Genomic DNA, 128,915 nt, shown 5'->3' on the forward strand with positions numbered 1-128,915 from the left:
GAAACATAGAACTGCCAGCCAGTTCTCTATCCACAACAATACTGAACCCCCAATACCGTGTGCTTTAAGTTTGTATGCTAATCTCTTATGTGGGACCTTGTCGAAAGCCTTCTGAAAGTCCAGATATAACACATCCACTGGTTCAGCCTTATCCACTCAACTAGTTACATCCTCGAAAAATTCAATAAGATTCGTCAGACATGAATTACCTTTCGTAAATCCATGCTGACTCTGTCCAATGAATTCACCACTTTCCAAATGTGCTGCTATCCCATCTTTAACATTTTTAACCTGCAGACTTACAAAATTCTTAAGGGGTTGGACAGGCTAGATGCAGGAAGATTGCTCCCGATGTTGGGGAAGTCCAGGACAAGGGGTCACAGCTTAAGGATAAGAGGGAAATCCTTTAAAACCGAGATGAGAAGAACTTTTTTCACACAGAGAGTGGTGAATCTCTGGAACTCTCTGCCACAGAGGGTAGTTGAGGCCACACAGTTCATTGGCTATATTTAAGAGGGAGTTAGATGTGGCCCTTGTGGCTAAGGGGATCAGGGGGTATGGAGAGAAGGCAGGTACGGGATACTGAGCTGGATGATCAGCCATGATCATATTGAATGGCGGTGCTGGTGCAGGCTCGAGGGGCCGAATGGCCTCTACTCCTGCACCTAATTTCTATGTTTCTATGTTAACAATTGACTCTAGCAGTTTCGCCACTACCGATGTTAGACTAACTGGTCTGTAATTCCCCGTTTTCTCTCTCCCTCCCTTTTTAAAAAGTGGGGTTACATTAGCTACCCTCCAGTCCTCACGAACTACTTCAGAATCTAAAGAATCTAACGTGGTCAGGATCGAACACGGGTCTCTGTCGCTGCTTTCGCTGTAAGGCAGTGACTCTACCTCTGCGCCACAGTGACCCCTTGTCCCTCTCATTTTACAGACAGTCGAACCAACGGATCTGTTCTGGAAGTGCGATCTGGCAAATCCCCACACATCGCACTGCCTGCCTAGCGGGGAGGTGATGATCAGTACCATCGGGAACCCGAGTGGGAACGGCAAAGGTCAGATGTCTAAGGCTGCGGCCCTCACCACAGTGTTTAACTCCCCACCTTCCCCCTCCCGGAGAAGATTGAGGGGGGATCTTATAGAAACGTACAAAATTCTTAACGGGTTGGACGGGCTAGATGCAGGAAGTTTGTTCCCGATGTTGGGGAAGTCCAGAACAAGGGGCAGGGGGGTTCTACTGCAGTTGTACAGGGTCTTGGTGAGACCACACCTGGAGTATTGCGTACAGTTTTGGTCTCCTAATCTGAGGAAAGACATTATTCATAGCAAAAGGATTTGAGTCTAGGAGCAGGGAGGTTCTACTGCAGTTGTACAGGGCCTTGGTGAGACCACACCTGGAGTATTGCATACAGTTTTGGTCTCCTAATCTGAGGAAAGACATTCTTGCCATAGAGGGAGTACAGAGAAGGTTCACCAGACTGATTCCTGGGATGGCAGGACTTTCATATGAAGAAAGACTGGATAGACTCAGCTTGTACTCGCTGGAATTTAGTAGACTGAGGGGGGATCTTATAGAAAGTTACAAAATTCTTAAGGGGTTGGACACGCTAGATGCAGGAAGATTATTCCCGATGTTGGGGAAGTCCAGGACAAGGAGCAGGGAGGTTCTACTGCAGTTGTACAGGGTCTTGGTGAGACCACACCTGGAGCATTGCGTACAGTTTTGGTCTCCTAATCTGAGGAAAGACATTCTTGCCATAGAGGGAGTACAGAGAAGGTTCACCAGACTGATTCCTGGGATGTCAGGACTTTCATATGAAGAAAGACTGGATAGACTCGGCTTGTACTCGCTAGAATTTAGTAGACTGAGGGGGGGGATCTTATAGAAAGTTACAAAATTCTTAAGGGGTTGGACAGGCTCGATGCAGGAAGATTGTTCCCGATGTTGGGGAGGTCCAGAACAAGGGGCCACACACACAGTTTAAGGATAAGGGGGAAATCTTTTAGGACCAAGATGAGAATAACATTTTTTTTCACACCCAGAGAGTGGTGAATCTGTAGAATTCTCCGCCGCAGAAGGTAGTTGAGGTCACACAGTTCATTGGCTATATTTAAGAGGGAGTTAGATGTGGCCCTTGTGGCTAAAGGGATCAGGGGGTATGGAGAGAAGGCAGGGATGGGATACTGAGTTGGATGATCAGCCATGATCATATTGAATGGCGGTGCTGGTGCAGGCTCGAAGGGCCGAATGGCCTCTACTCCTGCACCTATTTTCTATGTTTCTAGGTTTCTATGTACAGGATACTGAGTTGGGTGATCAGCCATGATCATATTGAATGGCGAATGGTGCAGGTTCGAAGGGCCGAATGGCCTCTACTCCTGCCCCTTTTGTCTATTGTTTATCCCACAGACTAGGCACAATTTACGAAATTGGACACGCAGGAGGGAGCTGATTGAGGCGCTGGTCGTCCCGGGCTAACACGCTCGTTCCTTGTCTACCAGGTGGTTTTGCGCTGCTGGATGGCAAGACGTTTGAGGTGAAGGGAAACTGGGAGCAAGAGGGACAGGCAGCGGAGTTTGGGTACGACTTCTGGTACCAGCCCCGGCACAACGTCATGTTCAGCACGGAGTGGGGAGCTCCCAAAGCCTTGGCCGGCGGATTCAACTTGGACGACATCGCGGCCGGTGAGTGCACGATAACAAAGACACGCTGACTCAGGAGTCACGGAGAGAGACGCACGTTGATGACGAAAGGGCCTGTCCCTCTTGGCCGTCATTCACGCCTCATATGTAGAATAGGTCATCGCGTTGTCACGTGTGGCGGGCGCGGATTTGCGCACGGTATCGCGCGGTGCTCCGGGATTTCGTCCTGCACGAAATCCTCGCGACGTATATCGCGTACGCACGCTGACGCACATTGGCGTTGTACACTGCGTCCCGACGTTTCACGTGTATCGCCGTCACCGTGCGTCACCATCGGTAACCATACATCACCGCACGCCGCAGGGTGTTCTAATGACGTCACACCCGCACCAGACGGTACGATGTGGCGTGATTTGCGCGCGACATTGCGCAACACGACATATTTTACATACGTGACGCGCAAATGAGGCGCAAATAACGGCCAAGTGGGACAGGCCCTTCGGCGTGTCAGGAGTTTTTTTTTTTTAGTTCAGTTTGGTTTAGTTTGGTTCGGTAACTTGAACGTCCAGGATCGGAAGAGACTGCAGAAAGTTGTGACCCACCGCTGCCCAGTCCATCATCGGCTCTGACCTCCCCACCATCGAGGGGATCTATCGCAGTGGCTGCCTCAAAATGGCTGCCAGCATGATCAAAGGTCAAAATGGCTGCCAGCATGATCAAAGGCCCACACCATCCTGGCCACACGCTCATCCATTGGGAAAAAGGTATAACCATATAACCATATAACCATATAACAATTACAGCACGGAAACAGGCCATCTCGACCCTACAAGTCCGTGCCGAACAAATTTTTTTTCCCCTTAGTCCCACCTGCCTGCACTCATCCCATAACCCTCCATTCCCTTCTCATCCATATGCCTATCCAATTTATTTTTAAATGATACCAACGAACCTGCCTCCACCACTTCCACTGGAAGCTCATTCCACACCGCTACCACTCTCTGAGTAAAGAAGTTCCCCCTCATATTACCCCTAAAACTTCTGTCCCTTAATTCTGAAGTCATGTCCTCTTGTTTGAATCTTCCCTATTCTCAAAGGGAAAAGCTTGTCCACATCAACTCTGTCTATCCCTCTCATCATTTTAAAGACCTCTATCAGGTCCCCCCTTAACCTTCTGCGCTCCAGAGAGTAAAGACCTAACTTATTCAACCTATCTCTGTAACTTAGTTGTTGAAACCCAGGCAACATTCTAGTAAATCTCCTCTGTATTTTGTTGACATCCTTCCTATAATTGGGCGACCAAAATTGTACACCATACTCCAGATTTGGTCTCACCAATGCCTTGTACAATTTTAACATTACATCCCAACTAGACTCCAAAGGTACAGGAGCCTGAAATCTGCAACATCCAGGTTCAGGAATAGCTTCTTCCCCACAGCCATCAGGCTATTAAGCTCAACTTCAAACAAACTCTGAACAATAACAGCACTTTATATATATGGTCTATGGTTATATAGACACACTGAACCATTATCTACTGTTCTGTATTATGTTTCCATATTGTGTTGTGCTGCAGCAAGCAAGAATTTCATTGTCCTATCTGGGACACATGACAATAAAACTCTCTTGACTTGAGTTTAGAGATACAGCGTGGAAACAGGCCCGTTCGGCCTACTGAGTCCCAGCTGACCAGTGATCGGTTGGGTTTGTTTGTAGGCCTGGCCAAGATGGCTGACCATCCACGGGTCAGGGTGCCAGGCCCGGGTGGTGTTAGACAATAGACAATAGACAATAGACAATAGGTGCAGGAGGAGGCCACTCGGCCCTTCGAGCCAGTACCGCCATTCACTGTGATCACGGCTGATGGTACACAATCAGTGCCTGCCTTCTCCCCATATCCCCTGACTGCTAAATTTAGGATTTAACCGAAGCCAATGGGCCTACAAACCCGCACGTCTTTGGAGTGTGGGAGGAAACCCAGAGCACCCGGAGAAAACCCACGCAGGTCACGGGGAGCGCAAACGGGGCCCGAACCCGGGCACTGGGGGGTGGCAGCAACTCTACCGCTGTGCCAGGCCGATTGGGAAAAGGGGAGATGCAGCGAGACCTGGGTGTCATGGTACACCAGTCATTGAAGGTAGGCATGCAGGTGCAGCAGGCAGTAAAGAAAGTGAATGGCAGTTAGCTTGAGCATTGCAAAAGGTTTGAGTATAGGAGCGCTGTTGTACATGGTCTTGGTGAGACCACACCTGGAGTATTGGGTTTTGGTCTCCAAATCTGAGGAAGGACATTATTGCAGCAAGAGACGGTTCACCAGGACTGATTCCTGGGATGGCAGACTGTCTTATGAAGTATACTCACTTGGTTTATACCTCTCTAGTTTATTGAAGGGGCGAATAGAAACTTACAAAATTCTTAAGGGGTGGACAGGCTGCAGGCAGAAGATTGTGTTCCAATGTTTCGGGAAGTCAGGACAAGTCAAAGGAAAGGGCAGGAAATCCTTTGCAAAGCCGAGATGAGAAAAACATTTTTTTCCCACACAGAGAGTGGTGAATCTCTGGAACTCTCTGCCACAGGGGGTAGTCGAGGCCACACAGTTCATTGGCTATATTTAAAGAGGGAGTTAGATGTGGCCCTTGTGGCTAAGGGGATCAGTGGGGTATGGAGAGAAGGCAGGTACGGGATACTTGGGGGGGGATCTCAGCCATGATTCATATTGAATGCGGCGGTTCAGAAGGGTCCCTACCCATGGATGAGATGTTCTATGTGTTTCCATGTTTCTATGAAGTCTATGCTGGAAGTGCGTACAGTTTTGGTCCCAAACGGGATGAGGAGGACAGTAAGGCCATGCACAGGAGGAAGGGAGGAGATTGCAAGGCTGCGGGTAGTGAAATGAAAAATTGACAGGCTTGGATTCTGCTCAGGAAGGAGCGGCAGATGAAGAAAAACTTGGGGAAATCTGGCAACAACAATTCTGCCAGGTAGGGGGCGTCGAGAACAGAAACATATTCATTGGCTTAGTTTAGTTCATGGATGAACTTGTGGGCTGGGGAATCAGCAACGTCCTCCACTTCCGCCATGGGGATTGAATGGGCGCTTCAGGCTCGAAGGCCTGGCTTACTCCTGCCCTAATTTCTATGTTTCTACTATGTTTCTCTTGTTTTCTATGGTTACTATGTTTCTATGCTTCTATGGACATCATTAGACGTTTAGAGATACAATGGGGAAAAAACATGTTCAATGGTACCTTGGGTTACACAAAAAATCTGGAGAAACTCAGCGGGTGCAGCAGCATCTATGGAGCGAAGGAAATAGGCGACGTTTCGGGCCGAAACCCTTCTTCAGACTGATCAGGGGCGGGGGTGGGTGGGGACAAGAAAGGGAAAAGGAGGAGGAGCCCGAAGGCTGGGGGATGGGAGGAGAGGAGTTTCCACATCTACTTCAATGGTACCTTATTTGTCATGTGCAATATACAATACAGAGAAGGCAGGGATGGGATACTGAGTTGGATGATCAGCCATGATCATATTGAATGGGCGGTGCTGGTGCAGGCTCGAAGGGCCGAATGGCCTCTACTCCTGCACCTATTGTCTATGTTTCTATGTTTCTATGCCAGCGCGCCGCCCCTGTTTGACCCTGTGGTGGGAATGCTTCTTTCAGGACTGTACGGACACTCGCTTCACGTCTGGGATTGGACCGAGCGCAGGCGGATACAGACCATCGACCTCGGTCAAGACGGCCGCATACCGCTGGAGATCCGCTTCCTCCACGACCCCGCTGCAGCCGAGGGTCTGGTCGGCTGCGCTCTGAACAGTTGCGTCTTCCGCTTTTACAAGACTCAGGTACCGTCACACGGGAAGTCACTAGACAACAGACAATAGGTGCAGGAGTAGAGGCCATTCGACCCTTCGAGCCAGCACCAGCACCGCCATTCAATGTGATTATGGCTGATCATTCCCAATCAGTTCCCCGTTCCTGCCTTTTCTCCCCATATCCCCTGACTCCGCTATCTTTAAGAGCCCTATCTAGCTCTCTCTTGAAAGCATCCAGAGAACCTGCCCTCTAAAGATAGTGGAGTCAGGGGATACGGGGAGAAGGCAGGAACGGGGTACTGATTGGGGATGATCAGACACGATCACATTGAATCCACTTGAAAGTGAGAACCGGCCTCCACCGCCAGCAAGGCAGAGACCACAGTTCCCTCTGTACAAAAAGTTTTCTCGTCTGTTCTAAATGGCTTACTCCTTATTCTTAAACTTCGGTTCTGTTCCCCCAATTCTGTTTCCTCAGCGGTCAAAACCCTCCACAGCACAAGAAGCAAAACTGCCTCTCATGTGAAAGGATTGTTGATGCCTCACTAGAGTCCACCGAGGAGAGGGTGATAAAAAGTGTTTCTTCACTCAGTGACAAACATGGAACATGGAACATTAGAACATAGTTCCATAGAACCGCCCTCCACGCCCTCTGAGGCAGAGGAATTTCCTTGAGCACTCACAACTCTCGGTGATAAAAAGTGTCCTTTAATTCTGAGGCTGCGACCTCTAGCTCTAGACTCTCCCACTAGTGGAAACATCCTCTCCACATCCACCTAATTTGAGGAAGGACATTCTTGCTATTGAGGGAGCCCAGCGTAGGTGTCACTGCAGAGGTTAATTCCTCTTGGATGGCGGGACGGTAGTCATGTCCTCGAGAGAATGGAGCAGCTGTGGTTTAAACACACTGTAGCTAATGTTTGACCACAGAAAGGTCTGTGGAGTTTAGAAGGGAAGGCTGGGTATTGCCAGATAACCAGGCAAGTATCTCATTGAAACATATAAGATGATGTTAAGGGTTTTGGACACGCTAAATGGTGGCCGAGGTAGGGGGAATGCACATGTTCCCGATTGAAGGTGTTGGGGGAGTCCAAAAGGAACCAGGGGGTTCTACACACACACACACACAGTTTAAAATGAATGCACAAGGAGTAAGCCATTTAGAACGGAGACGAGGAAACACTGATTTTCAGAAACAAAAGCAGTAGAGTGGGCTGAAACACTTTTTCACACAGAGAGAGGCCAAGCAGTTTCAGAATGAAGGGTCGGCCATTTAGAACAGAACGCGGCATGCGAGGTGTTGTCGGGCGTGAGGGGCAACGGGAGTTCGAGAAAGAACTTGGGAAGGATCCGCGGGAGGCGGTGTGGGCTCATTCACAAGAAAGTGCTGGCGGAGCGACGGTAGCTAGCCCCCGAGTTTCAGAATAGGGAAATGAGGGGCGGCCATTTAGACACCAGCCGAGAGTTGTGTGAGTCTGTGGAATTCTCTGCCTCAGAGGCCGGTTCTCTGGATGCTTTCAAGAGAGAGCTAGATAGGGCTCTTAAAGATAGCGGAGTCAGGGGATATGGGGAGAAAAGGCAGGAACGGGGTACTGATTGGGGATGATCAGCCATGATCACATTGAATGGCGGTGCTGGTGCTGGCTCGAAGGGGCTGAATGGCCTCTACTCCTGTACCCATTGTCTATTGTCTATCAGGTATCTATGGCTCGGTTGTAATCATGTATTGTCTTTCCGCTGACTGGATAGCACGCAACAAAAGCTTTTCACTGTACCTCGACGGACGTGACCTTAAACTGGCCCGAACTATCGTGGACACCAACTTGATTTTGTTTCAGGTCTCATCACCGACATCCTCATCTCCCTGGACGACCGTTTCCTGTACTTCAGTAACTGGCTCCACGGAGACATCCGGCAGTACGACATTACGGACATCAGGAATCCCAAGCTAGTCGGGCAGGTAAAAACGCACGGAAAGGCCCCTGGTGGCACTGGACAAAAGGATTTGAGTATAAGACCAGGGAGGTTCTACTGCAGTTGTACAGGGTCTTGGTGAGACCACACCTGGAGTATAGGAGCAGGGAGGTTCTACTGCAGTTGTACAGGGTCTTGGTGAGACCACACCTGGAGTATTGCGTACAGTTTTGGTCTCCAAATCTGAGGAAGGACATTATTGCCATAGAGGGAGTGCAGAGAAGGTTCACCAGACTGATTCCTGGGATGGCAGGACTGTCTTATGAAGAAAGACTGGATAGACTTGGTTTATACTCTCTAGAATTTAGGAGATTGAGAGGGGATCTTATAGAAACTTACAAAATTCTTAAGGGGTTAGATGCAGGAAGATTGTTCCCGATGTTGGGGAAGTCCAGGACAAGGGGTCACAGCTTAAGGATAAGGGGGGAATCCTTTAAAACCGAGATGAGAAGAACTTTCTTCACACAGAGAGTGGTGAATCTCTGGAATTCTCTGCCACAGTGGGTAGTTGAGGCCAGTTCATTGGCTATATTTAAGAGGGAGTTAGATGTGGCCCTTGTGGCTAAGGGGATCAGGGGGTATGGAGAGAAGGCAGGTACGGGATACTGAGTTGGATGATCAGCCATGATCATATTGGATGGCGGTGCAGGCTCGAAGGGCCGAATGGCCTCTACTCCTGCACCTAATTTCTATGTTTCTATGTATCTATGGACATCATTAGACGTTAGAGATACAATGGGGGAAAAACATGCTCAATGGTACCTTATTTGTCATGTGCAATATACAATAGACTCAGGGCCCACACAGTCTTAGAACCAGAGGCCACACAGTCTTAGAATCAGAGGCCACACAGTCTTAGAATCAGGGGCCACACAGTCTTAGAATCAGAGGCCACACAGTCTTAGAATCAGAGGCCACACAGTCTTAGAATCAGAGGCCACACAGTTTTAGAACCAAGGGCCACACAGTCTTAGAATAAAGGGGCCACACAGTCTTAGAACCAGGGCCCACACAGTCTTAGAATAAAGGGGCCACACAGTCTTAGAATCAGAGGCCACATAGTCTTAGAATCAGGGGTCACCGTCTTAGAACCAGGGGCCACACAGTCTTAGAATAAAGGGGCCACACAGTCTTAGAATCAGAGGCCACACAGTCTTAGAATAAAGGGGCCACAGTCTTAGAATAAAGGGGCCACACAGTCTTAGAATCAGAGGCCACACAGTCTTAGAATAAAGGGGCCACACGGTCTTAGAACATAGGGCCGAAAAGAATCAGGGGTCACCGTCTTAGAACCAGGGGCCACACAGTCTTAGAATAAAGGGGCCACACAGTCTTAGAATCAGAGGCCACACAGTCTTAGAATCAGAGGCCACACAGTTTTAGAATCAGAGGCCACACAGTTTTAGAATCAGAGGCCACACAGTTTTAGAATCAGAGGCCACACAGTTTTAGAATCAGAGGCCACACAGTTTTAGAATCAGAGGCCACACAGTCTTAGAATCAGAGGCCACACAGTCTTAGAACCAAGGGCCACACAGTCTTAGAACCAGGGCCCACACAGTCTTAGAATAAAGGGGCCACACAGTCTTAGAATCAGAGGCCACACAGTCTTAGAATAAAGGGGAGGCCATTTAAGACTGAGGTGAGAAAAAAACCTTTTCACCTAAAGTGGATGGGTAACATTTTGAAGGGTCCTAACCTGAAGGGTCCCTTTTGAAGGGTCCTAACCTGAAACGTCACCCATCCATGTTCTCCACAGATGCTGCCTGACCCGCTGAATTACTCCAGCACTCTGTGAAACGTCACCTATCCATGTTCTCCACAGATGCTGCCTGACCCGCTGAGTTACTCCAGCACTGTGTGAAAAGTCACCTATCCACGTTCTCCACAGATGCTGCCTGACCCGCTGAGTTACTCCAGCACTCTGTGAAACGTCACCTATCCATGATTTGAGTATAGGAGCAGGGAGGTTCTACTGCAGTTGTACAGGGTCTTGGTGAGACCACACCTGGAGTATTGCGTACAGTTTTGGTCTCCAAATCTGAGGAAGGACATTATTGCCATAGAGGGAGTGCAGAGAAGGTTCACCAGACTGATTCCTGGGATGTCAGGACTGTCTTATGAAGAAAGACTGGATAGACTTGGTTTTTATACTCTCTAGAATTTAGAAGATTGAGAGGGGATCTTCTAGAAACTTACAAAATTCTTAAGGCTAGATGCAGGACCCCTTGTCCTGGACTTCCCCAACATCGGGAACAATCTTCCTGCATCTAGCCTGTCCAACCGCTTAAGAATTCAGCAGGTCAGGCAGCACCCCTGGAGAACATAGAAACTTACAAAATTCTTACGGGGTTGGACAGGCTAGATGCAGGAAGATTGTTCCTGATGTTGGGGAAGTCCAGGACAAGGGGTCACAGCTTAAGGATAAGGGGGAAATCCTTTAAAACCGAGATGAGAAGAACTTTTTTCACACAGAGAGTGGTGAATCTGTGGAACTCTCTGCCGCAGAGGGTAGTTGAGGCCAGTTCATTGGCTATATTTAAGAGGGAGTTAGATGTGGCCCTTGTGGCTAAGGGGATCAGGGGGTATGGAGAGAAGGCAGGTACGTGATACTGAGTTGGATGATCAGCCATGATCATATTGAATGGCGGTGCAGGCTCGAAGGGCTGAATGGCCTACTCCTGCACCTAATTTCTATGTTTCTATGTTTCTATCCATGTTCCCCACAGATGCTGCCTGACCCGCTGAGTTACCCCAGCATTCTCTGCATCATCTGCTTTGTGATTCCCTTCCAGGTGTTTATCGGAGGAAGCGTTTTGAAGGGCGGGCCGGTGAAAGTGCTTGAGGACAAGGAATTGGATAGCCAGCCCGAACCCAGAATCGTCAAGGTAAGACAAACTCTTTAGTCCCTCTTCTTGTGAGGTCGTAAGGTCATAAGTGATAGGAGGAGAAACAGTCCCACTAAGTCTACTCCGCTCCCCCTCCCATTCCCAATCCGACCTTTCTGTCCTGGGCCTCCTCCATGGCCAGAGTGAGTCCCACCGCATATCGGAGGAGCACCACCTCATATTTCGCTTGGGCAGTCTACACCCCAGCGGTATGAACATTGACTTCTCCAATTTCAGGTAGTCCCTGCTTTCTCCCTCCTTCCCCTCCCCTCCCCAGCTCCCCCACAAGCCTGTCTCCGCCTCTTCTTCCTTTCTTCTTCCCACCCCCCACATCACTGAAGAAGAGTCTCGACCCGAAACGTCACCTATTCCTTCGCTCCACAGATGCTGCCTCACCCACTGAGTTTCTCCAGCATTTTCTACTTTGAGTTGAAGGGCCTGTTTTAAAAACATAGAACATAGAAACATAGAAACATAGAAACATAGAAATTAGGTGCAGGAGTAGAGGCCATTCGGCCCTTCGAGCCTGCACCGCCATTCAATATGATCATGGCTGATCATCCAACTCAGTATCCCGTACCTGCCTTCTCTCCATACCCTCTGATCCCCTTAGCCACAAGGGCCACATCTAAACTCCCTCTTAAATATAGCCAATGAACTGGCCTCAACTACCCTCTGTGGCAGAGAGTTCCAGAGATTCACCACTCTCTGTGTGAAAAAAGTTCTTCTCATCTCGGTTTTAAAAGGATTTCCCCCTTATCCTTAAGCTGTGACCCCTTGTCCTGGACTTCCCTAACATCGGGAATAATCTTCCTGCATCTAGCCTGTCCAACCCCTTAAGAATTTTGTAAGTTTCTATAAGATCCCCTCTCAATCTTCTAAATTCTAGAGAGTATAAACCAAGTCTATCCAGTCTTTCTTCATAAGACAGTCCTGACATCCCAGGAATCAGTCTGGTGAACCGTCTCTGTACTCCCTCTATGGCAATAATGTCCTTCCTCAGATTTGGAGACCAAAACTGTACGCAATACTCCAGGTGTGGTCTCACCAAGACCCTGTACAACTGCAGTAGAACCTCCTTGCTCCTATACTCAAATCCTTTTGCAATGAAAGCTAACATACCATTCGCTTTCTTCACTGCCTGCTGCACCTGCATGCCTACCTTCAATGACTGGTGTACCATGACACCCAGGTCTCGCTGCATCTCCCCCTTTCCCAATCGGCCACCACAGTTTTCACACAGTATGACTATGACTCAGGATTATGGTTGGCAATGGTCCTGTATGAGGTCACTGAGTCAGGGAGGGATACAGTTTCGAAACAGGCCCTTTGGCCTAACATGCCCACACCTGTCAATATGTCCCATCTACACTAGCCCCACCTGCCTGCGTTTGGCCCATATCCCTCTAAACCTGCCCTATTCATGTACCCGTCTAAATGTTTCGAAAATCTCTTAGGGTGGTCACGGTGGCCGAGCGTTAGAGTCGCTGCCTTACAGCGAATGCAGCGCCGGAGACCTGGGTTCGATCCCGACTACGGGCGCTGTCTGTACGGAGTTTGCACGTTCTCCCCGTGACCTGCGTGGGTTTTCTTTGAGATCTTCGGTTTCCTCCCACACTCCAAAGACGTGCGGGTTTGTAGGTTAATTGGCTCGGTGTAAATGTAAAAATTGTCCCCTAGTGGGGGTAGGGTAGAAACATAGAAAATAGGTGCAGGAGTAGAGGCCATTCGGCCCTTCGAGCCTGCACCAGCACCGCCATTCAATATGATCATGGCTGATCATCCAACTCAGTATCCCGTACCTGCCTTCTCTCCATACCCCCTGATCCCCTTAGCCACAAGGTTCCACATCTAACTCCCTCTTAAATATAGCCAATGAACTGGCCTCAACTACCCTCTGTGGCAGAGAGTTCCAGAGATTCACCACTCTCTGTGTGAAAAAAGTTCTTTTCATCTCGGTTTTAAAGGATTTCCCCCTTATCCTTAAGCTGTGACCCCTTGTCCTGGACTTCCCTAACATCGGGAATAATCTTCCTGCATCTAGCCTGTCCAACCCCTTAAGAATTTTGTAAGTTTCTATAAGATCCCCTCTCAATCTTCTAAATTCTAGAGAGTATAAACCAAGTCTATCCAGTCTTTCTTCATAAGACAGTCCTGCCATCCCAGGAATCAGTCTGGTGAACCGTCTCTGTACTCCCTCTATGGCAATAATGTCCTTCCTCAGATTTGGAGACCAAAACTGTACGCAATACTCCAGGTGTGGTCTCACCAAGACCCTGTACAACTGCAGTAGTACCTCCCTGCTCCTATACTCAAATCCTTTTGCAATGAAAGCTAACATACCATTCGCTTTCTTTACTGCCTGCTGCACCTGCATGCCTACCTTCAATGACTGGTGTACCATGACACCCAGGTCTCGCTGCATCTCCCCCTTTCCCAATCGGCCACACAGTATGACTATGACTCAGGATTATGGTTGGCAATGGTCCTGTCTGAGGTCACTGAGTCAGGGAGGGATACAGTTTCGAAACAGGCCCTTTGGCCTAACATGTCCACACCTGTCAATATGTCCCATCTACACTAGCCCCACCTGCCTGCGTTTGGCCCATATCCCTCTAAACCTGTCCTATTCATGTACCCGTCTAAATGTTTCGAAAATCTCTTAGGGTGGTCACGGTGGCCGAGCGTTAGAGTCGCTGCCTTACAGCGAATGCAGCGCCGGAGACCTGGGTTCGATCCTGACTACGGGTGCTGTCTGTACGGAGTTTGCACGTTCTCCCCATGACCTGCGTGGGTTTTCTTTGAGACCTCCGGTTTCCTCCCACACTCCAAAGGCGTGCGGGTTTGTAGGTTAATTGGCTCGGTGTAAATGTAAAAATTGTCCCCTAGTGGGGGTAGGGTAGAAACATAGAAAATAGGTGCAGTAGAGTAGAGGCCATTCGGCCCTTCGAGCCTGCACCAGCACCGCCATTCAATATGATCATGGCTGATCATCCAACTCAGTATCCTGTACCTGCCTCTTCTCCATAACCCCCTGATCCCTTTAGCCACAAGGGCCACATCTAACTCCCTCTTAAATATAGCCAATGAACTGTGTGGCCTCAATTACCTTCTGTGGCAGAGAATTCCACAGATTCACCACTCTCTGTGTGTGAAAAAAAATGTTTTTCTCATCTCATAGAAACATAGAAACATAGAAATTAGGTGCAGGAGTAGGCCATTCGGCCCTTCGAGCCTGCACCGCCATTCAATATGATCATGGCTGATCATCCAACTCAGTATCCCGTACCTACCTTCTCTCCATCTCGGTCCCAAAGGATTTCCCCTTTATCCTTAAACTGTGTGTGTGGCCCCTTGTCCTGGACTTCCCCAACATCGGAACAATCTTCCTGCATCTAGCCTGTCCAATAAGGGGTCGGCCATTTTGAACAGAGACGAGGAAACACTTTTTCTCACAGAGAGTTGTGAGTCTGTGGAATTCTCTGCCTCAGAGGGCGGGCGGTGGAGGCCGGTTCTCTGGATGCTTTCAAGAGAGAGTTGAGGGGCCTGTCCCACTTTCACGACCTAATTCACGACCTCTGCTGAGTTTGCCCTTGACTCATACTCGCAGCAAGGTCCTTACGAGGTCATAGGAGATTGTTATGTTAGTCGAATTAAGAATTTTCCCCTTAAGAATTTTAGGATTGTGTTAGTGTGCGGGGATCGCTGGTCGGCGCTGACTAGGTGGGCCAGTTTCCGCGCTGTATCTCTAAAGTCTAAAGTCAACGGACCAAGTGGCTCCCTGGGGAGGGAAGGGAGGATGCCACAATCGCACAAACAAAATGACTTCCACCCTCGCAGCTAACTTCCTCTTGTTTAATCAGGGGACGTTGATTTATGGTGGACCTCAAATGATCCAGCTCAGCTTGGATGGAAAACGTATGTACGTGACCACATCGCTGTACAGTGGATGGGACAAACAATTCTACCCTGACATGGTCAAGTAAGTCATTCACACAGTCTCACTTTTCAGTTTGGTTTAGAGATACAGCGCGGAAACAAACAGGCCCTTCGGCCCACCGAGTCCGTACCGACCAGCGATCCCCGCACGCTAACACTATCCTGCACACACACACACACACACTAGGGACAATTTACACTTACATCAAGCCAATTTACCTAGAAACCTGCACGGCTTTGGAATGTGGGAGGAAACCGGAGCAACCCGGAGAAAATCCACGCGGGTCACGTTAGTTCTTCCTCGTTCGTGGGCCTCGAGCCCCCGTTGACGGGACGATCTTGACTCCCGTAGCCGGCAGCGTTTGGGCCCTCCGCGTCGAGGCGATCGGGGGAGGGGGATGTCAGCTCCCCCGCGCCGGGCGATCAAACCTCGCGTCGGGGCTGGTCGAACCTTCCGCGACGTTGGAGCTTCCCAACTAGGCCTCTCCCGAAGACGGCGAGCTTTTAACCATATAACCATATAACAATTACAGCACGGAAACAGGCCATCTCCGCCCTACAAGTCCGTGCCGAACACATATTCTCCCCTAGTCCCATCTACCTGCACTCAGACCATAACCCTCCATTCCTTTCCCATCCATATACCTATCCAATTTATTTTTTAAATGATAAAATCGAACCTGCCTGCCTCCACCACTGCCTCCACCACTTCCACTGGTAAAGCTCCCCCTTCCACACCGCTAAATCTCTCCGAGATGAGTAAAGAGTGTCTCTGGAACCCTCTCATAGTTAGGCCAGTTCATTGGCTATATTTAAGAGGGAGTTAGAGTCCCTTTGGGGATTCTCAGAGAAGGCAGGTACCCTACTGAGTTTGAATATTTCCCGGTACTCTCAAGGGGAAAAGGCTTAATCCTGCACCTCATTTCTATGTCTTCTCCCTCTCATCATTTTAAAACACCTCCCTATTCAAGTCCCCCCTTGTTTGAATCTTCCCTACTCTCAATGGGAAAAGCTTATCCACGTCAACTCTGTCTATCCCTCTCATCATTTTAAAGACCTCTATCAAGTCCCCCATTGACCTTCTACGCTCCAAAGAATAAAGACCTAACTTGTTCAACCTTTCTCTGTAACTTAGTTGCTGAAACCCAGGCGACATTCTAGTAAATCTCCTCTGTATTTTGTTGACATCCTTCCTATAATTGGGCGAGCAAAATTGTACACTATACTCCAGAATTGGTCTCACCAATGCCTTGTACAATACTAACATTACATCCCAACTTTTGATGGTAAAGTCTGCGGTGGTTTGCAGTTGTACAGGGTCTTGGTGAGACCGCACCCTGGAGTATTGCGTACAGTTTTGGTCTCCAAATCTGAGGAAGGACATTATTGCCATAGAGGGAGTGCAGAGACGGTTCACCAGACTGATTCCTGGGATGTCAGGACTGTCTTATGAAGAAAGACTGGATAGACTTGGTTTATACTCTCTAGAATTTAGGAGATTGAGAGGGGATCTTATAGAAACTTACAAAATTCTTAAGGGGTTGGACAGGCTAGATGCAGGAAGATGGGTCCCGATGTTGGGGAAGTCCAGGACAAGGGGTCAAAGCTTAAGGATAAGGTGGAAATCCTTTAAAACCGAGATGAGAAGAAACTTTTTTCACACAGAGAGTGGTGAATCTCTGGAATTCTCTGCCACAGAGGGTAGTAGAGGCCAGTTCATTGGCTATATTCAAGAGGGAGTTAGATGTGGCCCTTGTGGCCAAGGGGATCAGAGGGTATGGAGAGAAGGCAGGTACGGGATACTGAGTTGGATGATCAGCCATGATCAGATTCAGATTCAGATTCAGATTCAGATTCAATTTTAATTGTCATTGTCAGTGTACAGTACAGAGACAACGAAATGCATTTAGCATCTCCCTTGAAGAGCGACCATAGCAAACGATTTGAATAAAAAAAATAATAAGTGTCCGGGGGGGGGGGGGGGGGGGGGGTGGTGAATGGCGGGTGCAGGCTCGAAGGGCCGAATGGCCTCTACTCCTGCACCTAATTTCTATGTTTCTATGTTTCTATGGAGCGATCCCAGGCAAGGGATCAGCTCCGATGTTAAGTCCGAGCCCCTTCAGTCCGACGAGGCTTCCATTACTCTTGTTTTTTGACCTTGTTGATCTTTTGTTCGTAGATTACAATCAGTAGAGCAGAGGGAAAGAACCGTTGTCTGAACACTCTTCTGATTTTTTATATCATAAAGGAAAACATCATCTGGTTGAGCTGTTATCTCCCTCGTGTTATGGAAGAATGGCAAAAACATTTCTGTTAGCCTTGCTAGTGTCATATGAGAAAGGTGAAAGAATCCATTTTGCAACTTAATGGTAACTAAATTAAAACAATTCCTCCACTTTGATGACCTCGAAAAGATCGTCCGCACATTTATCTCCTCCCGCCTAGATTACTGCAACTCCCTTTACACTGGCATCAGCCAATCTTCCCTGTCCCGCCTGCAACTGGTCCAAAACGCCGCAGGGCAGCGAGACTCTTGACGGGCACCCGAAAAAGGGACCACATCATCACCCCGATCCTGGCAAAACTCTCTCCACCGGCTCCCTGTGCGGTTCCGTATACATTTCAAGACCCTCCTCTATGTCCACAAAGCCCTCAATGGGCTTGCCCTGCCTCCTCCTACATTAAAAGTCTTCTCACCCACCACTCCACCTCCAGGCCCCTCAGATCGACCGACTTGGGGGGCTGCTGAATATCCCGCGGTCTAGGCATAAGCTCAGGGGTGACCGTGCCTTTGCGGTTGCAGCTCCTAGACTGTGGAACAGCATCCCCTTTCCCATCAGAACGAACAGCCCCCTCCATCGACTCCTTTAAGTCAAGACTAAAGACTTATCTAAACTCCCAAGCCTTTCCTGACGTCCACTGAGCGAGGGCTATATGTATATATGTATGAAGTTCAGCGGGTGCAGCAGCATCTATGGAGCGAAGGAAATAGGCAACGTTTCGGGCCGAAACCCTTCTTCAGGCGTCTGAAGAAGGGTTTCGGCCCGAAACGTTGACTATTTCCTTCGCTCCATAGATGCTGCTGCAGCGAGGGCCTTCGATATGTATATATGTATGTAGTTTGTTTGTTTATACTATTCTTATAACAAATGTAAAGCACTTTGGCCAACGAGAGTTGTTTTTTAAATGTGCTATAGAAATAAATGTGACTTGACATAGAAACATAGAAACATAGAAATTAGGTGCAGGAGTAGAGGCCGTTCGGCCCTTCGAGCCTGCACCGCCATTCAATATGATCATGGCTGATCATCCAACTCAGTATCCCGAACCTGCCTTCTCTCCATACCCCCTGATCCCCTTAGCCACAAGGGCCACATCTAACTCCCTCTTAAATATAGCCAATGAACTGTGGCCTCAACTACCCTCTGTGGCAGAGAGTTCCAGAGATTCACCACTCTCTGTGTGAAAAAAAGTTCTTCTCATCTCGGTTTTAAAGGATTTTCCCCCTTATCCTTAAGCTGTGACCCCTCGTCCTGGACTTCCCTAACATCGGGAACAATCTTCCTGCATCTAGCCTGTCCGACCCCTTAAGAATTTGGTAAGTTTCTATAAGATCCCCTCTCAATCTCCTAAATTCTAGAGAGTATAAACCAAGTCTATCCAGTCTTTCTTGATAAGACAGTCCTGACATCCCAGGAATCAGTCTGGTGAACCGTCTCTGCACTCCCTCTATGGTAATAATGTCCTTCCTCAGATTTAGAGACCAAAACTGTATGCAATACTCCAGGTGTGGTCTCACCAAGACCCTGTACAACTGCAGTAGAACCTCCCTGCTCCTATACTCAAATCCTTTTGCTATGAAGAATGTCTTTCCTCAGATTAGGAGACCAAAACTGTACGCAATACTCCAGGTGTGGTCTCACCAAGACCCTGTACAACTGCAGTAGAACCTCCCTGCTCCTATACTCAAATCCTTTTGCTATGAAGAATGTCTTTCCTCAGATTAGGAGACCAAAACTGTACGCAATACTCCAGGTGTGGTCTCACCAAGACCCTGTACAACTGCAGTAGAACCTCCCTGCTCCTATACTCAAATTTGACTTTACTTTAAATCTTGAAACTTTCTCAGATGAGGGTTTTTTTCATTGCAGGAACGGCTCGGTGATGTTGCAGGTTGACGTGGACTCGGACAAGGGAGGCCTGACCATCAATGAGAACTTCCTTGTGGACTTCGGGAAGGAACCTGAAGGGCCAGCGCTTGCCCACGAAATGCGATACCCTGGCGGAGACTGTTCTTCCGACATTTGGCTGTAGATTAATTTTCAGATTCACTGAGAGGGAAGCAAATACGAAACTTAACTTGTGTTTTTTTTTCCATTTCGCAATCACAATCAGTTTTATTAGTGACGCCCATCGGGCAACTGACTGGACAATTGAAAGAAGGCAATTTGACTTATTCCTAGTCATTTTTGATTCCTTTTTTTTCATAGACTTTGAACTGGGAAACTATTGACTGAGTGGGTGGACCAAAAATGCTGGAGAAACTCAGCGGGTGAGGCAGCATCTGTGGAGCGAAGGAGTAGGTGACGTTTCGGGTCGAGACCCTTCTTCAGACAAATTGTGGCAGATTGAGTGAGTGGGACTGATCAACCACACAAACGTGGAGATACGAGGAACTGCAGATGCTGGTTTGCAAAAAAAGGCTAAAGAATATGGGAGTAACATAGAAACATAGAAACATAGAAATTAGGTGCAGCAGTAGGCCATTCGGCCCTTCGAGCCTGCACCGCCATTCAATATGATCATGGCTGATCATCCAACTCAGTATCCCGTACCTGCCATCTCTCCATACCCTCTGATCCCCTTAGCCACAAGGGCCACATCTAACTCCCTCTTAAATATAGCCAATGAACTGTGGCCTCGAACTACCCTCTGGGCAGAGAGTTCCAGAGATTCACCACTCTCTGTGTGAAAAAAGTCTCCTCATCTCGGTTTTAAAGGATTTCCCCCTTTATCCTTAAGCTGTGGCCCCTTGTCCTGGACTTCCCCAACATCGGGAACAATCTTCCTGCATCTAGCCTGTCCAACCCCTTAAGAATTCAGCAGGTCAGGCAGCATCCCTGAAGAACATAGAAACTTACAAAATTCTTACGGGGTTGGACAGGCTAGATGCAGGAAGATTGTTCCCGATGTTGGGGAAGTCCAGGACAAGGGGTCACAGCTTAAGGATAAGGGGGAAATCCTTTAAAACCGAGATGAGAAGAACTTTTTTCACACAGAGAGTGGTGAATCTCTGGAACTCTCTGCCACAGAGGGTAGTTGAGGCCACAGTTCATTGGCTATATTTAAGAGGGAGTTAGATGTGGCCCTTGTGGCTAAGGGGATCAGGGGGTATGGAGAGAAGGCAGGGACGGGATACTGAGTTGGATGATCAGCCATGATCATATTGAATGGCGGTGCTGGTGCAGGCTCGAAGGGCCGAATGGCCTCTACTCCTGCACCTAATTTCTATGTTTCTATGTTTCTAACATGGACAGGTGGCATTTTGGGTTGATGGATACTAAATGCTGGAGAAACTCAGCGGGTGAGGCAGCATCTATGGAGAGAAAGAATTGGTGACGTTTCGGGCTGATTCGATTTTACCAGCATCTGCAGTTCTTTCGTAAACATTTTGGGTTGGGGACTTGATTCAGATAGAAACATTCTGGGCTGAATTGCAAAGCCTATTCCAACCTAATCTTATTTCACAAGTTTTGGCTTTTAGTTTAGTTTTCTCTTGGGGATGTAGTACGGAAACAGACCCTTCGGCCCGTCGAGTCTGTGCCCAGCGACCCCCGCATAGTGTTTAAGAGGGAACTGCAGATGCTGGAGAATCGAAGGTTACACAAAAAAGCTGGAGAAACTCAGCGGGTGCAGCAGCATCTATGGAGCGAAGGAAATGGGCAACGTTTCGGGACGAAACCCTTCTTCAGACTGATGGGGGCGGGGGTGGGGCGGGGACAAGAAAGGGAAAAGGAGGAGTAGCCCGAAGGCTGGGGGATGGGAGGAGACAGCAGGGGGCTGAGGAGGGGGAGGAGACAGCAAGGACTAACAAAATTGGGAGAATTCAATGTTCATGCCCCCAGGATGCAGACTCCCCAAACGGAATATGAGGTGCTGCTCCTCCAATTTCCGGTGCTGCTCGCTGTGGCCATGGAGGAGACCCAGGACAGAGAGGTCGGAGATGGAGTGGGAGGGGGAGTTGAAGTGCTGAGCCACCGGGAGGTCAGCTTGGTTATTGCGGACCGAGCGGAGGTGTTCGGCGAAACGATCGCCCAACCTCCGCTTGGTCTCACCGATATAGATCTGCTGACATCTAGAGCAGCGGACGCAATGGATGAGGTTGGAAGAGATGCAGGTAAACCTCTGTCGCACCTGGAACGACTGCTTGGGTCCTCGAACGGAGTCGAGGGGGGAGGTGAAGGGACAAGTGTTGCATCTCTTGCGGTTGCAAGGGAAAGTGACCCCCGCATAGTAACGCTCACCTACACATACGCCACGGAAAACTTACAATCTTACTGAGCCAACTAGCCGACAAACCTACATGTCTTTGGAGTGTGGGAGGAAACCGGAGCTCCCGGAGAAAACCCACGCAAGTCACGGGGAGAACTCTGTGCAGACCACAGGATCTAACCCGTGTCTCTGGCGCTGTAAGGCAGCAACTCTACTGCTACGCCACCCTGCCATCAATACTCCCGCGCCATCTCTGGCCTTTGTTACACCATCTGACGATGAAAAATCCCTCTCACCTAGCACTTCCCAGAATTAGTCACACCGCGACCTCTGTATCAGCTTTCTCACCCCCATAGAAACATAGAAACATCGAAAATAGGTGCAGGAGTAGAGGCCATTCGGCCCTTCGAGCCTGCACCAGCACCGCCATTCAATATGATCATGGCCGATCATCCAACTCAGTATCCCATCCCTGCCTTCTCTCCATACCCCCTGATCCCTTTAGCCACAAGGGCCACATCTAACTCCCTCTTAAATATAGCCAATGAACTGTGTGGCCTCAACTACCTTCTGTGGCAGAGAATTCCACAGATTCACCACTCTCTGTGTGGGAACAAAAATGTTTTCCTCATCTCGGTCCTAAAAGATTTCCCCCTTATCCTTAAACTGTGTGGCCCCTTGTTCTGGACTTCCCCAACATCGGGAACAATCTTCCTGCATCTAGCCTGTCCAACCCCTTAAGAATTTTGTAAGTTTCTATAAGATCCCCCCTGAATCTTCTAAATTCTAGCGAGTACAAGCCGAGTCTATCCAGTCTTTCTTCATATGAAAGTCCTGACATCCCAGGAATCAGTCTGGTGAATCTTCTCTGTACTCCCTCTATGGCAAGAATATCTTTCCTCAGATTAGGAGACCAAAACTGTACGCAATACTCCAGGTGTGGTCTCACCAAGACCCTGTACAACTGCAGTAGAACCTCCCTGCTCCTGTACTCAAATCCAGGTGGGGTCTCACCAAGACCCTGTACAACTGCAGTGGAACCTCCCTGCCCCTATACTCAAATCCTTAGGGGCAGGGAGGTTCTACTGCAGTTGTACAGCTTTCTCACCCCCATGACATTCAATATGTAGATGGGGGCCACCTTTAAACGGCAACCATCTATAATCTCCAGAGATACTGCCTGAGTTACTCCAGCACTTGTTGGTAAAGCAGCATTTGCAGTTCCTTGTGTCAAAAGTCAAAGTATCCTTTATTGTCATTCAGACCTTTGTGTGCTCACATGGACCGAATGTTCTTAATCTGTCTTGTACAGGTCTATGATTTCCAATCATAGATTCAATATTTAATCCAAGGTTATTCAGAATTAAAATATAATGGTCCCAGAGGAGGCAGTCATACCCCCATCCATATAAACGGGACTGAGGTGGAGCGCGTCTCCAGCTATAAATTCCTCGGAGTACATATCTCGGAGGATTTGTCCTGGTCCCTCAACACCTCCAAGCTGATCAAAAAGGCACAGCAGCGCCTTTACTTCCTGAGGAGGCTCAAGAAAGCCCACCTGTCCCCCCGGATCCTGACCAACATATCCCGCTGCACCATCGGGAGCATCCTGACCACCTGCTTCACGGTATGGTACAGCAGCTGCACTGCTGCGGACAGGAAGGCACTACAACGGGTGGTGAAAACCGCGCAGCACATCATCGGTGCCCCGCTCCCTGCCATGGATGCCCTCCACCGAAAACGGTGTCTGAGACGGGCTGGGAAGATCATCAAAGACCCCTCACACCCCAACCATGGACTGTTTGCCCTCCTCCCATCAGGGAGGCGATACAGGAGCCTCAGGTCACGTACTAGTAGGATGAGGAACAGCTTCTACAATAACACAATCACACTGCTGAACTCGGAGTCCCGCCGATAGATTTCTCCGGTCCCTCCGTCCCCATTGTTTAATCATTCTGTATTCCTTGATTATTCTGTATCTTCTCTCTTTCTATTTTTTTTTTTTTCTTTATGTACAACTACTACGGACTGACGCAAAACTGCATTTCGTTGTACTCATACTTGTATTTGTGCGATGACATTAAAATTGAATTGAATTGAATTTTGAATTTCTTTGAACGATTTTTCGAGATTAAAATCGTAGAGCAGCTAACATGTGCAATTTTGTGGTGGAGTTGGAGATATTTAAGCCATAACATTTTATTTTCTCTTACGTATTTAAGAAATGCAATCCACCTCGGTTAGGTTCCTGCAATTTCACGATGCAATTGTATAGGACTTTGGTCGGGCCTGGTTTGGAGTATTGCGTGCAGTTTTGGTCACTTCATCACCGGAGAGATGTGGAGGCTTTGGAGAGGGTGCAGAGGAGGCTTACTCAAAATCTGCCAGGATTAGGGGGCTTCAACGACAGGGAGAGGTTGCGTGGACTTGTATTGCTTTCTCTGTAACATTGGAGGTGGAAGGGAGACTTGATATAAAATCAAAATCATAATCATATTTACTTTATTATCCAAGTATGTTTTGCCACATACGAGGAATTTCATTTAGAAACATAGAAATTAGGTGCAGGAGTAGAGGACCATTCGGCCCTTCGAGCCTGCACCGCCATTCAATATGATCATGGCTGATCATCCAACTCAGTATCCCGTACCTGCCTTCTCTCCATATCCTCTGATCCCCTTAGCCACAAGGGCCACATCTAACTCCCTCTTAAATATAGCCAATGAACTGGCCTCAACTACCCTCTGTGGCAGAGAGTTCCACGTTAAACGAGCTAGCTCAGTGCTGGAGGGGAGAGTAGACTCTGGGATGGATGTGCTTGAGAGTCGTATGAGGCACAAGGTGCAGGTCATCCTGAAAAACCCCGGGCATCCCCTCCATGTAATTCTGGAGAGTCAAAAGAGCAACGGAACAACAACCGGCTCCTCTCCCTGCCCCGTAGAACGGAGCGGTTCAGGAGATCCTACACCCCTGCAGCCATTAGATTTTATAATTCGGACCGCTAGGCTGTAGGGAGATGCATTCTTGCAATTTTTAATTTTTAATTGTTATTGGTCTTTTTAAGTATTTATTGCTCTCAGGTAGTGTCATAGAAATATAGAAACATAGAAATTAGGTGCAGGAGTAGGCCATTCGGCCCTTCGAGCCTGCACCGCCATTCAATATGATCATGGCTGATCATCCAACTCAGTATCCCGTACCTGCCTTCTCTCCATACCCCCTGACCCCCTTAGCCACAAGGGCCACATCTAACTCCCTCTTAAATATAGCCAATGAACTGGCCTCAACTACCCTCTGTGGCAGAGAGTTCCAGAGATTCACCACTCTCTGTGTGAAAAAAGTTCTTCTCGTCTCGGTTTTAAAGGATTTCCCCTTTATCCTTAAGCTGTGACCCCTTGTCCTGGACTTCCCCAACATCGGGAACAATTTTCCTGCATCTAGCCTGTCCAACCCCTTTAGAATTTTGTAGGTTTCTATAAGATCCCCTCTCAATCTTCTAAATTCTAGAGAGTATAAACCAAGTCTATCCAGTCTTTCTTCATAAGACAGTCCTGACATCCCAGGAATCAGTCTGATGAACCATCTCTGCACTCCCTCTATGGCAATAATGTCCTTCCTCAGATTTGGAGACCAAAATAATAAAGTATTTATTATTATTATTATTATTATTACTCCTGCACCTATTGTCTACTGTCGTGAGGGGGAGGACAATGGGGACACAGCGTGGGGGAGCTGTGTCCCCATTGAATGGCCTCTACTCCTGCACCAATAGACAATAGGTGCAGGAGTAGAGGCCATTCGGCCCTTCGAGCCAGCACCAGCACCGCCATTCAATGTGATCGCGCCTCTAGCGTGTCCAAACTCTTATATGTTTCAATGAGAACCCCTCTCATCCTTGCTGCCATTTGTATACATTGTGTGTGTGTGTGTTTGCAAGCAAAGAATCTGACTGTGCCGAGTCACGTGTGACAATAAAGTATTCTTATTGCAAAACATGAAGACTAGGCCGCGAGGCGCTAATTTAGTGCGCTCTCAACCACACTTAGTGTCGTCGTTCCCCCCCATCGGGTGATTGACACTGCGGCCGTCCAATGAGAGGGCCGCCTCTGTGGGCGGGCTCGGCGGCCCATCCAATGGGAGGCTCCGAACGGCCGAAAGGCGGGACCTACCCGGTCAATAAAGTTCGGTTGGTCGGCGGCGGGTATTTTCTCCTCAAATCCGAAACGAAAGCCCGTTGGCCGCCGTGACGTCACCGGCCCGGGGGGTTGACGGACGGGCGGGCGGGCGAATGGGAGAGCGGCGTCGGCGCTTCCGGCGGGGGAGCGGCCAATGGGCGCGGGCCCTGGGGGCGGGACATCGGAGCGGCGGCGGAGTGGTTTGAGGTATAAATGTTGGTTTTTTAATTTTCCGCCGGAGCGATGGGGTTTGGGGGGGAAAAGTGTCGCAGTTCGGCTGAAATGTCCTCGTTCCCGTGCCCGTCGTGGTCGAGGTGGGGGTCGTGGGCTGGCGTGGGACGTGCCTGAGGGATGGGGGGGAGGTAGAGAAAGGAATGGGTTGTCAAGGGGGGAAGTGCAAGTGCAAGTGCGAGGGGGTGGGGGTGGGGGAAAAGTGGGAGGGGTGGTTGGCCGGAGGGTGGCAGGAAGGAGTGGAGTGGCCGGCTGAGGCCGAACGAAAATTGAGCGTTCCCTGTCCGCGAGAACGGAATTCACTATCAAAACATGGAGGGGGCGGGGGACACAGTTTTTTGGCGGCCACACACGCACACACACACACACACATACACATGCACGCACACACACACGCACACACACACACATGCACACGCACACACACACACACACGCACACACATGCACGCACGCACACACACCCACACACACACACACACACATGCACGCACGCACACACACACACACACACGGACACGCACGCACATGCACGCACGCGCGTGAGGCCTCGGAGGCTCAATCCAGCGTTAAATAGAAACATAGAAATTAGGTGCAGGAGTAGAGGCCATTCGGCCCTTCGAGCCTGTACCGCCATTCAATATGATCATGGCTGATCATCCAACTCAGTATCCCGCACCTGCCTTCTCACACATACCCACCTGATCACACTTAGCCACAAGGGCCACATCTAACTCCCACACATGCACGCACACAGCCAATGAACTGCCTCAACACACCCTCTGTGGCAGAGAGTTCCAGACACACACACAACACACACACACAAACACCACTCTCTGTGTGAAAAAGTTCTTCTCATCTCAGTTTTAAAGGATTTCCCCCTTATCCTTAAGCTGTGACCCCTTGTCCTGGACTTCCCTAACATCGGGAACAATCTTCCTGCAATCTAAATGCAGCTCAAAGGTACACAAAAATGCTGGAGAAACTCAGCGGGTGCAGCAGCATCTATGGAGCGAAGGAAATAGTTAACGTTTCGGGCTGAAACCCTTCTTCAGACTGCAGCTCAACTGCCTGCCTCACTGGGTTAACTAACAGCCCTGTCTTGACTGACGGCAACACCAGCGCTGCTTCTCCGCGCTGCCCATATTTCCCGCAAGCCCAGGCAGGTTAACCTGGCGGGGATGTCGCCCACCTCTCAAAACACTCTGGCCCCCCCCCACGGGTTTTCCGCCCCTGCCTGTCCGTAACGAGGAAAAACAATTGGTCATGCGGTGCTCTTGGGGGCTGCTTTAGACCAGTGATTCCCAAACTGGGGCCATGGCAAAATTACAGGGGGACCACAGAAAAATTTGGGGATTTACGGGGCAATGAAGGGGGCCACTTTTTTTCCGCTAATAATGTCGGGGGGTGGGGGGGGGCACAGAAAAATTAAAGAGCCCAAGGGGGCCATGAACTAAGAAAGGTTGGGAACCGCTGCTTTAGACAATAGGTGCAGGAGTCGGACATTCGTCCCTTCGAGCCAGCGCCCGCCATTCACTGCGATCATGGCTGATCATCCCCAATCAGCTTGGCGCAAGTGGGGCAGCATGGTGGAGCAGCGGTACTGCCTCACAGTGCCAGAGACCCGGGTTTGATCCTGACTGCCGGTGCTGTCTGTTTGGAGTTTGTACGTCTCCCCGTGCCCTGTGTGGGTTTTCTCTGAGATCCTCGGTTTCCTCCCACGCTCCAAAGGCGTAGAGGTTTGTAGGTTTAATTGGCTCGGTGTAAATGTTAAATTGTCCCTATTGTGTGTAGGATGGTGTTAACGTGCGGGGGTCGCTGGTCGGTGTGGACCTGATGGGCCGAAGGGCCCGTTTCCGCGCTGCATCCCTAAACTAAACTACAGCGTAGCCCGAAGGTCGACACAAAATGCTGGAGTAATTCAGCGGGTCAGGCAGCATCTCTGGAGAGAAGGAATGGGTGACATTTTGGGTTGAGACCCTTCTTCAGACTGATGTCAGGGGTGGGGGCGGGACAACGATAGAATGTAGTCGTAGACAGTAAGACTGTAGGCCTTTCTCACCAGGGACTAACTGTACAGAACGTTTTTCCTTCTATTATTTATTATGTAAAATAATATGTGTGTTATGATTGTGTTTATAATTTGTTTGGTTGTTTTGTTGTTCCGCGAGCATTGCCACTTTCATTTCACTGCACATCTCGTATGTGTATGTGACAAATAAACTTGACTTGACTTGACTTGACTTGGTGGGAGAACTGGGAAGGCGGAGGGGATGGAGAAAGAAAGCAAGGGCTATCTGAAGTTCGAGAAGTCAATGTTCATACCGCTGGGGTGAAAACCACCCAAGCGAAATATGAGATGCTGTTCCTAAGTGCAGCCCGTTCCCCATAGCTGAGGTCGGAAGAAAATTGGGATCTGTGGACATAGTGTTCTCTCTATAAATGGGGGGTGGGGGGACGTTTGGTTGTGTAGTGTTTTCAGAGCTGCTGGCCTTAGCGCAAGTGTGCCCTGACCCTCCGCTCCTATGCTTTGAGCGGATAGCCAAGGTGGGAGGAATATTGAGTCCGTGGAAGCTGCAGTCCCTCTCTGTACCAGGGAAAAACGTGGTTGTGCGATGCTGTTAATGCTGCTGAATTTGTCGCAAGCGCGGCCCGTCCCCCATAGCCAAGGTCGGAAGACAATTAGTGTGGCTTTATTCACGCAAAGAGTGGTAGATGTATGGAACGAGCTGCCAGAGGTTGTTGAAGAAAGGTTTCGGTCCGGGTTCAGCAGCATCTATGGAGCGAAGGAAATCGGCCCAAAACGTTGCCTATTTCCTTCGCTCCATAGATGCTGCTGCACCCGCTGAGTTTCTCCAGCATTTTTGTGTACAATCATGGCTGATCCATCTCTTCCTCCTAATCCCATTCTCCTGCCTTCTCAATTGACCCTCAGAAAAAGTTACCCCTCAGATTCCCTTTCAATCTTTTCCCCATCTTCTTATCTTAAACAGGCTAGATGCTGTCCTGTTGGGGAAGTCCTCACAGCTTAAGATTCCTTTAAAACCGAGATTACACAGAGAGTGGTGAATCTCTGGGCACAGAGACTCATGGCTATATTTAAGAGGGAGTTAGATGTGGCGTGGCCACCAGGGTAATCTGATTCAGCCATGATCATATTGAATGGCGGTGCAGGCTTGGCCTTCCTGAAATTTTTTTTTTATCTTAAACCTCTGAGACCTCGATTCCCTTATGGAGGACTCTGGAAACCAAATCTATTCCTCTCCTGATTTTAGAAACTTTTTTTCTTCCAGAGACCGCCATGGAGGAGGAAGAGGTCCACCTGCAAGAAGCAGACCGAGGAAGGCTAAGCCCATCGGACTCGGAGACCGTGGATACTGAGCCAAGCACTCTGCTGCACAAGTTAAAGAGTGGCATCAAGTAAGAAGCAGCCTGCATCCTTTTTAGCACAAACTCGCATACGTATCTATTCCCTCATCCTCAGCAGAGTAGTCAAGTCAAGTCAATTTTATTTCTATAGCACATTTAAAAACAACTCTCGTTGACCAACGTGCTTTACATCAGTGCAGGAACTAACGTGCTACTTACAGTGGTACATAGATCTAACAATACATACATAAATACACACAGCGCTCCCTCACTGCGCTGCTGAAAAAGGTCCAGCAGAGACTGCACTTCCTGAGGGTGCTCAGGAAGAATAACATCACTCAGAGACTGCTGCTGTCCTTTTATCGGTGCTCCATTGAGAGCATACTAACATACTGTGTATGCGTGTGGTACACCAGCTGCACAGCGGCTCAGAGGAAAGCGCTCCAGAGGGCCATTGACAACGCCCAGAGGGTTGTCGGCTGCCCTCTCCTTACCTTGGAGGACTTACACAGTTCCCGCTGCATCAAAAAATCCCAGAGTATCATAAAGGACATTTCCCACCCCGGACACTCCCTGTTTGAACTGTTGCCGTCAGGCAGACGGTACAGATCTACAAGGACAAGGACGAACAGACTAAAAAACAGTTTTTACCCCACTGCTATAAAAGCACTAAATGTAGCCGCCAAGGAACGCAGGGGCGATACAGACTAAGGGACTGTGGTACACTGTGAAATCGACAGAAGGATGGAGGGTTGGGTGTTTATGCGTGCTATTTTCGTGATATTTATTTTAGTTGTTTATCTTTTAATATTTTATCTTGTATGTATCGTTAGCTTTTAGAAATGTTTGAATGGTGCACTGACTGGCTGACATTTTTAAATTTCGTTGTACATGGTTCATGTTACAATGACAATAAAGAAACTATTCTATTCTATTCTATTCTATTCAGAGGAAACCCTCAAGAAACGCTTGTGAGTAGAAATAAGTTTTAAGTCTAGACTTAAAGGAGTCGATGGAGGGGGCAGTTCTGATGAGGAGAGGGATGCTGTTCCACAGTCTAGGTGCTACAACCGCAAAAGCGCGGTCGCCCCTGAGCTTATACCTGGACCGCGGGATGGTCAGTAGCCCCAAGTCGGCCGATCTGAGGGACCTGGAGGTGGAATGGTGGGTTAGCAGATTTTTGATGTTGGTGGGGGCAAGCCCGTTAATGGCATTTGTATACAAATAAGAGGAGCTTGAAGTTGATTCTGAACCGTACTGGGAGCCAGTGGAGAGAGGCCAGAATCAGGGTGATGTGGTCCCTTTTTCGGGTGCCCGTCAGAAGTCTCGCTGCGGCGTTTTGGACCAGTTGCAGGCGGGGCAGGGATGATGGGCTGATGATCAACTAACTCCTACTCTCCGAATACAGAATGCTTTCTTTCTCCTCTCCCTGAAGGGGAGAGGGAGAAGCTGATAGGATAGTGAGCTCTCTGTAAGGATTGGATCTTTGATGCACTGTTCATGTCCATAAGTGATAGGAGCAGAATTAGGCCATTCGGCCCAATCAAGTCTACTCTGCTGTTCAATTATGGTAGATCTATCTTTCCCACTTAACCCTGTTCTCCTGCCTTCTCCCCATCACCCCTCACACCCGTACTAAGCAAGAATCTATCACTGCCTTAGAAATATCCATTGCCATGGCCTGCTTTTGCACACCACAGTCTCGGGTTTGATCTCGATTACGGTTGCTGTCTGTATGGAGTTTGTATGGTCTCCTAATCTGAGGAAAGACATTCTTGCCATAGAGGGAGTACAGAGAAGGTTCACCAGACTGATTCCTGGGATGGCAGGACTTTCATATGAAGAAAGACTGGATAGACTCGGCTTGTACGCGATAGAATTTAGAAGATTGAGGGGGGATCTTATAGAAACTTACAAAATTCGTAAGGGGTTGGACAGGCTAGATGCAGGAAGATTGTTCCCGATGTTGGGGAAGTCCAGAACAAGGGGCCACACAGTTTAAGGATAAGGGGGAAATCTTTTAGGACCGAGATGAGAAAAACATTTTTCACACAGAGAGTGGTGAATCTGTGGAATTCTCTGCCACAGAAGGTAGTTGAGGCCACAGTTCATTGGCTATATTTAAGAGGGAGATAGATGTGGCCCTTGTGGCTAAAGGGATCAGGGGGTATGGAGAGAAGGCAGGTACAGGATACTGAGTTGGATGATCAGCCATGATCATATTGAATGGCGGTGCAGGCTCGAAAGGCCGAATGGCCTACTCCTGCACCTATTTTGTATGTTTCTATGTATGTTCTTCCTGAGGCCGAGTGGGTTATCTCCGGGTCCTCTGGTTTCCTCCCACATTCCAAAGATGTACCGGTTTGTAGGTTAATTGGCTTTGTATAAATGTAAATTGTCCGTAGTGCGTGGAGGATAGTGTTGTTAGTGTGCTGGGGTCGCTGGTCAGCGCGGACACGGTTGGGCCGTGCTGTCTCTAAACTAAACTAGACCAAACCTCATGCTGCGAGTAGCTCTTCAGGAGTTGCTGGTTCATATGAACTCTCACCCACTCAGTGACACCGACAATCCTCATATAATGCTTGAAAGACCAGGAGAGTCATTGGAGCTAAAAACTGGAAATTAGTATATTTATTATAACCTGCTATAGGGAGGGAGAATAAAGAGGGAAGAGACGGTAAGTTTAAGACTTTTGCCTCCATCACAGTGAGGAGGTGCCTGGTGAACTCACTGTGGTGGATGTTAATTTGTGTTTATTGTGTGTTTTGTTATTTATAATAATAATAATAATAATAATAATTTTATTTATAGAGCACTTTAAAAACAAACATAGCTGCAACAAAGTGCTGTACATCACTAATCATTGACAAAAAAGTTAATACACACCAAAAATAACAATCAAAAGAAATAGTAGGAAAAGACATGTAAAATAAAGAAACATCAAAAACACCACAAACAGAAGCAAAGCCTCAGGCATGGTCAAAAGTCAGGGAGTACAAATGCGTTTTAACACTGGATTTGAAGATGGACAGTGAGGGGGCCTGTCTGATGTGCAACGGCAGGGTGTTCCAGAGTGCCGGAGCAGCAACAGAGAAGGCTCTATCCCCTCTGAGCCTCCGACTAGACCTCGGTACCTCCAGGAGCAGCTGACCAGCTGACCTGAGGGACCGGGCAGGAGCGTATGGGTGGAGCAGCTCAGAGAGGTAAGGCGGGGCGAGCCCATTCAGAGATTTAAAAACAAATAACAGTATCTTAAAATGAACCCGAAAGTGCACCGGGAGCCAGTGTAGGGAGGCCAGAATTGGCGATATGTGCTCCCTCTTTCGAGTCCCTGTTAAAAGGCTATTATTATCATATGTATGACTGCAGGCAACAAAATTTAGTTCAGACCAAAAGGTCTGAATGACAAATAAAGGAATCTAATCTAATCCAGTGCCTAACCTGCATTGCATGATCCAAGATCCTATTTAATACCATTCTTGTCATCTATTTCTTTCAGCAAAAATGTCCAGATAAAAGTGGAAAATGTTCTGGTAAGTACTTGTTCAATATCCTACCCTAGGCCAGTTTAGTTTAGTTCAGTTCAGTTCAGTTTAGTTTAGAGTCACGTGTAACGAGGTACAGTGAAAAGCTTATTGTGGTGTGCGAATCAGTCAGCGGATAGACTATACATGATTACAATCGAGCCGTCCACAGCGCGCAGATACATGATAACGGGACCAATAGGTGCAGGAGTAGGCCAATTCGGCCCTTCGAGCCAGCACCGCCACTCACTGTGATCTTGACTGATCACCCACAATCAGTACCCCATTCCTGCCTCCTCCCCAATTTCCCCAGACTCTGCTATCTTTAAGAGCTCCATCTAAAGCCCCTGTCCCACTTAGGAAACCTGAACGGAAAACTCTGGAGACTTTGGGCCCCACCCAAAGTTTCCGTGCGGTTCCCGGAGGTTGCAGGTAGTTGCCGGAGGTTGCAGGTAGGGAGACTGACAAAAACCTCCGGGAACCGCACGGAAACCTTGGGTGGGGCGCAAAGTCTCCAGAGGTTTCCGTTCAGGTTTCCTAAGTGGGACAGGGGCATTACTCTCTTGAAAGCATCCAGAGAATTGGCCTCCATTGGTAGAGAATTCCACAGATTCACAACTCTCTGTGTGGAAAATGTTTTTCCTCATCTACGTTCTAAGTGGCTTACCCCTTATTCTTAAACTGTGTGGCCCCTGGTTCTGGACTCCCCCAACATCGGGAACATATTTCCTGCCTCTAGCATGTCCAAAACCTTAATAATCTTATGTTTCAATAAGATCCCCTCTCATTTTAAATTCCAGAATGTACAAGTTAAGCCGCTCCATTCTATCAACATATGACAGTCCCGCCATCTCGGGACCACGTTTAGTGCAAGGTAAAGTCCGATTAAAGATAGTCCGAGGGCCTCCAGTGAGATAGATAGCAGCTCAGGGTCGCTGTCTAGTTGTTGGAGGATGATTCAGTTGCCTGGGAACAGCTGCGAAGAAACCTCTCAGTTTCAGGTGCTCAGGCGAGCGGCTGGGTTAAGGCGTTAAAGAATATGGAAGTAAGGAGTTGACATCACAGTGGCGCAGTTGGTCGAGCCGCCCGCTGCCTCACAGCACCTGAGACCCAGATTCGATCCTGACCTCGGGTACTGCCTGTGCGGAGTTTGCATTTCCCCCCTGCCAGTCGTGTGGTGTTTGATTCATTTTCACACTCTGCCTGCAGCAAGAAGTCAGAGGATTTTCCGATTCTGAGAAGCTTTATTTCTACCTTCAACTTCCTTCAGGACCGAGCCATGGAGAGAAAAGGTACATAGTCGCCGTGTAGGAAACATTCGCGCGGAAACAGTCTCTGCAGCCCACCGAGTCCCCCCCCCCCCCCCCCGACCAGCGATCCCCCCACACACTAGCTCAATCTCACACTACCACTATTTCTTACTTTTATTTTACCAAAGCCAATTTTGTATTTCGGATATAGCAGGTGCTAGCTGCCACCACCTTCATTCAGTCCGGTATCTTTTTGTTTTTTTCTTATGTTGAACTGTGTTTTCTGTGGGGTTTGTTAATGTCTTTATGTGGGGGAAGAGGGTACGGTAAGGGGGATACCGTCCTTCAGTCTATTATCCTCGCCCCCCCCCCCCCCCCCAGCGGCCTACCTACTGGATTGGCGCGGCCTTTCATAGAAACATAGAAACATAGAAATTAGGTGCAGGAGTAGGCCATTCGGCCCTTCGAGCCTGCACCGCCATTCAATATGATCATGGCTGATCATCCAACTCAGTATCCCGTACCAGCCTTCTCTCCATACCCCCTGATCCCCTTAGCCACAAGGGCCACATCTAACTCCCTCTTAAATATAGCCAATGAACTGGCCTCAACTACCCTCTGTGGCAGAGAGTTCCAGAGATTCACCACTCTCTGTGTGAAAAAAGTTCCTCTCATCTCGGTTTTAAAGGATTTCCCCCTTATCCTCAAGCTGTGACCCCTTGTCCTGGACTTCCCCAACATCAGGAACAATCTTCCTGCATCTAGCCTGTCCAACCCCTTAAGAATTTTGTAAGTTTCTATAAGATCCCCTCTCAATCTTCTAAATTCTAGAGAGTATAAACCAAGTCTATCCAGTCTTTCTTCCTAAGACAGTCCTGACATCCCAGGAATCAGTCTGGTGAACCGTCTCTGCACTTCCTCTATGGCAATAATGTCCTTCCTCAGATTTGGAGACCAAAACTGTACGCAATACTCCAGGTGTGGTCTCACCAAGACCCTGTACAACTGCAGTAGAACCTTTCTGCTCCTATACTCAAATTCCTGCCGGGACCGACCAGACCTCCAGCAGCTGCAGCGGCGCAGCGTTGGAAACATCACGGGGCGGGCGATGCCTTACTGGGGGTCGCCGTTTGGAGCCCCGGAGTGCTGGGCCTGCTGCACCGACATCGCGGAGCTGTGGACCGCAGAGCAACCCATCGCGGGCAGCGCCGATCAACATCGCGGAGTCCTGTGACTCCGCCCGGCTCGGCCTGTGGACTTCGGGAGCCGCTGACTCCGGTGGGAGATAGCTGATCTGGAGGTCCGGGCCGCAGAGGATGTTTTCCGTCGGGGTTCCATCATCCCGGCGTGAGATCCTGAACATCGGACCACCCGTGGCGGCGACTGCAGGTGCTCGGGAGGCCCCGACCACGGGTGAACATGTGGGAAGATCGGCGGGGAGGCTGGCTGGACTATGGTACCTTCCTCAACTTTGGTGCCACTGTGTTGTGTTGTCGACTTCTGTGTTTGTGCTTTTTTTTATTTTAATATGTCTTATTTATTTTTTATTTATTTATTTTTATGATACTTGACTGTAAGGAAAATTCATTTTGTTGTCTCTAATATGAGATAATGACAATACATTGAATACAATGCAATACAATACAATAACCTGTAAATCCGTACATCTTTGGGGTGTGGGAGGAAACTGGAGAAAACCCACTCGGCCTCAGGAAGAACATACAAACTCCACACAGACAGCAACCGTAGTCGGGATCGAACCCGGGTCTGTGGTGCGCAGAAGCAGCAACTCCCCCTCTGTGCCAGCCCGGTGTTTTAATTCTTTTTATCCTCTGCCATGCAATTTCTACATGAGGCATATAGGTCGGCATGGTGGCGCAGCGGTAGAGTTGCTGCCTCACAGCGCCAGACACCTGGGCGTACGATCCTGGCTACGGGTTTGTACGCTCTCCCCATGACCTGCGTGGGTTTTCCGACTTAGTCCCCCTACACATCAACGGCGAGTGTGTGGAGAGGGTCAACACCTTCTGGTTTCTCGGCGTCCATATCGCTGCTGATATCTCCTGGACAGACAACACGACAACGGTCATCAAGAAGGCTCAGCAGCGGCTGCACTTCCTGAGGGTCCTCAGGAAGCACAACCTGGACTCTAACCTGCTGCTGACCTTCTACCGCTCGTCCATCGAGAGCCTGCTGACATACTGCATTACAGCATGGTATGGCAGCTGCAACATGGCAGACAGGGAGAGGCTTCAGAGGGTAACTAGGACAGCGCAGAGGATCATTGGTTGCCCTCTCCCCTCCCTGATGGATATCTACACCTCCCGCTGCCTTAGCAGGGCAAAGAAGATCATCAAAGACAGCTCCCATCCTGCGTTTGGACTGTTCGACCTGCTGCCCTCTGGAAGGCGCTATAGGTGCATCAAATCCAGGACAAATAGACTCAGAAATAGTTGCTTTCCGAAAATTATAACTACTCCTAATTCAAATTCACACATGCACTGACTTCACAGCCCAACACCCGGACTTCCATCTGTATATATGTATATAGCGCCGCAGAATTGTGCACCTATCTCCCCCCCCCCCCCCCCTTCTCCCTTCTGTTTTTGTTTTTCTGTTTCTTGTTTTTTGTACTAAATTGTATGTATGCACTGAGTACGAGCAGCTTTCAATTTCACTGTACATGTATAGTGACAATAAATGGCATATCTATATCTATATCTTTCTCTGAGTACTTCGGTTTAGTGTAGGATAGTACGGGGGGGGGACGCTGGTTGGTGCCGACTTGGTGGGCCTGTTTCCACGCTGTATCCCTAAAACCAAACTCAAGGAGGTTTGTGACCCAGTGCCGAGATTTTAAAGTATGAAAATAACTGTGTCTTTATCCTTTTCTTTCATGATTGCCATATGATAGCAGCACCAATGTCAGTGCCAGTGACCAGTACCCCACAAGCACTGCCGACCAAATGCACGCTTGCAACTGGATAAGGAACCATCTTGAGGAGCATCCAGACACCTGTCTGCCAAAGCAACATGTCTACGAATCTTACAAGTAAGTGAATGATGCATACAGGTAGGCAACAGCCACTTTAACCACCCCTCCCAGATGGACACAGAGACAGAGATGCAATACTGAGGCTCCATTAAGGCGCATTTGGAGCACTGCAAATAGATTTGGGCCCCGTATCTGAGGAGGGATGTGCTGGCTCTGGAGAGGGTCCAGAGGAGGTTCGCAAGAATGATTCCAGGATTGAGTGGATTAGCATACAATGAGCATTTGATGGCACTGGGCCTGTACTGAAGAGTGATCCCAGGAAAGAGTGGGTTAGCAGACGTTGAGCGTTTGACGGCACTGGGCCTGTGCTGGCTGGAGTTTAGAAGAATGAGGGGAGCACCTCATTGAAACGTTACCGAATAGTGAAAGGCCTGGATAGAGTGGATGTGGAGAGGATGCTTCCACTAGTGGGAGAGTCTAAGACCAGAGAGCACAGCCTCAGAATTAAAGGACGTTCCTTTAGGGAGGAGATGAGGAGGAATTTCTTTAGTTCAAGGGTGGTGAATCTGTGGGATTCTTTATTACAGAAGGCTGTGGAGGCCACGTCTGTGGATATTTTGAAGACCGAGATAGATAGATTCTTGATTGGTACGGGTGTCAGGGGTTATGGAGAGAAGGCAGGAGAATGGGGTTGAGGGAGAGAGAGAGATCAGCCATGATTGAATGGTGGAGTAGACTTGATGGGCCGAATGGCCTAATTCTGCTTCTATCGCATGATATAAACGCAAAAACTACGGTGCAGAACTTTGGATTGTAAAAGCAAATCTGTTATTTTGTCTTTGAACGCAGGCGTTACTGTGATAACCTGTCCTACCGGCTCCTGAGTGCAGCCAACTTTGGCAAAATCATGCGCGATGTCTTTCCTAACTTCAAGGCTCGACGACTGGGAGGGCGAGGCCAGTCTAAATATCCTTTTCCTTCTCCTTTGTCATCAAACGCATCATGTGTTTTTGTCGTTTCCACCGTGGATGTGCTCTTCATGTGTCGGCCCACCGAGCTGGTGACCCCCGCCCGACCCCATCGAACTCCAGGCTGTTGCTTCCAGTGAAATGGTGGCGCAGCGGTAGAGCTTAGTTTAGTTCAGGGGTACAGCGCAGAAACAGGCCCTTCGGCCCACCGAGTCCGTGCCGACCAGCGACCCCCTACACGCACACGGGACAATAATAATAATAATAATAATAATAACTTTATTTGTTAAGCACCTTAAAAACAACCAAAGCTGACCAAAGTGCTGTACAGAAAAAAGAAAACAAGCAAGACATCATAAAACAGGCAGAACAACAGAACATACAACTAACACGAGGCGCATAAATTACATACAAAAATCCAAACAATAAATTAAAAAAACATAAAACACGAGTACGAACAACGCAGCAAAACCAAGCAAATACAGTTAATACACAATTCAACACCTCACTGGTCTACAAAGGCCATGGAGAATAGTCAAGTCAAGTTTATTTGTCACATACACACACGAGATGTGCAGTGAAATGAAAGTGGCAATGCTCGCGGAACAACAAAACAACCAAACAAATTATAAACACAATCATAACACACATATTATTTTACATAATAAATAATAGAAGGAAAAACGTTCTGTACAGTTAGTCCCTGGTGAGAAAGGCGTTTACAGTCCGAATTACCTCTGGGAAGAAACTCCTTCTCAACCTCTCCGTTCTCACTGCATGGCAACGGAGGCGTTTGCCTGACCGTAGCGGCTGGAACAGTCCGTTGCAGGGGTGGAAGAGGTCTCTCATGATTTTGTTTGCTCTGGAGTTGCACCTCCTGTTGTATAGTTCCTGCAGGGGGATGAGTGAAGTTCCAATAGTGCGTTCGGCCGAACGCACTACTCTCTGCAGAGCCTTCTTGTCCTTGGCAGAGCAATTCCCGAACCAGATGGTAATGTTCCCGGACAAGATGCTTTCCACCGCCGCTGCGTAGAAGCACTGGAGGATCCTCGGAATAGATATGTCTTCAGGAGTGACTTAAAAACAGCTAGAGAAGGGGCCTGTTTAACGTGCAGAGGCAATTCATTCCACAATCTCGGAGCCGACACAGCAAAGGCACGGTCCCCTCTGAGCTTCCGCTTAGTCTTTGGCTCAATCAGGAGCAGCTGATCATCTGACCTGAGAGAGCGGGAGGGCGAATAAGGGTGAAGAAGCTCAGATAGGTAGGACTGGGCAAGACCACTTAAGGATTTAAAAATAAATAAAAGAATTTTAAAACGAATCCTATACTGAATAGGCAGCCAGTGGAGAGAGGCCAAAAGGTGTGAAACATGATCATGCTTTTGTGTGTCAGTCAAGAGACGAACAGCTGCATTCTGTACCATCTGGAGACGGGCGATGTAGATGTACCATGTACCACGCGGCCACGGGGAGAATGCACAAACTCCGTCCCCGGAGTTGTAGCGCTGTAAGGCAACAACTCTACCACTGCGCCACCTTGCCTCACAACGCCCGAGACCCGGATGTGCTGTCTCTGCGGAGTTTGCACGTGCTGCCTGTTACCGCGCGTGTTTCCTCCCGCATCCCAAAGATATTCGGGATTTGTAGGTTGGTTGTCCTCCCTAAAGTGCCCCAAGTAGGATGGAAAAAATGGGATAACATGGGACTACCGAGGGGGTAACTTTTTCACACAAAGGGGTGGTGGGTGTATGGAACGAGCTGCCGGAGGAGGTAGTTGAGGCTGGGACTGTCCCAACGTTTAAGAAACAATTAGACAGGTACATGGATAGGACAGATTGAGAGGGATATGGACCAAACACGGGCAGGTGGGGCTAGTGTAGCTGGAGGGCCTGTTTCCACATCGTATCACTCTATGACTCTCGATCAGTGGTCCTGGTATCTGTACACCCTTCTGACGATGTAACCACAGGGTTAATGTAATCTACAATTGTACTCGTCTTGCTTATGTACTTAACTTTCTCCAACGTACTGCTATGGCGGCATAAGAAGAAAGACCGTGGTTAGTATGCCTTCTCTTCCAAGCCTGGATTTGAAACTCCCAGATCCAGTAAGTCGGATTGCAAAAGTATATCATGTTTGTATTAATCCGATGGTTATGTTTGGGGAAGATAGACAGCATCATTGTGTACATTCATAACTAAGTGACCACTTCTTGTGACTAAAGGGATCAGGGGGTATGGAGAGAAAGCAGGTACAGGATACTGAGTTGGATGATCAGCCATGATCATATTGAATGGCGGTGCTGGTGCAGGCTCGAAGGGCCGAATGGCCTACTCCTGCACCTATTTTCTATGTTTCTTTGCAAAATTGAGCCCACACCTGGAGTATTGTGTGCAGTTTTGCCCCCCTAATTTGATGAAGGACATTCTTGCTATTGACGGAGCCCAGCGTAGGTTCACCAGGTTAATTCCTGGGATGGCGGGACTGTCATATGCTGAGAGAATGGAGCGGCTGTGGGCTTGTACACTTTGGAGTTTCGAAGGATGAGAGGGGATCTCATTGAAACATATAAGATTGTTAAGGGCTTGGACACGCAAGAGGCAGGAAACATGTTCCCGATGTTGGGGGTGTCCGGAACCAAGGGCCACACACACAGTTTAAGAATAAGGAGCAAGCCATTTAGAACGGAGACGAGGAAACACTTTGTTTCACAAAGTCTGTGATGAGTCTGTGGAATTCTCTGCCTCAGAGGGCGGTGGAGGCCGGTTCTCTGGGTGCTTTCAAGAGAGATTCAATGTGATCATGGCTGATCGTCCAGTTGACCAATCAGTACCCCGTTCCTGCCTTCTCCCCATATCCCCTGACTCCACTATCTTGAAGAGCCCTATCCAGCTCTTGAAAGCATCCAGAGAACCGGCCTCCACCGCCCTCTGAGGCAGAGAATTCCACAGACTCACCACTCTGTGTGAGAAAAAGTGTTTCCTCGTCTCCGTTGTAAATGGCTTACCACTTATTCTTAAACTGTGTGTGTGGCCCCTTGTTCACGATAAACTCCAACATAAAACATCCCCACACAGCAGAATCAAAGTTTTCCCACTGTGAGGGAAGGCACCAAAGTTCAGTCAACTTCCTCTGTGCAGAAACAGGCCCTTCGGCCCACCGGGCCCGTGCCGACCAGCGATCCCCGCACACTAACACCACCCTGCACCCACTAGGGACAATCTTTACATTTACCAAGCCGATTAACTTACAAACCTGCGCGTCTTTGGAGTGTGGGAGGAAAGCGAAGATCTCGGGGAAAACTCACGGGGAGAACGTGCAAACTCGGCATAGACAGCACCCTACAGCAGGGATGGAGCCCGGCGCTGTAAGGCAGCGCTGTGCTGCCTGGATGCCATACTGAGGGCGCACAACATCACTGAGAGTCTTTCACTGTCAGAGATGCCGTGTGATGCGAGTCCAAATGGGGCCGGAGAGATTGATGGAGATAGAGGGGGGGGCAGAACGTACCTGGATTGAGGCTGGACAGACGTTGGTCAACGGCAAGATGGTACAGAGAGGGAGATGGAGGCACAACACAAGAGGAAGTGTGAGAGAGAGAGAGACAGAGAGAGGAGGGAGGGAGGGAGGGAGGCCCAGGACACACTGTGAGAAGTAGACCGTGAAGTAGAGGAGCAGGCAAGCCAACTCACACACATGATTCATGCTTATGGTCTGCCTCTCTTTCTGTGTGTGTCCCTCTTTCTGTCTCTCCCTCCTCTCCCTCCCTCTCCCTCCTCTCCCTCCCTATCCCTCCTCTCCCCCTCTGCCCCCTCCCTCCCTCTCCCCCTCTCCCCGTGTGTGCCTGTGTGTGTTTTGTGTATCTGTGTGCTTGCTCTGTCTTTCTCTCTGTCTGCATATTTCTCCCTCTCTCTTTCTGATTCATTCTTTCTCTCTCCCTCCACCTCTCTCTTTCTGCCTTTCTCCATCTCTCTCTGTATGTCTGTATCTCTCTCTTTCCACCTGCCTCCATCTCTGTATGTCTGTATCTGTGTCTCTTTCTACCCGGCTTTGTCTCTCTCTCTCTCTCTCTCTATCTCTTTCTCTCTCTCTCTCTCTCTCTTCTCTCTCTCGCTGTCTCTCTCTGTCTCTCTCTCTCTCTCTCTCTCTCTCTCTCTCTCTCTCTCTCTCTCTCTCTCTCTCTCTCTCTGTCTTTCTCTGTCTCTCTCTGTCTCTCTCTCTCTCTCTCTCTCTCTCTCGCTCTCTCTCTCTCTCTCTCTCTCTCTCTCTCTCTCTCTCTCTCTCTCTCTCTCTCTCTCTCTCTCTCTCTCTCTCTCTCTCTCTCTCTCTCTCTCTCTCTCTCTCTGTCTCTCTCTCTCTCTCTCTCTCTCTCTCTCTCTCTCTCTCTCTCTCTCTCTCTCTCTCTCTCTCTCTCTCTCTCTCTCTCTCTCTCTCTCTCTCTCTCTCTCTCTCTCTCTCTCTGTCTCTTCTCTCTCTCTCTCTCTCTCTCTCCCTCCCTCTCTCTCTCTCTCTCTCTCCCTCCCTCCCTCCTCCCTCCCTCCCTCCCCCCGCTCCCCGTCAGTCCGAGTTGAAGGAAGGCGACAAGTCGCAGCAGAACGAGACGCTGATGACTGCGGCCATCAGCCTGATCTGCGAGTGGGCGCAGCGGGTGCTGATGAGGCAGTTTGACACGGTGATAGACCTGGCCCGCTTCCTGGTGATGGAACACCTCATCAGCCCCAGAACCAAGAACGCCACGATGGTGATGGAGGAGCTGATGACCGGTGAGTGACCTGGGTGGACCGCCCGCCGGGAGGGGGGGGGGGTGTTATGATGAACAAAGGGGGGCCTGGCGCGGACACTGTAATTTTGTCAGTGCCCTTTATGGGCCACTATTTGCATACCTTGGGAATGTCACAAAGTATTCCTTCCTTCCTTCCTTCCCTCCTTCCCTCCTTCTGTCTACTGCAGTTGTACAGGGTCTTGGTGAGACCACACCTGGAGTATTGCGTACAGTTTTGGTCTCCAATCTGAGGAAGGACATTATTGCCATAGAGGGAGTACAGAGAAGGTTCCCAGACTGATTCCTGGATGTCAGGACTGTCTTATGAAGAAAGACTGGATAGACTTGGTTTATACTCTCTAGAATTTAGAAGATTGAGAGGGGATCTTATAGAAACGTACAAAATTCTTAAGGGGTTGGACAGGCTAGATGCAGGAAGATTGTTCCCGATGTTAGGGAAGTCCAGGACAAGGGGTCACAGCTTAAGGATAAAGGGGAAATCCTTTAAAACCGAGATGAGAAGAACTTTTTTCACGCAGAGAGTGGTGAATCTCTGGAACTCTCTGCCACAGAGGGTAGTTGAGGCCACTTCATTGGCTATATTTAAGAGGGAGTTAGATGTGGCTCTTGTGGCTAAGGGGATCAGGGGGTATGGAGAGAAGGCAGGTACGGGATACTAAGTTGGATGATCAGCCATGATCATATTGAATGGCGGTGCAGGCTCGAAGGGCCGAATGGCCTACTCCTGCCCCTAATTTCTATGTTTCTATGTTTTCCTCCTTCCCTCCTTACCCTCCTTCCCTCCTTCCCTCCTTCCCTCCCTCCCTCCCTCTGATTTCCACAGACTCACCACTCTCCGTGAGGAAAAAGTGTTTCCTCGTCTCCGTTCTAAATGGCTTACTCCTTATTCTTAAACTGTGTGTGTGTGTGTGGCCCCTGGTTCTGGACTCCCCCAACATCGGGAACATGTTTTTAAGAAGGAACTGCAGATGCTGGAGAATCGAAGGTTACACAAAAAAGCTGGAGAAACTCAGCGGGTGCAGCAGCATCTATGGAGCGAAGGAATCCTTCGCTCCATAGATGCTGCTGCACCCGCTGAGTTTCTCCAGCTTTTTTGTGTAACCATCGGGAACATGTTTCCTGCCTCTAGTGTGTACAAACCCTTATTAGTCTTACATGTTTCAATAAGATCGCCTATCATCCTTCTAAACTCCAGAAATCCCCTTCCATGGGTTTTCAATGGTTTATACGGAGAAAAAATCAATGGTTGGTTTGGGCTGCGAGGGCCAAAGGGCCTATTCCCATGCTGTGTATCTAAACTAAACAAAAACTTACCCCTTTCTGCATCTGAGCCACAATGGTAAATCATTTATTTTCACTTCCTTAGAATATCCAACGTTCTTCAGAGCCAGTTAAGTAATTATCAGCAAAATATGTGGCAGAAAATAAATCTGAGAAAACCCACGCGGTCCCCGGGAGAGTGTACAAACTGTGTGCAGGCAGCACCCGAGGTTGGGATCGAACCCACGTCTCTGGCACTGTGAGGCAGCAACTCCACTGCTGCGCCACTGTGCAACCTGGATGGAGTGGATGTGGAGAGGATGTTTCCACTAGTGGGAGAGTCTAGGACCAGAGGGCACAGCTTCAGAATACAAGGACGTACCTTCAGACAGAAGATGAGGAGGAATCTCCTCAGTCAGAGGGTGGAATTCTTTGCCACTTCATTGGGTATTTTTGCCCGCTGGTCCTGGACTCTTCTATCAGTGGAAGCATCCTCTCCATCCAGGCACAGCGGTAGAGTTGCTGCCTTACAGCGCCAGAGTCTCAGGTTCGATCCTGACTACAGGTGCTGTCCTTTCAGGTGCTGTCCTTGAATGCATTTCGTTGTCTCTGTACTGTACACTGACAATGACAATTAAAATTGAATCTGAATCTGAATCTGAATCTGTCCATGCAGATAGTTTAAACATAGAAACATAGAAATTAGGTGCAGGAGGAGGCCATTCGGCCCTTCGAGCCTGCACCGCCATTCAATATGATCATGGCTGATCATCCAACTCAGTATCCCGTACCTGCCTTCTCTCCATACCCTCTGATCCCCTTGGCCACAAGGGCCACATCTAACTCCCTCTTAAATATAGCCAATGAACTGTGGCCTCAACTACCCTCTGTGGCAGAGAATTCCAGAGATTCACCACTCTCTGTGTGAAAAAAGTTCTCCTCATCTCGGTTTTAAAGGATTTCCCCCTTATCCTTAAGCTGTGACCCCTTGTCCTGGACTTCCCCAACATCGGGAACAATCTTCCTGCATCTAGCCTGTCCAACCCCTTAAGAATTTTGTGAGTTTCAATAAGATCCCCTCTCAATCTCCTAAATTCTAGAGAGTATAAACCAAGTCTATCCAGTCTTTCTTCATAAGACAGTCCTGACATCCCAGGAATCAATCTTCCTGCATCTAGGAAGGCGGAGATTGACAGATACTTGATTAGTAAGAGTTACGGGGAGAAGGCAGGAGAATGGGGTTGAGTGGGGGAGATAGATCGGCCATGATTGAATGGAAGCGTGGACTTGATGGGCCGAATGTCCACTCCTGTGACTCACAATGGAAAGACGCCTTCACACTTCCTAACACGAAAGAAATGTTAACAAACCCCATTTGGTTTTTTAAAGAAGTCCTACTTCATCTCCGCCCTTTGCTTAACCCGCAGAAAACATGCTGAAAGGGGAGAAAGACCCAAAGCATCGACAGCAGTCCAAGAACGCGGGGAAGAACGTTGAGGAGAGGACGCAAGACTCGCAGGTGAGTGCGAAACGTTGCTGGGCATTCAGTGCCATTCCTGCCTCGACTAATTGTCTTGCCTAATTTGAGGAAGGACATCCTTGTGATTGAGGCAGTGCAGCGTAGGTTCACGAGATTGATCCCTGGGGATGGCGGGACTGTCATATGAGGAAAGATTGAAAAGACTAGGCTTGTATTCACTGGAGTTTAGAAGGATGAGGGGGATCTTATAGAAACTTATAAAAGGACTGGACAAGCTAGGGGCAGGAAAAATGTTCCCAATGTTGGGTGAGTCCAGAACCAGGATCCACACACAGTCTTAAAATATTGTGTACAGTTTTGGTCTCCTAATTTGAGCTTGGACATCCTTGTGATTGAGGCAGTGCAGGGTAGGTTCACGAGATTGATCCCTGGGATGGCGGGACTGTCATATGAGGAAAGATTGAAAAGACTAGGCTTGTTTTAGAAACAGAAATTAGGTGCAGGAGGAGGCCATTCGGCCCTTTGAGCCAGCACCGCCATTCATTGCGATCATGGCTGATCGTCCCCAATCAGTACCCCGTTCCTGCCTTCTCCCCCTATCCCCTGACTCCGCTATCTTTAAGAGCCCTATCTTGCTCTCTCTTGAAAGTATCCAGAGAACCGGCTTCCACCGCCCTCTGAGGCAGAGAATTCCACAGACTCGCAACTCTCTGTGAGAAAAAGTGTTTCGTGGTCTCCGTTCTAAATGGCCGACCCCTTATTCTTAAACTGTGTGTGTGGGTTCTGGAAACGTTGGGATAAGCCCTGGTTCTGGAAGCATTCTTAAAGTTCCTTCTTGCACAAACAGAAAATGTTTTCCTTTTGTTTTCAGACGGAGACGTTGAAAGGGACGGTGCCGCGCTCCCCGAGCGGGAAAGACGTGTCGCCATCAGCCGTGCGAGTGAAGCAGCCCACCGTGGTCGATGTTGACAGCGTGATAAACCGCTTCGCCCCCATCCGGCCCAAGGCGCTGGCCAAGAAGCTGGTGGCCATCTCTGCCGCCGGTGTGATCGCCCGCTCGGCCTTGCCCCTCACGTTGGGCACCATCCCCCTGTCCCCGGGGCCCGGCGGAGGCACGGGCATGGTGCCGCTGCTGAAGAAGGTCACCGTCATCCTGCCGAGCGTGTCGGCCAGCCCGGTGAGGCTGCCGGCTCCGCCCGCCGAGGTGCCGCCTCCCTCCGCCATCGCCGCGGGGCCGAAGGACGTCAAGCTCCCGCCCGGACAGCCGCCGCGCAAACGGCACGCCTGCCGCCCGCTGCTGCTGCCGCCGCTCGGCGCTGAGCATCTCTCCAAGAAGAGGAGGGGGAGGCCGCGGAAGGCCTCGCCGCACACGGGCGGAGCGGGCAAGAGCGGGGTGGCACCCCCCCAGCAGGCAACAGGCCCCGGCCGCCATCTTGCCGCCGGATATCGCCCCGGCCCCACGGCTGCCGCCAGCAGGAACGGTCGCCGCCGCCGCTGCCCCGGCACCTCAGGCAGGAGCCCGTGTCCTTCCCCCTCCCCCTCCCCCTCCTCCCGTCCCCCCCTCGCTCGGCCAGCCCAGGACTAACACCGGGGCTGCCGGCTCGGCGGTCCGCAAGTCCTCGGTGATCAGGTCGCTGCCCGGCCTGGCAGCGCGGGACTCAAAGTACAGGGTCGCCAGCGCACAGGACCCCCGCCAACCGCAGACCACGGCACCTCGGCCCACTTCATCCGGGCTGCCTTAAGGGTTTTGCAAACCCTAAGGACCGGCTGAGCAAGCTGAGCATTGAGGGAGAGGGAGGGAGAGACAGACAGACAGTTAGACAGACAGAGAGACGGACACCCAGAGTGAGAAAGACTGACAGAGAGAGACAGACGGACAGAAAGAGGCGGACAGAGAGAAAGATGGAGAGAGAGTGAGAGCGAGGTAGAGAGAGAGATAGACAGACGGAGAAAGACGGAGAGAGAGAGAGACAGACGGAGAGAGACAGACGGGGAGAGACAGACAGGGAGAGAGACAGACGGAGAGACAGACGGGGAGGGACAGACGGAGAGAGAGAGTGAGAGCGATAAACATAGACAGAGAGAGAGACACACTGATGGAGAGAGACAGACACTGAGACGGACAGAGAGAGTGAGAGACACACAGACAGAGACAGAGAGACAGTGAGAGAAAGAGACACACAGAGAGACAGAGAGACAGAGACAGACAGAGGGAGAGAGAGTTGGCGACGTCCAACACATACAGCCAGCCGTCTGGTGATATCGCATCCTGCAGTCCAAAAACATTTAGTGCTGCCCGATACCAAACTCCTGCTCTGCCTCTCCCAACCACAAAGAGAAGTTCAGCTCCCCTCTCCCACCCTCCAAATCTTCGAGGGACCTGATGCTTTGAAGATCTGATGGACTTTTGTAAATGCCATCCTGTAAAACTGAACAACAGCTTTGACATATTTGTGTCTCAAAAATCTTCACCACACCCCCCCCCCCCCCCCCCCCCCCCCCCCCCACAAAAAAAAAGTTGTGTTAAATATTTTCTCCACCATTTCCAATGACTAATTTTTTAAGAAATATATATAAATATGTATATATTATTGGTTTTGTCTCAGTGAATTGAATATGCAGATGGCACAGGTCAGGGTTCAGAGCAAGCAATCTATTAGACAATAGAAACATAGAAAATAGGTGCAGGCCATTCGTTGTCTCTATACTGTACACTGCATTTCGTTGTCTCTGTACTGTACACTGACAATGACAATTAAAATTGAATGTGAATCTGAATCATTCGGCCCTTTGAGCCTGCACCGCCATTCGATATGATCATGGCTGATCATCCAACTCAGTATCCTGTACCTGCCTTCTCTCCATACCCCCTGATCCCTTTAGCCACAAGTACACCACATCTAACTCCCTCTTAAAGAGGGAACTGCAGATGCTGGAGAATCGAAGGTTACACAGAAAAGCTGGAGAAACTCAGCGGGTGCAGCAGCATCTATGGAGCGAAGGAAATAGGCAACGTTTCGGGCCGAAACCCTTCTTCAGACTGAAGAATGGTTTCGGCCTCGAAACGTTGCCTATTTCCTTCGCTCCATAGATGCTGCTGCACCCCCTGAGTTTTAACTCCAGCTTTTCTGTGTAACCTAACTCCCTCTTAAATATAGCCAATGAACTGTGGCCTCAACTACCTCTGCGGCAGAGAATTCCACAGATTCACTACTCTCTATGTGAAAAATGATTTTCTCATCTCGGTCCTAAAAGACTTCCCTCTTATCCTTAAACTGTAACCCCTTGTTCTGGACTTCCCCAACATCGGGAACAATCTTCCTGCATCTTGCCTGTCCAACCCCTTAAGAATTTTGTAAGTTGCTATAAGATCCCCCCTCAATCTTCTGAATTCTAGCGAGTACAAGCCAAGTCGATCCAGTCTTTCTTCATATGAAAGTCCTGGAGGAGCAGTCTTTCTTCATATGAAAATTGGAGGAGCAGCACCTCATATTTCCTCTTGGGCAGTTTGTACCCCAGTGGCATGAACATTGACTTCTCTAATTTCAGGTAGTCCCTACTTTCTCCAACCCTTCCCAGCTCTCCCTCAACCCTCTGGCTCCACCTCTTCCTTTCTTCCTCCCCCCGCCCCCAGTCTGAAGAAGGGTTTCGACCCAAAACGTCGCCTATTTCCTTGGCTCCATAGATGCTGCCTCACCCGCTGAGTTTCTCCAGCATTTTTGTCCTCCTGATATTCAGTTGCTTCCTCCTTTGCAGTTACAAACGCAGCCACATGATGGAGCTCTTTTCAGACATTTATTTTACTGTTCAGTGATATAGAAACAATAGAAAAGGTGCAGGAGTAGAGGCCATTCGGCCCTTCGAGCCTGCACCGCCATTCAATATGATCATGGCTGATCATCCAACTCAGTATCCTGTACCTGCCTTCTCTCCATACCCCCTGATCCCCTTAGCCACAAGGGCCACATCTAACTCCCTCTTAAATATAGCCAATGAACTGGCCTCAACTACCCTCTGTGGCAGAGAATTCCAGAGATTCACCACTCTCTGTGTGAAAAATGTTTTCCTCATCTCGGTTTTAAAGGATTTCTCCCTTATCCTTAAGTTGTGACCCCTTATTCTGAACTTCCCCAACATCGGGAACAATCTTCCTGCATCTAACCAAGTCTTTAGTCTTGACTTAAAAGAGTCGATGGAGGGGGCAGTTCTGATGAGAAAGGGGATGCTGTTCCACAGTCTAGGAGCTGCAACCGCAAAGGCAGGGTCGCCCCTGAGTTTATGCCTAGACCGCGGGATGGTCAGCAGCCCCCCAAGTCGGCCGATCTGAGGGGCCTGGAGGTGGAGTGGTGGGTGAGAAGACTTTTTTATGTAGATGGGGGCAAGCCCATTGAGGGCTTTGTAGACATGGAGGAAGATCTTGAAGTTTATACGGAACCGCACAGGGAGCCGGTGGAGAGAGTTTTGCCAGGATCGGGGTGATGTGGTCCCTTTTTCGGGTGCCCGTCAGGAGTCTGGCTGCGGCGTTTTGGACCAGTTGCAGGCGGGACAGGGAAGATTGGCTGATGCCAGTGTAAAGAGAGTTGCAGTAATCTAGGCGGGAGGAGATGAATGTGTGGATGATCTTTTCGAGGTCATCAAACTGGAGGAATTGTTTGATTTTAGCTATCGTCCGAAGCTGAAAGAAGCTAGCTTTTACCACGGCATTGACTTGTTTGTCAAATTTCAGTGCTGAGTCAAATATCACGCCAAGTAATAATAGTAATAATAACAACAATAATAATAGTCTATTGTAGTTCAGAGCTTATTTGTTGTTGTTTGTGATGGCAGTTGGGAAGCAGCTATTCCTGAACCTGGCCATTATAGTTTTCAGACTCGTGGATATAGAAACATAGAAAATAGGTGGAGTAGGCCATTCGGCCCTTCGAGCCTGCACCGCCATTCGATATGATCATGGCTGATCATCCAACTCAGTATCCCATCCCTGCCTTCTCTCCATACCCCCTGATCCCTTTAGCCACAAGGGCCACATCTAACTCCGTCTTAAATATAGCCAATGAACTGTGGCCTCAACTACCTTCTGTGGCAGAGAATTCCACAGATTCACCACTCTCTGTGTGAAAAAAAGTTCTTCTCATCTCGGTTTTAAAGGATTTCCCCCTTATCCTTAAGCTGTGACCCCTTGTTCTGGACTTCCCCAACATCAGGAGCAATCTTCCTGCATCTAGCCTGTCCAACCCCTTCAGATTCAGATTCAATTTTAATTGTCATTGTCAGTGTACAGTACAGAGACAACGAAATGCATTGTCCCTTAAGAATTTTGTAAGTTTCTATAAGATCCCCCCTCAATCTCCTAAATTCTAGAGAGTATAAACCAAGTCTATCCAGTAATAATAACATAGTAATAATAACAACAATAATAATAGTCTATTGTAGTTGTTTGTGATGGCAGTGGGGAAGGAGCTATTCCTGAACCTGGCCATTACAGTTTTCAGACTCATAGATAGAGAAACATAGAATCACCACCCCCCCCCCCCCCAGCCTGTGGTGACTGCCAATCACCACCCCCCCCCCCCGACACTTATTATTATTTATTTCAAATCGTTTGCTATGTCGCTCTTCAAGGGAGATGCTAAATGCATTTCGTTGTCTCTGTACTGTACACTGACAATGACAATTAAAATTGAATCTGAATAGAAAATAGGTGCAGGAGTAGAGGCCACACAGCACACAGAATTTCATTGTCCTATCAGGGGACACATGACAATAATGTTTAAGAAGGAACTGCAGATGCTCGAGAATCGAAGGTTACCAAACTTCTGAATTCACTGGTCTGTGGGTGGAACTCTCTCCAAGACAAGTTCAAGAGAGTTTATTGTCATGTGTCGAAGGTACACAAAAAAGCTGGAGAAACTATGGAGCGAAGGAAATGGGCAACGTTTCGGGTCGAAACCCTTCTTCAGCTTTTATCGCAGCGTCATGCAAAACAACATTCAGATTTCATCAAAAACAACCCCCGAGAAAACAGACGGGAATCTTTCGCAAAATCGTAACGGGAAGGTCTATCAATATTATTTGATGTTCAAGAAGGAACTGCAGATGCTGGAAAACCGAAGGTAGACAAAAATGCTGGAGAAACTCAGCGGGTGCGGCAGCATCTATGGAGCGAAGGAAATAGGCAACGTTTCGTCCCGAAACGTTGCCTATTTCCTTCGCTCCATAGATGCTGCTGCACCCGCTGAGTTTCTCCAGCTTTTTTGTGTACCTTCGACACATGACAATAAACTCTCTTGAACTTGAACTTGTCTTGGAGAGAGTTCCACCCCCAGACCAGTAAATTCAGAAGTTTGGTAACCCTTTGTCTCTTGGTCTCCTCCAGATGGAAGCAGGGTCTTGGTGAGACCACACCCTGGAGTATTGCGTACAGTTTTGGTCTCCAAATCTGAGGAAGGACATTATTGCCATAGAGGGAGTGCAGAGACGGTTCACCCAGACTGATTCCTGGGATGTCAGGACTGTCTTATGAAGAAAGACTGGATAGACTTGGTTTATACTCTCTAGAATTTAGAAGATTGAGAGGGGATCTTATAGAAACTTACAAAATTCTTAAGGGGTTGGACAGGCTAGATGCAGGAAGATTGTTCCCGATGTTGGGGAAGTCCAGACAAGGGTCACAGCTTAAGGATAAAGGGGAAATCCTTTAAAACCGAGATGAGAAAACTTTTTTCACACAGAGAGTGGTGAATCTCTGGAACTCTCTGCCACAGAGGGTAGTTGAGCCACAATTCATTGTGTATATATTTAAGAGGGAGTTAGATGTGGCCCTTGTGGCTAAGGGGATCAGGGGTATGGAGAGAAGGCAGGTACGGGATACTGAGTTGGATGATCAGCCATGATCATATTGAATGGCGGTGCAGGCTCGAAGGGCCGAATGGCCTACTCCTGCACCTAATTTCTATGTCTATGTTTCTATAACAACAATAATAATAGTCTATTGTAGTTCAGAGCTTATTTGTTGTTGTTTGTGATGGCAGTGGGGAAGCAGTTATTCCTGAACCTGGCTATTAGTTTTCAGACTCGTGGATATAGAAACATAGAAGGGGGGAGGTAAAGGGACAAGTGTTGCATCTCTTGTCTAGATGGTCTTTGGTCAACTAGTGGGGGCTGGGGCGCATGCGCGGGCTGGGGGTTGGGAAGGGGGGGGGAGGGGAGGGAGAGATTGGACATGCGCAGTGGCCACCCGGCGTCGACAGAGGGAGGAGGAGGAGGAGACGATGGCGAGCTGATGGCGGCGGCTCTGTCCGCCCGCCCGCCGCTCACAGGTCGGTTCAACCCGCTTCCCCCTCCCGTCCGCCCTCTCCCCCCTCGGCGATGAAGGAGGGAAAACCTCTCTATATATTTTTTCCGTCTATTATTATTATGTGAGGGGCGGGGGAGAGCGACAACCAAACTTGATGGCGGCGGTCGGAGGTCCCGCCCACACCACACTCCCCCATCCCATTGGGCGGCCGCTCCCCGCGACGTCATCGGCGGCGCAGCTGATTGGAGGGGCCGGACGTCTGTCACGGAGTGGGCGTGGCGTCAGGCTACAAGTTAGGTTGCGGAGCAGGGGGGCAAGCTCAAGTTGCTGACATTTGCTTTTTTTTAAATGGGAGCAGTTCAGGTTCACACTTGTCGCTTTACCTCCCTCTCTCCCCCTCTCTCCCCCTCTTCCTCCCTCTTCTCTCTCTCCTCTCCCCCCCTCTCCCCCCCTCACCTCCTCTTCTCCTTCTCCCCCTCTCCCTCCCCTCTTCTCGTTCTCCCTCCCCTCTTCCCCCCCCCTCCCCTCTCTCCCCCTCCCCCCATCCCTCCCCCCTCCCCTCTCTCCCCCTCCCCTCTCTCCCCCCTCTTCTCCCCCCTCCCCTCTTCTCCCCCCTCCCCTCCCTCTTCTTTCCCCCTCTCCCCCTCTCCTCTTCTCCTCTCTCCTTCTCTCCCTCCCCTCTTCTCCCCCTCCCACCCTCGTTTCCTCCTCTCCCCTCTCCTCTACTCCCCCCTCTCCTCTTCTCCCCCTCTCCCCCTCTCCCTCCTCTCCCCCTCTCCCCCTCTCCCCCTCTCCCCCCTCTCCCCCTCCTCCCTCCTCTCCCCCTCCTCTCCCCCTCTCTCCCCCTCTCTCCCCCCTCTCTCCCCCTCTCCCTCCCCTCTCTCCTCTCCTCCCTCCCCTCTCCTCTTCTCCCCCTCCCCTCTCCCCCCCTCTCCCCTCTCTCCTCTCCCCCCTCTCTCCCTCTCTCCCTCTCCCGTCAAGAGAGTCAAGAGTCAATTTAATTGTCATTTGGACCCCTAGAGGTCCAAACGAAATGCCGTTTGTGCAGCCATACATTACAAACAAATAGACCCCAGACACAACATAATTTACATTTTACATAAACATCCATCACATTGCTGCGATGGAAGGCCAAAAAAAACTTATCTCTCCCCCTCCCCTCTTCTCCCTCCTCCCCTCTCTCTCCCCCCTCTCCTCTTCTCCCCCTCTCCTCTTCTCCCCCTCTCCTCTTCTCCCCCCTCTCTCCCCCTCCTCTCCCTCCTCCCTCTTCTCCCCCTCTCCTCTTCTCCCCCCTCTCCTCTTCTCCCCCTCTCCCTCTTCTCCCCCTCTCCTCTTCTCCCCCTCTCCCCTCTCCCCCCTCTCCCCTCTCTCTCTCCCTCTCCCCTCTCGAGAGTCAAGAGAGAGTCAAGAGAGTCAATTTAATTGTCATTTGGACCCCTTCAGGTCCAAACGAAATGCCGTTTCTGCAGCCATACATTACAAACAAATAGACCCCAGACACGAACATAATTTACATTTTACATAAACATCCATCACATTGCTGTGATGGAAGCCAAAAAAACTTATCTCTCCCCTCCCCCCCTCTTCTCCCCCTCCCCTCTCTCTCCCCCTCTCCTCTTCTCCCCCCTCTCCTCTTCTCCCCCTCTCCTCTTCTCCCCCCCTCTCCTCTTTCCTCCCCCTCTCCTCTCTTCTCTTCCCCCCCTCTCCCCCTCTCCCCCTCTCCCCCCTCTCCCCCCTCCCCCTTCTCCCCTCTCCCCCCCCCCCTCTCTCCTCTCCCCCCTCTCTCCTCTCCCCCCTCTCTCCTCTCTCCCCCTCTCTCTCCTCTCTCCTCTCTCCTCTCTCTCCCCTCTCAAGAGTCAAGAGTCAATTTAATTGTCCATTGGCCCCCAAGAGGTCCCAACGCAATCCCGTTTCTGCAGCCCTACCTTACACACAAAAACCCCCAGACCCAACATAATTCCATTTTACATAAACCTCCCTCACATAGCTGGGATGGGAGGCCAAAAAAAACTTATCTCTCCCCCCCCTCCCCTCTCCCTCTCTCCCCTCCCCCCCCCCTTCTCTCCCTCCCCCCTTCACCCTCTCCCCCTCCCCTCTCTCTCTCCCCCTCCCCTCTCCACACATTTGGCCCCCCTCCCCTCTTCTCCCCCCCTCCCCTCTTCTCCCCCTCCCTCCCCTCTCCTCCCCCTCCCCTCTTCTCCCCCCTCCCCCCCCCACTCCCCTCCCCCCCTCCCCAATCTCCCTCTTCTCCCCCCCTAACCCTCTTCTCCCCCCCTCCCCCTCTTCTCCCCCCTCCCCCTCTCTCTCCTCTCTCCCTCTTCCCCCTCCCCCTCCTCCCCTCCCTCTTCTCCCCCTCCCCCCTCTTCTCCCTCTCTCCCCCCCCCCTCTCCTTCTCCCCCCTTCCCCTCTTCTTCTCCTCCCCCCCCCCCCCTCTTCTCCCCCCCCCTCTCCTCCCCCCCCCCCCCTCCCCTCTCTCCCCCTCTCCCCCTCCCGCCCCTCCACTCTCTCTCCCCCCCCCCCCTCCCCCTCTCTCTCCCCCTCTCCCTCTTCTCCTTCTCCCCCTCTCCCCTCTCCCCTCTCCCTCTCCCCCTCTTCTCTAAGAATTGAATTTTTTATAAGTTGTAGGAGCAGTTAGGCCATTCAAGAATTCAAGAAAGCCTAGACCAAGTGGGACCCATTGGGTCTCGTCCCCTCAATGCGCAGTTACAAAGAAAATAGGTGCAGGAGTAGGCCATTCGGCCCTTCGAGCCTGCACCGCCATTCAATATGATCATGGCTGATCATCCAACTCAGTATCCTGTACCTGCTTTCTCTCCATGCCCCCTGATCCCTTTAGCCACAAGGGCCACAGCTAACTCCCTCTTAAATATAGCCAATGAACTGGCCTCAACTACATTTTTTGGCAGAGAATTCCAGAGATTCACCACTCTCTGTGTGAAAAATAAGGGGGAGGGGATGGAGAGAGAGGGGATGGAGAGAGAGGGAAATGGGGGAGGGGATGGAGAGAGAGGGAAAGGAAGGGCTACAAAGTTAGGGAGGTTAATGTTCATACCGCTGGGGTGTAAGCTGCCCAAGCAAAATATGATGTGCTGCTCCAATTTGCGCTGGGCCTCACTCTGGCCGTGGAGGAGGCCCAGGACAGTGTGGGAATGGGAGAGGGGGAGTTAAAGCGTTGAGCAACTAGGGTAGGTGACTCCAGCAATTTAAAGCGGCATCTGCAGTTCCTTCCTGTCCACTGGTGATCAAATAATATTGAAGGTAGACAAAAATTGCTGGAGAAACTCAGCGTGTGCAGCAGCATCTATGGAGCGAAGGAAATGGGCAACGTTTCGGGACGAAACGTTGCCTATTTCCTTCGCTCCATAGATGCTGCCGCACCCGCTGAGTTTCTCCAGCATTTTTGTCTACCTTCGGTTTTCCAGCATCTGCAGTTCCTTCTTGAACCTCAAATAGCATTGATAGACCTATCCGTGACGATTTTGCGAAAGATTCCCGTCTGTTTTGTCGGGGGTTGTTTTTGATGAAATCTGAATGTTGTTTTGCATGACGCTGCGATAATTAATTTGTGTGCAACGTGATCCTACAAAATAATACGGAGTTGGAAGAGTGTGGTTAATTTGCCTTTGTTGCCTTGGAGAAAGGAATCGACCGATCCATAAACAGTTTGTGGTGCGGTGACGCAGCTGGTCGAGCCGCTGCCGGCACTGGTTCCATCCTGACGGCGGGTGCTGTCAGCGTGCAGTTTGCACGTTCTACCAGTGACCGTGTGGGTTCCCTCTGGGTGCCCCGGCTTCCGTCCACATCCCAAGGACTTGCCCGTGCGGGTATGTGGGTTCGTTGATCCTCTGTGAATCGTCCCGAGCTTTTCGCATTGAGAGTAGGGAAGATTCAGACATGACTTGAGAATTAAGGGACAGAGAAGGTTATTGGCTGCAACCTTCCCTCCATTGATGAACTGTACACTGCAAGGACCAGGAAGCGAGCGGGCAAGATCATCTCTGACCCCTCTCACCCTGGCCACAAGCTCTTTGAATCACTTCCCTCTGGAAGGCGACTCCGGACTGTCAAAGCTGCCACAGCCAGACATAAAAGCAGTTTTTATCCACGAGTAGTTGCTCTACTCAACAGCCAAAGATCTGTAGCCTCCCTTTGATCTGGTATTTTGTTGGTTCACATGCTTGATCAATGGTGTTTTATCATTAATGTTTTATTATACATGAATGGAGAATTAACGGACGGAAGTTTAGGGGAAACATGAGGGGGAACTTCTTTACTCAGAGAGTGGTAGCTGTATGGAATGAGCTTCCAGTGGAAGTGGTGGAGGCAGGTTCGATTTTATCATTTAAAAAATAAATTGGATAGGTATATGGACGGGAAAGGAATGGAGGGTTATGGTCTGAGTGCAGGTAGATGGGACTAGGGGCAAATAAGTGTTCGGCACGGACTTGAAGGGCTGAGATGGCATGTTTCCGTGCTGTAATTGTTATATGGTTATGTATGAGTGTGTATGGAAGTGTTGGAGAAAGTGGGATAACACGGGTGGCGCTGACGTTAGCATCGCGGAGACCTGGGACCCTTTGCCGGGGGTCGCCAGTGCGAATCTCCGCCCAGCGTGGCCTGTGGACATCGGGAGCTGTGGACTCCGGTGGAAGTTGGCTGGCGAGAGATGGCGGTGCAGGCTCGAAGGGCCAAATGGCCTACTCCTGCACCTAATTTCTATGTTTCTATGAGAGGGCCTGAACATTGGGCCAGCCGTAGCGGCGACTACGGGGTGCTCGGAAGGCCCCGACCACGGGTGAACATTGGGGAACATCGGCGAGGAGGTTGACTGGACTTTGGTTCTTTCCCTCACAGTGGGGAACTTTGGTGCTGCTGTGGGGATGTTTGTATTGTAGACCTCTGTGTTTTGTATTTTTTTATTTTTTGTATGACTGTAAGGGAAAAAGAATTTTGTTGTCTCTTCATTGAAGACAATGACAATAAATTAAATCAAATCAAATCAATCAAATCAAATAACATAGAACTAGTTTGAACGGGTAATGGATTGTGGGCTGATGGGGCCCGTCTTCATGCTGATCCTTTCTAATCAGTACAGTAGGTCTTCAGCGCATAGCACAGGCCCCTTCGACCCATTGTGTTTGTGTTGAACATGATGCCTATTTGAACTTACCCCCTCTGCCTGCACGTGATCGATATCCCTTCATTTCCTGCTCTCCCATGCCCATCTAATAGTTTCTTAAATGCCCTGAAGGTATTTGCCTCCACCACCGCCGCTGGCAATGAGGACCAAGCCTACATCACACTCTGTAACAATAAATCACAATGCTTTGGTTTAAAGAGCAGTAACTTCAACAATGTCGTCCTCCCTCCATCCGTATAATGTGTTAGCCTCGAACGAGTCGGAGGCCGTACAGCATGGAAACAGGCCCAATTGCCCACACGACAAACATGCCCCATCTACTCTAGTCCCACATCCCCGCGGTTGGCCCATATCCCTCTAAACCTGTCCTATCGAGGTACCTAGATGTTTCTTAAACATTGTGATTAGTACCTTCTGAAAACTACCTCTTCTGGCAGCTCGTTCCATACACCCACCGCCCCAAGTGTAAATAACGTTACCCCTCTGGTTCCTATTAAATCTTTCACCACTCACTTTTTAACCCCATGTCCTCTGGTTCTGAATTACTCTACTCTGGGCAAAACGCTCTGTGCATTTACCCGATCTATTCCTCTCATGGTTTTATACACCTCCGTAAGATCACCCCTCATCCTCCTGCGCTCCAAGGAATAGAGTCCCAGGCTGCTCAACCTCTCCCTATTGCTCAGGCCCCTCGAGTCCTGGCAACATCCTCGTAAATCTTCTGCTCACTTTCCAGCCTGACAAGTCTGAAGAAGGGTCTCGACCCGAAACGTCACCTATTCCTTCGCTCCATAGATGCTGCCTCACCCGCTGAGTTTCTCCAGCATTTTTATCTGCCTTGCGGCTTGACAACATCTTTCCGATAATCCAGTGACCATGTAATGGCGACTTCTGGGGCCTACTTGGTAGCATTCTCGCTGTTCAACTCTGTGTTTTGAGTCTATTTCTAAAACTCGAAGATGCAATATAATGGGTTATTGAGAATAGGGTGTACTGTTAGAGGTGTTTTTTTTTTAGTGAAGTGTTAAAACCAGTGTTGCAGCTGCTCTCAGGAAGTGTCTATTACTGTCATGTGTACGGAGGTATAGTGAAAAGCTTTTGTTTGCCTGCTATCCAATTACTTACAATTAATTGTTTTAGTTACTGTACTTTGGAGATACAGCACAGAAACAGTCAAGTCATCAAGAGAGTTTATTGTCATGTGTCCCAGATAGGACAATGAAATTCTTGCTTGCTGCAGCACAACACAATATTGTAAGAAAAAATACAGAACAGTTCAGTGTGTCTATATAGCATAGACCTTGTATATATACACATAAATAAGCAGATAAAGTGCAATAGGTTGTTATAGAGGGAGTGCAGAGACGGTTCACCAGACTGATTCCTGGGATGTCAGGACTGTCTTATGAAGAAAGACTGGATGGACTTGGTTTATACTCTCTAGAATTTAGAAGATTGAGAGGGGATCTTATAGAAACTACAAAATTCTTAAGGGGTTGGACAGGCTAGATGCAGGAAGATTGTTCCCGATGTTGGGGAAGTCCAGGACAAGGGGGTCACAAGCTGGATAAGGGGAAATCCTGAAGAACTTTTTTCACACAGAGAGCGTGTAACACAGATTTCAGGCTCCTGTACCCGTTCTGCCTGAGGGTAGTTGAAGCTGAAGGGGATCAGGGGGTATGGAGAGAAGGCAGGTACGGGATACTGAGTGGCAGCCATGATCATATTGAATGGCGTGCAGGCTCGAAGGGCTTGATACGCCTGCCCTAATTTCTATTTCTATTTACAGTTTAGAGTCTGTTTGGTGGCAAGTTTAATAGCTTGATGGCTGGGGGGAAGAAGTGTTCCTGAACCTGGATGTAACAGATTTCAGGCTCCTGTACCTTCTGCCTGATGGAAGCTGAGAGATGAGTGTGTGGCCAGGATGGTGTGGGTCCTTGATGACACTGCCAGCCTTTTTGAGGCAGCGACTGCGATAGGTCCCCTCGATGGTGGGGAGGTCAGAGCCGATGATGGTTACAACTTTCTGCAGCCTTTTCCGCTCCTGGGGGCTCAAGTTGCCAAACCAAGTCACCAGTGTCTGTACTTTACACCTACACACTAGGAACAATTTACAGAACCAAATGAGCCTACGAACCTGCACGTCTTTGGAGTGTGAGAAAACCCAGTGGGGGAACGTACAAACTCCACACAGAGAGCACCCATGGTCAGGATCGAACCCGGGTCACTGACGCCGCTAGGCAGCAACTCAACCATTGCGCCACCGTGCCGAGCTTTAGGTGAAAATTGTCAAAGAAATCAACAAACAACAATGAAAATTGGAGGAGTGTTGATTTTTTTGGATCTCAGTGGCAATTAAGTCCTCGGTCTGATTGTGTTAATCGCACCAATGTCTTGTTTTTGCAGACCGTTTCTCTGCACCAACGTCTTGTTTTTGCAGTATTTTTCTTTGCCTCGATCGCTTGTTTATTGCAGCAGGTTTTTTTTGCAGTCGTTGTGTTTGCACCATCGCATCGCCCTTTTCTCTTTTACTGTCTTGCAGAATGTTTGTGCAGTGTATGTTTTTGTCTGCAGATGGGTCTCGACCCAGAACGTCGCCTAACCATGTTCTGCAGACCCCGTCAGTTACTCCAGCGCTTTGTGTCTTGCTTTGTGAACCTGCATCTGCGGTTCCTTGGATCTGTGGGTGTTTGTGTGTTGTCTATGTATCTGTCCCATGCAGGGTCTCCGTTGTGCCTGTACATCACCGTACTTGCGTGTACGACCATAATCTCAACTTGTCCAAGGCGACACGGCTGGTAGAGTTGCTGCCTCACAGCTCCAGAGACCCGGGTTCCATCCTGACCACGGTTGCTGTCTGTGCACGTGGAGTTTGTACGTTCTTTATACAATAGACAACAGGTGCAGGAGGAGGCCATTCGGCCCTTCGAGCCAGCACCGCCATTCAATGTGATCATGGCTGATCATCCACAATCAGTACCCCGTTCCTGCCTTCTCCCCATATCTCCTGACTCCGCTATCTTTAAGAGCCCTATCTAGGTCTCTCTTGCAATTTCGTTAAGACTTCGGTCTGAATGACAATAAAAGGCTATCTATCTATCTAGGTCTCTCTTGAAAGCATCCAGAGAACCGGCCTCCACCTGAGGCAGAGAATTCCACAGACTCACCACTCTCTGTGAGAAAAAGTGTTTCCTCGTCTCCGTTCTAAATGGCTTACCCCTTATTCTTAAACTGTGTGTGGCCCCTGGTTCTGGACTCCCCAACATCGGCAACGTGTTTCCTGCCTCTAGCGTGTCCAAGCCCTTAACAATCTTATATGTTTCAATGAGATACCCTCTCATCCTTCTAAACTCCAGAGTGTACAAGCCCAGCCGTTCCATTCTCTCAGCATATGACCATCCCGCCATCCCGGGAATCAACCTTGTAACCATCTTTCTTTGACCACGTGGGTTTCCTCCTGGCTCTCCGGTTTCTTCCCACATCCCAAACAAACGTTGGTTTATGGGTTAATTGGACACTTCAAAATTGCCCTTCGTGTTTTGTTTCGTTTCGTTCAGAGATGCAGTGTCAGTTGTGGAATTTGAACATTCTGAGTCACAGTGAAAAGGGAAGAGGGAGTGGCCGGGATGCGAATCGTCCTTGATTATTCGGTGGCCTTGCCGAGGCAGCGTGAGGTGTAGATGGAGTTGAAAGAAGAAGGGTCCCGGCCCTAAACGCCACCTATCCATGTTCTCCAGAGATGCTGCCTGATGCACTGAGTCACCCCAGCACTTTGTGTCCTTCTGTGGACATAGATCACCTCTTCCTTCAATATGACGGCATCATAATCCCACAGTGTATAATCCAGCAGGTGTGTGGGTGTGGGACCTTTGTCCAGGTTCAGTGAGTCGATTCATCAGGTCCTCACCCTCGCCCTCTACTTTCAGCCTGATGTAGGGTCCCGATCCAAAACAACACCCATCCTTTTTCTCCAGTCATTAGTTTAGTTTATTTTAGAGAGACAGCGCAGAAACAAGCCCTTCGGCCCCCCGTGTCCACGCCGACCAGCGGTCCCCGCACACGTTGCCTATTTCCTTCGCTCCATGGATGCTGCTGCACCCGCTGAGTTTCTCCAGCAGAGAAACATAGACATAGAAACATAGAAAATAGGTGCAGGAGTAGGTCATTCGGCCCTTCGAGCCTGCACCGCCATTCAATATCATCATGGCTGATCATCCAACTCGGTATCCTCTACCTGCTTTCTCTCCATACCCCCTGATCCCTTTAGCCACAAGGGCCACATCTAACTCCCTCTTAAATATAGCCAATGAACTGTGGCCTCAACTACCTTCTGTGGCAGAGAATTCCAGAGATTCACCACTCTCTGTGTAAAAAATGTTTTTCTCATCTCAGTCCTAAAATATTTCCCCCTTATCCTTAAACTGTGTGTGGCCCCTTGTTCTGGACTTCCCCAACATCGGGAACAATCTTCCTGCATCTAGCCTGTCCAACCGCTTAAGAATTTTGTAAGTTTCTATAAGATCCCCTCTCAATCTTCTAAATTCTAGAGAGTATAAACCAAGTCTATCCAGTCTTTCTTCATATGAAAGTCCTGACATCCCAGGAATCAGTCTGGTGAAAGTCCTGCACATCCCTCTATGGCATAATGTCCTTCTCAGATTTGAGACCAAAACTACATCTCCCAGGACCATCCTGTCTGCAGTGAACCCTCGGCTCCTATACTCAAATCCTTTTGCAATGAAAGCTAACTGGCTATCTGCCTGCTGCACACCTACTAATGGGTGTACAATCTCGCTGACTCCCCCTTTCCCATCGGCCACCAGGAATCAGTTGGTATCCTACACAACTAGGGACAATGTACAATATACCAATTAACCTTCAAACCTGTATATCTTTGGAGTGTGTGAGGAAACCGGAGCACCCGCAGAAAACCCACACTGTCAAGGGGAGAAGATACAAAACTCAGTGCAGGCAAGCACTCGTAGACGGGATTGAACCCGGGTCTCCGGTGCTGTAAAGCAGCAACTCTACCGCTGCGCCCCTGTGCCACCCACCACGCCAATGCTACCTGATCTGCTGAGTTGCTCCTGCACTTTGTGTCTATCTCGTGATGTCTGACCTCCCCTTGCCCACGTAATCAAGTGCTCCTTTGCAGGTATCAAGGGAATATAAATAATTAGGTGTTGTAAGAAAGGCCTAAATCTAATCACAATAACAACTCAGACAAAACATTCTAAGTGGTTTGATGTTTTATGAAGGAACTGCAGATGCTGGAAAATGGAAGGTAGACAAAACTCAGCGGGCGAGGCAGCATCTATGGAGCGAAGGAAATGGACAACGTTTCGGGTGAACATGTCTGAAGAAGGGTTTCGACCCGAAACATTGCCTATTTCCTTCGCTCCTCACCCGCTGAGTTTCTCCAGCATTTTTGTCTGCCTAAGCAGTTTGGTGATTGTTTTCGTGAAAACCTAGCTTTAACAGCTGAGTCTGAATCCCAGGGCATTCAAGAAGGAGATGAGAATTTCTCCACTCATAGAAAGATAGAAAATAGGTGCAGGAGTAGGCCATTAGGCCCTTCGAGCCTGCACCGCCATTCAATATGATCATGGCTGATCATCCAACTCAGTATCCCGTACCTATCTCTCCAATGATCGTTGTAAATGCCATTTCGTTAAATATAGTCTCTGTACTTTACACTGACAAATGACAATTAAAAAGTTCTTCTCATCTCGGTTTTAAAGGAGTATCCCCCTGTCCTTAAGCTGCCCCTTGTCTCCATACCCCCTGATCCCTTTCTTCCACATCTAGGGTCCACATCTAACACCCTCTATAAATATAGCCAAAGAAATCCTCAACTACCTTCTGTGAGTACAGAGTCTATCCAGTCCTTCATGAAGTTCACCCACTCAGTCTGTGTGAAAAATGTTTTTCACTCCCTCTATGGCAAAAAGATTTCCCTCTTATCCTTGAACTGTGACCCACTCAGAACCTAATCACCTTTGAAGTAGAGATCTGCCATCCTTAAGGCCTTGCTGAGACTTCAGACTCATCCTTGTTATTAACTCTCTATTTTTAGAGGTGATTAGGGATACCTGGTGAATGATTTGCTTGCTTATGACGTGCGGCAAGGAATTACAGAGAGCTGTGTTTGCAGCCCGGTCCATCACACAGACCAACCTCCCTCCCATTGACTCCATCTGCTCTTCACGCTGCCCCGGGAAAGCAGCCAAATATAATTAAAGACCTTTCCCACCCAGGTCGTCCCTCCTCCTCCCTGCTTCCATCGGGCAGAAGGGGTGGCACAGTGACGCAGTGGTAGAGTTGCTGCCTTACAGCGGCAGAGACCTGGGTTCGATCCTGACAATAGGTGCTGTACGTACGGAGTTTGCACGTTCTCCCCGTGACCCGCGTGGGGTTTTCTCCGGGTGCTCCAGTTTCCTCCCACACTCCAAAGGCATGCATGTTTGTAGGTTAGTTGCCTTTGGTAAGTTGCAAAATTATCCCACGTGTATAGACAATAGGTGCAGGAGTAGGCCATTTGGCCCTTCGGGCCAACACCACCATTCAATGTGATCATGGCTGATCATCCTCAGTCAGTACCCCGTTCCTGCCTTCTCCCCATATCCCCTGACTCTGCTATTTTTAAGAGCCATATCTAGCTCTCTCTTGAAAGCATCCAGAGAACCTGCCTCCACCTCCCTCTGAGGCAGAGAATTCCACAGGCTCACCACTCTCTGTGAGAAAAAGTGTTTCCTCGTCTCCGTTCTAAATGGCTTACTTCTTATTCTTAAACTGTGTGTGTGTGGCCCCTGGTTCTGGACTCCCCCAACATCGGGAACATGTTTCCTGCCTCTAGTGCGTCCAAGCCCTTAACAATCTCATATGTTTCAATGAGATTCCCTCTCATCCTTCTAAACTCCAGAGTGTACAAGCTCAGCTGCTTCATTCTCTCAGCATATGACAGTCCCGCCATCCCGGGAATTAACCTTGTAAACCTACGCCGCACTCCCTCAATATGTAGGATAGTGCGAGTGCACCAGGTGATCACTGGACTTAGTGGACCGAAGGGCCTGCTTCCTTGCTGTATCTCTGGTGCCAAAAGTCTGAAGAAGCTTGTCAGTGCACCACCAAACTCAGGAACAGCTTCTTCTCCTCTGTTTTCAGGCTTAGAAACATGAACGGTCCCATTCCAGCCTAACCGCCATAATGATCACCATCATGATCCCGTACCTCCTCTTCCCCCCCCCTGATCCCCTTAGCCACTAGGGCCACCTCAATGAACTGGCCTCAACTACCCTCTGTGGCAGAGAGTTCCAGAGATTCACCACTCTCTGCGTGAAAAAAGTTCTTCTCATCTCGGTTTTAAAGGATTGAGCTGTGACCCCTTGTCCTGGACTTCCCTAACATCGGGAACAATCTTCCTGCATCTAGCCTGTCCAACCCCTTAAGATTTTGTATTTCTATAAGATCATGTTCTAAATTCGGAGTATCAGATTTCTGAACGGTTTCCATAAGCTAAGATACATAGCAAAGCTTTCTGCACCGTACCTTTGTGCAAGTCAAGTTTACACATAATAGATGTAAACAAGTTAATATGTCAATAAAGGGTGGTTGTGGTTTCCTCCCACATCCCAAAGACATGCAGGTTTGTTGGTGAATTGGCTTCTGTCAATTGTCCCTTGTGTGAACAGGTGATTGCAGGTTGGTGCGGACTCGGTGGGCCGAAGGGCCTGCTCTAGCACTGCATCTTGTTGAACTAATCTCATAACCCTCTCTCCGAAAAATATGATCATTGACTTCTCCAATTTCAGGTAGTCCCTGCTTTCTCCATCTCTTTCCCCTTTGGCTTGATTGTATCCAGCTCTCCCACTGTCTGCATAGCAAAGCCACCGTACTTCAAGTGACTTTCTTCTGTCAATAAAGGGTCTCCCCCCCCCCCCCTTCTGTCCCCTCATCAGTCTCGGACCGGTGGGCCGAAACGTAGCACTGCATCAACTCTCATTCGCTCCAAAAAATAGATCATTGACTTCCTCACCCCTGCTGAATTCCTCCCCCTCCCCTTTCTCCCACTGTCTCCGCCTTCGATTGTTCCAGTAGATGTCTGCCCGAAACACCCGCTGAGTTGCCCTCACAGCTGAGTTTTTTTTGTCTCCCTTCGATTGTTCCAGCATCTGCAGTTCCTTCTTAAACATCATATATAATTCGGGGTGCAAGATAATGCACAATATTCTTTTAAAATATTTTTAATACCTATTTATTATTTTCTTTACTGATCTTGTATATATGCGAGTCAAGGAGATGCAATTGAATTTTGTTGCACAGTTATTGTGCGATGACATTAAACGTATTCTATTCTATTCTATATCCCTAATGTGTGGGATAGAACTAGTGTGAACAGGTGATTGCTGGTTGGCACGTACTCGTTGGGCCGAAGGGCCTGTTTCCAAGCTGCATCACTAATCTAAACGATCCAGGCTGATTGTTTTTTCTACCCCTGTGGTAAGTCAACCCGAGCAACAGCAACAGCTGGTTGGCAACACTACATTGTGCTATTATCTTTACTGAACGTCCAGTGTGTATTGAGACTAACAATTGGTACTCTGAAGCATAATGGCCATCATACAACCTGTGGGTGTTGCTAGCAGTAACGGGTGCATTGTGCAGAAAGTCTTGATAAATCCCCAATGCATTAAAGCCTCCTTTGTTCATCTGCACTGAGAGCTCTGCAATTGTACATGCAGGGACAAAGTTGATCTTTGCAAAAACCTGGAGGACACAAAGTTCCAGACTATGCCCATGCCGCTGTTCCTGTGTTTTAAATTTCAGAATTAAAATCCTCTCGACACTTTTTACCCAACAGCGTGGGAATATTCCCTCCACAGGTGCTGCCTGACCCGTTGAGTTCCTCCCGCACTTTGTTCTTCGGTCAAGATTCCAGCATCTGCTGTTCCTTCTGTATCCAGGTTCCTCCAGCTCGCACTTTTGTTTTTTAACTTACGATCCCAGCACCTGTGGCTTCAGGTGCCTCTGCCCCATTGCAAAATCATTTTCAGTATGCCTCCTTTGAGGAAGAGTCGAAACAAAGAACTGCAGATGCTCGTTTAAGCTAAAGATGGACAAAATGTTAGAGTAACTGGGGCAGCATCGCTGGAGAAAAAGGATGGGTGGTGTTTAGGGTTGAGACCCCTCTTCTGATAGACAATAGACAATAGGTGCAGGAGTAGAGGCCATTCGGCCCTTTGAACCAGCACCGCCATTCAATGTGATCATGGCTGATCATCCAACTCAGTATCCCATCCCTGCCTTCTCTCCATACCCCCTGATCCCTTTAGCCACAAGGGCCACATCTAACTCCCTCTTAAATGTAGCCAATGAACAGGCTTCAACTACCTTCTGTGGCAGAGAATTCCACAGATTCACCACTCTCTGTGTAAAAAATGATTTTCTCATCTCGGTCCTAAAATACTTCCCTCTTATCCTTAAACTGTGACCCCTAGTTCTGGACGTCCCCAACATCGAGAACAATCTTCCTGCATCTAGCCTGTCCAACCCCTTAAGAATTTTGTACGTTTCTATAAGGTCCCCCCCTCAATCTTCTGAATTCTAGCGTGTACAAGCCGAGTCTATCCAGTCTTTCTTCATATGAAAGTCCTGCTATCCCAGGAATCAGTCTGGTGAACCTTCTCTGTACTCCCTCTATGGCAAGAATGTCCTTCCTCAGATTAGGAGACCAAAACTGTACGCAACTGTAACACCATATCCTGCACTATGGTATATTTTTCTTTGCTCTTCCTGTTGTACTTGTGTACAGCATGAATGTATTAATGGATAACATTATCTGATTTAGATTTCACGCAAACAGAAGCTTTTTGCCGCGTCTCGGTACACGTGGCACTAATAAACAGATGGGTTTAGGTTTATAGACAAGGTGCTGGAGTAACTGAGCGGGTCTGGGCGGCTCTGGAGAAAAAAAGATGAATGACTTTTCGAGTCGGGACTCTTCAGACTTCAGACCCATCAGCACCAAGCGAGGTTCTGACCCAAAATGTCACCCATCCATTTTCTCCAGAGATGCTGCCTCACCTACTGAGTTTCACCATCACAGTACTATCTTCGGTATATTACCAGTTCCTTTAGACTGGACAAAATGTTTAAGAAGGAACTGCAGATGCTGGAAAATCGAAGGTAGACAAAAGTGCTGGAGAAACTCAGCGGGTGAGGCAGATTCTATGGAGCGAAGGAAATAGGCAACGTTTCGTCCCGAAACGTTGCCTATTTCCTTCGCTCCATAGATGCTGCCTCACCCGCTGAGTTTCTCCAGCACTTTTGTCTATCTATCTCGGATTCAGATTCAACTTTATTGTGCAGTGTACAGTACAGAGACAACGAAATGCAGTCTTATCTGCAGTTCCTTCAGTTTAGAGGTGCAGCACGGAAACAGGCCCTTCGGCCCACCGAGTCAGCGCCGACCAGCGATCCAGGGTCTCTGGCGCTGTGAAACGGCAACTCTACCGCTGCTGCGACACCGTGCCTCCCTTGTGTTGTGCAAGCTTGAAAGGTGTTTGTCACAATTCCGTTTCCCCAATATCTTGTTTCCAAACTGCTGTGATGATTACACAATAAAGTTAAGATCTGCGTCTAGATGGTATGAATACTAACTCAACAAAGTCTTGACGCTCGGGGAGGGGGGGGAATCTATTCATACTGAAAGATTTGATTTGCATTGCATATAAGCCGTGGCCTGCTCTTATTCATTCTAGCCATAATCCATTTGTTAATCCTCCTGCTCCCTAATGGCTGACCAAGGCAGATGAATGCATCTCAGTGAATTCATCACATGTGCTGCTGGTTCCCCAAGCTGCTTTCTAGATTTCTGGCCTAAATGGTGAGAAAAGGCAATCTGCAATCGTTTCGTAGATTAACTCTTGTAACTTGTTTCAAAGCACCTCTCCGGCAATCGCCAAATAAAAACATTGGCATCTCGCCACGTAATGAGAGAATAAACTGGGCAGGCTTCCTAAGGTTTGACTGCAGAGATGGATTGCTGGAGTAACTCAGCGAGTTAGTCAGCCTGAAAGAGGGTCCCGACCCGAAATGTCACCCCATCTGTTATCTCCAGTGAAGGTGCCTGACACGCTAAGTTAAGGGCCTGTCCCACTTGGCCGTCACTCGCCCGCCATTCACTAGACCTGCTAGCGCGTGGGTAGCACGGGGACGGGCGCGTGGAGGAGTGTGGACTCCGTCCTGCGCTAAATCTTCGCGCGCCACCGGCCTGTCGCGTAACTGACGGCCAAAGTGGGACAGGCCCAAGACCCTGGCGCGCCTCAACGCCTCGCCTCGCCTCGCCTGCAACGGCAGCAGAAGCAGGCAAACGATCGCCGAGCTCGGCCAGGGGGCTCACGGCCATTGGGGATCCGGGTCCACCCCCCACTCCTACTCCCAGAGCGGGACCAAGACGATTGGAGATAGACACAAAATGCAGGAGTAACTCAGCGGGTGCAGCAGCATCTATGGAGCGAAGGAAATAGGCAACGTTTCAGGCCGAAACCCTGAAGGAAATAGGCAACGTTTCGGGCCGAAACCCGGAAGGGTTTTGGCCCGAAACGTTGCCTATTTCCTTCGCTCCATAGATGCTGCTGCACCCGCTGAGTTTCTCCAGCATTTTTGTGTACCAATGGGTGACGTTTCTGGTCGAGACCCTTCTTCAGACTGAAGAAGAGTCTCGACCCGAAACATCATCGATTCCTTCTCTCCAGAGATGCTGCCGGTCCCGCTGAGTTACTCCTGCATTTTGTGTCTTATCTTCAAATGACGTCACGCGCTCCAGACGGCTGTGCGGACGCATGATGACGCGCGACTGTCACACGTCAATCACTACCGGCCTGTCACGTAAATGACGGCCAAGTGGGACAGGCCCTTTACTCAGCTGATTCAGATTCAGATTCAGATTCAATTTTAATTGTCATTGGCAGTGTACAGTACAGAGACAACAAAATGCATTAGTTAGCTGGTTAGTCAGTCTGAAGAAGTGGTTAGTCAGTCCGACCCGAAATGTCACCCAACCTTTAACTCCAGTGAAGGGTCTGTCCCATTGAGTTCAGCGCTTTGTGCCCATCTTCGGATTAGTTATGTGGTTTAGTTTACATAGAAACATAGAAAATAGGTGCAGGAGTAGAGGCCATTCGGCCCTTCGAGCCTGCACCGCCATGCAATATGATCATGGCTGATCATCCAACTCAGTAGCCTTCTCTCCATACCCCCTGATCCCTTTAGCCACAAGGGCCACATCTAACTCCCTCTTAAATATAGCCAATGAACTGTGGCCTCAACTACCTTCTGTGGCAGAGAATTCCAGAGATTCACCACTCTCTGTGTGAAATTGTCATTATTACTAAGCTTTTTGTTGCTTGCCATCCAGCCAGCGGAAAGACTGTACTTGATTACAATCGAGCCGTCCACAGTGTACAGATACAGGATCAAGAATATAAAATTTAGTGCAAAATAAAGTCCGATTAAAGATAGTTCAAGGACCATATAACCATATAACAATTACAGCACGGAAACAGGCCATCTCGACCCTTCTAGTCCGTGCCGAACACATAATCTCCCGTAGTCCCATATACCTACGCTCAGACCATAACCCTCCATTCCCTTCCCATCCATATAACTATCCAATTTATTTTTAAATGATAAAAACGAACCTGCCTCCACCACCTTCACTGGAAGCTCATTCCACACAGCTACCACTCTCTGAGTAAAGAAGTTCCCCCTCATGTTACCCCTAAACTTCAGTCCCTTAATTCTCATGTCATGTCCCCTTGTTTGGATCTTCCCTACTCTCAGTGGGAAAAGCTTTTCCACGTCAACTCTGTAGGACCTCCAATGGGGGTAGATGGGAGGTCAGGAACGCTCTCTAGTTGGTGAGAGGATGGTTCAGTTGATGGATAACAGCTGGGAAGAAACTGTCCCTGAATCTGGAGGTGTGTGTTTTCACACTTCTGTACTTCTTGCCTGATGGGAGAGGGGAGAAGAGGGAGTGACGGGGGTAAGACTCGTCCTTGATTATGCTGGCGGCCTTGTCGAGGCAGCATCGCCGGAGAACGTGCGTAGGTGACGTTTTGGGTTGGGACCTATCTTCAATTCCGACCCAAAACGTCACCTATCCTCGTTCTCCAGAGATGCTGCCTGACATAGAAACATAGGTGCAGGAGGAGGCCATTCGGCCCTCCGAACCAGCACCGCCATTCATTGTGATCATGGCTGATCGTCCCCTATCAAAAACCCGTGCCTGCCTTCTCCCCATATCCCTTGACTCCACCAGCCCCTAGAGCTCTATCCAACTCTCTCTTAAATCCATCTAGTGACTTGGCCTCCACTGCCCTCTGTGGCACGGAATTCCTTAAATTCACAACTCTCTGGGTGAAAAAGTTTTTTTTCTCACCTCAGTCTTAAATGACACAAAGATAGACACAAAAAGCTGGAGTGACTCGACAGGTCAGGTCAGGTCAGACAGCCTCTCTGGAGAAAAGGAATAGGTGATGTTTAGTGTCGAGACCCTTCTTCAGACTGACCCACTGAGTTAGGGAGAGGGAGATGTTGGGGAAGTCCAGAACAAGGGGTCACAGTTTAAGGATAAGAGGGAAGTCTTTTAGGACCGAGATGAGAAAATCATTTTTCACACAGAGAGTAGTGAATATGTGGAATTCTCTGCCACAGAAGGTAGTTGGGGCCACAGTTCATTGGCTATATTTAAGAGGGAGTTAGATGTGGCCCTTGTGGCTAAGGGGATCAGGGGGTATGGAGAGAAGGCAGGTACGGGATACTGAGTTGGATGCTCAGCCATGATTATATTAAATGGCGGTGCAGGCTCGAAGGGCCGAATGGCCTACTCCTGCACCTAATTTCTATGTTTCTATGTTACTGCAACGTCTGTGTCCTTTTGTGCTGTGCTGTAGAAACTAGTCTTAAGCTTCCAGACAAAACAAAATTTGACGGATGTTCTTGTGATCCTGGTGTGGCAGGTACGAGGAGTGTCGCCATGGAGGAGTCGGAAGGGGAGACTGAGCAGAGCGACCAATGCCCGTGCCCCAGCGCCGAGGACAGCGAGACGCAGGTCGGCAGCTCGCTGGGGGTCATCAAGGAGGGCGTAGGGGAGACTTTGATCGACTCGGAGATGGCCAAGCGGGCATGCCAGGAGGTGCTAGAGAAGGTCAAGATGCTGCGCGAGTCTTCGACGGAGGAAGGGGAGGACGGGGGGGCGGGGACCGTGCCCAACGGCGTGGCCACCGACGCCGAGCGTAGCGTGGCCAGGGCGGAGGAGGCGGCGGCGTGCAACACGGCGAGGAGCGCCCGCAGGCGGCAGCGGTACAACTCGGCCAAGCAGTCGTGGCTGCTGCGGCTCTTCGAGTCCAAGCTCTTCGACATCTCCATGGCCATCTCGTACTTGTACAACTCCAAGGAGCCCGGCGTGCAGGCCTACATCGGCAACCGGCTCTTCAGCTTCCGTCACGAGGAGGTGGACTTCTACCTGCCGCAGCTGCTCAACATGTACATCCACATGGACGAGGACGTGGGCGACGCCATCAAGCCCTACGTGGTCCACCGCTGCCGGCAGAGCATCAACTTCTCCCTGCAGTGCGCCTGGCTGCTGGGGGCCTACTCGTCCGACATGCACATCTCCGCCCAGCGCCACTCCCGCGGCACCAAGCTGCGCAAGCTCATCCTCTCCGACGAGCTGAAGCCGGCCCACCGGCGCAAGGAGGTGCCCGTGGTCAGCCCGGCCGGCGACACGGGCCAGTCGCCCTCCAAGCGGACGCACCAGCGGTCCAAGTCGGACGCCACGGCCAGCATCAGCCTGGGCAGCAACCTCAAGAGGACGGCCAGCAACCCCAAGGTCGAGCGGCAACAGGACGAGGTGAGACGCCGTCGGCGTTAGAGTCGATGAGCGACACGGCGTGGAAACGGGCCCAACATGTCCCACCTTGCCCGTGTCCCTCCAAACCTGTCCTAACCATGTACCACATAACCATATAACAATTACAGCACGGAAACAGGCCATCCGTGCCGAACACTTATGCCCCTGTCCCACTTAGGAAACCTGAACGGAAACCTCTGGAGACTTTGCGCCCCACCCAAGGTTTCCGTGCGGTTCCCGGAGGTTTTTGTCAGTCTCCCTACCTCCAGCAACCTCCGGGAACCGCACGGAAACCGTGGGTGGGGCGCAAAGTCTCCAGAGGTTTCCGTTCAGATTTCCTAAGTGGGACAATGGCATTACCCGCACCTAGTCCCATCTACCTGCACTCAGACCGTAACCCTCCGTTCCTGTCTAACTGTTTCTTAAACAATAGACAATAGGTGTCTATTGTTTAATCATTTCCCTTCCCTCTGGAGAAAATTTAGCATTAAATCTCCCCCCATCTCCCACCAAAGGACTGCGACAATAGACAATAGGTGCAGGAGTAGAGACCATTCGGCCCTTCGAGCCAGCACCGCCATTCAATGTGATCATGGCTGATCATCCCCAATCAGTGCCCCGTTCCTGCCTTCTCCCCATATCCCCCTATCTTTAAGAGCCCTATCTAGCTCTCTCTTGAAAGCATCCAGACAACCGGCCTCCACCGCCCTCTGAGGCAGAGAATTCCACAGACTCACCACTCTCTGTGAGAAAAATTGTTTCCTCGCCTCCGTTCTAAATGGCCGACCCCTTATTCTTAAACTGTGTGTGTGGCCCCTGGTTCTGGAAACGTTGGGATAGTCCCTGCCTCAACAACCTCCGCCGAGATTGTTAAGGGCTTGGGCACACTAGAGGCAGGAAACATGTTCCCGATGTCGGGGGAGTCCAGAACCAGGGGAGTTCATTGCCACAGACGGCTGTGGAGGCCAAATCGTTGAGTATTTTTAAGGTGGAGATGAACAGATGCTTGATTTGTTCGGGTGTCGGGGGGTTATGGGTAGAAGGGTCACAGGGTACAGGGGTTACAGGGGTCAAAGTTTAAGGATAAAGGGGAAATCTTTTAGGACCCAGATGAGGAAAACATTTTTCACACACAGAGAGTGGTGAATCTCTGGAATTCTCTGCCACAGAAGGTAGTTGAGGCCACACAGTTCATTGGCTATATTTAAGAGGGAGTTAGATGTGGCCCTTGTGGCTAAAGGGATCGGGGGGTATGGAGAGAAGGCAGGGATGGGATACTGAGTTGGATGATCATATTGAATGGTGGTGCAGGCTCGAAGGGCCGAATGGCCTACTCTTGCACCTATTTTCTATGTTTCTATGAAGGCAGGAGAATGAGGTTGAGGGGGGAGGGATAGATCAGCCGTGATTGAATGGCGGAGTTTTGGTCTCAAAAAATCTGAGGAAGGACATTATTGCCATAGAGGGAGTGCAGTGACGGTTCACCAGACTGATTCCTGGGATGTCAGGACTGTCTTATGAAGAAAGACTGGATAGACTTGGTTTATACTCTCTAGAATTTAGAAGATTGAGAGGGGATCTTATAGAAACTTACAAAATTCTTAAGGGGTTGGACAGGCTAGATGCAGGAAGATTGTTCCCGATGTTAGGGAAGTCCAGGACAAGGGGTCACAGCTTAAGGATAAAGGGGAAATCCTTTAAAACCGAGATGAGAAGAACTTTTTTTCACACAGAGAGTGGTGAATCTCTGGAACTCTCTGCCACAGAGGGTAGTTGAGGCCAGTTCATTGGCTATATTTAAGAGGGAGTTAGATGTGGCCCTTGTGGCTAAGGGGATCAGGGGGTATGGAGAGAAGGCAGGGATGGGATACTGAGTTGGATGATCATGATATGAATGGTGGTGCAGGCTCGAAGGGCCGAATGACCTACTCTGGCACCTATTTTCTATGTTTCTATGAAGGCAGGAGAATGAGGTTGAGGGGGGAGGGATAGATCAGCCGTGATTGAATGGCGGAGTAGACTTGATGGGGCGAATGGCCTAATTCTGCTCCTATGACATGAAGCATGCCACACTAATCACCTTTGGGTGGTGCGAGGGAGGGAGGGAGGGAGAGAGGTTTGCGTTAGTCATACACCACAGAAACAGGCCCTTCTGCCCACGCAGCCTGAGCTGACTAAACAACGACTCATCTACACTAATCTGACATTTTATTATCCCGACTTCCTCATCCACTCAGATTCTATCACTGGGAACAATTTAGAGAGGGGCGATGTAACCTAGCGACCCGCATTCTTTGGGACGTGGGTTGAAACCGGGAATGACCCGCGCGGCCACAGGGAGAACGTGCAAACTCCACACAGTCAGCAGCTGAGGTCAGGTCTCCAACGCTGCGACTCGGCACTGGTTGACTAAATAATAATAATAATAATAATAAGTTTATTTATATAGCACATTTATAGTCAATTTTCATTGACCCCCAAAGTGCTTTACATCATTTAAAAATCAGTTCCATGCAAAGCATAAAGATGGGTTAACAAAATAATAAAATGCATAAACAGGACACAACATGTAACATAAACATCCACCACAGCATTCATCACTGTGTGGTGGAAGGCACAAAAAATTTTGGCCGTCCTCCTCCATTCCCCCCCCCAGTGGACCGGACCAGAGTCCAGAGTCCAGTGCAGGATCGGTCTTTCCTCACCGGAGACCGCGGCTGCAAGATTGTGTAGGCCGCAGGCCGGCGGTTGAGATTTAAAGTCCCCGCCGCAGCCTGAAGCACCGTAGACTGCAGGGCCGGCGGTCGAAGCTCCGCTCCAGGGGTGATGGTAAGTCCATGCCGGGAACCCGTGGCAGAAGTTATCCGCGGGCCGGCAATGGCGGCTTCTTCTTCCCCCGGGTCCCCCACGAGGGATCCCGGGCTGTAGACGCCGCAGCAGCTGGAACTCTGCAGACCGCGGCTTCAGGCTGTGACTTCAGGCTGCCGGCTGCCCCGGGCCAGTGAAACGGAGCGCTCCCCTCCGGCGAGCCCCAACGAGGGCTCACCCGCTCCATGCTGAGTCCACGCTGCGCCTGCCGCTGAAGCCCCCGGGGCACGTCTCCGGGAAAGACCTCGCCGATCCTTGATGGTAGGCCACGGGGGAGGCGACCTGGAAAAAGTCGCCTCTCCATGGAGGAGGCGACTGAAGCGGTTTCCCCCTTACACCACCCCCCACACAAAACACAAAAAACCCCACTAAATACACACTTTAAAACATACTAAAAATAAAAAATAAAATTGAAAGGCTGACGCGCTGCTGCCATGGCTGCCGCCAGAACAGCGCCCCCTTTTACAACCTTTTAATGGTTCGAGCTGTCCGGTGTGATGGTTAGCAGTGAAAGTCACCCTGAAGTTGCTGGCCGACAAAACAGGACCTCACAGCGCCAGAGACCCGGGTTCGATCCTGACCACGGGTGCTTGTCCGTATGGAGTTTGTACGTTCTCCCCGTGACCTGCGAGGGTTTTCCCCAAGAGGAAAAATGTTCCCAATGTTGGGCGAGTTCAGAACCAGGGGCCACACACACACAGTCTTAGAATAAAGAGGAGGCCATTTAAGACTGAGGTGAGAAAAAACCTTTTCACCCAGAGAGTTGTGAATTTGTGGAATTCCCTGTCACAGAGGGCACAGTGGAGGCCAAGTCACTGGATGGATTTAAGAGAGAATTAGATAGAGCTCTAGGGGCTAGTGGAGTCAAGGGATATGGGGAGAAGGCAGGCACTGGTTATTGATTGGGGACGATCAGCCATGATCACAATGAATGGCGGTGCTGGCTCTAAGGGCCGAATGGCCGCCTCCTGCACCTATTGTCTATGTTTCTATGTTTCCTCCCGCACTCCAAAGACATGCAGATTTGTAGGTCTAAATAAATTGTCCCTAGTGTGTGTAGGGTAGCGTTAGTGTGCTAGGATCGATGGTCGGTGTGGGCCGAAGGGCCTGTTTGCGTGGTGTGTGTCTAAACTAAACTAAACGCCACAGTTGTGTTGGGAGAGGCAAAGACAGAAGCTAATTGGTGGACAAGCCAGATGTGGTTTGAACCCAGTTAACCCCCCCCCCACATCAGTCTGAAACAAAGACCCTACAGCGAGCGAGATAGTCCACTCGACAAAAAAGACGTCGTACAGTCATGGGCAGATTCGTGGGTCATTTTCGGCCCCATTTCCGTAACCGGCTTCCGTCTCCGCACCAAAGATCCCACAGAATACTAGTGCGGAGACGGAAGCCGGTTACGGAAACATCCTCGTCAAAATAAAAGTTATTTGGGTAAAATCTTCTCAATTATAATTTATTGACACAAACTGTTCCCCCACGACGTTGATTACACTGCGAGTCGGGTCGGGTTACTGAAATGGATGGAAAAAAAGGCCCACGTTCCGCTCAGTTGCGTACTACACATCAGTCCATTTCATTTAGCAGGAGTGGTCTATCTAACCATATAACCATATAACAATTACAGCACGGAAACAGGCCATCTCGGCCCTACAAGTCCGTGCCGAACAACTTTTTTTCCCCTTAGTCCCACCTGCCTGCACTCATACCATAACCCTCCATTCCTTTCTCATCCATATGCCTATCCAATTTATTTTTAAATGATACCAATGAACCTGCCTCCACCACTTCCACTGGAAGCTCATTCCACACCGCTACCACTCTCTGAGTAAAGACGTTCCCCCTCATATTACCCCTAAACTTCTGTCCCTTAATTCTGAAGTCATGTCCTCTTGTTTGAATCTTCCCTATTCTCAAAGGGAAAAGCTTGTCCACGTCAACTCTGTCTATCCCTCTCATCATTTTAAAGACCTCTATCAAGTCCCCCCTTAACCTTTTGCGCTCCAGAGAATAAAGACCTAACTTATTCAACCTATCTCTGTAACTTAGTTGTTGAAACCCAGGCAACATTCTAGTAAATCTCCTCTGTACTCTCTCTATTTTGTTGACATCCTTCCTATAATTGGGCGACCAAAATTGTACACCATTCTCCAGATTTGGTCTCACCAATGCCTTGTACAATTTTAACATTACATCCCAGCTTCTATACTCAATATCTATTGGATCTTTGGTCTGTGAACAAGGGTCTCGAACCGAAACGTCGCCGATTTCCTTCGCTCCATAGATGCTGCCTCACCCGCTGAGTCTCTCCAGCATTTTTGTCCACCAGTTTAAATCACTGCTCACAATGACGTTTTCATCCAGAGTCTCAGGAAGATCTGCCTTGACCCAACTCTCTTGCTTCCCTCAGCCACGTTACGCAAAGGGAAACTCCTCCAAATTTTTTCGGGGTGAGTCTGGTATTTGGTATTTATGCCAGACAAAGAGCCGCAGATACTGGTTTGGACAAAAGCAGATAAAGAACAGGAGTAACTCGAGTGGCATCTCTGGAGAACGTGGAATGTTGCCTCGCCCGCTGAGTTACTCTAGCACTTTGTGTTGGGGGGGGGGGGGGGGGGTAGTTTTAATGGGAGCCCGAGCGATAACATTTGCACACAAAGGGTGGAGGGTGCATGGAAGGAGCTGCCGGGGGAGGTAGAGGCAGGTACTATCGCAACGTTTCAAAAAGCGTTTAATTCCTGGTGTATTTATTCAGTCAAATTTAACTGGAGCGAATGTTCTTCAAATCGTGGTCTTGTGAAACCACGTCTCGACCTTGCCCGCTTACAATAGACAATAGGTGCAGGAGGAGGACATTTGGCCCTTCGAGCCAGCACCGCCGTTCAATGTGATCATAGCTGATCACCCCGTTCCTGCCTTCTCCCCATATCCCCTGACTCCGCTATCTTTAAGAGCCCTATCTAGCTCTCTCTTGAAAGCATCCAGAGAACCGGCCTCTGAGGCAGAGAATTCCACAGACTCACCTCTCTCTGTGAGAAAAAGTGTTTCCTCGTCTCCGTTCTAAATGGCTTACCCCTTATTCTTAAACTGTGTGTGTGTGGCCCCTGGTTCTGGACTCCCCCAACATCGGGAACACGTTTCCTGCCTCTAGCGTGTCCAAACCCTTAACAATCTTATATGTTTCAATGAGATGCCCTCTCATCCTTCTAAACTCCACAGAGTGTACAAGCCCAGTCGCTCCATTCTCTCAGCATATGACAGTCCCGCCATCCCGGGAATTAACCTGGTGAACCTACGCTGGGCTCCCTCAATAGCAAGAATGTCCTTCCTCAAATTAGGGGACCAAAACTGCACTCAATACTCCAGGTGTGGTCTCACTAGGGCTCTGTACAACTGCAGAAGGATCACTTTGCTCCTATATTCGATTCCTCTTATATATTAATATCCTGCCGACTACGCCAATAGTGGGGGGGGGGGAAATTTTATGCTATTTTGTGCTATCTCTTTACATCCAGATAACTCTCTCATCAGCTGCTTTGTGGAAAAATGATAAATTATAGATGGCCTTCTCCATGACATTAGCGGGCCAAGTATCAGCTATCAGGCAAATGCTGACGCTAAATTTTGTCCAGACATCCTTTGTTGAGTGCAGGAAGGAGGAACTGCAGATGCTGGTTCACTAAACAAGTGCTGAAGTAACAGCGGGTCAGGTAGCATCTCAAGACATCTTTTGTCTTTTCGTCTTTGCCTTTACCTCAACGATCTACCTAATTTAAACAAATCTCTCCTCATCTGCACCAGCCTATTTAACTTCCATTCTCTCCATCCCTCCCCCATCCTAGTTCTCCGACTGTCCTGGTTATATTTTATCTCTGTATGCCTCGTTGTCACCTTCCCCTCGCTAACAATGATCTATTCTACCTTTTCCTTCACCCTCGTCGCCTTTGATGTCTCGTTTTCACACCTTACCCGTCGATATCTCTCTCTGTCTCCCTCTCCCCTGCCTGAAGAAGGGTCTCCACCTGAATTGTCACCCGTTCCTTCTCTCCAGAGACGCTGCCTGACCCGCTGAGTGACCCCACCATCTTGTGCCTTATCTCCAGCCTATTACCTGCCAGGTGTTGCTCTGCCCCTTCATCTCTTCCAGCTTTCCTTACCCCCCAACCCCCACCCTGCCACAATGTCTGAAGAAGGGTCCTGAACTGAAACGTCACCTATTCAGGTTCTCCAGAGATGCTGCCTGATCTGCTGGGTTACTCCAGCGATTTGTGCAGTTATAATCAGCGACAAGGTGGTCAAATCCTGCTGGGCCTTGCGGGAGAAGCAAAGAATGGCGAACAAATGCACCCTGCTCAAGCCTTTTGTCAGATGCTGCGAGCTTGGGGCAGTTCCAGACGAGTTTCAGTTCAGTATATCAGTCTGAAGAAGGGTCACATAGAAAATAGGTGCAGGAGTAGAGGCCGTTCGGCCCTTCGAGCCTGCACCAGCACCGCCATTCAATATGATCATGGCTGATCATCCAACTCAGTATCCCATACCTGCCTTCTCTCCACAACCCCTGATCCCTTTAGCCACAAGGGCCACATCTAACTCCCTCTTAAATATAGCCAATGAACTGTGTGGCCTCAACTACCTTCTGTGGCAGAGAATTCCACTGATTCAAAGGAGAGGGGAGGAGAGAGGGGAGGAGAGGAGTGGAGTGGAGTGGAGAGAGAGGAGAGGAGATGAGAGAGAGGGGAGAGAGAGAGGAGAGGAGAGGAGAGGAGAGGAGAATATAGCCAATGAACTGTGTGGCCTCAACTACCTTCTGTGGCAGAGTTCAACAGATTCAAAGGAGAGGAGAGGAGCGGAGAGGAGAGGAGAGGAGAGGAGAATATAGCCAATGAACTGTGTGGCCTCAACTACCTTCTGTGGCAGAGAATTCCACAGATTCACCACACTCTGTGTGTGAAAAAAAAATGTTTTCCTCATCTCGGTCCTAAAAGATTTCCCCCTTATCCTTAAACTGTGTGTGTGGCCCCTTGTTCTCGACTTCCCCAACATCGGGAAGAATCTTCCTGCATCTAGCCTGTCCAACCCCTTAAGAATTTTGTAAGTTTCTATAAGATCTTATTCCTTTACTCCATAGATGCTGCCTCACCCTGCTGAGTTTCTCCAGCATTTTTGTCTACCTTCAATTCGGTACAGTTCAGTTTAGTTTATTGTCACATGTGCAGAGTTACAGTGAAAAGCTTTTTTGTTGCGTGCTATCCAGTCAGCGGAAAGACAACACACGATTACAATCGAGCCGTTTACAGTGTGCGGATGGATAGATGATTAGGGAATAACGTTTAGTGCAAGGTAAAGCCAGCAAAGTCCGACCAAGGCTAGTCCGAGGGTCACCAAGGAGTATGTAGATGGAGGTTCCATCCAAACAGGGTTCTCTAAAAGTATGGGACACTGACCTTTCTGTCCTGGGCCTCCTCCATTTTGTCAGAGTCAGGCCAAACGCACCTCATGGTCCTTAGCTTGGTCACCTAGCAACCCGGCGGTATGAACATTAACCTCAAACTTCAAGTCACCCTCGAATCAGTTTAGGTCCCCTAATTTGAGGAAGGACATTCTTGCTATTGACGGAGTGCAGCGTAGGTTCACCAGGTTAATTCCCGGGATGGCGGGACTGTGATATGCGGAGAGAATGGAGCAGCTGTGGGCTTGTACACTCTGGAGCTTAGAAGGATGAGAGGGCATCTTATTGAAACATATAAGATTGTTAAGGGCTTGGGCACACTAGAGGCAGGAAACATGTTCCCGATGTTGGGGGGGGAGTCGAGAACCAGGGGCCACACACACACACACAGTTTAAGAATAAGGAGTAAGCCATTTAGAACGGAGACGAGGAAATACATTTTCTCACAGAGAGTGGTGAGTCTGTGGAATTCTTTGCCTCAGAGGGCGGTGGAGGCGGGTTCTCTGGATGCTTTCAAGAGAGAGCTAGATAGGGCTCTTAAAGATAACGGAGTCGGGGGGGATATGGGGAGAAGGCAGGAACGGGGTACTGATTGGGGATGATCAGCCATGATCACATTGAATGGCGGTGGTGGCTCGAAGGGCCAAATGGCCTCTACTCCTGCACCCATTGTCTATTGACTATTGTCATTCCCCTCCCCCACCCAAGTCCTAGTAGCTTTGAAGTCGCCTTGTTGAGCCTCATTGTTTGTAACTCATTTTCACCTAGCCAACAGCTGGTGGACTAGCCCAAGGGCAGCAATATACATGGGGAGATGGCAGGAGAATGGGGTGGGGACGGGGGGGGGGAGGAGACAGATCATCCGTGATTGAATGGCGGAGCAGACTTGATGGGCCGAATGGCCTAATTCTACGCCTATCACCCGACAGTTAGATATTAGTTAGACGGTTAGCTAGATGCAGGAAAAATGTTCCCAATGTTGGGCGAGTCCAGGACCAGGGGCCACACACACACAGTCTTAGAATAAAGGGGAGGCCATTTAAGACTGAGGTGAGAAAAAACGTTTTCACCCAGAGAGTTGTGAATTTGTGGAATTCCCTGCCACGGAGGCCAAGTCACTGGATGGATTTATGAGAGTTAGTTAGATAGAGCTCTAGGGGCTAGTGGAGTCAAGGGATATGGGGAGAAGGCAGGCACGGGTTATTGATAGGGGACGATCAGCCATGATCACAATGAATGGCGGTGCTGGTGCTGGCTGGAAGGGCCGAATGGCCTCCTCCTGCACCTATTTTGTATGTTTCTAATGGTTAATGGTTTCATTGCAAAATGATTTGATTATAGGAGCAGGGAGGTTCTACTGCAGTTGTACAGGGTCTTGGTGAGACCACACCTGGAGTATTGCGTACAGTTTTGGTCTCCAAATCTGAGGAAGGACATTATTGCCATAGAGGGAGTGCAGAGACGGTTCACCAGACTGATTCCTGGGATGTCAGGACTGTCTTATGAAGAAAGACTGGATAGACTTGGTGGTTTATACTCTCTAGAATTTAGAAGATTGAGAGGGGATCTTATAGAAACTTACAAAATTCTTAAGGGGTTGGACAGGCTAGATGCAGGAAGATTGGTCCCGCTGTTGGGGAAGTCCAGGACAAGGGGTCATAGCTTAAGGATAAGGGGGAAATCCTTTAAAAACCGAGATGAGAAGAACTTTTTTCACACAGAGAGTGGTGAATCTCTGGAACTCTCTGCCACAGAGGGTAGTTGAGGCCAGTTCATTGGCTATATTTAAGAGGGAGTTAGATGTGGCCCTTGTGGCTAAGGGGATCAGGGGGTATGGAGAGAAGGCAGGTACGGGATACTGAGTTGGATGATCAGCCATGATCATATTGAATGGTGGTGCAGGCTCGAAGGGCCGAATGGCCTACTCCTGCAGCTAATTTCTATGTTTCTATGTTAAGTGACTAAAGTAAAACTCCTGATTGTTTCCCTTGTTCAGTTGCGCATTTGTAAACTAGTTACTGCCGCTCATTATATGAACTCCTTTGGGTGAAAGAACTAAAGTGGTGATCCTCTCAAATTGCATCAGAGAGTTGCGGCAATTCTTCTGACTAATGACGCAGGGAAATAGGATGCACCTGCCCAGCATTTCTCGCCTTCCGCTTTTTGTTTTGCAAGAATTCACTTTCATCCCACCCATGGCCGTCAGGATTTAACCGCTGTGTCATCAGCCGAGATTCTCAAGTGTATAAAATCACGCGGGGGGGAATAGACAGGGCGAAAGCACAGAGTCTTTTACCCAGATCTGAGTCATTGAGAGCCAGCGGACATAGAAACAGAGAGGCATAGAAAATAGGCGCAGGAGGAGGCCATTCGGCCTTTCGAGTCAGCATCGCCATTCAATGTGATCATGGCCGATCATCCAGAATCAGTACCCCGTTCCTGCCTTCTCCCCATAGCCCTTGATTCCGTTAGCCCGAAGAACTAAATCTACCTCTCACTTGAAAACATCCACTGCCTTCTGTGGCAGAGAATTCCACAGATTCACAATAGACAATAGACAATAGGTGCAGGAGTAGAGGCCATTCGGCCCTTCGAGTCAGCACCGCCATTCAACATGATCATGGCTGATCATCCCCAATCAGTACCCCGTTCCTGCCTTCTCCCCCATATCCCCTGACTCCGCTATCTTTAAGAGCCCTGTCTAGCTCTCTCTTGAAGCATCCAGAGAACCGGCCTCTGAGGCAGAGAATTCCACAGACTCACCACTCTCTGTGAGAAAAAAGTGTTTCCTCGTCTCCGTTCTAAATGGCCGACCCCCTATTCTTAAACTGTGTGTGTGTGGCCCCTGGTTCTGGACTCCCCCAACATCGGGAACATGTGTCCTGCCTCTAGTGCGTCCAAGCCCTTAACAATCGTATATGTTTCAATGAAATACCCTCTCATCCTTCTAAACTCCAGAGTGTACAAGCCCAGGCGCTCCATTCTCTCAGCATATGACAGTCCCATTCACAGCTCTGGGTGAGAACGTTTTTCCTCACCTAAAGTAGACGATGGACACAAGATGCTGGAGTAACTCAGCAGGACAGGCAGCGTCTCTGGAGAGAAGGAATGGGTGACGTTTCGGGTCGAGTCCCTGGGTTACTCTACCACTTTGTGTCGATCTTTGGTTTAAACCAGCAGCTGCAGTTCCTTCCTACACATAGAGTAGAAACATAGAAACATAGAAATTAGGTGCAGGAGTAGAGGCCATTCGGCCCTTCGAGCCTGCACCGCCATTCAATATGATCATGGCTGATCATCCAACTCAGTATCCTGTACCTGCCTTCTCTCCATACCCCCTGATCCCCTTAGCCACAAGGGCCACATCTAACTCCCTCTTAAATATAGCCAATGAACTGGCCTCAACTACCCTCTGTGGCAGAGAGTTCCAGAGATTCACCACTCTCTGCGTGAAAAAAAGTTCTTCTCATCTCGGTTTTAAAGGATTTCCCCTTTATCCTTAAGCTGTGACCCCTTGTCCTGGACTTCCCTAACATCGGGAACAATCTTCCTGCATCTAGCCTGTCCAACCCCTTAAGAATTTTGTAAGTTTCTATAAGATCCCCTCTCAATCTTCTAAATTCTAGAGAGTATAAACCAAGTCTATCCAGTCTTTCTTCATAAGACAGTCCTGACATCCCAGGAATCAGTCTGGTGAACCTTCTCTGCACTCCCTCTATGGCAAGAATGTCCTTCCTCAGATTAGGAGACCAAAACTGTACGCAATACTCCAGGTGTGGTCTCACCAAGACCCTGTACAACTGCAGTAGAACCTCTCTGCTCCTATACTCAAATCCTTTTGCAATGAAAGCTAACATACCATTCGCGCTAACATACGAGTAGGTAGGTAGACTGACAGAGACATAGTCTGAAGAAGGGCCCCCAACTCAAAACATCACCCATCCTTTTCCTCCAGAGATGACGCCTGACCCACTATGTTACTCCAGCACTTACTGGCAGTTGCTTGATGTGGTGTCGGTTGCAGACCAGTGAATCATTTGCAAAAACTTCCGTCTAATTGTGTTAATGTGTGGAAGATAGGGACAAAGATCAGGTGTGACTCAGCGGGTCTGGCAACATCTCTGGCGAACGTGGACAGGTACAAAGTGCTGGAGTAACTCAGCGAGTCAGGCAGCATCTCTGGAGAACGTGGAAAGTTGACATTTCAGCTAGGGGTCCTTTGATGTTTTAGGTCGAGACCTTCAGCGTCCTAACATAGAAACATAGAAAATAGGTGCAGGAGTAGGCCATTCGGCCCTTCGAGCCAGCACCGCCATTCAATATGATCATGGCTGATCCAACTCAGTATCCCATCCCTGCCTTCTCTCCATACCCCCTGATCCCTTTAGCCACAAGGGCCACATCTAACTCACTCTTAAATATAGCCAATGAAGTGGCCTCAACTACTCTCTGTGGCAGAGAGTTCCAGAGATTCACCACTCTCTGCGTGAAAAAAGTTCTTCTCATCTCGGTTTTAAAGGATTTCCCCTTTATCCTTAAGCTGTGACCCCTTGTCCTGGACTTCCCTAACATCGGGAACAATCTTCCTGCATCTAGCCTGTCCAACCCCTTAAGAATTTTGTAAGTTTCTATAAGATCCCCTCTCAATCTTCTAAATTCTAGAGAGTATAAACCAAGTCTATCCAGTCTTTCTTCATAAGACAGTCCTGACATCCCAGGAATCAGTCTGGTGAACCGTCTCTGCACTCCCTCTATGGCAATAATGTCCTTCCTCAGATTTGGAGACCAAAACTGTACGCAATAGTCCAGGTGTGGTCTCACCAAGACCCTGTACAACTGCAGTTCAATATGATCACGGCTGATCATCCAACTCGGTATCCTGTACCTGCCTTCTCTCCATACCCCCTGATCCCTTTAGCAACAAGGGCCACATGACCAGACTGATTCCTGGGAGAAACATAGAAACTAGGCTCAGTATTTAAGAAGGAACTGCAGATGCGGGAAAAATCGAATGTCGACAAAAGTGCTGGAGAAACTCAGCGGGTGCAGCAGCATCTATGGAGCGAAGGAAATTCTTGCCATAGAGGGAGTACAGAGAAGGTTCACCAGACTGATTCCTGGGATGGCAGGACTTTCATACGAAGAAAGACTGGATAGACTCGGCTTGTACTCGCTAGAATTTAGAAGATTGAGGGGGGATCTTATAGAAACGTACAAAATTCTTAAGGGGTTGGACAGTCTAGATGCAGGAAGATTGTTCCCGATGTTGAGGAAGTCCAGAACTAGGGTTCACAGTTTAAGGATAAGAGGGAAGTCTTTTAGGACCGAGATGAGAAAATCATTTTTTACACAGAGAGTAAAATTCTCTGCCACAGAAGGTAGTTGAGGCCAGTTAATTGGCTATATTTAAGAGGGAGTTAGATGTGGCTAAAGGGATTATGGGGTATGGAGAGAAGGCAGGGATGGGATACTGAGTTGGATGATCAGCCATGATCATATCGAATGGCGGTGCTGGCTCGAAGGGCTGAATGGCCTTCTCCTGCACCTATTTTCTATGTTTCTATGTTAACTCCCTCTTAAATATAGCCAATGAACTGTGGCCTCAAGTACCTTCTGTGGCAGAGAATTCCACAGATTCACCACTCTCTGTGTGAAAAATGTTTTTCTCATCTCGGTCTTAAAAGACTTCTCCCTTATCCTTAAACTGTGGCCCCTTGTTCTGGACTTCCCCAACATCGGGAACAATCTTCCTGCATCTAGCCTGTCCAACTCCTTAAGAATTTTGTAAGTTTCTATAAGATCACCCCCTCAATCTTCTGAATTCTAGCGAGTACAAGCTGAGTCTATCCAGTCTTTCTTCACATACTCTTTCTTCTAACGTTGCACAACTTTCTCTACTTTTCATTGCAAAGGTCACTGAATAAACGTCAGCACCAAATATGTTGCTCCCGCCCTCGGCTTGCGACAAAGAAATTAGCACGATGTCTTTTCTTTTGGCAAATTGGCCAAATGGGCGACGTTTCGGGTCGAGACCTTTCTTTCAGACTGATGTTTGAAGAAGGCTCTCGACCCGAAACATCGCCCGCTCCTTCTCTCCAGAGATGCTGCCTCGCCCGCTGAGTTACTCCAACATTTTGTGTCAACCTTTACCCTACAAACCTGCACCTCCTTAGAGTGTAGCAGGAACCCGTAGAAACCCCACGCAGGTCACAGGGAGAAAGTAGAAACTCTACGGATAGCAGCCGTAGGCATCCTCGGTACGAATATTAACTTCTCTAACTTCAAGTAACCTTTGTGTTCCCATCTCTCCATCCGTGGTCCAGTCCAGAACCAGGGGGCCACACACACACACACACACACACACACAGTCTTAGAATAAAGGGGAGGCCATTTAAGAACTTTTTCACCCAGAGAGTTGCGAATTTGTACTGTACACTGACAATGACAATTAAAATTGAATCTGAATCTGAATTTGTGGAATTCCCTGCCACAGAGGGCACAGTGGAGGCCAAATCACTGGATGGATTTAAGAGAGAGTTAGATAGAGCTCTAGGGGCTAGTGGAGTCAAGGGGTATGGGGAGAAGGCAGGCACGGGTTATTGATTGGGGACGATCAGCAATGATCACAATGAATGGCGGTGCTGGATCGAAGGGCCGAGTAGCCTCCTCTTGCACCTATTGTCTATGTTTCTATCTCCCACCCCCCCTTCCCAGATCCCACTTTGTGTCTTGTCTTCGGTATAAACCAGCATCTGCAGTTCCATCCTGCACGTCATTCTTTCCTTGATTGTTATATCATGCCATTAAATGGGAAAGAATGCAGATAAGATTTATGAAGATGTTGCCAGGGCTTGAGGCCCCGAGCTATAGGGAGAGGTGGGGCAGGCTTGGACTTTACCCCTAATAGCTTTCATTCGTGTCCGTCTTCCGTGGTTCAAATGTTGACCTCGCTGTCATCGTCCCTCCTGAAAAGGACGCAAGCTTCCGGCCACAATCGAGTGGGAGGCCATCACTTGTTGCAATAGATGATTGTTGCCATAGAGGGAGTACAGAGAAGGTTCACCAGACTGATTTGCCATAGAGAATTATGAGAATTAAGGGACTGAAGTTTAGGGGGAGTACATGAGGGGGAACTTCTTTACTCCAGAGAGTGGTGGCTGTGTGAAGGAGCTTCCAGACTGAAGGTGGTGGAGGCAGTTCGTTTTTATCATTTAAAAATAAATTGGATAGTTATATGGATGGGAAGGGAATGGAGGGTTAGGTCTGAGCGCAGGTATATGGGACTAGGGGAGATTATGTGTTCGGCACGGACTAGAAGGGTCGAGATGGCCTGTTTCCGTGCTGTAATTGTTAGACTGGTTATTGGTTATAGAGGGGGTACAGAGAAGGTTCACCAGACTGATTTGCCATAGAGGGAGTACAGAGAAGGCTCACCAGACTGATTTGCCATAGAGGGAGTACAGAGAAGGCTCACCAGACTGATTCCTGGGATGTCAGGACTTTCATATGAAGGAAAGACTGGATAGACTCGGCTTGTACTCGCTAGTATTTAGAAGACTGAGGGGGGATCTTATAGAAACTTACAAAATTCTTAAGGGGTTGGACAGTCTAGATGCAGGAAGATTGTTCCCGATGTTGGGGAAGTCCAGAACAAGGGGTCACAGTTTAAGGATAAGGGGGAAATCTTTTAGGATCGAGATGAGGAAAACATTTTTTTTTCACACACAGAGAGTGGTGAATCTGTGGAATTCTCTGCCACAGAAGGTAATTGAGGCCACACAGTTCATTGGCTATATTTAAGAGGGAGTTAGATGTGGCCCTTGTGGCTAAACGGATCAGGAGGTATGGAGAGAAGGCAGGTACGGGATACCGAGTTGGATGATCGGCCATGATCATATTGAATGGCGGTGCAGGCTCGAAGGGCCGAATGGCCTCTACTCCTGCACCTATTTTCTATGTTTCTATGATGGACAGAATTAGCTCGGGATACTTCCAGTTTCCAGACCCCATGACGTGGATGCTTCTGCTATGGGGGCTATTCCTTACAGTGCAGGAGGTTGGGGGGTGATCTTGTACAGGTGTTTAATAAATAGTGAGGGGAATAGATAGGGTAGATTCACAACGGCACGGTGATAGAGTGGCTGCTGTACAACGCCAATAACCTGGGTTCGATCCTGACTGCGGGTGCTGCCTGTACGGAGTTTGCACGTTCCGTGCTCCGATTTCCGCCCACACTCCAAAGATTTAGTGTGTAGGTAACACAAAAAAGCTGGAGAAACTCAGCAGGTGCAGCAGCATCTATGGAGCGAAGGAAATAGGCAACGTTTCGGGCCGAAACCCTTCTTCAGACTGATGGGGGGTGGGGGGGCGAGGAGAAGAAAGGAAAAAGGAGGAGGAGCCCGAAGGCTGGGGGGGATGGGAGGAGACAGCAGGAGGGCTGAGGAAGGGGAGGAGACAGCAAGGGCTAACAAAATTGGGAGAATTCGATGTTCATGCCCGCAGGATGCAGGCTCCCCAAGCGGAATATGAGGTGCTGTTCCTCCAGTTTCCAGTGTTGCTCACTGTGTCCATGGAGGAGACCCAGGACAGAGAGGTCGGATACGGAGTGGGAGGGGGAGTTGAAGTGCTGAGCCACCGGGAGGTCAGCTTGGTTATTGCGGACCGAGCGGAGGTGTTCGGCGAAACGATCGCCCAACCTCCGCTTGGTCTCACCGATATAGATCTGCTGACATCTAGAGCAGCGGATGTAATAGATGAGGTTGGAGGAGATGCAGGTAAACTTCTGTCGCACCTGGAACGATTGCTTGGGTCCTTGAATGGGGTAACAGGAAAAAAAAAGATTTAATGCAGCTAAAAAAACAAAGATTTAGTGCAGCTTAGAGAGCAGCGCGGAAACAGGCCCTTCGGCCCATCGAGTCTGCGCTGACCAACGATCGCCCAGTGCAGCAACACACTTGGGTCAAAGATTTACTAGAATGTTGCCTGGGTTTCAGCAACTAAGTTACAGAGAAAGGTTGAACAAGTTAGGGCTTTATTCTTTGGAGCGCAGAAGGTTAAGGGGGGACTTGATAGAGGTTTTTTAAATGATGAGAGGGATAGACAGAGTTGACGTGGACAAGCTTTTCCCACTGAGAGTAGGGAAGATTCAAACAAGAGGACATGACATGAGAATTAAGGGACTGAAGTTTAGGGGTAACATGAGGGGGAACTTCTTTACTCAGAGAGTGGTAGCTGTGTGGAATGAGCTTCCAGTGAAGGTGGTGGAGGCAGGTTCGTTTTTATCATTTAAAAATAAATTGGATATTATATGGATGGGAAGGGAATCCCAGATTCAGATTCAATTCAATTTTAATTGTCATTGTCAGTGTACAGTACAGAGACAACGAAATGCATTCTAGAAATGAATGGAGGGTTATGGTCTGAGCGCAGGTAGATGGGACTAGGGGAGATTATGTGTTCGGCACGGACTAGAAGGGTCGAGATGGCCTGTTTCCGTGCTGTAATTGTTATATGGTTAATGTACAATTAACAAGCCGATTGGCCTACGAACCTGCCCCTCTTTGGAGAGTGGGAGGAAACCGGAGCACCACGGGGAGAACGTGCAAACTCCGTACAGACAGCACCCGTAGTCGGGATCGAACCCGGGTCTCGGGCGCTGTGAGGCAGGCGTTTCCGATTCACCCACTCCAAACCGACAGAACAAGACTCGAGCCTCCTCAAAAAATTGACCCCTAGCGACCATGAATAACATCTAGCGCAAGATACAAGTCCAGCCATTGCAGCATGTTGATTGGAATCACGTGCTGTCTTCCTGCTGACTGGATAGCATGTTTAAAAGAGGGGGCTTCTTTCCGAAGAAATAATAACAAACCTTTCCTTCCCATTGTTTCCCAGGGGCTTTCGTCCAGTAATGAGAGCATTGATAGAGATGTTCGCACTGTAAGTGGTCAGTTTTTGTTGCCGTGGTGGCTGGTAGCTGGGTCCTTCGTTTTTTTTCTCCTTAACAGTATTTCCTCCGCGGGCTATTCCTGGGCACGCCAGCCCGAAGCGGTGTCGATTGGCCTGGCGCCGTTTCAGAACGTGCAAGGGGGGATTTTGATCCGTCCCCGTCCCGTGTGAGTGAAGGAATCCCTTCACCCTGATCCTGCATGGCTGGAGAGTCAACGGGTACCATCCCCCTGGTGAAAATTTACCATTAAACCTCCCATCTCCCATCTCCCATCTCCCACCAAAGGACTGGGACATTATACAATAGACAATAGGTGCAGGAGTAGAGGCCATTTGGCCCTTCGAGCCAGCACCGCCATTCAATGTGACCATGGCTGACCATCCCCAATCAGTACCCCGTTCCTGCCTTCTCCCCATATCCCCTGACTCTCTCTCGCTATCTTTAAGAGCCCTATCTAGCTCTCTCTTGAAAGAATTCTCTCCAGAGAACCGGCCTCTGAGGCAGAGAATTCCACAGACTCACCACTCTCTGTGTGAGAAAAAGTGTTCCCTCGTCTCCGTTCTAAATGGCTTACCCCTTATTTTTAAACTGTGTGTGTGTGTGTGTGTGTGTGTGTGTGTGTGTGGCCCCTGGTTCTGGACTCCCCCCAACATCGGGAACATGTTACACAAAAAAGCTGGAGAAACTCAGCGGGTGCAGCAGCATCTATGGAGTGAAGGAAATAGGCAACGTTTCGTCCCGAAACGTTGCCTATTTCCTTCGCTCCATAGATGCTGCTGCACCCGCTGATTTTCTCCAGCTTTTTTGTGTAACCTTCGATTCTCCAGCATCTGCAGTTCCTTCTTAAACATCGGGAACATGTTTCCTGCCTCTGGCGTGTCCAGGCCCTTAACAATAACAATCTGGTGTGTCCAAGCCCTTAACAACAGGGGCAGATCCATGTCGGATGCAGATTGAACCCTCCACCCCCCCCTTCCCTCTTCCCTTCCCTCCCACATTCCAAAGGGCAGGGACCACCCAAAATGGATGCAGAAGGGAACTCCCCGAGCCCACTTTACCCAATTCAAATATCGAGCGTTTGACCGCCTCTGGGCCTGAACTCGCTGGATCTTAGAAGGATGAGAGGGTGGAGGGCCTCATTGAAACTTACCGAATAGTGAAAGGCCTGGATAGAGTGGATGTGGAGAGGATGTTTCCACTAGTGGGAGAGTCTAGGACCAGAGGGCACAGCCTCAGAATTAAGAAAGGAAATGAGGAGGAACTTCTTTAGTCAGAGGGTGGTTAATCTGTGGAATTCATTGCCACAGAAGGCAATGATATTTTTAGGGCAGATAGATAGATTCTGAATGAAGGCGGGTGCCAGAGGATATGGGGAGAAGGCAGGAGAATGGGGTTGAGAGGGGAAGATAGATCAGCCAGGATTGAATGGCGGAGTAGACTTGATGGGCCGAATGGCCTAATCTTTGCTCCTATGACTTATGAACTTATTAGTATAATAATTGAGGCATCACACACAGGGGCGCAGCGGGTAGTGCTATTGGCTCGCAGCGCCGGAGACCCAGGATCGATCCTCGGTGGGTGCTGTTTGTGTGGAGTTTGCACGTTGACCCTGTTTGGGTTTCCTCCGGGGGGGGGGGGGGGGGGCTCCAGTTTCCACCCAGGTCAATTGGCCCTCTGTAAATTGCCCCCCCCCCATGTGTAAGGAGTGGCTGAGATGGTGGGACAGCAGAACTAGCATGAACGGGTGATCGATCCATGTACGGGAGGTTTACTCGGAAGAGAGGCACAAGATGCTGGAATAACTCAGCGGCTCAGGCAGCATCTCTGGGTGGATTGAACAGGCGACATCTCGGGTCGAGACCCTTCTTCAGACTGAGAGTCAGGGGGAGAATGAGACACAGAGATATGGAAGGGTAAGGTGTGAAAATGAGAGAACAAAGGGGATAAAGATCAAGGAAAATGTAGACTAGACCATTCCGTGTTTGCATGCTGTATCTATATAAAATAAAACTCAGCCACGATCACGATGAATGGCGGTGCTGGCTCGAAGGGCCGAATGGCCTCCTCCTGCACCTATTGTCTATGTTTCGAAAAAGACATGGCCTAAAATTGTTCGATTCAGTTTCCCCCCTTTCCAATTATTGGGTTAGAATCTCAACCATCAGCCCGTGGTCTGCAGCCCCCTCAGGTCTCATAGAACCATTTGGTCGAGACAAAAATGCCGGAGTAACTCAGCGGGTCAGGCAGCATCTCTGGAGAAAAGGAATAGGTGACGTTTCGGGGCCGAGAGCTCAAAACGTCACCCGTTCCTTCTCTCCAGAGATGCTGCCTGACCCGCTGAGTTGCTCCGGCTTTTTGTGTCTATCTTCGATTTAAACCAGTTCCTTCTAGGAATCGAATATAGGAGCAAAGAGGTCCTTCTGCAGAGCCCTAGTGAGACCACACCTGGAGTATTGTGTGCAGCTTTGGTCCCCTAGTTTGAGGAAAGACATTCTTGCTATTGAGGTAGCCCAGCGTAGGTTTACTTGGTTAATTCCCGGGATGGCGGGACTGTCATATGCTGAGAGAATGGAGCAGCTGGGCTTGAGTTTAGAAGGGTGAGAGGAAATCTCATTGAAACATGTAAGATTGTTAAGGGTTTGGACACGCTAGAGGCAGGAAACATGTTCCCGATGTTGGGGGAGTCCAGAACCAGGGGCCACACACACACACACACACAGTTTAAGAATGAGGGGTAAGCCATTTAGAACGGAGACGAGGAAACACTTTTTCTCACAGAGAGTGGTGAGTCTGTGGAATTCTCTGCTTCAGAGGGCGGTGGAGGCCAGTTCTCTGGATGCTTTCAAGAGAGAGGCTCTTATAGATAGCGGAGTCAGGGGATATTGGGGAGAAGGCATGAACATTGGGGGTGCTGATTGGTGATGGCCTATCCTGCCATGATCACACAGCCATATGCCACTTTCATTGTAAACACTTGCCACATCTTGTCCCATTGTCCTCCATGTGACACAAAAACTTGACTTGACTTGAAACTTGACATAGAAACATAGAATGGCGGAGTGCTGGCTCGAAGGGCCTGCATGGCCTCTACTCCTGATCACCAATTGTTTATTGTCTTCTTACTTACCAGACCCATATGGCATGGGCCTCAACTGCCCATGGGCATGAGTAAGACCAAGTTCTTCACTTGGGATAATCCCATTCCCTCCCCCTTTGGACACCCTAAGGGAACAATCTTCCTGCATCCCAACCCCTTAAGACATATCTGGCCAAATGTCTTTCGAAGGTGGGAATAGTCATCCACATCCATAGCCTCCTCCGGCAGCTCGTTCCACATCTTGAGTGCCCCTGAGAAAATATATTCAACCAAACTACTGATTCATTTTATTTGCTTGAAGCACGACACGGAGATTACATCTGTGACAATCCACAAAACACCCTAGCCTGAGAAAATACTGTTTCTGCAAGAACTATTGATTTTAATTTTCATTCTGCCTCTTCCCCCCTCTCTCTGATGTATATAATGGAATTACTATTTTCTTCCAGTGACTCGTCACTCTTGCCGCATTTTGCTTTTTCTCCCGTTCAGCTGCTGCAATCCCTTCAAAGTCCTTCCTCCCCCCCGCAATGGGTTGTGGGGCATAAGGTCAGAAGAATGAGGCCATTCAGCCCACCAAGTCTACTCCGCCATTCATTCACGGCTGATCTATCTCTCCCTCCCAACCCCGTTCTCCTGCCTTCTCCCCACACACCCGTACTCAGTGGCGGACTGACCAGGGGTGTCAGCTTGCCCTATATCAAGTGGGCCCCTATGTCAAGTGGGGTCCCTATATCAAGTGGGCCCCCTTTGTCTCCACGCAACCAATATTTTTAGACCCAGTCCGCCACTGCCCATTCTAATCAAAAACCTATCTATCTCTCCCTCCTGACCCCATTCTCCTGCCTTCTTCCCATAAACCCCAACACCCGAATTAATCAAGAATCTATCTATCTCTGCCTTAATAATCTTCCACTGACTTGTGGCCTCCTCAGCCTTGTGTGGCAAAGAATCCCACAGATTCACCACCCTCTGACAAATGACATTTCTCCTCATCTCCATCCTAAAAGAACCATCCTTCAATGAATACAAGCCTAGTCTTTTCAATCATTCCTCATGTGACAGTCCCGCCATCCCAGGGATCAATATCGTGAACCTACGCTGCACTGCCTCAATCGCAAGGATGTCCTTCCTCAAATTAGGAGGCCAAAACTCCATACACAATACTCCAGATGTGGTCTCACCAGAGCCCTGTACAACTGCAGAAGAACCTCTCTACTCCTATACTGAAATCCTCTTGTTATGAAGGCCGACATTCCATTAGCTTTCTTCACTGCCTGCTGTACCTGCATGCCTGTACAGTGAAAAGATGCCTTTAGTCCTTGTGACCCTCTAGCTCCCTCCCCTACCTTAGCTGCTGGTGTTCAGTGATTAGATGATAGCCAGCATGGCTTGACGGTGAAATAGATCCTAAGGATGCTCCTGGTTTTGAGGTCTTGCCTTTAGACTTTAGACTATAGAAAGACAGGGTGGAAACAGGCCCTTCAGCCCACCGGAGGCAGACAAAAATGCTGGAGAAACTCAGCGGGCGAGGCAGCATCTATGGAGCGATGGAATAGGTGACATTTCGGGTCGAGACCCTTCTTCAGACTGATGAGAGGGTTGGGGAGGCGGGAAGAAGGAAGTCAGTGGGGGAGCTGGGAAGGGGAGGGGAAGGAGGGAGAAAGCAGGGACTACCTGAAATTGGACAAGTCAATGGGGTGTAAATGCCTCCAATTTCATGTAGTCCCTTCTTTCTCCCTCTCTCCCCTCCTTTTATAATTTTATATGTTTCTATAAGATCTCCACCCCCCCCCCCCTCCCATCCTTCTAAACTCCAGTGAATACAAGCCTAGTCTTTTCAAATCTTTCCTCATTTGACAGTCCCGCCATCCCAGGGATCAATCTCGTGAACCTACGCTGCACTGCCTCAATCACAAGGATGTCCTTCCTCAAATCAGGAGGCCAAAACTCCATACACAATACTCCAGATGTGGTCTCACCAGAGCCCTGTACAACTGCAGGAGAACCTCTCTACTCCTATACTGAAATCCTCTTGTTATGAAGGCCGACATTCCATTAGCTTTCATCACTGCATGCTGTACCTGCATGGCTGTACAGTGAAAAGTTTTTGTCTCGGGCTGAGCAATTGGCGGAAAGACAATACACGATTACAATCGAGCTGTCCACTGTGCACAGATACAAGACAACAGGAATACTTTGGTGCAAGGTATAGCTAGAAATGTCCAATCAAAGATAGTCCGAGGGTCTCCATTGAGGTAGACAGTAGCTCTCTAGTTGTTGGTAGAATCCTACACAAACTAGGAACTATTTTTTCATGTATACAACCAAGCCGATGAACCTGCACGTCTTTGGAGTGTGGGAGGAAACCGAAGATCTTGGAGAGATTGCGGGGAGAATGTACAAACTCCGTGCAGTCAGGATCGAACACGGGCGCTGTGACGCTGTGACGCAGTAACTCCATCGCCACCCTGAGTCCATTCAATCACGGCTGGCTCTGCTTCCCTGCTAACCCCATTCTCCTGCCTTCTCCACTGACACCCGCACTGATCAAGAATCTGACCAAGGGTTTCGGCCCGAAACGTCGCCTATTTCCCTCGCTCCATAGATGCTGCTGCACCCGCTGAGTTTCTCCAGCACTTTTTGTCCGCCAAGAATCTATCAATTTCTGCCTCGCGTTGGTGTCACTCAGCGGGTCAGGCAGCATCTATGGAGAGAAGGAATGGGCGACGTTTCGGGTCGAGACCCTTCCTCAGACTGATGTCAGGGGACGGGGCAGGACAAAGATAGACAGTGGGAGGACTGGGAAAGGGGAGGGCGGGGGAGACTGGCCAGGTTCTGCTCCTATGTCTGATGGTCCTGTGTTAAGCAAGGCGCCATTTTGGCGAGCGGTGCTGTTTGCCATTTTGGCGAGCGGTGCCGTTTGCCATTTTGGCGAGTGGTGCTGTTTGCCATTTTGGCGAGCGATGCTGTTTGCCATTTTGGCGAGCGGTGCTGTTTGCCATTTTGGCGAGTGGTGCTGTTTGCCATTTTGGCGAGCGGTGCTGTTTGCCATTTTGGCGATCAAGGTTTTGCCTTGACCTGTCCCGCCTTCTTGTCCCCGCAGCAACCGGCCAGGCTGGCCCCGGAGAGGGAGTTCATCAAGTCGCTGATGGGCATCGGCAAGCGCCTGGTCACCCTGCACACCAAGGAGCAGAAGACGCAGCGGCTCATCTCCGAACTCTCGCTGCTCAACCACAAGCTGCCGTCCCGCGTCTGGCTCCCGACGTCGGGCTCCGACCACCACGTGGTGCGGGTGCCCCACAACCAGGCCGTCGTCCTCAACTCCAAGGACAAGGTGAGTCGCCTCTCCCGCCCCAGCCCGCCCACGACGGGCCGAACGGCCTGCACACTGCTCCCCGTGCGCAAGTGAAGTTTAGAGACACAGAGCGGTTATTTATTATCATCGTTGAAAACATTAGCGACGGGAACGGTGACGGACGCACCACACATTTCCATCCTCCAGTTCCTGTGGACTTCCGCCACTGGAGGGCTAGGATTTTGGTGTGTGTACTTTATCATCATTCCTTAATTCTTCTTCTTCTTCTTTCGTGTGGCGTGCACAGCCTACAGTTGTAGGACAACTTGTTCTATTTGATCTTCCGTTTGTGCACGTCGAGTTGATTGCATTAGTCGAAACAGGTCGGACCACGTGAAGGTTAGAAACATAGAAACATAGTGCAATAGTAGAGGTGCAATAGTAATTTAAATAAACAAATAAATAAATAAGTGGTATCAGGACCTGGTAACGGGAGGTAAAACAACAAAAACAGACTTGGTTGGTAGTCCCCTTTCTGCGGAGTTTAATGTTATAATAGAGCGATTGTTCCTTTTTTCTCTTTCTTTCTTTTCTAGGATCTATTTTCTCACTTTACTTCCTTCTCTAACTTCTTCTCTAAGGGGCTTTCTTTTCCCAACACTCTTGCACTTCACGACTCTCTTGCACTTTCTTTACTTTCCTTACTTCTACCTTTTTCTTAAAGCTCAAAAAAAAAATGAAGCGGTACAAAATATGTATTAAGATATATGTGTTGTGCAGTATTGTAATTTACCGTACTTCTAATAAAAATAAAATTTAAAAAAAAAAGAAACATAGAAACATAGAAATTAGGTGCAGGAGTAGAGGCCATTCGGCCCCTCGAGCCTGCACCCGCCATTCAATATGATCATGGCTGATCATCCAACTCAGTATCCCGTACCTGCCTTCTCTCCATACCCCCTGATCCCCTTAGCCACAAGGGCCACATCTAACTCCCTCTTAAATATAGCCAATGAACTGTGGCCTCAACTACCCTCTGTGGCAGAGAGTTCCAGAGATTCACCACTCTCTGTGTGAAAAATGTTCTTCTCATCTCGGTTTTAAAGGATTTCCCCCTTATCCTTAAGCTGTGACCCCTTGTCCTGGACTTCCCCGAGCATCGGGAGCAATCTTCCTGCATCTAGCCTGTCCAACCCCTTAAGAATTTTGTAAGTTTCTATAAGATCCCCTCTCAATCTCCTAAATTCTAGAGAGTATAAACCAAGTCTATCCAGTCTTTCTTCATAAGACAGTCCTGACATCCCAGGGATCTGTGAGACAGCAGCTCTACCCGCTGCGCCCCCGTGTGTTTGCTTTGTAACGGGTGTTGTGACCATGTGTTTCTTCGCTCTTCTCCTTTCCCCTCCCTTCTCCGCTTCGTACTCTCACCCCTCCTCCCCTCTCCCAATTCCACCCCCCTCCCCTCTCCCCACCTCCCTCCCCACCTCCCTCCCCCCTCCCCCCCTCCTCTCCCTCTCCCCCCCACCTCCCTCCCCCCTCTCCCCCCCTCCCTCCCCCTCTCCCCACCTCCCTCCCCTCTCCCCACCTCCCTCCCCCTCTCTCCCACCTCCCTCCCACCTCCCTCCCCCCTCTCCCCCACCCCTCCCTCCCCCCTCCCCCACCTCCCTCCTCCCTCCCCCCTCTCCCCACCTCCCTCCCCCACCTCCCTCCCCCCGCCCCCACCTCCCTCCCCCTCTCCCCACCTCCCTCCTCCCCCCTCCCCCCTCTCCCCACCTCCCTCCCACCTCCCTCCCCCCTCTCCCCACCTCCCTCCCCCCTCCCCACCTCCCTCCTCCCTCCCCCCTCTCCCCCCCCCTCCTTCCCCCCCTCTCCCCACCCCCCTCTCCCCACCGCCCCTCCCCCCCTCTCCCCAACCTCCCTCCCCCTCCCCCCCACCTCCCTCCCCCCCTCCCCCCACCTCCCTCCCCCTCTCCCCCTCCCTCCCTCTCTCTCCCTCTCCCTCTCTCTCTCTCCCTCCCTCCCCCCCCCTCCCTCCCCCTCTCCCTCCCCCTCCCCACCTCCCTCCCCTCCCCCCACCTCCCTCCCCCTCCCCCCACCTCCCTCCCCCTCCCCCCACCTCCTCCCCCTCCCCCTCCCCACCTCCCTCCCCTCCCCCCACCTCCCTCCCCCCTCCCCCCCCTCCCCCCCTCCCCCCCCACCTCCCTCCCCCTCTCCCCACCTCCCTCCCCCTCTCCCCACCTCCCTCCCCTCCCCCTCTCCCCACCTCCCTCCCCCTCCCCCCACCTCCTCCCTCCCCCTCCCCCCCCCCTCCCCCCTCCCCCCACCCACCTTCCTCCCCCTCTCCCCCCTCTCCCCACCCCCCCTCTCCTCTCCCACCTCTCCCCCTCTCCCACCTCCTCCCCACCCTCCCTCCCCCCCCCCCCTCCACCTCCCTCCCCCCCCCCCCCCCCCTCCCCCCCCCCCCCCTTCCCCCCCCCCCCCCCCCCCTCCCCCCACCTCCCCCCCTCCCCCCCCCAGCCAACACCCCTCCCTCCCCCCCCCCCCCCCCCCCCCCCCCCCCCCCCCCCCCCCCCCCCCCCCCCCCCCCCCCCCTCCCCCCCCTCTTTCTCTCTCTCCGCACCCCCCTCCCTCTTTCCCCTGTCTCTCCCCCTCCCCCCCTCTCTCTCCCCCCCCCCCCCCCCCCCTCCCCCCTCCCCCCCCCTCCCTCCCCCTCCCCCCACCTCCCCTCCCCCAATCCCCCCACCTCCCCTCCCCCTCTCCCCACCTCCCTCCCCCTCTCCCCACCTCCCTCCCCCCCTCTCCCCACCTTCCCCCCCTCTCCCCCCTCCCCCCTCCTCCCCCCTCTCCCCACCTCCCTCCCCTCCCCACCTTTCCCCTCTCCCCTCCCCCTCCCCCCTCCCCCCCCCCTACCCCTCCCCCTCCCCCCCCCCCCCTCCCCTCCCCCCCTCCCCTCCCTCCCCCCACCCCCCCTCCCCCTCCCCCACCTCCCTCCCCCTCTCCCCACTCTCTCTCCCCCCCCTTTCTCTCCCTCTCCCCCCCCCACCCTCCCCCCTCCCCCCACCTCCCTCCCCTCTTCTCTCCCCACCCCCCCCTCCCCCCTCCCCACCTCCCTCCCCCCTCTCCCCACCTCTCTCCCCCCTCTCCCCACCTCCCTCCCCCCTCTCCCCACCCCTCCCTCCTCTCTCCCCCACCTCCCTCCTCCTCCCCTCTCCCCTCCCCTCCCTCCCCTCCCTCCACCTTCCTCCTCTCTCCCACCACCCCCTCCCCCTCTCCCCCACCTCTCTCCCCTCTCCCCCCCTCCCCCTCCCCTCAGGCTCCCTACCTGATCTACGTGGAGGTGCTGGAGTGCGAGAACCTGGAGGTGTCGCCGGTGCCGACGCGGATCCCGGACAACCGCATCCGCAGCACGCGCTCGGTGGAGAACCTGCCGGGCTGCGGTGGCAGCGGCGGGAGCGGTGGCGGAGGTTCCACCCACGAGCAGCGGGCGCCCACCTTCACCACCGTGCCCAACTACGACAACGACGACGAGGCCTGGTCCGTTGACGACATCGGCGAGCTACAGGTGGAGGTGAGCGCGCTGGCGGGCGGGCGGACAGGCGGGCGTGCGTGCGTGCGGGCTGCCCGCTAGTTGTGCTTGTGTGTGGCGTGATTGTATTCCCCCTGTAATGAGAGAATGGAGCGGCTGTGGGCTTGCACACTCTGTGGAGTTTAGAAGGATGAGAGGGCATCTCATTGAAACATAATAATAAATAATAATAATAATAATTTTATTTATAGAGCACTTTAAAAACAAACATAGCTGCAACAAAGTGCTGTACATCACTAATCATTGACAAAAAAGTTAATACACACCAAAAATAACAATCAAAAGAAATAGTAGGAAAAGACATGTAAAATAAAGAAACATCAAAAACACCAAAAACAGAAGCAAAGCCTCAGGCATGGTCAAAAGCCAGGGAGTACAAATGTGTTTTAACACTGGATTTGAAGATGGACATATAAGAGATGTCATATAACATATAAGACATATAACATATAAGATCGTTAAGGGCTTGGACACGCTAGAGGCAGGAAACATGTTCCCGATGTTGGGGGCGTCCAGAACCAGGGGCCACACACACACACACACAGTTTAAGAATAAGGGGTAAGCCATTTAGAATGGAGACGAGGAAACACTTTTTCTCACAGAGAGTGGTGAGTCTGTGGAATTCTCTGCCTCGGAGGGCGGTGGAGGCCGGTTCTCTGGATGCTTTCAACAGAGAGCTAGATAGGGCTCTTAAAGATAGCGGAGTCAGGGGAGAAGGCAGGAACGGGGTACTGATTGGGCATGATCAGCCATGATCACAGTGAATGGCGGTGCTGGCTCGAAGGGCCGAATGGCCTCTACTCCTGCACCTATTGTCTATTGTCTATTGTCACCCATCTCCACCCCCTTCTCCCCGCCTCTTTCCCTCCCCTACTCTCTGGAGGGCATCTCTGGAGAGAAGGAGTAGGTGACGCATCAGGACTTCAGACTACTGCCTCTAGTAGCGTTTGGGATCTTGTTAGATCGGCACATGGAGCTGGAGGGACCTTGATCACGTGCGGGCAGCGGTTAGTTTAATTTGGCATCATGGTCCGGTACGGACATTGTGGGCCGAAGGGCCTTGTACTGACCCTGCGTCCTAACACCGTTGTCTGGCCCACAGCTGCCTGAGGTCCACACGAACAGCAGCGATAACATCTCCCAGTTTTCGGTGGACAGCATCACAAGCCAGGAGAGCAAGGAGCCGGTGTTCATAGCCGCCGGTGACATCAGGTACACGGAATCTGCGTCGGAAAGTAACCGCGGGAGCGCCCGTTTACGCCCAAGACGAGACGCAAGATGCTGGAGTCACTCAGTGGGTCAGGCAGCATATATCCTCCCCGCGACCACAGTCTGACGGCACTGGGCCTGTACTCGCTGGAGTTTAGAAGAATGAGGGGGGGGGAACCTCATTGAAACGTACCAAATAGTAGCAATGTTACAAAATTTTGAGATTTTAAAAATCAAGTCTGCAATTTATCCCATCAGATAAAGCATAAAAAAGCATAAAGGAGCAGGGAGGTTTTACTGCAGTTGTACAGGGTCTTGGTGAGACCACACCTGGAGTATTGCGTACAGTTTTGGTCTCCTAATCTGAGGAAAGACATTCTTCATAGCAAAAGGATTTGAGTATAGGAGCAGGGAGGTTCTACTGCAGTTGTACAGGGTCTTGGTGAGACCACACCTGGAGTATTGCGTACAGTTTTGGTCTCCTAATCTGAGGAAAGACATTCTTCACAGCAAAAGGATTTGAGTATAGGAGCAGGGAGGTTCTACTGCAGTTGTACAGGGTCTTGGTGAGACCACACCTGGAGTATTGCGTACAGTTTTGGTCTCCTAATCTGAGGAAAGACATTCTTCATAGCAAAAGGATTTGAGTATAGGAGCAGGGAGGTTCTACTGCAGTTGTACAGGGTCTTGGTGAGACCACACCTGGAGTATTGCGTACAGTTTTGGTCTCCAAATCTGAGGAAGGACATTATTGCCATAGAGGGAGTGCAGAGATGGTTCACCAGACTGATTCCTGGGATGTCAGGACTGTTTTATGAAGAAAGACTGGATAGACTTGGTTTATTCTCTCTAGAATTTAGGAGATTGAGAGGGGATCTTATAGAAACTTACAAAATTCTTAAGGGGTTGGACAGGCTAGATGCAGGAAGATTGCTCACGATGTTGGGGAAGTCCAGGACAAGGGGTCACAGCTTAAGGATAAGGGGGAAATCCTTTAAAACCGAGATGAGAAGAACTTTTTTCACACAGAGAGTGGTGAATCTCTGGAACTCTCTGCCACAGAGGGTAGTCGAGGCCAGTTCATTGGCTATATTTAAGAGGGAGTTAGATGTGGCCCTTGTGGCTAAGGGGATCAGGGGGTATGGAGAGAAGGCAGGTACGGGATACTGAGTTGGATGATCAGCCATGATCATATTGAATGGCGGTGCAGGCTCGAAGGGCCGAATGGCCTCTACTCCTGCACTTATTTTCTATGTTTCTATGTCTATGTTTCTATGCTGGAGAATCTCAGCGGGTGCAGCAGCATCCATGGAGCGAAGGAAATAGGCAACGTTTCGGGCCAAAGCCCTGAGAAACCACTGGCTTGTGGGCTGCCCAAGAGATGCTGCCCGTCCCGCTGAGTTCCTCCAGCATTTTATGTCCACCTTTGATCTGAAGCCTCGGTGAAACGGGAAAGGTGAACTGCCCACGGTTGGGGCTCCTCATCTCGGTGGATGGCGGTGTAGTAACGGGGAATGTCTATCTTGCAGGCGGCGACTCTCAGAACAGTTGGCACACGCACCCACCACCTTCAAACGGGACCCCGAGGACCCATCAGCTGTGGCACTGAAGGAACCATGGCAGGAGAAAGTCAGGTAGGCAGCGAGGTCCACGGACAACCTGAACCGTCCTTCCTTGAAGGTCCCAGCTGTGTGCAGTAACTCGTGCTTGGTTTCACCTTAAAGCTTCATCTTAAAGGTTAAACAGTTCATAGCAAAAGGATTTGAGTATAGGAGCAGGGAGGTTCTACTGCAGTTGTACAGGGTCTTGGTGAGACCACACCTGGAGTATTGCGTACAGTTTTGGTCTCCTAATCTGAGGAAGGACATTCTTCACAGTAAAAGGATTTGAGTATAGGAGCAGGGAGGTTCTACTGCAGTTGTACAGGGTCTTGGTGAGACCACACCTGGAGTATTGGGTACAGTTTTGGTCTCCTAATCTGAGGAAAGACATTCTTCACAGCAAAAGGATTTGAGTATAGGAGCAGGGAGGTTCTACTGCAGTTGTACAGGGGCTTGGTGAGACCACACCTGGAGTATTGCGTACAGTTTTGGTCTCCTAATCTGAGGAAAGACATTCTTCACAGCAAAATGATTTGAGTATAGGAGCAGGGAGGTTCTACTGCATTTGTACAGGAGCTTGGTGAGACCACACCTGGAGTATTGCGTACAGTTTTGGTCTCCAAATCTGAGGAAGGACATTATTGCCATAGGAGGGAGTGCAGAGACGGTTCACCAGACTGATTCCTGGGATGTCAGGACTTTCATATGAAGAAAGACTGGATAGACTCGGCTTGTATTCGCTAGAATTTAGAAGATTGAGGGGGGATCTTATAGAAACTTACAAAATTCTTAAGGGGTTGGACAGGCTGGATGCAGGAAGATTGTTCCCGATGTTGGGGAAGTCCAGGAGAAGGGGTCACAGCGTAAGGATAAGGGGGAAATCCTTTAAAACCGAGATGAGTAGAGCTTTTTTCATACAGAGAGTGGTGAATCTCTGGAACTCTCTGCCGCAGAAGGTAGTTGAGGCCACACAGTTCATTGGCTATATTTAAGAGGGAGTTAGATGTGGCCCTTGTGGCTAAACGGATCAGGGGATATGGAGAGAAGGCAGGTACGGGATACTGAGTTGGAAGATCAGCCATGATCATATTGAATGGCGAGGGCAATTTTCACCGCCCTCTGCAGTGCTTTCCGGTCGGAGACAGAGCAGTTGCCGTACCATACTGTGAGCATATGCAAACATCAGCCTGTCACAACAATTATCCACGATAAATGAATGGGTAGACTGTTAAGCTGTTAAACTGTGCATTTATAAAGTCTGGAATGCATTTCAAAAAAAAAAAAAAAGATTTGTGTTTTAACTGCGTTTCTGTTTCCCCGTTTCCCGCCCGCAGACGAATCCGGGAGAATTCTCCCTACGGTCACTTTCCGAACTGGCGCCTTCTGTCGGTGATCGTCAAATGCGGAGACGACCTTCGTCAGGAGCTCCTCGCTTACCAGGTGTTGAAGCAACTGCAGGTACCCCACCTCAACCCCTTGCTGCCCATCGCCACAACTCCTGACATTGACAATAGGTGCAGGAGGTGGCCATTCGGCCCCTTCGAGCCAGCACCGCCATTCAGTGTGATCGTGGCTGATCCATATAACCATATAACAATTACAGCACGGAAACAGGCCATCTCGACCCTTCTAGTCCGTGCCGAACCCATAATCTCCCCTAGTCCCATATACCTGCGCTCAGACCATAACCCTCCATTCCCTTCCCATCCATATAACTATCCAATTTATTTTTAAATGATAAAAACGAACCTGCCTCCACCACCTTCACTGGAAGCTCATTCCACACAGCTACCACTCTCGGAGTAAAGAAGTTCCCCCTCATGTTACCCCTAAACTTCAGTCCCTTAATTCTCATGTCATGTCCCCTTGTTTGAATCTTCCCTACTCTCAGTGATCATCCCCACAATCAGTACCCCGTTCCTGCCTTCTCCCCATATCCCCTGACTCCGCTATCTTTAAGAGCCCTATCTGACTCTCTCTTGAAAGCATCCAGAAAACCGGCCTCCACTGCTTTCTGTGGGAGAGAATTCCACAGACTCACCACTCTCTGGGTGAAAAAGTGTTTCCTCGTCTCCGTTCTAAATGGTCAGTCTACTCCTTATTCTTAAACATAAAAAATGGGTGCAGGAGTAGGCCATTCGGCCCTTCGAGCCTGCACCGCCATTCAATATGATCATGGCTGATCATCCAACTCAGTATCCCGTGCCTGCCTTCTCTCCATACCCCCTGATCCCTTTAGCCACAAGGGCCACATCTAACTCCCTGTGGAACTAAACTGTGTGTGGCCCCTGGTTCTGGACTCCCCCAACATCGGGAATATGTTTCCTGCCTCTAGCGTGTCCAATCCCTTAATAATCTGAATAGTCTGAAGAAGGGTTTCGGCCCGAAACGTTGCCTATTTCCTTCGCTCCATAGACGCTGCTGCACCCGCTGAGTTTCTCCAGCTTTTTTGTGTAACCTTTGATTCTCCAGCATCTGCAGTTCCTTCTTAAACCCTTAATAATCTTATACGTTTCAATAAGGATCCCTCTCATCCTTCTAAATTCCAGAGTATACAAGCCCAGCCGCTCCATTCTCTCTGCGTATGACAGTCCCGCCATCCCGAGAATTAACCTTGTGAGCTGCTGCCTCACAGCGCCAGTGACCCGGGTTCGATCCTGGCCTCGGGTGCCGTCTCTGTGTGTGTGTCTCTGTTTGCACCAGAGAAGGGGCCCCGACCCAAAATGTCCCCTATCCCTGTCCTCCAGCGATGCTGCCTGACCCGCTGAGTTACTCCAGCACTAGTGCTCCCTCTGGTGGCGGCGTACGTTATCACTCAAAAGTACACATACTGCTGGAGTAACTCAGCGTTGTGTTTAAGAAGGAACTGCAGATGCTGGAAAATCGAAGTTACACATAAATGCTGGAGAAACTCAGCGGGTGCAGCAGCATCTATGGAGCGAAGGAAAAAGGCGACGTTTCGGGCCGAAACCCTTCTTCAGACTGATGGGGGGGGGAGAAGAAAGGAAAAAGGAGGAGGAGGAGGAGCCCGGGGGCTAAGGAAGGGGAGGAGACAGCAAGGGCTAACAAAGTTGGGAGAATTCAATGTTCATGCCCGCAGGATGCAGTCTCCCCAAGCGGAATATGACATGCTGCTCCTCCAAAAATCTCCGGTATTGCTCGCTCTGGCCATGGAGGAGACCCAGGACATAGAGGTCGGATTGGGAATGGGAGGGGGAGTTGAAGTGCTGAGCCACCGGGAGGTCAGGTAGGTTCTTGCGGACCGAGCGGAGGTGTTCGGCGAAACGATCGCCCAACCTTCGCTTGGTCTCCCCGATGTAGATGTAACTCAGCGTTGTTCTTTATGGATGGAAGGGCGTGTTTACGGGCTGTGTTTCCCGTTAGGGCGACACGGTGGCGTGGCAGTATAGTCGCGGCCTCACGGCGCCAGAGACCCGGGTTCCCCAATGTTGACTTCGGGCGCTTGTCTGCACCTTCTCCCCGTGACTCTGCGTAGGTTTTTCTCCGAGATCTTCGGTTTCCTCCCGCACTCCAGAGATTCAGATTCAGATTCAATTTTAATTGTCATTGTCAGTGTACAGTACAGAGACAACGAAATGCATTTAGCATCTCCCTGGAAGAGCGACATAGCAAACGATTTGAATAAATAATAATAAGTGTCCGGGGGGGGGGGGGGGGGGGTTGATTGGCAGTCACCGAGGTACGTTGTTGAGTAGAGTGACAGCCGCCGGAAAGAAGCTGTTCCTCGACCTGCTGGTCCGGCAACGGAGAGACCTGTAGCGCCTCCCGGATGGTAGGAGGGTAAACAGTCCATGGTTGGGGTGAGAGCAGTCCTTGGCGATGCTCAGCGCCCTCCGCAGGCGCTTGCTTTGGACAGACTCAATGGAGGGGAGCGAGGAACCGGTGATGCGTTGGGCAATTTTCACCACCCTCTGCAATGCCTTCCGGTCGGAGACAGAGCAGTTGCCATACCATACTGAGACGTGGAGGTTAGTGGGTTAACTGGCTCGGTGTGAGTGTAAACTGTCCCCAGTGTGTGGTAGTGTGCGGGGATCGCTGGTCGATGGGGAACCAAGGGCCCGTTGCCGGCTGTACGGCGAATACGTTAGAATAAAGGGGAGGTCATTTAAGACTGAGGTGAGACTGAGAAAAAACTTTTCCACCCAGAGAGTTGTGAATTTGTGGAATTCCCTGCCACAGAGGGCACAGTGGAGGCCAAGTCACTGGATGAATTTAAGAGAGAGTTAGATAGAGCTCTGGGGGCTGGTGGAGTCAAGGGATATGGGGAGAAGGCAGGCACGGGTTATTGATTGGGGACGATCAGCCATGATCACAATGAATGGCGGTGCTGGTGCAGGCTCAAAGGGCCGAATGGCCTCCTCCTGCACCTATTGTCTATGTTTCTATGAGCCACCGGGTCTGCACCGACCAGCGATCCCCTCACACTAACACTGCCCTACACACACACATACACACCCACACACATACACACACACACACACACACACACACACACACACACACACACACACACCACACACACACACACACACATACATACACACACACACACACACACACACACATACACACCCACACACACACATGCACACACACACATACACTCACACACACACACACACACACACACACACACACACACACACACACACACATACACACACACATACACACACACACACACACATACACACCCACACATACACACCCACACACATACATACACTCACACATACACACACAGTCACGCATACACACCCACACATACACATGCACACACATACATACACTCACACATACACACACACACTCATACACACGATCAGCCATGATCACAATGAATGGCGGTGCAGGCTCGAAGGGCCGAATGGCCTACTCCTGCACCTATTTTCTATGTATCTATGTTTGAATCTTCCCTACTCTCAATAGAAAAAGCTTATCCACGCCAACTCTGTCTATCCCTCTCATCATTTTAAAAGACCTCTATCAAGTCCCCCCTTGACTTTAGGCGCTCGAGGGACCGAATGGCCTCTTCCGAACCTATAGTACCAAGGTCTAAGCGGAAGCTCAGAGGGGATAGAGCCTTTTCTGTTGCTGCCCCGGCACTCTGGAACACCTTGCCGCTGCAGATCAGACAGGCCCCCTCACTGTCCATCTTTAAATCCTCCCTAAAAACTCACTTTTATTCACTGGCTTTCGACACTGGCTGAGACATTGTTCCTGTTTTAGTGCTTTTAATGTCTTTTAATTTTTTACTGTTTTTATAGTCCTGTCGTCTTAATGGTTTTAGTAGTTTGTAATAACTTTTTGTTGACTTCCCATGTACAGCACTTTGTGGTAACTGATGTTGTCTAAAAGCGCTTTATAAATAAAGTTATTATTATTATTATTATTATTGTCTATGTTTCTATGAAGCGAGGCTAAACTCTGGTACTGACTGTTGAGGAGCGGCCCGCGATGTTGTCCTTCCCCGTTGAGCGCCCCTTGTCTCTCTCCTTCCCCCCGGCAGGCCATTTGGGAGGTGGAGCGGGTCCCACTCTGGATCAAGTCCTACAAGATCCTGGTGATCTCGTCCGACAGCGGCATGATTGAGCCAGTGGTGAACGCCGTGTCCCTCCACCAGATCAAGAAGCAGTCGCAGCTCTCCCTCCTCGACTACTTCCTCCAGGAGCACGGGAACTATACCACCGAGGAGTTCCTCTCTGCCCAGCGCAACTTCGTCCAGAGCTGCGCCGGCTACTGCCTGGTCTGCTACCTCCTGCAGGTCAAAGACAGGTAAGGACCCTCCGTGTCACCTGTACACATTAAACCTTTACAAACATAGAAACTAGGCTCAGTATTTAAGAAGGAACTGCAATCGAAGGTCGACAAAAGTGCTGGAGAAACTCAAGTCAAGTCAAGTTTATTTGTCACATACACATACGAGATGTGCAGTGAAATGAAATTGGCACTCAGCGGGTGCAGCAGCATCTATGGAGCGAAGGCTTGGTGAGACCACACCTGGAGTATTGCGTACAGTTTTGGTGTCCTAATCTGAGGAAAGACATTCTTGCCATAGAGGGAGTACAGAGAAGGTTCACCAGAATGAAGGCAGGCACGGGTTATTGATTGGGGACGATCAGCCATGATCACAATGAATGGCGGTGCTGGCTGGAAGGGCCGAATGGCTCCTCCTGCACCTACTAAGATTTGCTGGAGACACAGAAGGTCCTGGAGCGGCCAGAGGATGGTGGTGGTGCAGCAGCATCTATGGAGTGAAGGGCGAAGGAAATTCGTGCCAAATAGAGGGACATTATTGCATAGAGGGAGTACAGAGTTCACCAGACTGATTCCTGGGATGGCAGGACTTTCATATGAAGAAAGACCTGGATAGACTCGGCTTGTACTCGCTAGAATTTAGAAGATTGAGGGGGGATCTTATAGAAACGTACAAAATTCTTAAGGGGTTGGACAGGCTAGATGCAGGAAGATTGTTCCCGATGTTGTGGAAGTCCAGGACAAGGGGTCACAGCTTAAGGATAAGGGGGAAATCCTTTAAAACCGAGATGAGGAGAACTTTTTTCACACAGAGAGTGGTGAATATCTGGAACTCTCTGCCACAGAGGGTAGTTGAGGCCAGTTCATTGGCTATATTTAAGAGGGAGTTAGATGTGGCCCTTGTGGCCAAGGGGATCAGAGGGTATGGAGAGAAGGCAGGTACGGGATATTGAGTTGGATGATCAGCCATGATCATATTGAATGGCGGTGCTGGTGCAGGCTCGAAGGGCCGAATGGCCTACTCCTGCACCTAATTTCTATGTTTCTATGTCACCTATACACATTAAACCTTTAGAAACATAGAAACTAGGCTCAGTATTTAAGAAGGAACTTAGATGCGGGAAAATCGAAGGTCGACAAAAGTGCTGGAGAAACTCAGCGGGTGCAGCAGCATCTATGGAACGAAGGAAATTCTTGCCATAGAGGGAGTACAGAGAAGGTTCACCAGACTGATTCCTGGGATGGCAGGACTTTCATATGAAGAAAGTCCTGGATAGACTCAGCTTGTACTCGCTAGAATTTAGAAGATTGAGGGGGGGATCTTATAGAAACTTACAAAATTCTTAAGGGGTTGGACAGGCTAGATGCAGGAAGATTGTTCCCGATGTTGGGGAAGTCCAGGACAAGGGGGTCACAGCTTAAGGATAAGGGGGAAATCCTTTAAAACCGAGATGAGGAGAACTTTTTTCACACAGAGAGTGGTGAATCTCTGGAACTCTCTGCCACAGAGGGAAGTTGAGGCCAGTTCATTGGCTATATTTAAGAGGGAGTTAGATGTGGCCCTTGTGGCCAAGGGGATCAGAGGGTATGGAGAGAAGGCAGGTATGGGATACTGAGTTGGATGATCAGCCATGATCATATTGAATGGTGGTGCAGGCTCGAAGGGCCGAATGGCCTACTCCTGCACCTAATTTCTATGTTTCTATGTCACCTGTACACATTAAACCTTTAGAAACATAGAAACTAGGCTCAGTATTTAAGAAGGAACTGCAGATGCGGGAAAATCGAAGGTCGACAAAAGTGCTGGAGAAACTCAGCGGGTGCAGCAGCATCTATGGAGCGAAGGAAATTCTTGCCATAGAGGGAGTACAGAGAAGGTTCACCAGACTGATTCCTGGGATGGCAGGACTTTCATATGAAGAAAGTCCTGGATAGACTCGGCTTGTACACACTAGAATTTAGAAGATTGAGGGGGGATCTTATAGAAAGTTACAAAATTCTTAAGGGGTTGGACAGGCTAGATGCAGGAAGATTATTCCCGATGTTGGGGAAGTCCAGAACTAGGGGTCACACAGTTTAAGGATAAGGGGGAAATCTTTTAGGACCGAGATGAGAAGAACATTTTTTCACACAGAGAGTGGTGAATCTGTGGAATTCTCTGCCACAGAGGGTAGTTGAGGCCACACAGTTCATTGGCTATATTTAAGAGGGAGTTAGATGTGGCCCTTGTGGCTAAAGGGATCAGGGGGTATGGAGAGAAGGCAGGGATGGGATACTGAGTTGGATGATCAGCCATGATCATATTGAATGGCGGTGCTGGTGCAGGCTCGAAGGGCCGAATGGCCTCTACTCCTGCACCTATTTTCTATGTTTCTATGAAATGGGCAACGTTTTGGGCCGAAACCCTTCTTCAGACTGATGTAGGGTGGGGCGTGCAAACTCCGTACAGACAGTACCCGTCGTCGGGTCTCTGCCACTGAGGGATAGTGGGTTGAGAAACAAAATGCTGGAGTAACTCAGCGGGTCGGGCAACATCACAGGTGACGTTTCGGGCTGAGACCCTCCTTCAGACCCATCCCCTTTCTCCAGAGATGCTGCCTGTCCCGCTGAGTTACTCCAGCATTTTGTGTCTATCTTCGGTTCAAACCAGCATCTGCAGTTCCCCCCTATACAATATCCTTATTATTATTAATGTTTAGTGTTTTCCGAGCCATTCGTAACTGTCACTGTATGTCACTGACAGGACTGTCTTATGAGGAAGGACATTATTGCCATAGAGGGAGTGCAGAGAAGGTTCACCAGACTGATTCCTGGGGTGTCAGGACTGTCTTATGAAGAAAGACTGGATAGACTTGGTTTATACTCTCTAGAATTTAGGAGATTGAGAGGGGATCTTATAGAAACTTACAAAATTCTTAAGGGGTTGGACAGGCTAGATGCAGGAAGATTGTTCCCGATGTTGGGGAAGTCCAGGACAAGGGGTCACAGCTTAAGGATAAGGGGGAAATCCTTTAAAACCGAGATGAGAAGAACTTTTTTCACACAGAGAGTGGTGAATCTCTGGAACTCTCTGCCACAGAGGGTAGTTGAGGCCACAGTTCATTGGCTATATTTGGAGAGTGGAGATAAGGCAGGTATGGAGAGAAGGCAGGTACGGGATACTGAGTTGGATGATCAGCCATGATCATATTAAATGGCGGTGCTGGTGCTGGCTCGAAGGGCCGAATGGCCTACTCCTGCACCTAATTTCTATGTTTCTATGTTTCTATGTCATGTTGTTACTTGTGGGCGGAGCATCAAGGCAAATTCCTTGTATGTGAATACTTGGTCAATAAACGCACTTACTTACAGGGTTTAGAGGGATATGGGAGGTGGGTGGGACGAGTGTAGATGGGGCAATTTGGGCCGAAGGGCCTGTTTCCACGCTGTATAGAAGGCACAGCAGCGACTGTTCTTCCTGAGGACATTGAAAAAGACTGGTCTGCCCCAACAGCTGCTGTCAACCTTCTACCGCTGCACCACAGAGAGCATCCTAACACATGGCATCTCTGCGTGTGGTATCTCAGCTGCACGGAGGCGGAGAGGAGAGCTCTTCAGCGCAGAGGACACCGCTACCAGCCTTGGAGGGCATCTCAGATTCAGATTCAATTTTAATTGTCATTGTCAGTGTACAGTACAGAGACAACAAAATGCATTTAGCATCTCCCTGGAAGAGCGACATAGCAAACGATTTGAATAAATAATAATAAGTGTCCAGAGGGGGGGGGGGGGTGGTGATTGGCAGTCACCGAGGTACGTTGTTGAGTAGAGTGACAGCCGCCGGGAAGAAGCTGTTCCTCGACCTGCTGGTTCGGCAGCGGAGAGACCTGTAGCGCCTCCCGGATGGTAGGAGGGTAAACAGTCCATGGTTGGGGTGAGAGCAGTCCTTGGCGATGCTGAGCGCCCTCCGCAGACAGCGCTTGCTTTGGACAGACTCAATGGAGGGGAGCGATCGAGGAACCGGTGATGCGTTGGGCAATTTTCACCACCCTCTGCAACACTCTACCACACACACACGGTGCCTCAGGAAGGCCGTCAGCATCCACAAAGACTCCTCACACCCTTGTAACGGACTGTTCGAACTCCTACCTTCCGGCAGACGTTACAAGGCCTTCTACGCCTGAACCTCCAGACTTCTTTCCCAGAGCTATCGCTGCTCTGAACCAGCCCTGCTGAGTGCCCCCCACGAACTGTATTCCCGCACAGTATTCGACACGGCACAGACATATTTACACTTTAGACTGTTTTACTGTTCTTTTTGTAAATCATGTTTCTCGGGGTATCTAAATCTAAATGTTATTAGTTGTTTAAGTTGTGACTATTGGTTGGAAGCTGCATACCAAATCTCGTTGCAACTACGTGCAATGACAATAAAAGATATTATTATTATTATTATTATTCTAACTCGCTGCCTGTACAATTACTGACCGCTCGTGCTTTACAGGCACAATGGCAACATCCTGCTGGACTCCGAGGGCCACATCATTCACATCGACTTCGGTTTCATCCTCTCCAGCTCCCCCCGGAACCTGGGCTTCGAGACGTCCGCCTTCAAACTCACCAGCGAATTTGTTGACGTAAGTCTCGCGGTCGTTCTGCGCCGGGGAACAGGCCCTTCGGCCCGAGCTGGTCTTAACCGCCTCTGTGTGGCCCTGTTGTAGCAATGTTACAAAATTTTGAGATTTTAAAAATCAAGTCTGCAATTTATCCCATCAGATAAAGCATAACAATAAGTTTAATTTGACACCAAATTCACTTTCATATCTCAAGTATTAAAAAAGGTTATGGCCATTTTCATACTCGGAAATTAGCATCTTGTTCCCTATTGATTTTCAGTGGACATTACAAAAAAGCTGTGATCTTGGATAATCAAAGGCCCATTTCTTAAGGAAAGATTAACATTTTTAAATAGCCTAAGTGTCCAAAGATTATTCACAAATAATTCACAATATAACATGATTTTTATATCTAATTTACATTAATTTATAGGCCAAATGGAAGGAATTTAGTGTTCAATTGCTGTAAATAAATGCCCATTTAAATCGGCTTTCTAGTGGGTTCATGTGGAACGCGCTGGTTTAGAATGTTGACAGCACGCTGGATTAGTGCCGTCAAATGCCGAGAAAAATACTGCGGGATATAAAAAGCCCAAAATGAACTACTCGCTATAGATAACTTGATATATAGGGTTATATATATGCCCCATTTAATGTAAAAATAAGGTACATACCTTTAATTGTTTGCTTTATAAAACCCTGGGGCTGCGAGAGGTTGCGGAATCAGACAGTAATTTTAAAACTATTAGAACTATATTATCGAGGCCTATAAAACTAATAATACCTTTTGCGACCGGGTCTTGCAGCGATTTTTCGTTAATGATTTACTAGGCTGAACATCTGCGATTAGTACAGCCTAGTAAAAATCGCGTTTTAAACCCGCCCCCTCCAAACAGCGCCAAAATCGCGGACCTGGCTGTGGGCAGATTCCCAATGGCGATTCAGGTAGGTTTTGTAACATACCTACCTGTTGCCCACCGTACCTCTCCTACCCATGTACAGGTGCACAACCTTTTATCCGAAAGCCTTGGGACCAGACGCTTCTCGGATTTCGGAGTTTTTCAGATGTCGGAATGGAAGATTTTTAGCGTAGATTAGATAAGTAGCGCGGGCTGCTTGGAAAGTCTGGAGCGCCTGCCTCCTCCCCGGAGACCGGGGAATCATTGTAAATCATTGCTTAAATGTTAGTCGGAGGTGAAGGGGGAGGTGAAGGGGGAAACTTTAATTCTTAGTCCCCTACCTGGATGGAGAGGCGGGGAGCGGGCAATGCCTTTCCGGGTCGCCGTGCGGTAAGCGTCGGAGCGCTGTGGCCGCCGACTCCCAACATCGCGGAGCTGTGGCTGCGTGCGCCAGGATTTGGAGCGCCGCGGAGCCAGAGATCGAGTATTAAAAGTTCTCTGGGGAATTAAAGTTTCCCCCTTCACTCCCCCACCCCCACCACCACATAAAAGCCCTCCAAACTAACTGACTTAACATTTAAGCAATGATTTACAGATGTTTAAGGGTCTCCAGGGAGGAGGCAGCCGCTACAGTAGTACAGACCTGGGTTGACCGTGGGTCGTTCCGGGTCAAGATTTGGCACCAAACGTTGTGCAGACGACATCCTGGAAAAAATGTCCGGGTTTCGGAGCTTGTCGGTTTCCAGAATTTTGGATAAAAGGTTGTGCACCTGTACCCGTACCCATGTTCAGTTCCGAGACCCGGCGCGGAAACAGGCACGGAAAAATGTTGAATGGTTTAAGGGCTAAGCCATTTAGAACGGAGACGAGGAAACACTTTTTCACACAGAGTTGTGAGTCTGTGCTGTCAAACTACCGTACAGACAGCATGAGCAGTCGGAATCGAACCCGGGTCTTTTGGGGGGGGGGGGGGGGGGGGGGGGTAAGGCAAGGCAGTAACTCTGCCGCTGCGCCACCGTGCCACACTTGGTGTGTCACTTCAGTGTGCAGGAAGGAACTGCTGACGCTGGTTTATACCGAAGGTAGACGCAAAGTGAAGGAGTAACTCGCGCGCACACACGGACAAAACACACGTACAAAAACACACTCGTACACACACAAAACACACGTACAAAAACACACTCGTACACACACAAAACACACGTACACACACAAAACACACGCACAAAAACACACTCGTACACACACAAAACACACGCACAAAAACACACTCGTACACACACAAAACACACGCACAAAACACACTCGTACACACACAAAACACGCATAAAAACACACTCGTACACACAAAACACACGCATAAAAACACACTCGTATACACACAAAACACACGCACAAAAACACACTCGTACACACACAAAACACACGTATAAAAACACACTTGTACACACACAAAACACACGCATAAAAACACACTTGTACACACACAAAACACACGCATAAAAACACACTCGCACACACACAAAACACACGCATAAAAACACACTCGTACACACAACACACACGCACAAAACACACGTACAAAAACACACTCGTACACACACAAAACACACTCGTACAAAAACACACTCAAAAACACAACCGTACACACACAAAACACACACACAAAAAACACACCCCTGTACACACACAAAACACACGCACAAAAACACACCCGCACACACACAAAACACACGCACAAAAACACACACACACAAAACACACGCACAAAAACACACTCACACACACAAAAACACACACACACAAAAACACACGTACACACACAAAACACACGCACAAAAACACTCGTACACACGGACAAAACACACGCACAAAACACACTCGTACACACAAACCACGCACAAAACACTCGCACACACACACACAACACGCACACACACACACACACACACACACACACACACACACACACACACACACACTCACACACACACACACACACACACACACACAAACACACGTACACACACAAAACACACGCACACACACACACACGTACACACACACAACACACACGTACACAAACACGTGCACACACACACAAACACACACACACGTACACACACACACACACGCACGGACAAAACACACGCATAAAAACACACTTGTACACACACAAAACACACGCATAAAAAAACACATCTCGCACACACGCAAAAAAGGACACAGCTCCACAAACACTAACACACACACAAACACCTGCATAAAAACACACTCGTACACCACAAGTCGGGGTACAAAAACTTGTCGTACACACACAAAACACACGTACAAAAACACACTTGTGCACACACAGGTGACGGGTGGCCCCGATCGTACATGTTCAAAACACACAAGTACAAAAACACAAGGGTTGATCGCACCCAAAAGCACACGTACAAAAACCCACTCGTGGACACATGCAGCACTCGGACACACACAAAACACACCACAAAAACACCTCCCCCATGCGCCTCTGGTCAATGAGCTTCCAGCTGCTAACAGAACACTCCTCGCCTGTGTGACCAGCGGTTATACGATGGGCGATCTACCTCCTCGTACTTGTTTGCCTCGCCGCTGAGTTGGGGCCGGCTGCCCTCCCTCAGCTAGTGTGGGGGGAGCGGGGAAAGCTTGAAGGGGCTCAGCTTCTGGCCACAGTTTAACAACAAGGGGTCGGCCATTGAGAACGGAGACGAGGAAACACTTTTTCCTTCACAGCGAGTTGTGAGTCTGTGGAATTCTCTGCCTCGGAGGGCGGTGGAGGCCGGTTCACTGGATGCTTTCAATAGTGAGCCAGATAGGGGATCTTAAAGATGGCAGAGTGTGTGTGTGTGGTGGAATAGTGTGGAGAGGGAGCCTGAGACGTTTGAAGAGGTCACGTCCAGGGAACTCGGCAAACCCCAACCAGGGCGTTTGCCCAAGGGAGACAAAAGTGCTGGAGAAACTCAGCGGGTGCAGCAGCATCTATGGAGCGAAGGAAATAGGCGACGTTTCAGGCCGAAAACCAAAGGAAATAGGCAACGTTTCGGGTCGAAACCCAAAGGGTTTCGGCCCGAAACGTTGCCTATTTCCTTCGCTCCATAGATGCTGCTGCACCCGCTGAGTTTCTCCAGCACTTTTGTCTACCTTCGATTTTCCAGCATCTGCAGTTCCTTCTTAAGCAGGGAATTTGTCGATGGCCGGTTCACTGGATGCTTTCAATAGTGAGCCAGATAGGGGATCTTAAAGATGGCGGAGTCAGGGGATATGGGGAGGAAAGGCAGGAACGGGGTACTGATTGTGGGGATGATCACATTGAATGGCGATGCTGGCTCGAAGGACTGAAACACTGCTTCAGATAGGGAGTGAGGGTCCCCCGGGGGGGGGGGGGGGGGGGGTGAGGGTATGGAGATAAGGAAGGGCAAGGTGTGAAAACAAGACATCACAAAGTCCGAAGAAGGGTCTCGACCCGTTCCTTCTCTCCCAGGGATTCTGCCTGAGTTACTCCAGCTTTTTTGTGTCTCGTCTGACTGATTCCTGGGATGTCAGGACTTTCATATGAAGAAAGGCTGGATAGACTCGGCTTGTACTCGCTGGAATTTAGAAGATTGAGGGGGGATCTTATAGAAACTCTTCTTAGGGGTTGGACAGGCTAGATGCAGGAAGATTGTTCCCGATGTTGGGGAAGTCCAGAACAAGGGGTCACACAGTTTAAGGATAAGGGGGAAATCTTTTAGGACCGAGATGAGGAAAACCTTTTTCACACAGAGAGTGGTGAATCTGTGGAATTCTCTGCCGCAGAAGGTAGTTGAGGCCACACAGTTCATTGGCTATATTTAAGAGGGAGTTAGATGTGGCTAAAGGGATCAGGGGGTATCAGATTCAGATTCAGATTCAGATTCAATTTTAATTGTCATTGTCAGTGTACAGTACAGAGACAACGAAATGCATTAAGTATGGAGAGAAGGCAGGAACAGGATACTGAGTTGGATGAACAGCCATGATCATATTGAATGGCGGTGCTGGTGCAGGCTCGAAGGGCCGAATGGCCTCTACTCCTGCACCTATTTTCTATGTCTCTATGTCTCCGGTTCCAACCTGCCACCACGCAGAGGGCTGGAGTTTTTGGGGGGGAAACCCCCACCTGGAATAGGGAATAGGATGAAGGGAAATGTTTTCACAGTGAGATATACGCCCGAGACTTGCAATTCACAGTGGCCGAATGGCTGGACAACTTCCCTGGTTAAGAAGGAACTGCAGATGCTGGAAAATCGAAGGTAGACAAAAGTGCTGGAGGAACTCAGCGGGTGCAGCAGCATCTATGGAGCGAAGGAAATAGGCAACGTTTCGGGTCGAAACCCTTCCCGTTGCCTATTTCCTTTGGTTTTCGGCCCGAAACGTCGCCTATTTCCTTCGCTCCATAGATGCTGCTGCACCCGCTGAGTTTCTCCAGCACTTTTGTCTCCCTTGGGCAAACGCCCTGGTTGGGGTTTGCTGAGTTCCCTGGACGTGACCTCTTCAAACGTCTCAGGCTCCCTCTCCACACTATTCCACCACACGCACACTCCCACACTCCCCCACAATAAGTATCAATACTAGCACAGGTCCAGAGTGGGCTCCCTCTACACTGTCCAGTCACACACACATAGTCCCAGAGCAAACATAGAAACATAGAAATTAAGTGCAGGAGTAGAGCCATTCGGCCCTTCGAGCCTCCACCGCCATTCAATATGATCATGGCTGATCATCCAACTCAGTATCCCGTACCTGCCTTCTCTCCATACCCCCTGATCCCCTTAGCCACAAGGGCCACATCTAACTCCCTCTTAAATATAGCCAATGAACTGGCCTCAACTACCCTCTGTGGCAGAGAGTTCCAGAGATTCACCACCCTCTGTGGCAGAGAGTTCCAGAGATTTCAACTACCCTCTGTGGCAGAGAGTTCCAGAGATAGCAAGGAACAGAACAAGTTACATACAGAGAGACGTCAATGCAGTTAGGTTTATGAGCGCACGCTCGTATTCCAGCCCATTTCTTAGTTCCATTGTGCAGGGGGGGGGGAGGGGGGAGGGAACGTTGCCTATTTCCTTCGCTCCATAGATGCTGCTGCACCCGCTGAGTTTCTCCAGCACTTTTGTCTACTTGCAGTTCCTTCCCGCACAAAGTAAGCTCACAGGCACTGTTATTCCTAATTCTGATCAAGAAGGCTCATCAGCGTCTCTTCTTCCTGAGGAGACTGAAGAAGGTCCATCTGTCTCCTCAGATCCTGGTGAACTTCTACCGCTGCACCATCGAGAGCATCCTTACCAACTGCATCACAGTGTGGTATGGCAACTGCTCTGTCTCCGACCGGAAGGCATTGCAGAGGGTGGTGAAAATTGCCCAACGCATCACCGGTTCCTCGCTCGCTCCCCTCCATTGAGTCTGTCCAAAGCAAGCGCTGTCTGCGGAGGGCGCTCAGCATCGCCAAGGACTGCTCTCACCCCCAACCATGGACTGTTTACCCTCCTACCATCCGGGAGGCGCTACAGGTCTCTCCGTTGCCGAACCAGCAGGTCGAGGAACAGCTTCTTCCCGGCGGCTGTCACTCTACTCAACAACGTACCTCGGTGACTGCCAATCACCACCCCCCCCCCGGACACTTATTATTATTTATTCAAATCGTTTGCTATGTCGCTCTTCCAGGGAGATGCTAAATGCATTTCGTTGTCTCTGTACTGTACACTGACAATGACAATTAAATTGAATCTGAATCTGAATCTGAATCTAATTCCGCAGGCTCCCAGCTTCCATGTTTCCACGGCTCGGGGACGATCCGGCATCTGAAGGAGCGTTTCCACATGAACCTGACGGAGGAGCAGCTCCAGGGACTGGTGGAGCAGATGGTGGAGGGCAGCATGCGGTCCCTCACCACCAAACTGTACGACGGGTTCCAGTACCTCACCAACGGCATCATGTGAGCGGCTGGGCACCCTCCCCCTCCCCCCACCTTCCCTTCCCCTCAGCTCAGGGCAGGGCAGGGCAGGGAGAGACGGGCTGTGGTGGAGAGAGGGAGATGAGAGAGAGAGGGAGAGAGGGGGGAGAGGGGGAGGTGGGGTGGAGATGAGAGAGGATGGAGAGAGAGAGGTGGAGAGGGAGATAGGGAGAGAGAGAGGGGGATATGGAGAGATGAGGGGGAGAGGGGAGAGGGAGAGAGGGGGAGAGAGGGGGAGGGGGAGAGAGGAGAGATGGGGATGAGGGAGAGAGATGGAGAGAGAGAGGGAGAGAGGGGAGATGGGGAGAGAGAGAGGGGAGATGGGGAGAGAGAGGGAGATGGGGGATAGAGGAGATAGAGATAGAGGGGGGAGATATGGAGGGGAAGATAGAGGGAGAGAGATGGGGAGAGATGGAGAGGAGATGGGAGATGGAGAGAGAGGGGGAGATTGAGAGAGGGGGGGATGGGACAGAGGGGAGAGATGGAGAGAGAGGGGAGAGAGGGGGAGAGAGAGAGAGGGGAGAGAGAGGGAGAGAGAGGAGAGATAGATAGAGAGATAGAGAGAGAGAGAGAGGAAGAGAGAGAGAGAGGGAGAAAGATGGAGAGAGAGAGAGGCACAGTATACAGATACACATATACAGAGAGACACATAGAGAGAGGGAGAGATACTGAGACGTAGACAGAGAGACGGAGATTGAGAGCGAGAAAGATAGAGAGAGGGAGGGATAGACGGAAAGAGAGGGAGAGGGGGAGAGAGAGGGAGATATAGAGAGAGAGAGAGAGAGGGAGAGAGAGGGAGATGGGGAGAGAGAGAGAGAGGGAGAGAGAGAGAGAGGGAGATGGGGAGAGAGGGAGGGGGAGATGGGGAGAGAGAGAGATGGGGAGAGGGGGAGATGGGGAGAGAGAGAGGGAGATGGCCGAGAAGATGGAGACGAGAGAGCCACAACCTCTCGGTCCAAGGGCAAGTTTCCTCGCTTCCAGACCAGAAAACGTGACTTGGATTTTGGACTCCTCCCCCTCCCAACGTGGCTTGAGACGGCAACGGCCCACGGCCAAGGACAACGGGGACGCGCGTGGCCTCCACTCGCCCGACGGAACCGCGCCGCCTCCGAGCTCCTCATCGCATGGAACCTATTTACCGAGCCCTCTCCCCCCCTCCCCAGCCAAACCCTTATTTGCTTTCGAAATCCCCCCCCCCCTCCATCGTGAACGAGAGCCTTTGCATCAAACCAGAGGGCGGACATTCCCGCTCGGAAAGAAGGCCGATCAAATCTTGTTGGAATCTCTTCGGGACAAGGACAAGGAATATCCCTGGAACCCATCACCTGCCGGATGTTCATTCCTCAAGCATCCATCAACCATGTACATATATTATATATATATATATATATATTTGATATATAAATATATATATTATATTTTATATATATATATAATATATACATACACATACGCATTAAAATGAAAGTCACGCTGCAATATGTGGGACCTTGCTCAAAATGGCCGCACACTCTATTCAGCAGACTGAGAGACGTGGGGCTTGACTTCCAAAGTGGTTCGGAACGAGGAAACTCCCGTGTCTGAATTCCCCGCCGGGGCTTGCGTCCCTTTCCCGAGCAGGGTTCGGACGAGAAAGCTAATCGGGCGGAGTTTTGGGGGGGGGTTTTAACTTGGACAGTTGTCCCCTCCCATTTTGCTGAGTCCCGCGCCCATTCCAGCTCGGCTACCCTTCCCAGCTGCTCGCCGCCCCTCCCCGCCTCGCCTCACGACACCACCTCCGTTAGTCTTTTTGTGTGTGATTACTTTTTCCATTCAGTCGGTTTTCTCTCCTCGTCTGGGTGAAATCGGCAGAGAGGAACTTTCCCGTTTGTCCGCCTATTTTAATATTTTTCTCTCTCTCCGATAATAACAACCGTCTGTGACTGAAACCAAAATGGCTGCGAAACACTAGTGGGTTGTCACGAAGTTGGCCGTCGAGAGGCAAATCTATCTTCTCCGACTGAGAGACGTGCAAGTTATGTTCAGAGGTGCCGGTCTGGTAGTTTACCTCCCCCTTTAGATTTTTGCACTTTCTCACCCAATGGCGCGCTTCCCCCCTCCCCGTGCGATTGGCGTTGGCGTTGACGTCTGCCTCGCCACGCCCAAACCTGAAATGGAGCCCACGGCACTTCCCGCTGATCCGCCATTGTGTCCTGGTGAGAAACAGTGATGTCGTACCTCCCGCACTGCAGGCTGTCAACTTGCGAGTGTCATTCTCCATCTCACTTACTCACACACACCAGGAATTCCCCTATAGTTTGCACCGGGTTCGCGTGAGGTAGTGCTTTAGTTAGCCTCGGTGTTTTCGGAGGTTATAAATGGATTTAAAAGAAATTCTGACCATTCCATGAGTAGGAAGGAATTCAGGTGCTGGTTTGCACCCACGGATTACCCGGTGTGTGAGGACATGCAGATCCACTAACTCCATCTCCATGCTGGACACAAAATGCTGGAGTTACTCAGCGGGTCGGGCAGCATCTCTGGAGCAAAGGAATACCGTTGGTGTTTTGGGTCCGAAACTGGGCCTCGACCCAAAACGTCACCCACCTCTCTATGCTCTCCAGAGATGCTGCCCGTCCCGCTGAGTTACTCCAGCACTTTGTGTCAGAACCATTTTATGACCTAGGACATGTTGCAATCTTGGCTTTTTTTCCCCTCCAAAACCCCACTCCTACTCCCCCACGCCAACAATGTTTCAATGGCTGCCACCCTGACGTTCAGTTGGAGCAGTCAATTGACTGTGTAGGAAGGAACTGTAGACACTGGTTTAAACCGAAGGTAGTGGAGTAACTCAGCGGGACAGGCAGCATCTCTGGAGAGAAGGAATGGGGGACCCTTCTTCAGTCTGAGACTCAGGGAATAGCTGCACCCAACCATTCCCATATCTCTGTCCCTCCCTCTCCCCCCCCAACTCTCAGTCTGAAGAAGGTCCGAATCGTCACCTAACCCTTCTCTCCTGAGATGCTGCCTGGCCCGCTGAAGTTACTCCAGCACTTTGGTACGTTTATCTCGTCTTTCGCATCTGCGGTTCCTTCCTAGGCAATACTTCCCACGGGCACGGCTAGAAGAAGGGCACACGCGCTTCTCCCTCCTGCATCGGTCATGCGTAACACGCGGGAACAAACGCGCGCCAGACCGCGGACGCTCGCCGGTCAGAGGCAGCCGCGCAGCTGGATGCATGCAAACCGCGGCAAGGTGCATGCACGCAAGGCAACATTGCTGGCCACGACTTTAGTGCACCAGGGATATGGCACACCTAGGAATGCACATTAATGCGCACACACACACATGCACGCACACACATGCACGCACACACACACACACACACAAATATACGCACGCACACACATGCACGCACACACACACACACAAATATACGAAAGCACATATGCACGCACACACACATATGCACACATGCATGCACGCACACACACACACAAATATACACACACATGCACACGCACGCACATACATATGCACACACGCATATACACGCACACACACACACACAAATATACGCACGCACATATGCACGCACACACATACACGCACACACACACACAATATACGCACACACACACACACACACACACATATATATACACACACACATATATATATATATACACACACACACACAAATATATACACGCACACACACAAATATACGCATGCACACACACACATGCACGCACATGCACATGCACGCGCACACACATATATATACGCACACACGCACATACATATGCACGCACACACATACGTACACACACACACATATGCACACGCACTCGCACACACACACACGGACAATGGTCCATGACTTTGTTCATATACATAGGTCCACCACCAATTCTCCTCATCACCGGCTGCTGGAAAATCGGCAGTGATTATGTCACCGGCGTGCACAGAATTGCTCCTGTCCCCAAATCATTGCAACTGCTTCTCACCAAGGGGGGGGGGGGCTGCAATCTGAAGATCACCCCCCCTCTTCTCCCTTCCCCCCCCCCCTGCACAATGGAACTAAGAAATGGGCTGGAATAAGAGGGTGTGCTCATAAACCTAACTGCATTGACGTCTCTCTGTATGTAACTTGTTCTGTTCCTTGCTCTGGGACTGTGTGTGTGTGTGACTGGACAGTGTAGAGGGAGCCCACTCTGGACCTGTGCTAGTATTGATACTTATTGTGGGGGAGTGTGTGAGTGTGCGTGTGGTGGAATAGTGCGGAGAGGGAGCCTGAGACGTTTGAAGAGGTCACGTCCAGGGAACTCGGCAAACCCCAACCAGGGCATTTGCCCAAGGGAGACAAAAGTGCTGGAGAAACTCAGCGGGGGCAGCAGCATCTATGGAGCGAAGGAAATAGGCGACGTTTCGGGCCGAAAACCAAAGGAAATAGGCAACGTTTCGGGTCGAAACCCAAAGGGTTTCGACCCGAAACGTTGCCTATTTCCTTCGCTCCATAGATGCTGCTGCACCCGCTGAGTTTCTCCAGCACTATTGTCTACCTTCGATTTCCCAGCATCTGCAGTTCCTTCTTAACCGGGGAAAAGTTTTGTCCAGCCGTTCGGCCACTGTGAATTGCAAGACTCGGGCGTATAATCTCACTGTGAAGACTTTTGTTCCCTTCGTCCCTCTCCCCTACTCCAGCCCTCTGCGGAGACGAGACACACAAAAAAAGCCGGAGTAATTCAGGCACCATCTCTGGGGGAGAAGGAACGGGCCCAGAACCTCCTTCGGACTTTGTGATGTCTTGTTTTCACACCTTGCCCTTCCTTATCTCTGCCCCTCCCGGCCTCACTCCCTCTCTGAACCAGTGTCTCGGCCTATTTCCTCCACTCCGTAGATGCTGCCTCGCCCGCTGAGTTTCTCCGGCACTTTTGTCTACCTTGGCTGAGTCGAGACCCTGCTGCACTCTCACGACCAAATTTCGCGACTATTTTCCGCTCGTGGGCATTTTTCATCCTGCTTTTAAATTTAAAAAATAAAACGCTACCACCTACCCGATGCCACCTATCTACGAACTCTTGGTGACATTGCCCCCCGAGTATTAGTCCAGGGCAAACTCGGCAGAGGTGGTGAAAGTCTGACAGGCCCACCACTCCAGCTTTTTTTTTTCCGGCCTACCTCCCCAGAGCCTCTTGTGTCCCTTCCCACCACCCTCTGTCCTAATTCCAGTTCCACCGTTCTCTCTCCTGCCAACCCCCATGATCATTAAACCCTCCCTCCCGCTCCCTAACCAGTCGGCAAAATAAGGGGCGAGAGAGGGAGTCGAGGGGAACAATTCTCTCCCTCCATCACCTCCAGTCCCAGCAACAAAATGGATGACGGTGAATATTCTATCCGCCATCTCGAGCCATCGGCCTATTTAAGGAGCTTTGTACATATTATAAAACTGTATTTAAATCGCCCTTTTATATACACGCACACACACACACACATATATATATAAGCAACGCACAGTTTTGAAAGTTAGCTTTGCTTGTAAATCCCAAAGCTAAATACTCTCAAGACTTGCGGGTTATTTGAGGACTGGAACTTAAAGCAGCATTTTGGCTGCAACCTGTGCTTCGATTTCCACCGTTTGTTTTTCTCGCTGTATAGTTTATGCCACTGTCTGAATAACCATTTTATATCCGCAGGTTGGTTTTCTCCCCTCCCCCCCTCACTTTTTTTTTTAATTTTGTGTTGTATATGTTGTCTCGTGACTAATTAAAACACCAGTAAAATCGAGTCGAGCTCTGAGTATCTGGCATCATTGAAACACAGGCCATTCAGCCCACAACCGAGGTTGTGAAGTTATCCATTTTGGTGGCAAAAACGGGAAAGCAGACTATTATCTAAATAGTGGCCGATTGGGAAAGGGGGAGATGCAGCGAGACCTGGGTGTCATGGTACACCAGTATTGAAGGTAGGCATGCAGGTGCAGCAGGCAGTAAAGAAAGCGAATGGTATGTTAGCTTTCATTGCAAAAGGATTTGAGTATAGGAGCAGGGAGGTTCTACTGCAGTTGTACAGGGTCTTGGTGAGACCACACCTGGAGTATTGCGTACAGTTTTGGTCTCCTAATCTGAGGAAAGACATTCTTCATAGCAAAAGTATTTGAGTATAGGAGCAGGGAGGTTCTACTGCAGTTGTACAGGGTCTTGGTGAGACCACACCTGGAGTATTGCGTACAGTTTTGGTCTCCAAATCTGAGGAAGGACATTATTGCCATAGAGGGAGTGCAGAGACGGTTCACCAGACTGATTCCTGGGATGTCAGGACTTTCATATGAAGAAAGACTGGATAGACTTGGTTTATACTCTCTAGAATTTAGAAGATTGAGAGGGGATCTTACAAAATTCTTAAGGGGTTGGACAGGCTAGATGCAGGAAGATTGTTCCCGACGTTAGGGAAGTCCAGGACAAGGGGTCACAGCTTAAGGATAAGGGGGAAATCCTTTAAAACCGAGATGAGAAGAACTTTTTTCACACAGAGAGTGGTGAATCTCTGGAACTCTCTGCCACAGAGGGTAGTTGAGGCCACAGTTCATTGGCTATATTTAAGAGGGAGTTAGATGTGGCCCTTGTGGCTAAGGGGATCAGGGGGTATGGAGAGAAGGCAGGTACGGGATACTGAGTTGGATGATCAGCCATGATCATATTGAATGGCGGTGCAGGCTCGAAGGGCCGAATGGCCTACTCCTGCACCTAATTTCTATGTTTCTACAACGTCGCCTATTTCCTTCGCTCCATAGATGATGCTCCGTAGGGCTTGGACACGCTGGAGGCACCCGGTTAGCTCAGTCGGTAGAGCATGGGACTCTTAATCCCAGGGTCGTGGGTTCGAGGCCCAGGTCAGAATGAATGGCGGTGCTGGCTCGAAGGGCCGATTGGCCTCCTCCTGCACCTATTGTCGATGTTTCTACGTTTACAAATCTGGGATGGATACAAAATGCTGAAGTCTATGGTATTAGACCAGCATCTGTCTGTTCTTTATTTTGTGCATTCTGGTGAACCTCCTTTCCAAAGCCTCCACATGCTCACTGTAACTTCCTGACGGCTCAGTGGCCTTCGAGCAGTTCACGAAAGCGGAGCCCTGCGATCGTCCCCGTACACTTGCAGCGCCATCATCGGCCTGTGGGTCTAGGGAATGGTAGGGAATTGAAGAATACAGTTGAACAGAGGGATCTGGGAATAACCGTGCATAGTTCCTTGAAGGTGGAATCTCATATAGATAGGGTGGTAAAGAAAGCTTTTGGTATGCTAGCCTTTATAAATCAGAGCATTGAGTATAGAAGCTGGGATGTAATGTTAAAATTGTACAAGGCATTGGTGAGACCAAATCTGGAGTATGGTGTACAATTTTGGTCGCCCAATTATAGGAAGGATGTCAACAAAATAGAGAGAGTACAGAGGAGATTTACTAGAATGTTGCCT

General features: G+C 49.8%; 3 protein-coding genes across 3 annotated transcripts in view; all 3 read left to right on the forward strand.

Annotated features, from left to right (window-relative positions):
- Window positions 1–19,715, forward strand: part of selenbp1 (selenium binding protein 1) — a 37,871-nt gene extending 18,156 nt beyond the window's left edge. The window contains 8 exon segments of the mRNA XM_055665476.1: window positions 938–1,058; window positions 2,506–2,688; window positions 6,307–6,488; window positions 7,389–7,415; window positions 8,221–8,418; window positions 11,228–11,320; window positions 15,184–15,302; window positions 19,411–19,715. Of these exon segments, the coding sequence (XP_055521451.1) occupies window positions 938–1,058; window positions 2,506–2,688; window positions 6,307–6,488; window positions 7,389–7,415; window positions 8,221–8,418; window positions 11,228–11,320; window positions 15,184–15,302; window positions 19,411–19,573 (1,086 nt within the window). The 3' untranslated portion in view covers window positions 19,574–19,715.
- Window positions 19,716–26,088: 6,373 nt separating this feature from the next.
- rfx5 (regulatory factor X, 5) lies at window positions 26,089–48,275 on the forward strand. Its single transcript, XM_055665477.1, is given in 11 exon segments — window positions 26,089–26,133; window positions 29,450–29,576; window positions 33,025–33,058; window positions 34,259–34,341; window positions 37,214–37,351; window positions 38,144–38,260; window positions 40,288–40,369; window positions 42,824–43,025; window positions 45,733–45,824; window positions 46,657–47,184; window positions 47,186–48,275. Coding segments are annotated over 10 exon segments (1,737 nt in total). The 5' UTR covers window positions 26,089–26,133; window positions 29,450–29,457; the 3' UTR covers window positions 47,528–48,275.
- Window positions 48,276–53,006: 4,731 nt separating this feature from the next.
- pi4kb (phosphatidylinositol 4-kinase, catalytic, beta) lies at window positions 53,007–121,530 on the forward strand. Its single transcript, XM_055665474.1, has 11 exons — window positions 53,007–53,104; window positions 72,244–73,136; window positions 91,348–91,392; window positions 97,606–97,836; window positions 101,111–101,365; window positions 102,487–102,596; window positions 104,123–104,227; window positions 105,529–105,652; window positions 109,725–109,990; window positions 114,456–114,668; window positions 121,255–121,530. Exons 1-11 carry the CDS (start codon window positions 53,008–53,010, stop codon window positions 121,442–121,444), a joined length of 2,529 nt encoding a protein of 842 aa, XP_055521449.1. The 5' UTR covers window position 53,007; the 3' UTR covers window positions 121,445–121,530.
- Window positions 121,531–128,915: the final 7,385 nt, after the last annotated feature.

Source organism: Leucoraja erinacea, unplaced genomic scaffold (genome assembly GCF_028641065.1).
Source record: "Leucoraja erinacea ecotype New England unplaced genomic scaffold, Leri_hhj_1 Leri_126S, whole genome shotgun sequence".
NCBI lineage: Eukaryota > Metazoa > Chordata > Chondrichthyes > Rajiformes > Rajidae > Leucoraja > Leucoraja erinaceus.

Bases quoted from the DNA above. Each gene is read 5' to 3' on its own strand.
- pi4kb (XM_055665474.1), top strand. From the start codon at position 53,008: ATGCGCAGTGGCCACCCGGCGTCGACAGAGGGAGGAGGAGGAGGAGAC. The intron at 102,597-104,122 runs GTACACGGAATC...TCTATCTTGCAG, and splicing joins ATAGCCGCCGGTGACATCAG to GCGGCGACTCTCAGAACAGT. The intron at 104,228-105,528 runs GTAGGCAGCGAG...TCCCGCCCGCAG, and splicing joins CCATGGCAGGAGAAAGTCAG to ACGAATCCGGGAGAATTCTC.